We start from the raw sequence: 125,703 nt of genomic DNA, 5'->3' as shown, positions 1-125,703 counted from the left end.
GCCAACTTCCTGCCTCGTTACGTCAACTGTTTCAAATTAAAAGCCTGACTCACAGGATGTGGCTGAGCTCCTGCAGGTGTTCCAGGGCCTGCTGACACCAGCACTGCTGCACGGGGACCCAGCAGCCCCGGCAGGCCCCGCCGTCGGGGCCATCGGGCGCCTCGGTGGCGTCCTCACCGCTGCCTTCTCGGTTCATGTAGACAGAGAAGGTCCGGCTGTAAAACTCCAGCACTCGCTCCTGGAGGACGGGAGCCGGGGAGAAGAGGAGGAGAGCCCTGATGGTGGTGAAGGCTCGCTCCTTGAGGGCTTTGGATCCTGGTCCACACAGACCCCCGCGGCCCTCATCCTGCCACGCCCCCAGCTTCTCCAAACCAGCTGTAAGGAGGAGAAGTTTGAATGCTGCTCGCAGAGAAAACCCATCAACTCTCTGATGGTCCACTCACCCAGAAAAGGTTCGAGCCTGTCCAGCAGAGTCCTGAAGGCCGTAAGCAGAACCCAGACCCTGTCCTTCTCCTCCATCTCGTTCTCCGGCTGCTTCAGGCCAGACCAGAACTCGGGAACCACGCAGGCAGACAGACGCATCTGCAGCGTCTCCAGCAGCCAGCTGCCCAGCAGCCGGCCCAGACCCTGATCGTTCAGCAGGGCCAGCGAGTCTGAGAGGCTCTGCTCTGACACCGAGATACCCGGAGACACCTGAACGCAACCAAAACACAGCGTTACACAAACACAGGATGCACAGGTGCTGGTGATGGCTGACAGGGTTTCTTCACAGCGAGTTTCAGTTTGGATTTCAAGACTGACCGATGACCCTCGTACAGAGGAGGAGACGAGTTTGTGTCTCAGCTTTTGTTTTTTGTTCAATTTCACTAACCCTTGTGGTTGTTTTGCTTCTTTTTGACCTGATCTGCATCTTGCTCCGAGTCTCTGTGCGCTCCTTTTGAGTCTTTGCACTTGCTTTATTAATCTGTGTTCATTTTACATTTCTTACAGTTGAATTTGTGTAGCTTTGTGGTCTTTCTCTAACTGTGAAAGTTCGCAGACTTGTTTCACCTCTGTGTTCATTTTTATTCCCTCTGTTTTGTAACTTGCAAGCTTGGCTGTTTATGGACATCACGTCACAGTTTACTTTAAATTTATGAGGATTAATAACCAATAATGAACTCAGTAGGAAGCAGACAGGGGAAACAACACAGATTAGGACCATTAAGATGACATCGATACATACAAGCCGAATTTAACCGAAAACTTCTCCTGATTAATGTGACGTCTTAAAACCTCTCAAATTGCTAACAAACCACATCTACGACCAACAAAACGTTAAATCGAGAGATTTTTTAATGGAGTTCGGTTGCTCGTTATGCTACAGTCACATAGCTGCAGGTGTCCAGTAGGAAGCCACTCACCAGCGCCGCAGTGACGGTTTCCCAGGATTCAGCGACCCCGGGATTCGGTCCGGATCCAGACATCTCCACTGAGTCCGGTTCCATCGCACTTTCCTCCATTTTCTCACACTTTTCCTCACAAACCGCGAAGCAGCTTCTCGGTGTCCCACATTTAAACTGTGGAGGTTCTATCCGGTTATAACGTAGCTCCAGAACATCTACAAACACGCTCCATGTTTCCGGTGGGTATTACTCATGTCTAAGAATAATATCGCTTAAAATCAGCCCTGTCACTACCCGATCCGTACCGGAAACCTGATCGGTACCCCGCATGCGCGAAAGGTGTCTACTTCCGGTCGTAGCGTTTTACGATAGTTACGGGTCAGAGTATCTGTTAAGATGTTAAGAATAATAAGTATATCTTAAAATGTTTGCAATAATGAAGCATTTCAGTACAATGTAGACAAAAACGAAAAATAAAAAGATAGTTACGGATCGGGACTCCCCGATCCTTACTGCGCATGTGCAAAGTCGGACCGTACAAATCGGGTCTACCCGATCCGTACCGCGCACGTGCAGGGGTTTTCTTCTTCTTCTGTTCGTTTAATGGCAGTTTACTCCCCAGTGTACGAGGATACTGCCACCTGCTGACCGAGCGAATGAACCCTATTGTAAACTGAATTAGCGTCATTACAAACGTGTGTTAAATTTGATTTAGCGATAGTCGAGTGTGTTTATGCTTGTCTGTGTGGAGAGGATTGACTGGAATAGTGATGATGATGTCCGCTATCACTGTCAATTGTCAGTAAACACTTAATCTGGCTGCTGAATCTTCATGTGACACATTGCTAAATCAATATTATTACGTCTGTAATTAGGCGCCATTCTTCTAATTTTACGGCGCTTTTGTTCAATCGGGGAACGCTCTCTGTTGAGGAGAAAAGCATGAATTTGTTTGTATACGGATTATCCATTGTTTAAATGTCCCGGGCAGTCGGAAAGGAGGCAGAGCTGTTGAGAAATGCTAGGAGCTAACTGGGCGATAACCGTATCATTCAAATATACTGAATGTCGCAATGTTGGCAAAGAGAGGAAGTGACGTAAGATTTGCGCATGCGGGGTACCGATCGGGTTTCCGGTACGGATCGGGTAGTGACAAGCCCCAGTTTCTGTTATTACTCTGAACTAAAACTACATGTTCTTCAGTATCGCTGGTTTACTTCTTCTTCGTGAATCTTCTTCTTCTTCTCGTGATTTTGACGCCAAGGAGCCATATGCTGCCCTCTACTGTCAGACAGTGCGCATTGTAAATCCTCGCAGATTTTATTTTGAAGTTCACAGGAAGTGGCTCTGTGGGCTGGTGTTTGTCATAACAGTGGCGAACTTGTCATGAGGATAAAATTGCGTTTTTAAATGGTTCTGTACTCGGTTGTTCATATCCAGAAATGATCGAAGAATTTAGAGAAAAACAAAATCAACTTTTTTTTATGGAGAAAGAAAAAAACGTGAATACTTTAACATTTTTTCTCACAGTGTCATAAGTCACTGGACATTGTGGACATCCACGGTCACTTCATGCATAATGCACATTCTATGTGTAGGGACGTGTGCAGGTATATGTGTATGTATATGTATGTATATGTATATTTAGATGCACACTCATATTACATGTGAGTGTGCGTGTACACGTCTATTCTTATAGATATCTATTACTTACATAGGAAGAGTAGTGGTAGAAAAACTATGTTATAACTATGTAGTTTATAGTTTATGTCTTGCATAGACAGCCCTGTGTCCTCACATACTGTCGGCATTCTGTGAGGTAGTCCAGTATCTACTGGGATACTGGCTCCAGCTTGTCCCTCAGAAGTCGTGGCTGGATGGTGTTGAAAGCACTGGAGAAATCAAAGAACATGATCCTCACAGTGCTTCCAGGCTTCTCCAGGTGAGTCAGAGGTGCAGGAGGTAGATGATGGCGTCCTCCACCCCGATGCCAGGCCGGTACGCAAACTGCAGCGGATCCAATGAAGACCTCACCAGGGGGCGCAGATGGTTTAGAACCCACCTTTCCCTTAAATCGCCTATCATCATCTTGAATTCCTTCATAAACATATGGTAATAATATGTTTTGACATTCTCCAATGCAAATGTACTGTTTATAAGATTTGGGGAAACCTTCAGTCAGCTGAGACTGAAGAAGTCACCTGGATGAGTGACGAAACGTTTCTCCCACAAAACGCTACGTCCAGATGAACAGAATCAACTTTTGGAGATTTACTTTCCTGGATGATTGAGAATGCATCAAGACATGTTTTGACATTATACATTAAATCTTGAGAGTTGTCTGCCCTCTGCTGGTCATTTGGGGAACTGCATACATCAGTTTGCATTAAGTACAGCTGATCATAGATTTCGTAATGATATTACTAAAAAATCATTTAATCATTTAATCATACATTTTTCCCATTAAGCAGACATTACTGCAATATTTTAGTATTTTCAAAAGTTACTTGAATTTCTCAGTATTTGAAGTCACAAGTCCTTCAAGAATTTTAGGATTAACAAAACTAATAAGATTAAATTAATTGCAGTTGCGTTCTGTGACCGCTAGAGAGCAATGTTTAGAGTCTGTGGATTAAAATAAGTACGGATTATTTGCGTTTATATATGTACATTTTCAGTTTTTCTGAATTTGTTTTAAAAGGTAAAACGAAAATTTTAAATGTAATTTTATGAGTGAGTTTTAAATCCGTTTTAAATAAAAATATTTTATTTCATAAACATATTTTGAACACACCGACTCTCTCACCGTGGTTTCCTCTTTGTTCGAAGAAGTTTGTTGCTTTTTTCCACTACGATCCAAAGGTTTCACAGCCTCAGTGTAGTTTTTCATTGTATGGTGTTTTCTGTGATAAATGTCTGAGAATCTGTCAACAAATATCTTGTACATTTTATTGTATTTAGCACGGTCTGTTTTGCGATGCTTTTATTCTGAAAGGTATGTGTATACGCAACCTCCGGTTAGCCACAGCTAGCTGTTGCCGGCTCGCACAGCATCATGATGACGGCGGCCGAGTGCGAGTGAGTTTGTTGGATGAGTGTGTGAAGTGTGACTACTAAGCTTCTCTAATGTCGTGTCCGCGTGTGTGTGACCCGCGGCTAACCCGCTCGGTGCCGCCGCGCAGTAAAATCTGACCGCAGGTCTGCTGGTGTGTCGAGCTAAGATGCTAACGCTAATTTTAGCCGGTTATGAAATGTCGCAGAGATACAGCCGCACACACTGACTGCGCTGTTTTCTTGTCCGCAGCGTCCAGTCTGAGATCGAGGTGCTGCAGTCCATCTACCTGGACGAGCTGCAGGTGGACACGAGAGAGGACAGGTGAGCTAACAGCAGCTGGGTTAGCTTTAGTGCTGGTTGGTGTTGGACAGGTGAGACTTGTACAGGTGTTAAATGTCATCATTTGGAGGAACTTAGTCCTCTTGGCTCTCTGAAGGTCCCAGCTCAGCCTGAGGTGTGGACTCTGGATCACTGCAGCTCCTTGTTTGGAGATTTGCTGCTCTGGGATCATCCAAAGCTTTAGCTGCGGGTCAGATGGTCTCACACTCTAGAACACTTTGATGTACAGAACAGTTTATGGTCCACTCAGTAACTGCAAGGTGTTCAAGTCATCATCATCATCATCATCTTCACCCACCACATGCTGACAGCTGGCCTGAGGTGTTTGTGGTGCACTTTGTTCTAGTCAGTCCAAACGACGTTGCTCCTGAAGTCTTGTTTCTTCCCACGCAGCTTTGCCATGTTGCTATGGCTTCGTTTCTCCTGGCAACACTTTGGGGTGAATGTGCTGGGCCCTCCCCTCCTGGAAGAGTGGATGATGTTTTGAATGTTTTCCATTTGTGAATCATCTCTAATTGCAGAATAGGGCTGCCACGATTAGTCGACTAGTCACGATTACGTCGACTATTAAAAGCGTCAACAACTGATTTAATAGTCGACGTGTCATTTTAAGCTTTGTAAGATCGCAAAAGCCGCAGGAATAAGTAGTAGAATTTAAGAGTGTAATAACGGACTGAAACAGAAGATGGCAGCACTGCATGTACAAAAATGCCAGCTGCCGTTAAATCCTGAAGAAGAAGAAGCTGTGTCCCAGAATTCATAGCGCAGCCCAGCTCAGTTTCCAACAATGGCGGCAGCTAGTTAGTTTTAATATTACTCTTATTATTCTTTCTGGGTCACAAAATAAACGTTTAACATATTTTCAGGCGAGAATGTAGCTGTGCAAACCTCAAATATCTGCTCAGTTTATCAAGACACCACATATTTTCAAAAGCGCTCCGACGTTTTCGGAGACGTCTGTTACCCACTAGCTCGATAGCTAGCCGGGGGCTAGGCTAACTAGAGCCGTGAGAACACCGGACTCCCGGCAAATCATTTTCAAACCCACCGCCGTCTTTCGCTACTCAGGTTAAACATATATAAGTCACTTAGATAACTTAAAAATGTTATTGTTTGGCTTTTTTTAGTATTTTATTTGTTCCTGAGTAAATCGGTTTGGCTGAGATTAAAGTTATAGTTTTTACACAGCTGAATAAATGTCAAGCAGACAGCTGATTATCAGAAGTGTGAGATGCTCGAGAATTTACTCCGGTGTCCTGTTATATTTTAGATAGCAAGGAGTTTATTAAACTTCACCGAGACAATCTGCAAATTTCATTAAAATTTAATAAACTATCATCTTGCCTTTATTTTTAGTTAGCACATACCTTAAACACTTAAAGCTGTAAGCTAATGATAGTTATATAAGAGCAGATGCATGCTGGTGCAATAAGCTGTACGTTTTACGTCCAATGGATGATGATCTGATTAGTCGACTAATCGCAAAATCAATCGGTGACTAGTCGACTATCAAAATAATCGTTTGTGGCAGCCCTACTCGACAGAGTTCGGTGGGAGGTTCTGTGATCGGTGATGCAGTTTTGTTTTTGTTTCAGGGGCTGGGAGGTGAGCCTGGACCTGTACCCGTCCACAGCCGAGGACTCCGTCTCACAGTTCGTCCGGCTCACGCTGACTTTGAGCCTCGATCAGCAGGTTCGCCTTTCACCGGCTCAGCTCGCAGAAACGTTTGTTAACTCCGAGACAGAAACACACAGAAGACCGTTAGTGGAGGGTTTATTAACAGTCATGTGCTGTGAGGGATAAAAAAGCTCATGTTTACATTTTTGGTGTCAACAAATCTCACGGTCGCGGTTCATGGTCACGTCACACTCTGCACTGATTGAACAGCTGACATCTTTCTGCAGCTTTCACTGAACTGAAAGGAGTGTTTTCTTCTTCTGTGTTTAGTATCCCTCATCGTCTCCGGGGATCTCCATCCGGAACCCCCGCGGGCTTTCTGATGACAAACTCAGCAGGTGAGGACGTGACTCATCTCCCAGCATCAGTCCCTTCTGCTCACAAACTCTCAGCACTGAGTGTAAAACCCTCTGATTCTTCTCTCTTAGTGTCCAAAAGTGTCTTCAGCTCGAGGCTCAGTCCTGTCTGGGTTCGCCCATGTTGTATCAGCTCATTGAGGTTGTTATACATGCTGTTTGTTTCTCATTGGGATAAAATGTGTCATTTCTCTGGGTTTATCTTAAAGTCTTGCTTTGATCTTTCTCCTGCAGAAAGCTAAAGAAATCCTGACTGAAAGCAATATTCCTCATGGGAACTGTGTCATTTGTCTCTACGGCTTTAAGGTGAGTCGCCACATTCCTGTGTTGAATGCTTCCCACGGGGCTGTTTATACACTTGTGGTCTTACCTCAGCTTGCGTTTTGAGGTAATTTCAGCGCCGACCGTGTTTGCTCGTGTCTCCACGCCTGCTCTTGTTCCTCTGATTGCCGTCTCCGTACGGCTGCAGCGAGAGTTTGGTTTGGACTCTATGTCGGGCTTGTTCTCGCGGGTGTTGGATCCAGCAGCGCTGCCCTGTGGCACCTGTTCTGTGACGTTTATGGACGAACGCTTTGGTGGCCTCAGCATAGCGTCTGTGCTTTGTGCAGATGACGTGGTTCTGTGGCTTCATCAAACAAGAACTTCCACCTGTCAGAGAGAATCAGCACCTCCATGTCTGACACTGTGATTCTCAGGGAAAAGGGTGGAGGGCCCACTCACAGGAAATGGGTACCTGCTGCCTGTGGTGGGTGGGTTGAGTGGGTGGGTGGAAGTGGGCCATTAAAATTATTTACCAGGAACATCTGTGCTGTGGGGTTTATTTTTTATGGCAGCTGATTAAACAGGATCACAAAACACTCAGATAACTGAGCGTGCAGGTTGGCGTCCTGGTGTTTGTGCTGAACGTGGTCAAACATGGTGGTCGAGCGGTTATACTTCAACACGGTGTCACGCTTCTCCTCGTGTCTACATCAGAGCGCTGCAGGGCGGGGCTTAAAGCACGGCGACCATCTGCTTACTCTCCACCTCGCTTGTTTGCAGCTTGGTGTCACAGAGAGAGCCACCACATCATCATCATCATCATCATCATCATCATCATCTAGTTAGCTGGCGTGAATAAACGTGAACTTGTTTAACAGCTCAGCATCTCTGGTGCTCGCCTCTGTGAAAGTGACACAATCAGGACAAAGACTTTTGTTTTTGTCTTGAATTTATTGTTTTGGATATTCAATCCTCCTCCTGACCCAGAAAGAGACGCCTCAACATTTTTTGTGACTCTTCTGTAGGTGGTTCCTGAAACAGTATCTACTCAGATCAGCTCGACTCGACTCGTTTTTAGGGTTTTCTATTAGTACCTGTTCTCAGGTACTTTTTCAGTACCTACTTCCGAACGATCTGAGAAAATGTGACATCAGCAGGTTGCATGCTGCCGACTGGCCAGTCAGGAGCATCGCTCGATGAGTCAGGAGGGCGACGCTTTCACAAAAATCAAACCCAGCAGTGAGAGAAAAGGTTCCACACGCAGTCTTATCATCTTATCACCGCCTCAACGCCCTCCATTGTTGTTGTTTGTGTCAAATACAAATGAAGTCACGGGACTTTTGGCCATGTTGCTATAACAACGCCAAGCACATTAGGTGGTACTCAGTCGTGCTGGAAAACGACAGAGATGGAGTCTAGTGGAAAGAGTCGTGAGTAAACTCATTCATGCTTTGTCAGGAGGGAGAGACGTTCACCAAGACGAGCTGCTACCACTACTTCCACTCACACTGCCTCGGCCGCTACGTGAGCCACTCTGAGGGGGAGCTCCAGCAGAGGGAGAAGGAGCTGGAGGAGGACAAGACCAGAGACAGAGCGGACCACCAGGTCAGACGTCAGCAGCTGCACGGAGGATTAATCACTTTGAGACTTTCTGACTCTGCCTTTGATTCTTCTGACAGGAGCTCAGCGTGGTGTGCCCGGTGTGCAGAGAGCCTCTGACGTACGACGTTACTCAGCTTCTGTCGTCTCCCGCACCTCAGCTGCCCGAGGTAAAGCTTGTTCTTATTTCACCTGTTAACAGATGTTTGTCTGATGTCGCCAGTAAACGTTACCGGGCTTCGTGTTTCTCCTGTCAGCTCGACGAGGCGGCGATCGGTTCAGACTTTCAGCAGAAGTGGCGTGAACTCCAGAAGCTTTTGGAAAGTCAGAGGTCTAGAGGAGGGATCATTGACCCCGAAGTGGAGTCCAACCGCTTTCTCATCCACATCAACGAGGTAAGAATGTGTGTGAGGCACTCGCTCCCTGTCTGCAGTGTAAACGGGGGTAATGGCGAAGGATGCGTTGTGACCCTGACCGCACATACCTGAGTTCAGAGAAGATCAGAGTAATCATTGTGAACCAAACACTCAGTTTCACACAGTTTTTCTTTCTACTCTTGGCTCTGAGTGATGTCATCCAGAGGGGATTTACTTTATATGGTCGTGTCAGGCAGAGAGAGAGAGGAGCAGCCAATCAGAAAAGTTGACTTAAAGAAAGAGGAACAAACACAGCTTGGTAACCGGAAATAAGCAGAACACGTTGACTTTAATGTGTTAAACGATGTTTTGAATGTATTCAATGTATAAATACATTTATTTTGACATTCGTAGGCTCCACCTGCTGCTGAAAATGGAAATCTGGATGCCGATGAGCCTCCGGGCCCTCCAATCTCCTCAGCCTCTAACGTTCCTGCTGAAACTGGTGACAAAGCAGACCAGTTTGTTCCCGGGCTTTCCCACTGTAAAGGAGTTCTGGGACAGAGGCATCAGCACCAGGTGAGGGGGCAGAGAAGAGGAGGAAGGTCCAGACCCCATCACGAGAGAGTCGGCCCCATCACAGAGGACCTGGACAAACTCTCTCTGTCTTCAGACTGTACTGAGAAGCCAGCAAAAGCTAAAGCTCAGGGTAATCGTGGCCAACAGGTGCAAGGAAACCCAGAACTATGTCCCTCAAAGACGGACGGGGGTGTCAAGGCGATGGAACAAGAGGCGCAGGTGCCCACATGTCAGTCGGGTTTGGAAACAGAGTTCCCAAAAGACGCTGCAGACTCTGCAGCCAGTCGAGGCCATCGTGGACGGAGGAGAGGCCACTACAGACCTGCCCCACACTCCGGGGCTGCTGGACCTGCACGGCACCACTGGGACGATCGTGGCTCCAGGAGCAGAGGAGGAGCCAATAACCTGTGCGGCAGAGGAGGCGGTCCCCGTCGCGGTCACGGCAGGGGCTTCCAGCAGAAGGTGGTGGAGAGGGGAAGAGAGGAGGTGCTATGACAAAGGGCGAGAGGAGGGCCAATGAACAAACTTACATGTGCCTCCATTGTCAGTGTGCATAGATCAAAGTCCTGCAGCAGAAAAGACGTTCACTGTAGTGTCCCATCCTCCTGTCCATCGCCATCACCCTGCGCTTTGGTACGCACTTTCACGCACGCTATCAGGTCCAGATGGTTGTTGCTTTATGTTGTGGCACTATATAAATTAAAAGAAGTACAAATCCAAATTTCTCTGGATGGCAGCTTTGGTGTTTTTCTCTTAGTACAGTAAATAACTTGTATGTGGACCCTCTGTGATGTACTGATATTGCATTAAAGTGCTGCAACCAGGTACCGGAGACAAAGTATGCCTGCTGCACCAAACAGGAAGTCTGCCTTTGATATCCACTAACTGGATGTCTGTTGGCTGACCTAAAGTTCTGAAACGCCACAGTGATAGCTGATGGTTACTGAGACTTTCAGAGCTGATAGGAAACGCCTCTCGATCGAACATCTTTCTCAGATTGTTGCATTAGACTGACACATACAGCAGTGTGTCATCTGCATCAAAGCAAAGAAATGTAGAATGACTGGCTTAAAAAGCGTAGTGGCAGGTAGACAAGCACATGTCAAATCCAGAGGGTAACAGTGGGCAAACAAAGAGTTTTAAGAGGATAGTTTGACTTTGCCTTTAAAATATGCAGCAAAACTTTGATCCACCTTAAACTACCAACAGTGCAGCAATACTGGAAAACTCAAACTCTTTCTGAAACTCTGGCACACGACTGTTAAACTTTAGGTGAACTCCAGCTTGACATCTCACTGTGATGTGTTTGTCTCCATGGCCTGGCAGTTGAGAGGATGAGTTTCACTCAGCTTTTTTTTACTCTGCTCAGCAAACAGGGAACAAACGTAAGAATAAAAAGATCTATGATCAGATCTGCAGTCACTGAGCAGGACTTATCAACACAAACTTCACTGTTAATGTCAGTTTGATAAACATATGGTACTATAATTTAAAACTGCATGCACAACACGATCACTTGGTACCATTTCATTTATTACATTTAAAGTATTTATTTACCTCAAATCAAAAACTGATGTGAAGTGTAAAAAAACCCCAAAGAAAACCCAATAATAGTAATAAGCTACTCTTCCATTGTACTGCAGCCACATTTTAATGACAGACTTTGGCCTGGGGGAGTTCTAAACCATCTTTTTGAGTGTATTCCTGAGCTTTTGCTTAAATCAAGTCTCAACAAGCGAATATTCATTAGAAAAAATAAAAAAAATAAAAAAAAATTATATATATATATATATATATATATATATATATTTATTATTATTATTATTATTATTTTTAACTTTTGGCTATAAATGTGTTTAAAACAGCCGTTAAGCAGTGAGGCGAAATCGCCAACGTCACAGCGCTAAGGATCATGGGAGATGCAGTTACTTTACCTGAAAGAGGCGGATCGTAACCTGCGCCATCTTGGCAGTTTGTCCCGTTAAGCCCCTCTTTAAACTACGCAGAGGTGTGTGGCTGTTTTTAAACCTCGGAGGTTATGACTGGCGGGAACGACTTTCACAAGAGCTACGCTAATAACAAGGACTCGGAGCCCACGATGGACGTGGACATGGATTCGAGTCATATGGAAGGCGAGCGGGGTGAGCTGGACGGCAGCATCCCGGCTGCGTGTTCCTCCAACGGCAGTGGCGGGGAGGAGGATGAAGCGGAGGCCCTCGGCCGCTCCAGGGAGGCCGGGAGTTCGAGTAGTCAGCACATCCCGGATGGAGGAGGGGTGCTCGGTGGCAGGGAGCAGGAAGTGTCGGTGGCAATCGGAGAGACGTATTTATGTCAAAGAGCCGATAAGACATGGCGTGAGTAAAGACCATGTTCTGCTGTTCCCTTCTCAATTTCGTTGGCATGCTAGCTGTCGTATTATTTTGGATATGGACTCGGTGCTTTTGTTATGGTGAAAAACTGACATCAAACAGTTAAAAATCTAAATGACTCGCATAAAGTCCCAAACGGCTTTGGTCCAAAAACTTAATTCAGCGATCGCTTACTGACTGAAGATTTTTAGGGCTTTCTAGAAAATTCTCTATGGATCTTTAAACAGTGATACTTTAAACAACAAACGGCCCACATCTAAAAGTTAGCATTGAAACATAATAAACATACTAAGCTGTTTAGTTATGTTTGCCGAATTAAATGACGTCTCGATACACATAAGGTGAGATTTTAACAGCCAAATCTATACAAAGTTTACGGGTAATGAAGGCAAGCCCGCATTTAAGTCCCAGAAATCTGAAGGAAGTTCGGCCGGAAGTTGCTTGTACTGGCGTGAGTCGCACCAGCTGATGGTTGTTGCTCCTTTCACAGACACAGCAGAAGTTATTCAGTCCAGACTGAACGAACAGGAGGGCAGAGAAGAGTTTTATGTCCACTATGTGGGGTGTAAGTACAAAAATACTTTAATTCTGATTTATATTGCATGTTTCTTCTATTTAATTCATGCTAAACGTTCATATCCAGCTGCTGTATCGACATCTAATTTTCTCTGGGATTCGTGCAGTCAACAGGCGGCTGGACGAATGGGTGGGTAAGTCTCGCCTGGCACTTACCAAGACAGTGAAGGACGCCGTTAGGAAGAGCACAGAGATCGGTGGCGTTGGAGATCTGGGTGACCAGCCTGAGAGGAAGATCACCCGCAACCAGAAGCGCAAGCACGATGAGATCAACCATGTGCAGAAGGTATAGAGTGTGTGTAATAACACCAGGAGCGTTGCATAACTTACAGTTTTCTAATGGAGCTTTTCTTTGCAGACATACGCAGAGATGGACCCAACGACAGCTGCACTGGAGAAGGAGCACGAGGCGGTGTGTAGTCACAACCACTCTTCTTCCACGTTTTTTCACTATTTCCAGTATTTGGTCAATAAGCTAACTGTTTCCCTCACTTTCAGATCACCAAAGTGAAGTATGTGGATAAGATCCAGATAGGAAACTTTGAGATCGATGCCTGGTACTTCTCACCATTTCCTGAGGATTATGGGAAGCAGCCCAAGCTGTGGATCTGCGAGTACTGCCTCAAATACATGAAGTACGAGAAGACGTTCAGACATCACCTGGTCAGTCACCTCAGTTCAGGACGTTTGTGTCTCGTAGAGTCGTAACTGCTTTTTTGTTTGAGTCAGTGAATGATGGCTTTATTTGTGAGACAGGAGACTGTTAAAGGATTGTTATCCAGCCTGATGAGATTCTTATTAAAACGTTGTGCTAGCATGATTCTGTCAGCCTTCGTTTTACTCAGAATTAATGTCAGTCGTCACAAATCTGATAAATGTGTGTGCTGCAGCCTGGTGTAGGGCTGTTCGATATAACCATATATATCGGAGGACGATATAAAAACATCGTTTCATTTTACACTATCGTTTGTTTCGTGGTGTTGCAAAATAAACTGTTTACAGCTGTTTTCATGGTTTTGATGGTCACTGTAGTGGCTATATTAATTTCTCTTATATTTAATATAACCACACTACAGACGGACAAGCGCCTGTTTTTATGCGTTGTCGTTAGCAACAACCATCGCGTGTCCGCTTGTTTATGTTCCACATAAACCTTTCACAATAAATCTCAAGATCCTGTTGAGACTTTTCAAAATAAACTGAATCACGCGAAAGAGCAGATTATTTACGGATGAGAAGTAAAAAAGAGCCGTCAGGTGCTAAAAAATAAACCTTAGACTCAAACGTTAGAACAGGCTTTTCCCCGCAGCACGCCGTGTAATAAACACTCACAAAGAAAACGGCGCCGTTACAACTTATGTCTAAAAATGTATCGTTTCATGCATCGGTTAAAACACTCGACTCCAGCTACATGACGCACAGCTGGAAACACTTCACACAAGTCGAGCTGCACGAGATTCACAGAATTTACAGAAAATGTTACATTTTTGTGATTTATATCGTTATCAGACGATAGATGTCTTATATCGGGATATGAGATTCTGGTCATATCGCACAGCCCTAGCCTGCTGCCACAAAATAAGTAAAGTCATCCCCGCTCAGCAAAGCGAGAGAGGTGTGATGGTGCTTCTCCACAAAAACCAAAAAAGCCTTGAAGTGATGCATCTTTGACTTTAGCGATCTGCTGTTAACAAACCAAAGCTGGGTGCTTCTCCGTATGCCAGCATGTCTCTCTGTGTTCGGGTACATTAGATGTTGATTACTTGTGGATCTGTCCGGGTGTAATCCATGTTTTTCGTGACAGCAGCGCGTCGTCCCGTCATTTCACCTGCACGGCAGCTGTCAGTAACGCTGTAGAGCCGCTGAGCACACAAAACTCACCACCATGAAACCACTAAATCACTACCACTCACACTCACCGTCACCTGCTGCTGCACTGAGACAGAGGTCGCGTTTAAAAGCGCTGCTTTAAATCCACATTTTCCCACCTCAGCCTTAATGTCTTGGATTGAAACCCTGAGGTTAATCGCTGAGCCTCAAATCTGTTCTTTTCCTCAGAGCTTTGTGTTCAGAGCTCAACATGCAGAACAGCAAAAGACATGTTAAGAAGGAAAACGTCCGAATCCTTCAGTGGAAGAAATGTGACACTCTGATGTTTCCGTCTTTGTCACCTGCCTCATTCATACATCCACAGCTTGTTTGCTACTGTTCAGCATGTTTAGATCTTATATTTTAATGCTGTTCTACATAAACTGTCCTTATTAAATAAAAGTGTCAGACGAACCCACCAGTGTGAAAGTCTCTGTAAAAGCTGCAGTTCAGGCGTAAAACAAATGAATATGTAATTTTATTCGTATGTATGTTTGTCCTCATTTTTAGTTTCACTTGTTAAATCAAACTCCTGCAGTGTTTATTTGACCTTTGACCTTTCCCTCCTCAGTCACACTGTCAGTGGAGGCAGCCTCCAGGCAAAGAGATCTACAGGAGGAGCAACATATCTGTGTACGAGGTGGACGGGAGAGACCACAAGGTGAGGCCGGCTGAACGCCCGAGCTGCTAGCGTGGTTCCTGCTGCTGACTGTCGCTCTCTGTCTGCAGATCTACTGTCAGAATCTGTGTCTACTAGCCAAATTATTTCTCGACCACAAGACGCTTTATTTCGATGTGGAGCCCTTCATCTTCTACATCCTCACTGAGGTCAACAAACAGGGAGCGCACATCGTCGGCTACTTCTCCAAAGTAAGTCGTCAGCGCGCGGCTCAAAGGTCGTTTGCTCGTCTTCATGTCAGACTCATCGTCACGACTTCTGTGGTTTTATTTTTCAGGAGAAAGAGTCTCCAGACGGGAATAACGTGGCCTGTATTCTCACGCTGCCGCCGTACCAGCGCAGAGGCTACGGGAAGTTCCTGATAGCTTTCAGTAAGTGACAGTGAATGATTAGCCTGGAGTTTGTAATCAAAGCTTTTTAAAGATGTTTGCAGAAAAAAGTTTCAGGCGAAACAGGATTTCAAATGTTAAGTTGGGAGTTTCAGATGGACTCGAGATGACACAAACAAGTTGTTTCACATTTATAATAAAACCGAAAGCTGCAGTGACATCGACAGGAAGTCAGTAAATCTGCAACTCCTGACCTCCACCAAAGAGCTGATTGGTTCAGCTTTCACATGAATGAATGAACATCAGACTGAGGAAGGATAAATTAGGAGTCACTGTTTTAATCTCACAGTGGTATCACAAGCTGATCCAGATCCAGGCGTCCTCCAGCCTGGTAACTTTTCAAGCTGTGTTTGTTTGGCATGTCTGAATTTCTATAAAATATCACATTTTTGAGTTAAATTATCAGATTTTTGTCTCCTGTAGAGATATTCTTTGTGGATTGGGCCCCGAAGAGATCAAAAACCCTGCAAAAGCACACAAAACACAACAGATGTTGAGTAAAATACAGTGGAGATGGGAAAGTGCAGCAGGTGGATGGATGGCAGGGGTGTAGTCATGACACCGACAGAGCGAGTGACTGAAGGAGAAACGCTCGCTGGCAGCAGCTCTGATATCGTCCGTTTCTGCTGCAGGCTACGAGCTGTCTAAGCTGGAGAACACAGTGGGCTCTCCGGAGAAGCCGCTCTCTGATCTGGGGAAGCTTAGCTACCGAAGTTACTGGTCCTGGGTCCTGCTGGAGATCCTGAGGGACTTCAGAGGAACGCTGTCCATCAAAGACCTCAGGTAGACACGCAAACATGTGCAAAGCCGGACGATTCGGCTTCGCTTTTCCACTTGTTTTGTCGACACTGTGAAGGTTAAGAACCAGAAAGATGAAATGATTGTTTGGCAGCTCAGAGATGCACTCGGTGTGAAAGCTCTGCTGTTTCATTCTTACAGCAGTTTACGTGTCGATGTGAAACTTGGTACTCGACGAGTTTCTGATCAGAACTTTTAAACAAACTCCCAGCCGTCTCTGATTTTAACGTTCGTGTCCGTCTGCGTCTCCCAGCCAGATGACCAGCATCACACAGAGTGACATCATCAGCACGCTGCAGTCGCTCAACATGGTGAAGTACTGGAAAGGTCAGCACGTCATCTGTGTGACGCCCAAACTGGTGGAGGAGCACCTGAAGAGCGCCCAGTACAAGAAACCACCAATCACAGGTACCCGCACAGATGTTCTAAAAATCTTCTCACATTATTACAAACGTGGCCGTCAGGCTCTCAGATCTCGAGGATTCTCGTGTCGGGTTTTTACCCCGCAGCTGATTTGCTAACGTCAGGTGTGATTGTGTGTCTCTCTCGTCTCAGTGGACACGATGTGTTTAAAGTGGGCGCCTCCAAAAAACAAACAGGCCAAGCTGTCCAAGAAGTGAGGAGCGGAGCCGTCGACGTGCAATCATCCGCCGGGCGCTCGTGTCACTACTGTACATAATTTTTAGTCACTCCTGTCTGTATTTTTATAAATAAATCTCTAAAATAAAGCTTCGTCTCCTGATCTGATTCCTGCATACGTTAAACATCACCGAGGAAACGAGATATTTGCTGCAAGGATGAAATATTCCTTTAATTAGGAACAGATGTTTATGATCGAATTCATCCTAATTAAAAAAACCTTTGTGTTCTTTTTCAGTCACTTTCTCGCTCATCAGGAAACTAAACTCTGACAGTGATCACACTTCACTCTGGTTTCTAATGTTTCATGTAGTTTCTTTACTTTCTGTTTAAAAATACTTGAGGTTTTGTTCTTTCATAGGTTGGTTTCATGTCTGTATCAGGTAAACCATGAGATTGTTGGTTTGAATCTCCGGGGCCTCCCTGGATGTATGAATATGATTCATATAGTCAGGTAAAGTCGCCTGTTACCACTCTGATAAGAACCAGGCTCAGGACGGTTGGTTTGTGCTGCTTCTGAAGTCTTTTTTTTCTCTCAAACTGAAACGTGTTTTCACGTTTTCAATATTTCTGTCGCCGTTTATATAAAAAAACAAACAGCAGTCCACGTGCCCAGCTCCAATCAGCTGGTATTCCTCATGATGACATGCTGGAGGAGCTAAATGGTATGCAGCCATCAGGACTAATGAGTTACACCCGAGCTCGGTGCTCAGGTACCGTCCCGCTGATGTGCTGAAGAAAAGAAGGGTATTTTCAGACAGGTGAGTTTTACCTGCTGTCGCTGCAACAATTGGTTTAATGAATTAAGATTTTCTTGGTTTTATTTCTTGAGGCTTTCCTCCACTGCAGGCTGTAGCTGTAGTTTGTCAAACGGCCCTCAAAGCAGGAGAAGATTTAATTTGTGAGACGTAAACACGTCCAGCCAGCTGTCCCGGGGCTGGTGTAATACCAGTATTGAACACAAGAGGGCGGCAGTGCTGTTAGTGACTGATGACGGTGTAAAAAGGAAGAATTTAGGTCTTTTTTCTTCTTCTTTTACTGTGTTTGGGATGTTCTGTGTTTTCAGCCGACGTCTGAATGGTTGGTGCAAAATTTGTGACAAACTACAGGTGACGAAAAGAAAAACGTCCTAAATGGACCGGAAGAAGAAGCTATAACAAAAACACAAAAATATTCCCTCCTTTGGTGTTTTGATGGTGGGACTTTGAAGAAGTTGCTCATTGTAAAGAACTTGAAGTTTTATTTCTGCAGCACACGCTTAAGAGATTAAATCGTTTATGTAAAATAGGAAATATATGAATTAAAATGGTATTTATTAAAAATGTAAAAACTGCTTTGAAGCATAAATGTGACTGAGATATAATCGGTGTCACGTGGTCCCGATCATCAGGCCTGTCCTTCTGGCTGTGTGTCATCGATCAGCTGTGGTGATGACCCCGGGTTCAGGGTCTGCAGCCTTAAAGTTCGCAGCCTCAACGATCCTCAAGGGCCGCGTACTCAAAGACCGCTAAGGCCGGAACTGCGAGGCTTGTGAAATGGGACGGTCTAGCCTCCGTTGCGCTGCCCAGGTTGCCTAGCAACCATGATACTAACAGCTGAAAACGTTTCATACAGCTTTGTTTGACAGAAATGAAGGAGAAAATCTTTTGTTCATTTGTTTGTTTGTTTCTACATGAGCTTTGATCATTCTCTGATTAAGCTCAGCTATTGAACAGCGTATATTTTAAAGTAAAGGCTTTAAAACCAAGTTAGTACAAACGTCACTAATGTCACATGACTTTGCCGACATGTGGCCAACAGGAATGTTTTAATGATCTTCATTATTAAACATTTGCACATAAATAAGTGACATAATATTCAGTACTTACTTAAAGTTTACTCTTTGGGCGCCCCTCATCCGCTGTTTTTTTTTTTTTTTTTTTGGCAAAATTATCCACACCCACCGCCGCGCTATGCATTCTGGGATATGTTGGGCCACGAAGTCTACACCGCCACATCCTTAAAATTCAGGGAAATGAAGGACGCATTTGAGGGCCGCATTTCGAGCAGCCTTGAATCAGGCCCTATCTTATCTTAATGACCTTGTAGTACCATATCACCCTATTAGAGCACTTCGCTCTCGCTCTGCAGGCCTACTTGTTGTTCCTAGAGTATTTAAAAGTAGAATGGGAGGCAGAGCCTTCAGTTTTCAGGCCCCTCTTCTGTGGAACCAGCTTCCAGTTTGGATTCGGGAGACAGACACTATCTCTACTTTCAAGATTAGGCTTCAAACTTTCCTTTTTGCTAAAGCATATAGTTAGGGCTGGACCAGGTGACCCTGAATCCTCCCTTAGTTATGCTGCAATAGATGTAGGCTGCCGGGGGATTCCCATGATGCATTGAGTTTTTCCTTTCCAGTCACCTTTCTCACTCACTATGTGTTAACAGACCTCTCTGCATTGAATCATATCTGTTATTAACCTCTGTCTCTCTTCCACAGCATGTCTTTATCCTGTCTTCCTTCTCTCACCCCAACCGGTCGCAGCAGATGGCCGCCCCTCCCTGAGCCTGGTTCTGCCGGAGGTTTCTTCCTGTTAAAAGGGAGTTTTTCCTTCCCACTGTCGCCAAAGTGCTGCTCATAGGGGATCATATGATTGTTGGGTTTTTCTCTGTATCTATGAAGCGCCTTGAGGCGACTTTTGTTGTGATTTGGCGCTATATAAATAAAATTGAATTGAATTGAATTGAATTGGGACAGCCTTCGTCACGCGGTGACATAATTGGCCTTAAAATGCGGCCTTTAAGGCTGCAGACCCTGAATTGGGATACAGCCCTCATCTCCTCTGGCTGTTCTTCATTCACTGCTGATTTGAAATCCTCAACATCTGTGCGCTATTTGTACCCTCACCGAGGAGCTCCTGTGATTATTGTTATTAACAGCATCACTCGAAGTTGTATTCAAAGTGCTTTAGTAGATACTTGGACCAAGGATGACAGGATCCAGGAGAGCTGATCCCACATTATTATTATTATTATTATTTTTTTTTAAGGATTTTTTTATTTTTTAGACAAACTGACAAAATACAAATAAGGAAACTGTTTGATCAGGATCAGCACATCCTCTGGATTTTATTTTTTATTGTAAAAGTTCTGATTTTCCTAAATCTGGTGTCTGACACACGCCTCCATACATTATTAAAAAAAACTATAAAACAAAACTGAATTAAAACCAATAGAAAATGAAAAACATTAGTAAATACAAAGCTGCAGCGACTCTGAACATGAACGTACGACATGAGCTCAGACACAAACTAAAGGGAGGTTGTTTTTATTTTTTAGAAATTGTACTTTAAAACCACCGAGATCATTTCTAAGGCGTTCACAACAAATCTTTGTCTTTAATTTTTCAGTTTTTAGACATTACAGATGCTTTCAGGAGGCTTTCCTAAAGACAGGAGAACAGCTAAGGCACAGCAGCACAGCTCCCAGCGAGAGACGACGACAAACAGGAGACGGAGGCTGGTCGGACATACGGACGAAGCCGTGGCGAAGCGCAGCGGGGCGCCCTCGGCTGGGACCGTCCTCCAGAGTCAGAACATCTCAGGAACGTTTTCACACAACGCCACCACCTCTGCGACACCGTCACAGTCCAAACATCTGCATCTTAATACTCATTAACTTAAAAACTGTACATCGTCTGTCAGGTTTTTACAAAATACAGCTTTACATAGTTCGATATATGAAAAATACACAGTGGATGTAAAAATGGCTCCGAATCAGTTTGAATTTGAATAGAAAAAAATAAATGAGTTGAATTTGGTGTTAAACTGCAGATGTTTTAAATTCAACTCATTATGGGCGCTTAATGTAACCGTAAATAAATGTAACCCGACACGTTGATGCTCCACACGCTCAGACTCTTAAAACTCATTCAGAGCTGCTGGGCTCCAGCTTTGGTCCCATTTATGTAAAAAAGTTTTGAATAAATTAATCGGGTAGCCGTTTGTACAGCAGGAAGTTTGTCGTTTTGTAATGTGTGCAGATTAAAGGAAAGAGGACGTCTCACTTCAAGTCTGAGGGATTCAGACATGGCACAGAAAGAAAACACAGAGTCCGAACAACTTAAGAAAACTCATTAAATATATTCTGTCCATAAATGATCACTTTAAAAGATGAATCATAATTTCCCCTGATACCCAGCTGGCTCTGTGAGAACATCTGTGGTTGCTGAGAACTGATTTTAGGCTCATTATCATTGATACCGTCGCTGCCGTGGGATTTCCATCTACAGCTGCTCCTGTGGATGATTCATACAGACACGGCATTGATGTGAAAAAAGAACATTTTTACAGTTAAATGTCAGCAGTTATTAGTTAAATATTTCTAGATTTTACTTAAACCGATTTTCCTTTTTAAAGAAGAAAAAACAGAAATGTTTCCAGCTCAACAGGACATTAAAAAAAAGTTTTCAGGAATCACATACTGAGCTTTAAAGTGGGCTGTTCTGCTCTATATTTTTATTCTTGGACTCCATCAGAGTAGCTTTGCATGATTCAGTGTTCAAAATAATCTGTTTATCTCACAGGCTGTGTGCACATCCTTTCTCACTGACGTCAGAGCCAAAAGGAGAAACAAAAACCTGTGACACGGTTTAAATCAGATTTTATTTTTTAAGAGGCTGATTTTGGGTTTTAAACTAGTAGCGTGGAGAGATCTCATTCTGAGGCTTGATTCAGGTTTACGTTGGAGTTTTTAAATAATGGGCCTAAAGAACGAGCAACCACGTCTGTTTTCAGCTTGTGACCCTGAACTCAGGGAGACTCGGACAACAAGAGGTATAAAGTTCTTCAAACACTCTTAACACACTTTCACTCACTCGAGCACGCACAGCTTTGTAGTCCTAAATAAAAGTGAGAGCCGACCGAATGAGGACTGAAGGAGAAGATTTTCCTCAGTGTCTCTTCCCACTGTTCCCTCTGATGCTCCATCTGTCCTCTCTGTTCACGCCCACAGACTTTAAATAAATAAATACTGGACACAAACGGGACGTCAGCCCCGTGTTTTCCTTCATTTTCCCTCGCCTCCTCCTCCCTCAGTCCGTCCGCCTGCTACCTTATCCGCCCGTCCTCTCTGGGCAGGCTCAGTTCGGATTTTGGATCGGGGCTGGCGGAGCTCCACGCGGTGAGGCGGCAGCGCTGCATGACCGGACAGGCGCTGGGGCCCGTCGAGCAGACGTCTGAGGCGGACCAGTAGCCCTCCAGCAGCCCGTCCAGCCAGCGACGCAACGGCGCCCCCGTCAGACTGGCGTTGGCCTCGGCCTCCTCGACAGCGCCCAGGCTCACCGGCAGCTGCAGGACCGGGTTGAGGCCGTGGAAGCTCTGCTCCATGTAGGAGTTCTTGGCTGGTCCGCCGTGCAGCCGCAGAGCGTCCTCTGGAGTCCAACAGCAGAAGGACAAAGAAAGTCTGAGTTAAACTGTAGTCATGACGCTGAGCTGCCACAAAAAGTAACATCGTCTACGTCAGACGCAGGGAAGAAACAAGGAAACGAATCAAACGTAACAACAGTAAGCACAGAAAATGTTTCTCCAAACAAAGACGCACATTTCATTTTATATTCAGGTTTCTTTGGTTCCCCTCGGCCCAAATCCAAAGACTGTATATAAAAGTTGGAAGCAATAGTAGGAAACTAACGGCTGCTGCACACGAGGCTAGCGTTCTGTAAGCTTCTGCTTTATCATCCTTCAAGTCATGAAAAGGGTCTTTCTCAGAGTCAGTCTCACCAAGAGTCGCCCCCTGCTGGTCATTACAGGGAACGCTGGTTTCACTACAGAACAAGCCACTGTGCACGTGCAGCAAAGCCTGAGACGGGCTGTGCAGACAGATCTGACCAAATCCAAACCACTTAACGTTTTTAGTTTATCATTAATTATAAAAACCATGCTAGGAGTGGACATTTCAAACAAAAATGCTGCAAACTTTACTGTGAACTGTTTAACTTTTTAATAAAGTGCTTAAACGTGATTAATGATTATTGGTGGAATAGTTCATTAGCGAGAAGCTTGAGGAGTCTTCTCTAAATTAATTGGAGGCTGTTATTTTAAAGTACAGCCACCAGTCACAGACGCCTGTGCAACAACAGTCCGATCGGATCACGTCACGCACCACCTGCACTTCATAGCAGCGCCTGTAAAACCTCGGTGTCTATTCGTGCACCGAGCTTTACTTAGCCCTGCAGTTATCCCCTGAATTCCCACACATGGCCCGAGGAGGTCAAACAAACCGAGCGTTAACCCGGGGCAGGCTAATTCGGACAGAGGTGACCCCGTGTGGGCGCGAGAGGGCGATTGGATACGACACTATAAATGTATGTTTGCATGGTGCTGACAGCTGTGACAGGAGGGCCTCTGCTCGGTGTAATTTAAGTACTGGCTATTATCTGCTATTGACATGAACAAGTATGAAGATCCTGCATATAGTTTTAACAGGAGAGTTTCTGAAGGTTTAAGCCCGACCTATTTAATTGTTACTTCGTACAGCACTCTGCTCGACTCTCGGTTGTTATTAAATGTGCTTTATAAATAAATAAATGAAATAACTCGCTGTGCATGTAAGGGAAATGAATCCAGTGGATAAAAGTACTCTGATTACTAAGAACACACGTTTTCTTTTAACTCTTTAAGACCTACCATAGAACCAAGTCCGCCAGAGCTTATATTATATGTTTACATGCTGTGGAGCCATTTTTGGGAGCATTTCAAGTTGCTATACATCAATACAACCATTACAGCCTAGATTTTAATAATATGTCTGCATTAAGTGCATAGTAATTACATAAATTGCAAAAAAGTGCAATAAACTACAAAAAAATTGAAAATCGTTTTTGTTTTTTTAACATATATTTCTAGTTACAGAAATTTAAGAGGCTTATCCCTCAAAACTGTAAATACAAAAAAGTTGCACAAACTAGTTTCCCACCACAGGAAATTTATTTTGAGTGTCTTCATAGTTTTATTTTTGAAATACACCAATTTTTATACACTGCAGGAAAAACGAAAATAAATATTATTGTGCAAATTTGCAAAAAAGCAGCATATGCATCAAAATAAACTATTTCCAGCAGTGCAATATGAGTCCTAAGCATCCCAGAAACCACACAGAAAGTTATAAAGTCAAACATAACTTTTAAAAACACCAGTATAGGCTCATGAGGCCCTGATGGTAAAAAACTACATTTCCGCAAAATGACGTCACTTCCGGTTTCGGGCAGGTCATGGCGGACATGTGATAGTTCGCGCTGACGTCTATTCCAACGTAGGAAGTGTTACAAACAGCTGATCGGATCGGCAAAGTGTGTTTCTGGAATATTATGTTTTTGTTGCTGCAAGTGCTTTTTATGCAGTTTTTGCAAAGCTATATGTGGAAGGAAACTGTGACCGAGGACAAGCTGATGGCATAAGATGTAAGTACAACTCCTCCGGTTTCGTATGCAAAAAAAATTATTGCGCTAGCTCACGTGGTTGCAGAGCTACAGAGATTTAAAAATAGTTACGCAAAACGGAGCGTGCACTCTTTCTTTACAGGTAGAGCTGCCTTGGTCCTGTCTATTTCCTGGAAACCTGCGCTCGTGCTTCTAAGCAGGCTGAGGTCTGATCACCCACCTTGCTGTATCGGCCTTTGCCTGTGAAACTCCAGAGGAGCCACGATGAAGCTGGTCTGGCCCAGCGGGCTCCAGTGGTGCAGCACCCTCAGCGTCCACATGCCGGGCCTCAGCGGGGAGGTGAGAGGCGGCCGGTAGTGCGTGACCTCAGCGGAGGCGTCCACCAGGATGTCGTAGGTGGCGGCGATGACGTTGGTGGGGTCGATCCAGACAATCGTAGCCGTCAGGTTGCTCTGGCTCCGGCTCCAGCGCTGCACGGCCACCGGCTCGTCCTCTGGGCCCAGGAGACGCCCCCAGTTCCTGAAGAGACGCTCCTTAGGATCCCAGTCGGTCCCCACCTGAACAGCGGAAAGGTCAGAGACGACTCTTAAAGCCGTCTATACGAATGTGCTGCAGCTTGACAGAGTTTAGACATCGGTTAGAGAAAGGTGCACGTGAGACGCGTTTACTGATACGAGACCCTAAGAGCCCACCAGCTGTTCTCAAACTCTCTCCTCTTTGGCATCAACAAAAAGTCACTCTCTCACCTCCAGTTAGGCCAGAATGCACCAACTCAGCTTCTTTACTGGTTTTAGTTCAGGCTGGTTTTGGCTTCCTGTATATTTTTAGAGTTCACTTTAATATTTTACTGATCACTTTTAAAGCATGTCGTGTCTGGCCCCAAGCTACACCGCAGAAGTGTCGACTCCTGGGCCTCCGAGCTCCAGGCTGGTCCCTCGTGGCTGATCCAATCTAAAGCTGGCTGGTTTTGGCCCCCGGCTTTGAACTGACCCGCCCGATGAGATCGAGCTCGCACAATCAGTGACCTCCTTCTATCCAAGAACTCGTTTTTATAGACTTTACGTCACACTGTTACACGTGATGTCGCTTCCTTCTGGCTGTTGTCTTGTAACAAAGGAAAACTTTACAAAGTATTCCAACTGGTTTCTGCTGAAACTGGCTGAAAATGTGTGAAAGCTGCTCTAGAATACGTCAGCGTCACTGCAGGGGGCTGATCTGTTAGCATTCACTGTTGGTTTTAATTAACCCGTTCTAGCCGGTCATAAACTTTTCTGCAGCAGAAATATTGAACTGTTGGAGTCCCAGCGTGGTACAACCGTCACAGTCACATCGGTCGTGTGTGGGATGCTCTTGTTCACGTCTCTGCTGTCTTTCGTTTCTCTGTAATCCTGTGAGATTGGAGATTCACTCTAAATTTTCACCTACATGTTTTTCTATTTACCTGCTTTCTAATTTTTGAATATTTGCTTTTAGTCTTTGTTTTTACTTCCTTGCAGGGATCATTTCTTAGACTTAAATTCAAAACATTAAAGCATCCTGGGACATTTTTGTACCTGAGAATATATTAAGGCATGTAAACTGAGGTAATAATAAACCCAAAACGGTGACTGCAGAACGATGTCCAGGTTTTGTTGAGTTAAGAGAGCCCTGATAAAGACACAAGTCTGACCTGGATGTGTTGGAGCCTGTTAGCGGCATGTGGAGAGCTGGTCAGGGTGAAGTGGTCTTTGGCGGCTACCCAGGTCTCCAGGGTTTCCAACTGGTTAGAGGCTTGGTTGGTAGCCACGTGATGGACCAGGTAGCCCTGGTACTGGTCGGACAGGAAGTAAAGGTGCACAGACACTGGGTGACTCACGCCGACATACCTGAGAAAGGAGAGAAAAAAAAGAAAAAAGCCCCAAAGCATATTTAAATCACATATACAATAAAGTAGATACAACTTCCTCCCCTGACCGGTCCCAGCAGATGCTGCCCCTCTCTGAGCCTGGTTTCTTCCTGTTGAAACAGAGTTTTTCCTTTCCACTTTCACCAAGTGGATCCAACCCGTGTTATCCTTCAAGACAAGATATCTTATTTTATTAGTATCAGAGGCGATCGTGGCTCAAGAGTTGGGAGTTCGCCTTGTAATCGGAAGGTTGTAGGTTCGAGCAGTCTCGGTCGTTGTGTCCTTGGGCAAGACACTTCACCCGTTGCCTACTGGTGGTGGTCACACACCAGTGTGTGAATGTGTGTGTGAGTGGGTGGATGCCTTTGATGCTTTGGGGTCCTTAGGGACTAGTAAAGCGGTATACAAATACAGGCCATTTACCAGAGAACACATGATGCTTTGGACAGGAAGTGCAGTTTGTTACAATGTATCAAACTGCAGTTCCTCTAACGTCCACTAGAGGCAGTCTCAAAGCGAGTCGGTTTAAAATACCCAACTTTACAGATAAGATGTTTACAGACTAACACAAAAATGTTTAATTTAATCAATTAAATAAAATGATTTTTTTAAGGATGTCACTAACGTGACCGTCAGGTGGATGGCACAAGTAACTGTAGCTGTGAAGCTTCACCTCACTGCAGTCCCTGAATTGGACCTCTGGAGTATTTGGAGCATTTGTAATACAATCATCTGACCAATAATTTTCCTGCTGTGCAGTTAATCGTACTGACATGCCACCCAAGAAGTCTGTGCTCCAGTTTTGATGTGTGAAATTCTAGGATTTTAATTGGATGTTATTCAGCACTAATTAGCAGGTATCGTGTCTGCCCACACAGTCTATGAATGCAGTTTGCTAACCAAGCCGGCTAATTATCTGGCACTCCACCCACTCAACTACATATGGTAATTTCTGTCTGTGAAAAAAGCCAGCATGGCTGAAGCAGCAATGCTGGGCCTTCAAAATGTAACCGTCCTGCTCTCGACAGCCGTCTTTGATGTACAGTCTATGTTAATCCTGCGTTTTCCCATTAACTACAGAATGGATCAAATGAACATGTGATTCAAACATTATTTATCCATAAAAATTCATTTTAATGAGTCTGGTGATCATCTGACATTTCATGTGCAGGAAAACACGTTTCCACAGATGGTCTGTGTTCAGTGCAAACGATGGGTACAGGAAGCGCTTTAAGCATTACTGTACAGCAGGGTGGGCAACTCCAGGCCTCGAGGGCCGTGTCCTGCAGGTTTTAGATCTCACCCTGAGTCAACACACTGAATCAAATGATTAGTTCATTAGCAGCCCTCTGGAGACCTTCGAGACATGTTGAAGAGGTCATTTAGCCGTTTAAATCAGCTGTGATGGATCAAGGATCTAAAACCTGCAGGACACCGGCCCTCGAGGCCTGGAGTTCCCTGCTTTGCACTGTAACGTCACAGGCAGCTGCTGGATTATGGCTCCAAATTACTCCAAGTTTTTCCAAAAATATTTTTAAAAACTTAAACCTACATTCTCCTAAAAAAAACTCCTTAAAAACTCCTGTTTTATTTTTTATTTTTTCTAAGTATTGTTGGACTGGTAGAAATTCAGACTCCCTAGGAATGATGCTGATGCTCAGGTTCGCTGCCTGATTGGCTGTCGTTAGTCACATGTCCCCATTCACAGAAGACAACAGAAGCATCAGCTGTGACCATTTGTGGTTGATTCAACATGGTAGTAAATTACAGGTAATGCTGACCTTGTTGTCTTTGAGAGCAGACCAGGATGTGACTGCTCTCCACAGTAATGCCAATCATCTGGATGCAGCCTCAATTACAACATTCAGAGCTTCTGATAATCAGATTTTAAGGCTTACAGAGTCTGTTATCTCCCTTTCTGCATCTGTTGTGTACATACTGTTGCAGTAGTGCTCATATATATAATATACTCAGGCTTTAAACTCTGTAAATGCTCAAATTCAGACAGTTTTCTGTTCTTTAATCTGTATGTAAAAGAGTCCTTAATATGTTCATTTTTCTGCTCTGATTGTGAGCTGCACTTCCCCCCGTCCTGCTACGATTCTGACTTTCTGCTCTGAAGGGGAAGCCAATCCCATTAAAGACAACTCAAAGAAAGAGAGAGGGCGCTGAAACAGAGGATGGACCGGCCAGAGTTTACTGACATAGATTAGGATTATTTTGAATCATGCAAAGGAACTTTGCTCCAAATGTGTCCGTTTCTCCTTTTCCATTCGGACGGGCAGGCGAATCTTTTTCCTGGAAAACACTTTTTCTTAACCTGACAGCTCGAATCCCTGAATCTCTACAGAGGATGTGGAGAATCTCCAAGGATCTGTGAAACCAACTAAAGCACCACTGTGAAGGGAACCGTGTCTGCCTGCTTTCAAATGCATCTATGTTACTGCAGACATGGTTTTAGAGTCTCTGACTGAAATCACAGGTTGAAGGAAACAGACTGGCCCTTTCTAACCACCCCCTACTTCCCCTTGCACACACACACTCCCATAATGCTGCCCCCACCCATGCCAGCCACCAGTCCCCACCCAAGCTCCAGCAACAAGTACCTCCTTGTACCTACTGTTGGAGCTGGAAAAATCTAGCCTGTGCAGAAACTGAAGCCTGATTGTACAAAGGAACAAGCTCGCCTTATCTTCATATTTAATTTGGACTGCACAAACACCAGTGGTGGCCAGTTTGGTGGAAAGACATTTCATCTGCTAGTCCTCCCCTTTCCCCCGAGAAGACGACTGCACAGTTTCTTTCTCTGCAAAAAGCACAATTTACTGGCACGGCCAATAATAACAGTGTGTCACACAGACTGATGGAAACTGATGGAGGTGATACCTGCACCTCTGCTCCAGCCTCTGACAGCCGTGCAAACAGCGAGCTGGACCTGATGAGACGAATGCTTCTAGATGTTGAGTTCAAACCAACAACAGCTTCGTCATTTTACAGTTTCAAAGTTCTTGGAGTTCAAACCTGACGGCTCTGCAAACACCGCACGGCCGATCACATAGATAATAAACGAGAACGGTGGAAAAAAAGGGATCCTGAGACACGATTACGCCTGTAGATGGATGCTCCCCCATGCAACACCCTGTGCTATTCCCAGCCTGATTGCTCCTGATAAAGCCGAGGTTTTTATCTCATTTCCTGCCTGCAGGTGAGGAGCTGAGCTCGAAAAATAACCTAAGCAAAACAACCAAAATTCCTTCTTTACAAACCAAAAAGAGGCTGTTTGGCTGACGTGTTTGGACTCTTTAGGCCAAGTTTTCAGTATGATTTTAATTAAAGCTTGCACAGCACTATTTGATTAATATAGAGAAAGCAGTAAACCTGAGCAACAACTCATTTTCACACATCCTTTCCAGTCTGAGCTTCTGTAAACATCATCTGACGGAGGTGTGAGAGAACGTAATGCCTGATGCAGACGGATCACACGATCATACGTTAGCCGCTTGGAGCCCGTCAGTGACGTCAGACTGGGCCAGTGTGCAAATACTACAGCTCACAGTTACATTTACTGCTACTGAGCGGGCATTATTCCTGCAAGCTCCATTCATGCAGACCCCTCAACGAACCCACACGGAGCAGTTCCAGTATCGAGCGGCTCTGAAGTGGATCGATTCCTGCTGTGCGGCATTTGTGGAAAATATCCTCACAGAAGTGTCCATGTGTGAAACGGTGACAGTCAATAATCTGAGCTGTGAGAATCATTTTTCTGCTGATCCGAAAATGTTTTTCTGTCGATGCTGTGAAGCACAACACTTCCTGTTTGTTTACCCTGAAGTTACACGTCATGATTCGATGCACTCTCAACGTTTATGCTCCCATTTGTGGTTATTGGTGTTAACAAAAGAGCCTTTGGATGCTTCTGGGACAAGTTTGAACCCCAGTGCATACATGCACATGCACATACGCACACACACACGGCTGGGATTTCAGCAAGTTTTCCAGCACCCTTGTTCGTACCTGCAGCTGTTGTCGTTGGGATGTCCCTGGAGCGAGCTGGCGGCGCGGGACAGTCCCATACGAGCAAAGGCGTGGTAGTGGGTGAGCGCAGAGTCCGACAGGCCTGCGGCTCCGTCTGTCTCCGCCTCGTAGATGTTCTCCCAGTAGGCCTGCAGACCCGGAGTTCCCGAGGCGAGAGCTCCGAACAGGTAGGCGTCCAGCTGGCTGATGATCTCCTGACTGACGCTGGCCTCAAACTTCCGGGCGAAGAAGGTGGGTCTGGACGCTTGCTGCGGTCAGGAGAGACAAGATGAGGAGGGATGAAGATATGTGCACAATAAATAAGTTTGATGGTCACAAAGAAGAGATTTTACTTTTTTCACTGACTCACTGGTTGAAATGAGTCCAAACACGAGGAATACAATCCCATGGTGCCTCGCTGTCACAAACAGATTTATTCATGCTGTTTACGTCCAGCATAGCTGCAGGATCGCTGATGTTTACCGAGAGAAACATGAAGCACAGCAGCCTCAGTCACTGCTTTCTGCAGCTGTGGTGCAGTGAGATGAATGTTTACCACCAGCCCAGCAGCTTCAACACTGACGCCATTACTTTACCGCGTTAACTTCACAGCTACGTCTGCGTTTGACCATTAATTCGATGTTTAGCCTCTTTTATAATGTCTCCACTGCACTGTAAGCCATTTATCCATCAACATCACTCACAGATAACAATTTCAACCACTTAGCTTCACTTTCAGCGATTTAACTCACTGCCACATCAAACTATTTACGTTTGACGATGCACATTTAAACCTTTTACCCTTTCTGCTGTTTCACCCATTTACAATTATAAGCATGCAAGATTGATCACTAAAGCATTAGAAATAATAAACCAAATAATGTCCTTGTTTCTTGTAACAATTTCAACCATTTATCCTTTTAAGTATTTTAACAAGTTTATGGCTTCTATTCACATATTTAGTTTTCACTTGTTTTTAGTCACATGACAACATGTCCAGATGTTTTAGCTCTGGAATCTTTATACGGATAAACAGAGATGGGCAGTAACTGTAATCCGATTACTTACTTAGTAACGAGTAAACTAAGGGATTACTATTGCAAAAACGGTAATTAGATTACCGTTACTTTCCCGTAGGAACGCTGTGTTACTGCGTTACTAAAACCATGATTTTTTTGCGAGAATGTCTCATGACAGTGACGTAAGCGAGTGCGACGTTCGTGACAACAGCTGTGTGCAGATCAACAATGGATCATATATCGAGTGCAGAGAGAGTATGAGCGTGCAGCGTTTAAAGCGTGGAAGTACTGACCTTACTTTGAGTTTGATTCCATAAAAAGTGACAAAAACATTAGTGTCCGTTGTGCGTGGGAAGAAAACTTCTTTTTACAGCGAAAAAACCCTAAACTTCCAAGCAAACACCGAGTAGCTACGACGTAATGGGAAACTCACAGAGAAACTCGCGGATTCTTCCACTGACCGCTGCACACCTGCACCAGGGTAACCCTCCGCCTACCCCACTCCTGCTTTACAGGTGAAAATAGAGCAACAGGACCGCTAGTCTTTGACTTTATTTATTTTCTGCTGTGTTTTACTTGCATCTATTTGAAAGACTGAGTGTAAACACAAAAAATATTTTATGTGCTGGAATGTGCAGAAAATAGGTTTAAATGTTAAACTAATTTCTTCCAGTCAGAGAATGTTGCATAAAATTTAATGTTTGCTTGATGCATAAAGTTAAAAGATTAAAACTAATAAAACAAGTTTTAAAAAGAGACTTTTCCATTTGATTACATTTTGGGCTGAAAGATCTATCACTTTATCTATTCAGGTTGTAAATCGTACTGATTACTTTTTTCAAGTAACTTGACCAACACTGCGGATAAATAGAAATTAAAATGTAAACAAACATCGACTCATCACTCGGCAGCTGCAGAGCCACCGAGCTCATAATAAGGACAGTTTCAGTCAGCATATCTGATGCTGATGATCACTATTTCAGTCAGAAATCCCCAGCATGCAGCTTCACACGTTAAAAACTCTCATTGCAATAAAAGACTCTCAGCATCACACATTAATTTTTTAAACGCGCACTGAGGGAAAAACATATTTGCATCATTTTATTCTCGGTGTAAGGACAGCCCGGCAACTCCCCGGGAACACATGAGTCCATGTGAAAACCCTCTGAGTCAGCACATTCCCAGACAGCTCACCCTGGCCTACACCTGATTCTAACCTAAAACCAAGTCTGGAAACCAAAAGCAGCATTTTGAAGCTCTGCCATGTGATGTTCTCACTCCCAGGCTCCAAACTCAAACCACTCCCAACAGACACCAAGTCTGACATCATGCTGGGATCTCAAAGGAACGTGAACGGCTCCTTCGTTCCTAAAATAGCCGCGATGGGAAAAAAGACACGAAAATGATCAAATCAGACGGTAGTAATAAAAGTACCGAGCGAACATTCGCATTGACAACTTTATGAGGTCGCCGCCTGGACTGGTTTCCAGTAAAAAGGTGAATCATGTCAAATATTAACTGGTGAAATTTCTCGTCTCATGAATGTATTTTTTATGCCACAGCAGAGAAACAGCTGCTGTAATAATCTGTATTATGGTTTAAACATTTAAAACATTTTGAGGTTTTTGATGTGACGGCGCAACATCTGGATCGAGCTCTGCTGGTTAAATCAGATCTTCAGGTCCTGCGAGGTCTATCGATTCATGCAGGTCACAAAAGTCTGGAGTTTAGGAGCTCTTCCATAAAGGTGTCCAGTGTGTGACCTGCACTGACACACTGGATCCTTATTATGGAGAACTCAAAGAGCTCTCGGTTTAGCTGCCGATCATAAAAAGCAGAAGTGCTCAGAACATGTGGGACAGAAGTGACAAAGAGGCTGAGAGCAAGAAGAAAAACTCCAGCCTGCAGGAAAGAAGGGCGTGGCTATATGATGTCACCAGGAGGGTGTGACCTCACCACGCCAACTCGGTGGGCTCCGGCAGCACCGGCGAGCCAGGAAACCCCAGACTAATGAGAAGGCCTGAGCAGCGGGGCGCTTTGTTCCTCTGAGAAGTTATTCTGGGGATTTGTAGCTAAACAACAGTGGAAACCACTAGTTACAGAGTCAGGCAGCCTTTTTGTTTCATCCATCATCAGATCAGAGGGAATCATATAAATCCACCTTAACTCCAAGCTCTCCGCTGTGCCCACAAAGGTCAGACAAGACTCTGCTGCTGGAGCTTTATTTAGCCCACATAGCTCATCTTTAACCCTTTTATCCTTCAGGTTATTCCAGGAGAGCCGTATTCCCTCATTATTCCCATTACTGATTATTGTTGGCAGCAGTTTGTCCAACAGAAACCAAACTAAGCCTTCAAACCTGACATTTAAAGTGACAAATAAAGCCAAACATACTCAAGCTTCCCATCAGAGGAACCTAATGAAACCACAGTATTCACGTTTCAGACGCACCAGTGAAGTCTTTGCTTGTCACGTCCTTTGGTCAGTCTGCACATTATCTGTGAAATGTTTCCAACTGATTTAAAGACGTCAATAACTAAAAGAGCAGTAACTGATGCTGTATATGCAAACAGTTTGCTACAAATGATTTTTCAGTGCATTTTTAGTCTAAAAACTAAAGCGTATGTACATATATGTCCTGTGACCCTTATATCCAGGACTCTGAGCTGCTTTTCCAACCAGCAAACCCGACATTATAATAATGACAACCTTGAGAAACCTCAGCAGTGAGTTTTGGGGAGCTACCGAGCTCTAAAAATATTTTTGCCATAAGTGCAGAGCCGTTTCCAGGATCAGCTCTCCTTATAGAAGCCGTCAGCAGCCCCACCACAGGCGCTGTCCTCAGGTCTGTTGTTACAGCGAGCTGAGGCCCGCCTGCTGGAGGTAAATGCAGCACTGCTAATTTGTGAATGCGAAGCTATTCTGATCTCTGGTGACCTCAGGAGGAAAAGAAGGCGGAGCTTCTGAGACATGACACGGCCACAAATTTACCAGATTTCATATGAGTACATCTGAAAAAAGTGTCAAGTGTGGATTTATCCAGACTTCATGTGTTCTCACACACCAACCACAACAGGACAGGATCTTCTTAATGGCCGAGACTCATCAGTGCAACAGATCTGACTTTAGGTTGGGAACAGCAGGAAACGGGAGGCGGGGTGGGTTCCAAAGCAGCTTGCAACTGTATGCACGCTAAACTGCAAACGGCGAGCTTCACTCGTCACTGGTCTGCGTAAATTAATGATGTAAGTTTGGTAAATATTAGGAGCAAAAGTTGCCTCTATCAGGGAACTATTGTTGAAGGGATTTGGTTCGTTGTTACCAATTTTTGAGGGATGAATTATTTGTTCACATCAGATCGGGTCTCTTTTCTGCAGGCATCCTCTTTACTTCTGAATCTGATTTTTCAAATTCATCTTTAACTGTTAACAGATTTCTCTGTAGGGCTTCCCGAGGGTTTTCTTTCGGGGTTTTAGGGGACAGTACACATTAATCAAGAGACATTAAAGAAAATGCTAATGTTTTAGCAGCTAATTCATACCCACAGAGTCGACCTAAAATTCACAAGTTATTTAAAACAAACAAAAACAGCCACATAAACAGTCCCTCAGTTTCCCACCAAAATGTCTACAATAAGACGTCAGAATGAACTTTTCTGGAATTCAAATCAGTTTTTGTGTAGTTCTGCTAAAAAAAACAAACCCACAAATGTCTCTGGTATTGCTGCCTCTTGTGTGATCACTGCCTGTATGCAGGAAACCTGGAAATTCACAATTTGAACTTCTTATTCCTCAAAGCAAATGTTTTTAATGCGTTTGTGGTTATATAAGATTCAAACGTTAACTCATATGAATCATTTTACTAAAAATATATACATGTTCATATGTCACGTTTCAGTCTGAGTCTCTGATTGGTTAGTTGTGTCCCATGTGATCGAGGAAGCTCTTTGGTTAAGATGAAGGGTTTTGCTGACTAACCACGACCCCTGAACGCTCAAACAAGAAACTGCAGAACATTAAACAGTTAGTGGTGATAGTGTTTAAGTCACTTACAGACTAATGTTAATGATATTATTGATGCTTCAGGAACAGTGTTGGTCAAGTTACTTGAAAAAAAGTAATCAGTAACTAATTACTGATTACTTCCCCGAAAAAGTAATCCCATTACTTTACTGATTATTTATTTTCAAAAGTAATTAATTACTTAGTTACTTAGTTACTTTTTAAAAACACGATTTACAACCTGAATAGGTGATAAAGTGATAGATCTTTCAGCCCAATTCTACTTTTTCTGCATAATCCATCATACAAAATGTAATCAAATGGAAAAGTCTCTTTTTAAAACTTGTTTTATTAGTTTTAATCTTTTAACTTTATGCATCAAGCAAAAAATTTATTATCTGCAACATTCTCTGACTGGAAGAAATTAGTTTAATATTTAAACCTATTTTCTGCACATTCCAGCACATAAAATAAAATATTTTTTGTGTGTTTACACTCAGTCTTTCAAATAGATGCAAGTAAAACACAGCAGAAAATAAATAAAGTCAAAGACTAGCGGTCCTGTTGCTCTATTTTCACCTGTAAAGCAGGAGTGGGGTAGGCGGAGGTTTACCCTGGTGCAGGTGTGCAGCGGTCAGTGGAAGAATCCGCGAGTTTCTCTGTGAGTTTCCCATTACGTCGTAGCTACTCGCTGCTTGCTTGAAAGTTTAGGGTTTTTTCGCTGTAAAAAGAAGTTTTCTTCCCACGCACAACGGACACTAATGTTTTTGTCACTTTTTATGGAATCAAACTCAAAGTAAGGTCAGTACTTCCACGCTTTAAACGCTGCACGCTCATACTCTCTCTGCACTCGATATATGATCCATTGTTGATCTGCACACAGCTGTTGTCACGAACGTCGCACTCGCTTACGTCACTGTCATGAGACATTCTCGCAAAAAAATCACGGTTTTAGTAACGCAGTAACGCAGCGTTCCTACGGGAAAGTAACGGTAATCTAATTACCGTTTTTGCAATAGTAATCCCTTACTTTACTCGTTACTTGAAAAAAGTAATCGGATTACAGTTACTGCCCATCTCTGTTCAGGAATCATTAAAGTTAATGTGTGAAGATGTAATGCAATGACTTATTTTCTGCAGTAACAACAGTTTAAAGAGAAAATCCCAGCAGGGAACCAGGCGATGCTAACGTCCAGGTTAGCCTACAAAAGACGCCTGTGCACATCATCCTGACAGAAACAGGAAGTCCAGCTGTGTGCAGCTGCTTCAGGCTGAGCTAATTCTACTGGACCATCATATTTCATGGACACAGTCAGCAAGTCATTAAGCTCAGACTCAAGTGTTTGCTGGGATGTGAGCCGGTGTTACAGGACGACTCCAAACACAAACCTGCGTTCACTCGTGTCTGTGCTGGTTTTACACATGTATGACAAATCTCCACGTATTTTTTTGAACTTATGTAAGTTTTATGCTGGGCCCTGATTGGCTCTAAGCCAGCTGTGTAGTGTGGCGTCCTACCTGGAAGCGCGGCAGATCTGAGGGCTTGAAGTCGTTGGGCGAGCAGCCGCACCAGTCCACGATGTGCTTGTACTGGCACTTGCATCCCAGTTTGCGGTTCCAGTTGGTGAGCCTCAGGTTGTTGTCCACCATGGTCTCGCAGTGGGCGCTGTTCTCCAGCACGGTGTGGAAGAAGGACTGGAGGAGGGAGAGGAACGTGTATCATCATCGTTTGGCTGTTTTATGCATTTAATGCAGAAAAAACCCCAAAATCTCGTTTTGCTTTTTGACTTATCAAATGTATAAAAAAATTTGATGATGAAGTGAAAAATTAGAAGTGTTTCAGGTTTTTCAAATATTCCTAAAGTGAAATAAAAGTGAAATATTGCCTCATTTTAAGAGAACAGACTTGGAGGATGTCCCGGGATCGTTTCTGCTGGAACACTTTATGTTCTTGTTAAAATGACAGACTCTTCATCGGCGTGGCGTGTCTGAACAGTTCTGTACATGTGTGTGCGTTACCTCGGCGGGCAGCAGCGTGTAGGCGTAGAAACGCTTCATGCTGCTGACCAGCTCGTCCCTGGAGTTGACCACATAATCCACAAAGCGCCTGTTGAGCAGGAACCAATCAGAGCCTCCATCCACAGAAATGCCCTCTGGGATCTTTCGATCTCCAAGACGCCACATGTGGGTGTCGCACTCGTAGAAGAGGCGGTCCAGGCCCTGTTTGCGGATGAAACTGAGAGGACGCTTACGATTATTCAGCCTGAAGCGTGCTGTAATAGACTTACAGAATAAAAGCCCTAATAATGACACCTTTTAACCTTTAATGTTATTTGTTTTACTTAATGCAGAGTAGACCAGTTTTTATTGATCTATTATTGATTTATTGATCAGTCTATTCTCTGTCTGAAATCCCGTTTCAGCTCCCATCAGCTATTCTGTGATTCAAAGGCTGGAGGATGAGGGGCAGCAGCAGTGCTAACCCTAACAGAGTGGTGTTTAGCCCACATGTTGTATTTATGTCTGTTTTAATATGATCTTTCATATCAGCATCTGACACTGCGACACACACAGGCAGTGTTTCCTTCCCTTCCTTCTGTGAATCCAGCCAAAGATGTTTCGGTGGAACGGCGCTGGCCCCTCGAGGGCTTTCCAGGAACCGAGCTTTGGTTAAGTTGGATATAATTTTGGGATCATTTTCTCGAAGCGCAGGAGCATTTCCAAGTATCTCCCCGCTTTACGCTCACAAACGCCGAGAGCTTCAAATCGTTGTTCCATGAATCCACGATTCAGGTCCAGCAGCTCGGCCCGCAGCCCAACGTAACGCTGAGTTATTGTGCAGCTTGTTTTTCACTTCATTGCACTGTTTTAATAAAGGCCCGTGGGGCACACAGCCTTACCGTGCGTTGTCTCTGCCGTGAGATTTGATGAAGTTCATGCTGCGGTATTTGGACAGGAAAGCCACCAGCTGCTCGTTGGTCCTGAGGAGAGACGACAGCTGTGAGTCATCAGATCAGACTCCGTCTGACCGGGAGGTGTGGGTCACAGAAACAAACACACCCCGGCCCCATGCTGCGAACACTGCTGCGACTTATGTGTTTGGACCTCAGTATCAACAGTTTCAGTCTGTTTATGTCTAGAAGACGAGCAGTTTGACAGCAACAATGTTTATAATGTTCATGTTGTGACGTCACCGTGAGCTTCAGTGCTGCTGTTCAGGACGTAATATTAGGACAACTACAGAGAAGACGTTCACATTTCCACTCAGGATGATTGTGACACTCTTATTAAGGCGCCATCATCAGGTCAGAGCCGTAAAATGAAACGTCTGCTGGTTTTTAATCCCTGTTGTTAGCAAACAGTTTAACAAATCTCGGCTAAACGCAGAGCTCTGATCTCAACAGTTAGTCGGCCGTGACGAAAGGGGAACAGGAAAATATGTCAGATATACAAAAACCTAAAACCAAACCTGGATTAAACAAGTCTAACGTGAGTCTGAAGCCCGTCCCACACCTCGTGCAAAACCAGCTGGAGCTTCATCCAAAACAGAGTCTGGGTGTTTGTTTTTACAGTTACAGTAAAAGCCGGCGTGTGAAAAGTTACCGTAATCAACTAGAATAATATAAAAGCGATCAGAAACAACACCGACGGTTCATTTTGTCAAGTGTTACTCTTCAAAATTACTGCCTAAATATCCTCCGTTAGAAAATAAAGACACTTTTAAACAGCAGCAGTCCTAATCCAGGCTCAGACCAGGGGTACAATAACAACCACCTGTCACGTGACCCCAACTTTAAACTATTCATAGGACTATTTTTGAAAGCATCCAGACTTCAGCTGCTCATATCACCAAATCAGACGACACTGAAACAACACTGCAAGAAGTTTTCATTCTTCTATTTCATCAAATGTTTATCTTATAGAGCTGTTTGTTTTCTCATCTACTCTCTGCACTCTGTTGTATTTGGCTTTATTGCACTTTTTGACCTATTTTACTTTATAGTTCCATATTCAGCCTTTACATGGCGTTCGATTGTTTTTTATTTAGATTTTTACTGACTGCGATCATGTGTTTAATTTTATTTATTTTTCTATTTAATTCTTTTGTGTAATTTTTACCTCATTAGAGTTATTTTGTCATAATGAGCTGTTCTACTTTAAAATAAATAAAAATAAAAATAAGTATGTTATTTTATTTCCTCCTATTCTATTTATCAAACGCTACTCTACTAAGCTGTAACTTTATTTTTTTTTTAAAGCAGAAATTTCCCAACTTTTGGAATAAATAAATCGGATTTTAACTGATCCTGTGTAATCATAACAGTCTGCCATTATGTAATCATTCATTCATATCTGATCCTGACATGATGTCGTGAGCCTTTGGCCTCCTGAAGAACACAAACGACACCAAACCAAACATTTAGGTGTGTGAGGAGGACTTTAATTCCTTTAACGGCCGTACGTCTAAGCAGGATGCTGTTGCTGACGCAGGATGCGTCTCTTGTCGTAAACTGTGCAAAAACAATCTTCCATTTAGGGGAATCGAGGTGATGCCGCGTGGCTGTTTTTTGGGACAGCTGCCCCAGTTTGTTTACTTCCTCTTCCAGGCGAGGGGAAGCGTCTCGGCTTCAGCGCGAGGCCTGAAGCCCGGACGCTCACACGACTCTCCCAGCATGCGCAGCGTGAGCCTGGTGTCGGCCCGAGCTGCAGACAGGACAGCAGACGCACAGATCGCTTTGATTACAGTCGTTAGGACGAACCGCAGGCGTGCATGTGTGCATTTGTGGCCGTGTTTGTGTTGCTGCTGTGCAGAGGCGCAGCGATCTATAGCTGGTCGTATATCACCAAAGATTTCTCACATGTACAAATTATATTTACAGATGTGTTAGCTGAGGAATAATTTCACTTTTTGACAGCTGATGGTCGTTAAGTGACGTTTAGCTAAGAAACAAACAAACCTGGAAACAGGCAGAACTTGTATGTTGGGGCTGCTGTGAATTCGGATGCTTTGACATCTATTAGGGCTGAAACTGTTTTGTTCCCTTCGTGTTGAGACGCATGAATTCGTGTTTCTTTGCTGACTCACTGTTTATATGCACTTCTAAATAATGTGACCTTAACTATAAATAAACCATTTTAGCAGGAAACTCAACAATAACAGAAGAGTTTCATGTTTTATTGTTTTCTTTCATTTGTTTCTTAAATGTATGAACGACACATTTGTAACATAAACAGCTGGAAAATCATCCGTTTGTATTTAGCTCCCAATCTGAGCTGATCACAGTTACTGGGTTGGTACATCTGTCAAACTGGTGAGTACATACAGTCACTGGATGACGGTGAGTCCATGGACAAAACACTAAAATCATCTTTTTCTCTTATTTTGTCCAAGAACAAAGATAAAAACATGATCCCACAGAGCAGTGCTGTGTCTCTTCCTTCGGTGAGGCCCACAGCTGGCCCACAGCTGGCCCCAATTATTCATGAAAACATACCTTTATCTTTTTAAAAACACAAAAAACAAGAACCTGTTTGTCACAATCTACATGCAAACACTAAAGCTTGTTTTAAAAAACATCTGATTAGGTTTTTGCCTGCAGATAGACGGGCCGTCCATGACTCCCTGCAGTGTGCCAGCGTTCACCACACACGTGCAAAGCTGAAAGAACTGCATACATTACGTTTATTTCACCTTCCTCCTCAGCTGGATGAGGGCGTTCCCCTCTCTGCTAAATCGGATCTTTCCACAGCCTCTGTCGTTTAGCCGTCATCTCATTGTCAGAACAATATAGTCTTATTCTGCCGATGTTCATCGGGACCAGAGATCAATAAACTCATTCCCTACTTATCCACATCTCCCAAAACCTTTCCTCACCCCTGCTCCAGACTCTGGACACTTCATGGCACCACAAACTCCACAGTGGATCTTAAGACTGACGAGAAAACAGGTCTCGAATCTCCTGATCTGTGACCTTTCTGATGGTTTTATGGTCTCAATCTCCAGTTTCAAGTCTGATTAAATTCAAAATGATGTAATCTTTATGAATTATGATCCACATTAGAGTCCAAGAATCAGATTATGCTTTTGGGCGGGTCTAGTTATGACAGACATGTTGCAAACATCCGAGCATGTTGCACAAACACTCTGCTTACGAGGGGCAGCCAATCAGAAGGTGGTTTGCTTTAAGTGGGAGGGGCTAGAAGATGAGTTGAGGAGCTGCACAAAGAACCGTGAGAAGATAAACGAGGATCATTTTGAGCTGCGACTCATTCAAAGCACCTCTAGTAGAGTCCAAGAATAATATATAGTGTGATGGGTTCACTTTGAGCTCCTCTCTGTCCCGATTAACTGAACGTCCTCCTCAGAGAGCGGACTTCCTGACGCGCCCTCCTGCTGTGCTCATGCACATTTCTGTCTGCTGCTTTAACAGTTTACGAGAAAACTGCAGAGACTCATCTGCAGTCTTACCGTTTTGAATGTTTAAGTAAAGAAAGAGAAAGCTGTGTGACCCCCTCTCCACAGAGAGCCGCCATCGCTCATGACGTCACAGCTATCGATGGATGCTGTGGTGCTAATGCTGCAGCTGTGTTATGGATTTTAGCCAGAAGCATGTTCAAACCATCGCTGTTATGGAGGACAGCAGGCCGGTGCTCGTGAGCTCACGAGGACAGAACGATGGCAAAGAAAAAAGACTGAAAGATGAACACGTGTCATCAGTCTGGAGCTTCGTTTAGATGAACGCTGGCTTTAAACAGTCAGCATTAGGACTCCAGTTCTGATTTGGGGAAGTAAATAAATTTGATTGCGTCTGTGAGGCTTTTAGCTCTCGTCCAGACTCCAGGGTGTGGAAATCTGAAAACACCACTTTGCTGTTTCACTGTGTACAAAGTAAACAATGACCTCAGCTGCTCAGCTGTCCACCAGTAAAGTTTAAACAACCTTCAGCCACCTTTAACTTTCCATTTAAAAGCTAATATCAGAGTAGCCTCAGGCCTTTCAGGGTGACAGCTCTCTCTTTGCTTCTCCACGCACGGTTTGTTTATGTTTGGATTTCTGCTGTGTGTGACTTAATTAGTTCATGTATAGTTTATATTTCTATTAAAACAGCAAACTAACCGCTGGAGGTAAAACAACAAAGGACTTACATCCTGAGAGGAAAGCAGGACGGAAACTTTCATGGATTTTATCAAAGAAACTGATCGATGCATTACAAACGTTGTGTCTTCTTCCCTCACAGAGAAGAATGTCATTAGCAAGGGCCGCAGCCACATGCTAATGACATGTTGGTGTGCTGCGAGCGTGCACGCCATCGTGCTATTTGCCTGCACTGTTGTGCTCATGCTGTGGACCGTGGCCGGTCACTGCTCAGAGCCAAACATGCAGGAAACCTGGCTGATTGATCATCTCTGCAAAGAGGTTCCCTCAAACTGTGAAAGTGAGATTTTTGAAGAGATACTTTTACCTGTTTTTACAGATTATAAAAAGCGGGAAAATGAATAAAAGCTCACTTGAATGTGAAGACTGTGATTCTTATTTTGTCTCTTTCTGTTAACGACCAAAGGACAGATTATCTTTAAATAAACGTTAAAGAAAATTTGGTTTCTCTCTTTTTCAGACTATTATCTGTACACCATAGACACGGAAACAACCTGCGTTTCTGTGTCTACATCACTAAATGAGTTTCTGTCATGCAGCTGAACAAGTGTACCTAATAACTTGGCTTTTATATTTATATATACGTACAAATACTGTTATGCTGTTTGATGCCGTTTTTATTCTTCTCACTATATGGTGTCATAGAGAGGCGTTATAGGTCTCAGGAACAGAAGCTCCACCCACCTGCTGCGCCGACCCTCTGTTTATGAGGGGCAGCCAATAAGAAGAAAGCTATGGTATGCCTGTGTCACACAGGCACATACCAAAATGCCTGTGGATGCGATGGATGGAGCTAAAACCAATTAGAACAACTGTGTGATGTAGCTCTGAATGCCAAAACATTAAGAACAGGCTTGAGTGGAAATGTGAGCTCTGAGATTCGTCTGCTTCCAGGGTTAAACTCTGGTTTAAAACTTTAAGTCATTCAAATAAATATTTACAAGAAATAAGAATGTGGATCAGATAAATACTTACTCAGAAAGAGCACAAAGACACTGGCTATTGATTCGTCTGAATGCAATCATACTTTTCTCTTGAGATTTGCACCTAATTTTGGACTCTGTTGAAACTGATTAGTTCACAATGAAATCTGATAAACTTAAACCAATATCCTGGCTGAGGTGCATTAAAGTGCAGTAGAGCTGATTCCTTTCACACGTCACCCATCTGTGACCCTCTGACATCCCCAAAGCCAGCTCACACCTGCTCCTAAATTGCTAGAAGACCTGCCTGAGGCGTTTACTCAGGAAGGCGAGAGGCAGCTGGATCTCATCCTGCTTCACAAATCTCAACATCCCTGCACCAGTTCAAACACACCGATGAGCCAAAACGTATCCTCCACCGGCCTCATTATGTAACCTCGTTACTGCTTCACATAATTCAGGACTTCTGCTGATCCCTTCAAACCGAGACACGGGACACCAAGAGGAAATGCTCTGCTTCACAGCTGCAGGCTCACAGCTCGCTCTGGTTTACAGTCGTATGGATCATGTTACCAATAAACCACAAGAGCATCAACTCAAACAAACAAGGCCCACAGGACTGGGCAGATTAGTGGCTGTTAGCTGACATGAGTGGCACAGCTTCCACAGCCATCTGTACTACGAAGCAAGCTCAACGTACGCAGGTTATCTTCTCTACCTGCGGTACAGTCTGGAAGCTACACCTGCAGCCGAGGAAGTACGAGGAAGATCTGACTGTAATTACAACTCTGTACATTGTGTTCCTTAAACAGAGGATTTTAAATGATGACTACAGTGTCAGGCTTTTGCTTTCAGGAGCAAACCAACTCCAAACCAGGAAGTAGCCTGACTTACAACTTTTATAAAAGGTCATCACCTAATGACCTTTTAGACCAACATCTTCCAGCATTGGTGGTACTGTTGCTCATGGGATTAAATGGTGAGCAGGTAGTTTTGTTAAAGCTATTAAAACCTCATTTTCACCCACTTCAGTCTATTTTAAACAGATCTGTGGTGTTTTATCCACCAAAGGCTGTTTGTATTTCTGCAAACTGACCTTTTCTTACATCACCAGAATCAGTCAGATCACACTGGCAAACCCGACAAACTACATGAACTACAGGCACTTTCAGCTGGAGCGCATCTCACTGTAATCACATCAAGAAACACGTTTTAATATCAGCTGTAAACTTCAGCTCAGGCTCTTACCTGATGGGGTAGTCTGCAGCGCTGAGATTGATGAAGAAGTCCCAGGACCAGTCGGCCATGCTGAGGAGGTCCTCCATGCTGCGTAGGTACATGGTCAACAGGCTGGCCCCGCCCCAGATGGTGGCCATCCTCCAGGGAGTCACCCGCACGTTTGGATACCGGCTGGCCAGAGACACCACCTCTCTGTGGAGGTAGTTGGACCTCTGAGAGAGGGAAGGGATCACAATTAAGAAATATGACAGCGGTGATAGGCTCCACCCCCCCGGGATCCACTGGAGATGGATTTTTTTCAGCAGTTCAAACACTTTTGTTACTGTGGACGTCGACAGAGCTTCAAAACTGCTTTCTCAACCATGTCACAGGATTTATAAAGCTCACTATAAACACACATTTAGCTCCATTTTTCAGACAGTGAAATCAAGGGTGTCGGATTCGTCCCAAGAGATGTGGACTGGGCGTCACACTGCCGGCTTTATAGTCACTGCTGCTAAATGCTTCGGTGCAGGTTTAAATGAGGGAACAAGAAACGTTGCCTAAAAGTGGCGCGTTATGATGTAAAAGTCTGATTATGAGCCGGTTAATGCTGCACAATGTTTTAAAGCTTCTCAGCTGAAGACGTGAAGAAAATAACAGATTCAGATAAAGTGACGGACCGGCGGTGGGGGCGCTCGCTAGGACTGTGGACAGCTTTGCAGCTTTTGCATGCACAGACTCATGGGACTGTTAGTGTTATTTATTCAACCTTTATTGTAGCAGGAAGTCCCACAGTACGGTGGCCCCTAGAGACAAAGCACATACAAACTCCAAAACACGTGCAAACTCCAAAACACGTGCAAACTCCAAAACACGTGCAAACTGAAAAAACACGTAGAAACTCCAAAACACGTGCAAACTCCAAAACATGTGCAAACTCCAAAACACGTAGAAACTCCAAAACACGTGCAACCTCCAAAACACGTGCAACCTCCAAAACACGTGCAACCTCCAAAACACGTGCAAACTCCAAAACATGTGCAAACTCCAAAACACTTGCAACCTCCAAAACACGTGCAACCTCCAAAACACGTGCAACCTCCAAAACACGTAGAAACTCCAAAACACGTGCAAACTGAAAAAACACGTAGAAACTCCAAAACACGTGCAAACTCCAAAACATGTGCAAACTCCAAAACACGTAGAAACTCCAAAACACGTGCAAACTGAAAAAACACGTAGAAACTCCAAAACACGTGCAAACTCCAAAACACTTGCAACCTCCAAAACACGTGCAAACTCCAAAACACTTGCAACCTCCAAAACATGTGCAAACTCCAAAACACGTGCAACCTCCAAAACACGTGCAAACTCCAAAACACGTGCAAACTCCAAAACACTTGCAACCTCCAAAACACGTGCAACCTCCAAAACACGTGCAACCTCCAAAACACGTGCAAACTCCAAAACACTTGCAACCTCCAAAACACGTGCAAACTCCAAAACACGTGCAAACTCCAAAACAAAGTGACGGACCGGCAGTGGGGGCGCTCGCTAGGACTGTGGACAGCTTTGCAACAGAGCGTGCACAGACTCATGGGACTGTTAGTGTTATTTACTCAACCTTTATTGTAGCAGGAAGTCCCACAGTACGGTGGCCCCTAGAGACAAAGCATGTACAAACTCCAAAACACGTGCAAACTCCAAAACACGTGCAAACTCCAAAACACGTGCAAACTCCAAAACACGTGCAAACTCCAAAACACGTGCAAACTCCAAGTGTTTTGGAGTTTGTACGTGTTTTGTCTCTAGGGGCCACCGTACCACAGAGATGAAAATCTGTTTTTCCTGGGAGACCTGTTTGAGGCTGAAGCCACGCAAACTCTCAACATAATAAAAATGAGATCAATCAGGCTCTTACCTGACAGATACAATTTATAGTGGAGCTTATACAACATGATCTAAAACAGCAACAGCCGTCTTATGATGACACACAGTCTCTGCATTCTTTACATCAGAAACCTGTTTAAGTTTAGATGTTTTGCAGGATTAGTGTTATTAAGTATTCCATAGAAAACGCTGTGACGCCAACGCCAGACAAACAAGAATCCTTGTTGAAGTTGTTCGACAGCGAGTGCTCCATCATTACTACAGTTTGTGTTTGTTCTCTGATCGTTGTCTTAATTACGACAGTGTTAAGTTTAGGTAGCAATGAGCTACTAATGACTGAGGCGACTGTGTTCATTGACTGTAACTGTGCTTTAAAGCTGCAGTGTGTCCAAGTCCTGCTGCAGAAGTGAGATCTCTGTCCCAGTGTTGGCATTCATTATTATTAATTCCGTTTTATTCCCTGTGTTATACTTTCCTGCTTTTTTAAAACCACACATTTTAATGAGTTTGACGTCTCAGTGTAGCAGAGCGGGATTCCCGCCTCGTTGCACCGACAGGTTTGTCTTGAAGCGTGACTTTTTTATCAAGTTCATCTAAAAGAAATGTGACGAGAATTAAAAGCACCGAGGCTGAAACAACAAACCGAGCAGAGACATCGTTCCAAAAGTAGTTTAACCTGAAGTTAAAACAAATCAGACCTTTACCAACCCAGCGCACTCGATCACACAAACAGGAAGTACCTGAGCAAAAGAACAAGGCGGCATATACAAGAAAGTGAATTAATCTGTTTATACAAGAATAAACAAGAATATAAACCAACCACGCGGACTAAACCTTGGATCTTTTCATGAGGAATACACGACTGAAAGCTGAAAGCAGCCTTTTCAAACAGCTGGGCCGCTGCAAACCCACGAGTGCAGCCACGGGGAAGCCTGCAGGGAGACCCTCCCTAACAGATCAAACTTTCTCCAGCATTCCCATTTCAAAAACTGGAAAAAGTTCAACCCCCCACAGAGGACAGTCTGGTTGTAACAGCACTTCAGTCTGAAACCTGTAGCTAGACTCTGGTTAAGGGATAAAAGCTGGAACTCCCTTTAACCCTCTATGCTGGGCTCCTAAACCCCTGCAACCATAATCTCTGTGCACCAGTGGTCCCTTGACTTCTGGTTCAAGTCTTATTTTTTTGGTCTTTCAGTTACGTTTGCTGTTCAGAAATTCAGGTTTTATGTTTATAAATTTAATATTTATAAATTAAAATTAAGATATTACAAAAAAATCCTGCTCTGGGCGACGGTCAGCAGTCCTACCTGGTCCACGTGGATGTAGTAGTAGTGTGAGGTGTGGTAGATGGCTTTGAAGAGACGCTGGAACTGACGCGAGGCTCGGCCGTGGACGACCAGGACGAAGGCGATCCGTACAGGCGGAGAAGCATCGGAGGCGTCCTCGTCCCACTGCACGTTCACATTAGCTTTACCTGGACAGGAGGAGGTCGGTTAACATCTCGCTGATAAATCCATGAATCTCATCCCATCCACGTCACACTAGCAGGTGAGTTTCATGGTCTTATGAATAATAGTCCTACTACTTCTCTGCTTTTTGATGCTAAGATGGTTCAATTCAGACAGGTAAGGTAAAGAGGGCTGTGTTTACTGTCAGTCATACAAAGATAGACCCCAAAAACACAAACATGGACCTGGAAATAAGCAGAACCTTTTTAAGACATCAGTGTCACTTCTAAGCCCATTCCTCACTCCAGTTCTTCACTTCCGCCTTTCCAAGTCATGCCGTCTGCAGCTGGTCGAGCCAAATCTTGTACATACAAACGCTCTGACAGCCTAATGCCTCCTCATCATCCCGCTGGCCTTGGCTTGCTTGGCTTTAATTAGTGACCTTTTTGGGCCGTGGAGCATGCCGGGATTGGAGTTTGAGGGGGGAATGACAGTAATCAGGCGGCTGAGTCGAACGCAGAGGCAGAGATGCGTCAAACACGCCCAGGGACGTGCACAGAAACACCAAACTCCTTAAAAGACCGAACGCATGCTCTGCAATCTGAAACCAAACCCCTGCCCGGCTTCACTCTGAGGATGTAACCACTGGCGTGTCATCAAAACAACCTATAATCATATAAATTAACCCTCAAACGGCCCTGAGTAAATCATTAGTCAGCCTTTCCAAAAATAAGACTACAAACTGCTTGTTTAATTAGGGTGTAATTATGCTGGATGAGCATCGTCCTCCTCTGTGTCCATTCATGCTGCAAGTCCCTGAAAATAGAGCTGGCACCCGTGAGGGATGCCTCTTTGCATCTACGGCACGTGCTCAGTTAAAAATGTTTCTGAAAGGGTAAATTTGGAAGGCAAAAATCCCTTTTCCACTTACTGCAATCTGCCACTTCAAAGCAGCCACTTGTTCATGTCCTTTCTGTCTTTAAATCTGTCGCCCATTCATTTGCTGACGAATGAATCGCTATGTCAACATGAAAGGATATTTCAGACCTAAAATCATAGGTTAATACATGCAGACTACGAATCTCGAGGTGCTCATACACGTGGAAATTTAGTCGCGCTGACACCCCGCAGCTGTCAGCTACATCGAGGTAGAGCACATTACTGAACGTGCCATTTATAGATTATCAAAGTAATCTTTTTATATCTTCATCCAGGTTCAGATAAAGAGGGTGGGCAGCTTTCATCTTGATGCCACCGACACATCCATCCTTCAGATGGTCAAGAAGAAACGTCCTGTTTTGAACCCTGAGTTTCGTATTTTTGGACAAATGTATTAAAAACAAAGACATGCATCAACTTATCATGTTTTTCTTTATATCTTCATTATGTCACCATTTATACTCAGATGACATAAACAGCTGTTCATAAACACCAAACAAACAATAATAAATACATATACTATAAGCTACATGTTCATTATATAAACCAAAGCATGGATTACTGTTACTGTCACCGCTTGATGAACAATCATTTCACAGATATGCATGACAATACAGCCCTGGTACCTTTACTGTAACTGATGTCATGTAAACAACAAAAACATTTTATCACCTTTGCCACATTAAAAATAAATAAATGTTGTGAGACAGCTCACAATGTGAAAGCCGTCTGAAGTGACACGTTTATTCGCCCCGGGCAATTGTCAATCCTGGTATCCAGGACAGTTTATACATTAAGTTTCTTTCAGACTGAATCATATGTCTACATGCGCTACAATCATAGTAAGAGTAAGCATGTCTCCATTAATGTCGAGTAATCTCTGTAATCTGATTGTGTTAGTGTTTAGCATGTCTGATGTTTTGTGTCTTCCTGCATCTTGTCGAGTCTTCGTCTGTGTTAGTTGTTCTGTTTAGGTTACTTCCTGTTTTATTTTGACAGTTTGTTTGACAGTCTTTGATTCGTTTCAGCTGTTTCATGTGTTTCTCTGAGCCTCTCTGCTTCTTTGTGTCCTTTCGTTTTATTCTTGGACTTTATAAACACAACAGATCGTTCAACCTCTGCTTCATCAAATCGATCTGGAGCCTGTGTCCAATTCATGACAGTAATGAGGATGACTATGACTCACTTTTCTAAAAAAACTATTTATTTTATTCAGAGGTCCTCAGTTCGTCTTCATCCTCATCTGTTTTAGCTTCGTTCGCACAGTCACCTCCCTTTATTCTGATTGGCTCTCCCTCACAAAGAGAAGGTTTGAACAACATTTATGCAGCAGAAAATAAAACATTCCTTTAACCTAAAATTCAAGGATGTTTGTGTTTTTTGTTGTTGGTTATGTGAATAATATGAAACGCGTCTGTTGTTACCTGAACACTGAGATGTGATCTTACCTTCTGCGGGGCAGAAGCGAGGAACTTTGTCGGGCATCAGCGTCCCCTCCTTGTGTTTGCAGTACACCTCTACTATCTGCTGCCGGCACTCCCGGCTCTTGGCTCTGGAAAGAGCTGAAATGGCTTCTTTACCGCTGATCTCACACTGCAGCTGCTCCTTCCTCACCTCCAGACCGGGCGGCAGCGGAGGAGAAGCCGGCTTCTTGGTCTGGTAGAACGGTGAATCCGGATTGGACCCCTGAGCCGGCGCCGCAACCGTTGGCAGCTTGGGGTGGGCTTTACGGATGTGGGTGTGGTTGCGATTGTGGCCCAGCACTCTCGGTTGGATGGGAGGGTGCTTGAGGACCTCGTTGGCAGATTTTCCCAGCATGCTTTGCGCTTGGCTCTTTTCCAGCTTACGTTTGGCATTTCCGACCGGCACTCGCTGGCTATGTGATCGAGCCCCCAGGTTGCTGTTGCTGTCGATGGTGTCAAAGTCTTTGGGGACTGAGTTCTCATTATTGTTGCTGTCCAGGCGGACTTTCTCTTTGGGGCGGTGCGAGTGGTAAACGTCCTGCAAGGAATGACAAATACAGTTCTTACATAAAGCAACAACTAAATAAATGAAATCAAAGCAAACTCTTCTTTAACAGTTACAAAGACAGGCTGTGTATCCATTTACAATTATATGATGTATTTTTCAAGAAAATTTGCATCGTCATTTTGAATCCAAATACTAAAGTGATGGACGTGGACCAGCTGCAAGGAAATAAATAACTTCCAGCTAAATCTGAAAGTTTGGACAGGACGGGAGCAAAGCTCAAGTCAGGAAGACCATTTGGACCCTTTAGACTATCCCTTCTTCACATACATGTTAAATGTACGGAGCTCCACGTGTTACACACACGTGAGCTCGTTTATCTCCTTGGAATGAATCAAAGTGTTGTTCCTGCACATCACAATAAAACAGAGCAGAAGCACAGACTCGTCCACACGCCGGGTCCACAGCGCTATAATCAGAGCCTGGTGGGCGTCTGTGTTTCAGCAGCATCGCCACATGACCTCGATGAGTATTTTAATCCCACAGATCTCCCCCATATCTGTCTTTCCCAGGATAAAGAGTGCGCACACACACACACACACACACACACACACACACACACACACACACACACACACACTAAGCCCCAGCAGGAAGACAGTAATATCAGCTCTTGCCACCTGCTTCTCAGTCAACCTTTCATTATCTCATCTGTAATATCAGCTTAGAGGAAAAAGTGTGTGTGTGTGTGTGTGTTGCCGCAGTGAACATTTTCAGCTCTCCTGCCATTATTATAAGTGTAATATCCAGGAATAAAACCTCCAGAGTACAGCGAGAGATAAATTACACACACACACACACACACACCTCTTTTCTTTCTTGAAACATCTGACTGAGGTTTTTTTTCTTACCTCTAAAATATGTTGGTCTGGACCAAAGTCTCGAAATTCAACAGAAAACTGTGAAAAACGTCTAAACTCTTTAACCTGCCAACAACAATTTACACACAAACACAAAATAACCACAAAAAGATCTCAAATACCCCCCCCCCCCCCCCCCCCCCAAAGAAAACAAACCCAAACACAATGAAAACCAAACAGCCACAAACACAAAGCCATCTCAGAGACACAAAACAACCAAAGGAACAAAACAAAACAAAACCTCAAAGAAATGCAAAGTGACAACAACCGAATGCCAAACGCACACAAATGATGTCAAAATGACCACAGAGAGGAAAAACACAAAAACAAAACAAAGGGAAATGGACCGATTCTTATATAACGCTTTCCGACTCCACCTGAGCGATTTATACAACATCCCTCCTTCACCCATTCAAGTGCTTTCTGTCCAACATTCACACTCATGCATATTCTGATGGCTGCTTGGAGTTAAGAATCTTACCCAAGAACATTTGGCATGCAGACTGGAGCAGCCAACCATCCAACCACAAAATAACCTCACAGACAAAAACATTATCAGAAAGAAACAAAAAAATGACCAAAGAGAAACAAGATGCCGACACACCCGGCTCAGAAACACAAACAAAATGACTCAAACTGACTACAAACTAGGGCTGCCACAAACGATTATTTTGATAGTCGACTAGTCACCGATTATTTTTGCATTAGTCGACTAATCAGATCATCATCCATTGAACATAAAACGTACAGCTTATTGCACCAGCATGCATCTGCTCTTATATAACTATCATTAGCTTACAGCTTTAAGTGTGTAAGATATGAGCTAACTAATAATAAAGACAAGATGACAGTTTATTAAATTTAAATGAAATTTGCAGATTGTCTCGGTGAAGTTTAATAAACTCCTTGCTATCTAAAATATAACAGGACACCGGAGTAAATTCTTGAGCATCTCACACTTCTGATAATCAGCTGTCTGCTTGATGTTTATTCAGCTGTGTAAAAACTATAACTTTAATCTCAGCCAAACCGATTTACTCAGGAACAAATAAAATACTAAAAAAAGCCAAACAATAACATTTTTAAGTTATTTAAGTGACTTATATATGTTTAACCTGAGTAGCGAAAGAGGCGGTGGGTTTAAAAACGATCTGCCGGGAGTCCGGTGTTCTCACCTTATCTAGTGAGCCTAGCCCCCAGCTAGCTATCGAGCTAGTGGGTAACAGACGTCTCCGAAAACGTCGGAGCGCTTTTGAAAATATTTGGTGTCTTGATAAACTGAGCAGATATTTGAGGTTTACACAGCTACATTCTCACCTGAAAATATGTTAAACGTTTATTTTGTGACCCAGAAAGAATAATAAGAGTAATATTAAAACTAACTAGCTGCCGCCATTGTTGGAAACTGAGCTGGGCTGCACTATGAATTCTGGGACACAGCTTCTTCTTCTTCTTCGGGGTTTAACGGCAGCTGGCATCCTTGTACATGCAGTGCTGCCATCTTCTGTTTCAGTCCGTTATTACACTCTTAAATCCTACTACTTATTCCTGTGTCTTTTGGGATCTTACAAAGCTTCAAACGACGCGTCGACTATTAAATCAGTCGTCGACGATTTTGATAGTCGACGTAATCGTGACTAGTCAACTAATCATGGCAGCCCTACAAGAAACATAAAAAAGCAGGACAGCAGGTAGAAAACTGGCGTATGATGATGATGATGTTTTTCCTAACAGCTAATATTGCTCCTTCAGTGCAAACAAGAAGTCAGAGATTTGTAAATGAAATGTTTTTTGTAACGAGGCCGATTTGACGCCTTTTCGGGAGTTTTCCAAAATGTCCTCGAGCGCTTCAGGCTGTAATTCGCTCGACACAATAAAACAAGTTTGTCTCTCCTTCACAGATCCACCTCCTAAGAAAAGCAGAGCGTTTTTTCCCAGAGGGCCGTGCTTTCCATGGAGACCGGCCACAGCTAAAATACCACCGCTTACCTACAAAGACATCATTCTTTACACTCACAGAGGGACTGAGTCACTGCTTTCTTGCTTGTGGTGCTCCTGTGTGAGTCGGTTTGCTCTCAGCCGCTCTCCTTCTCAGCAGGTTCCTATTGAAGCCTTCAGACCTCCTGCTGCTCTGCGATAAAGGAGACGCACAAGAGACAAGAGAGGCCGTTCCCGCGGGCGCCGGGGGCGAGGCGGGGAAAGGGTGGGAGGAAAGAGACCTGTTGCTCTGACATCTGTTGATTACAAGTTCACACTAATAAGGATAATCTGAGAATGCCTGGATCTGGTGTGGTGACAAGAATGTGCGGTGGTGTTTTCTGGGAATGTGAGAGCAGAACAGCCACTTGCACGTGTGTGACTATCAACGAAAAGCTGCTGTGCTCCTCATATTTATCTACATCTTGTAAAAGATCTTGAAGTGTTGACAAAAACGGCAAGAGTGCACAGACAGCTGCTCCGAGATATGCACCAGTGAGCCACAACATTAGAAACGCCTGCCTCACAATAGCCACGTTTACATTAACACATTTAACTGGATTAAAAGCCTGACTGGTTATACAGGTCACCAGTGGGATTGGTCTGTTACACCCACCAACGACATCAACACAACAGGAACACGATGTTGGTCCAAAAGTCACAAATGTGAGCGAAGGTTGTGGCACACAGCAAAGGTTACCATGCAAAGATAAATGCAGGCGTTTGTTTACATCAGAACGTCTACTTCTTACTACAAACTAGGGCTGCCACAAACGATTATTTTGATAGTCGACTAGTCACCGATTATTTTTACGATTAGTCGACTAATCAGATCATCATCCATTGAACGTAAAACGTACAGCTTATTGCACCAGCAGCATCTGCTCTTATATAACTATCATTAGCTTACAGCTTTAAGTGTTTAAGGTATGTGCTAACTAAAAATAAAGACAAGATGATAGTTTATTAAATTTAAACGAAATTTGCAGATTGTTTTGGTGAAGTTTAATAAACTCCTTGCTATCTAAAATATAACAGGACACCAGAGTAAATTCTCAGCATCTCACACTTCTGATAATCAGCTGTCTGCTTGAAGTTTATTCAGCTGTGTAAAAACTATAACTTTAATCTCAGCCAAACCGATTTACTCAGGAACAAATAAAATACTAAAAAAAAAGCCAAACAATAACATTTTTAAGTTATCTAAGTGACTTATATATCATGTTTAACCTGAGTAGCGAAAGACGGCCGTGGGTTTGAAAACGATTAGCCGGGAGTCCGGTGTTCTCACGGCTCTAGTTAGCCTAGCCCCCGGCTAGCTATCGAGCTAGTGGGTAACAGACGTCTCCGAAAACGTCGGAGCGCTTTTGAAAATATGTGGTGTCTTGATAAACTGAGCAGATATTTGAGGTTTACACAGCTACATTCTCGCCTGAAAATATGTTAAACGTTTATTTTGTGACCCAGAAAGAATAATAAGAGTAATATTAAAACTAACTAGCTGCCGCCATTGTTGGAAACTGAGCTGGGCTGCGCTATGAATTCTGGGACACAGCTTCTTCTTCTTCGGGGTTTAACGGCAGCTGGCGTCCTTGTACATGCAGTGCTGCCATCTTCTGTTTCAGTCCGTTATTACACTCTTAAATCCTACTACTTATTCCTGTGTCTTTTGTGATCTTACAAAGCTTCAAACGACGCGTCGACTATTAAATCAGTCGTCGACAATTTTGATAGTCGACGTAATCGTGAGTAGTCGACTAATCATGGCAGCCCTACTACAAAGTTAGTCAATTCTCCACAGAATGATCATGGATACTAATGGACCTACAGTTCACATCAAATGCCACCTTCACCCTTTATTATCACCCAGTAAATCACAATAAAGTCACGATTCAGTCTTATGAATGAGCCCACAGGTCTCTGTTACTGCTTTTACAGTTCAGACCAAAGTCTGCATCCGTCCACAGAAATGGATATTTTTCATATCAAATGGTTCTTTAATGATTCCAACTACCAAATATCCAGTACATGATGTCTCTGCTCAAATGCCCCCCACAGGCAGGCGATGAAAGGGTGGAAAGAGGCTGTTGCTTTCTTGGCAGCAGTGATTTGGTGTGTTGTGACAGACAGAGCGAGAAAACACCTTCATATGATGCGATAAAGAGCCCTTTCACATGGCTGTAGGCTGCATCTGTACACAGCTCTGGTTATGCATTAATCAAGCTCCTGTGTAGGTGTGTTTACCCTCAGTATACCTGCGGGAAAATGCCGACTGGTGGGCAGTGAAAATCTTATAGGCTGCCTTATGTTGGTCATGTTTACAAATCCATCCATGAAGCAGGAAAGGTTGGCAAAGAGCTTCCATGGAGATGTTTTAACTCACAGATGGTACGTTTCATAAGGCCTGTAGATTTCTATATGGTTCACAGTGAGAGCCCCTACGCAGACGTTTCTAGTTTTTCTACTGCATCTTCATGTCTTTTGTAATTAATGCATGCGGAATTCAAGCTGTGATCATTTCACCTCCGCATGAAAGTGGAGCCTAAACACAGAAGACATACGAAATGCTTTAAAGAAAATGATGAGCTACGAGCTCATGTGAACGTCCTCTCGAGTAAAAAGAAAACATCAAAAGCTCAAAAACGTTTGCCACACAACTAGTTAATTCCCAGTTTGTGGCGAATGCGTGTTTCTCCCAGAAACAGTTGTTTGCCAGATGGCTGCAAACTGCTCCCCAGGCCTGTAAGTAAGTAAACTTTATTTATATAGCACCTTTCACAGACATATGTCACAAAGTGCTTTACAAGGTAAAAACATAATACAGTCATAAATACCCTGGTCTAATTAAAAGCTTTTTGAAATAAAAATGTCTTTAGCTGCTTTTTGAAGGTCTCCACTGAGTCCAAACCCCGTAGAAACAGGGGAAGTGCATTCTGGGTGCAACAGCTTGGAAAGATCGGTCCCCTCGGGTTTTAAAACGAGTGTGGGGGACCACTAAAAGGACCCTGTGTGATTGCCATGATTGCCACATTCACATGTTTCCGGGTCACATTTCTGCAAAACCTCAACGCATCAGTCAGGACACTCACTTCCCAACTTAGGAAGTGGGATTGTAGGAATAGCATGTTATAGCTTGGTAATGGGATTATGATATCGAGTCTCCTACACCAGCGGTCTCCAACCTTTTTTGCGCCACGGACCGGTTTATGCCCGACAATATTTTCACGGACCGGCCTTTAAGGTGTCGCGGATAAATACAACAAAATAAAACTAGTACTGGTACCGAAAAAAAGAAGATTTATTCATAACACACGTGAAAAGACCCAGGAAAACCGAGTTAACGATAAAAACGATAACAAAATAACGCTGAAAACCGATAAAAACCCTGAAAACTATACATTTCACACCTGAGCCTTAACTCTCGCGGCCCGGTACCAAACGACTCACGGACCGGTACCGGTCTGAGGCCCGGGGGTTGGGGACCGCTGTTCTACACCACCGCAATTTGTTTTTGTTTACATTTACCTTGTTTAATCGAGTGTAAGAGCCAACCTCATCTTTTTGCAGCGAAACGTGACAATGAAAATAATCCTATTAATAAGATAATGTTCTCGTTTACGTCATACAGTTTGAGCAACTTTGAAACCAGACTGTCAGTTCTTCACCGTTAAACATTTGTGTGAATATTGTATGAATTATTGATGCATGTTCAATCATCCAGGTAAGTAAATCCCCAAAAGTTAATTCTGTTCATCTGGACGTGGCGCCGTCAGAGGGAGACGCTGCGTCCAGATATGTGAATTAAAAATATTTTTCAGATTCTTAATACAACAGTTGGTGATTTTTCTGATTTTTTTGGGCCTGAATTAACAGATCTGAGTAATCAGACTACTATATTTGGCAATAAGTGCACTGTAGCTCAAAATACACAATGGTACTAAATACACAATGATATGGGAATAGTAGAATTATAATATTCATCATAGTTTAGTAAACTATGATACTGAGTGACAGTTTTGGGGGTTTTTTGATTAGGAATGCTAATTTATTATCCATACAGGATGATCATTACCTCGTCTTTAAAAAGAAACGGAGTCTGCCAAAGCAAAAAAAGAAGAAACAAACCGACAAAGAAGAGCATCACGTCACAAAGGAAATGACTGGAGTAATCTGTCTCTCAATCTCTCTATTTAGACAAAGGAAAACCAGAGCCAGATGGACAGAGAGTAAGCTAAATGGACTGTGATGAGGGTCAGGATGGTGCTGTGAAACCTGGCTGAAACCACCCCAGCACCAACAGGGCGCCCCAGGATTACAGCAGGGATTTACATCCACCCATGTCAGATTTACTGAGAATTATATCAAAGAAAATACAGAAAAACATAAAGCAGCTTCATGGTTCTGACAGCAGTCTACGCTGCTAAATCACATATACTGAATTAGATCTGAACCATCGCATCAATTTACTTGTGTCATACTAAGCAGCTGCTCTGCTGGTTTCAGGCACTGCTACCAGACTCTGCAGGTTTTTCCTTAAAATAAATGTATATGCATCATTAACAGCATCAGAGAGACAGATCATCCCAATTAATTCTGCATCTGTAGCACAAATACACAATCAGAGTCAAACAAATCTTAATAACTAGGAGAGTCCTGCAACAGAGGGTCTGGAAACCTTAGATCAAACCTGATTGTTTGATCTCAAATCATTGTGCAAATTAGCATAATCAACAAAAGTCCAACACCAGGCCCCAAAACACAGAGTCAGGACCCAAGATTATAACATTTACTTTTTCCCAAATCACTTTGAAATCAAGTCCAAAGATTTTGCTCTGATCTCATCATCATGGTGTTGGAAAGCCCCCCCCCCCTTCAACCCTAAAACACAGCCCCAAATGTTTCACAATGAACCCAGTCCAGGAACAGAGCCCTGATCTCAACATCATGGAACCACTGATGATCCAAAAACAGCCCCCGAGCCAACGACCCTGTCAAGACGTCCAAAAATAGAGACATGTCAGCATCAATGAGTCAGGAACCGAGACCAAAACCAGTCCACGATCAAGATTCAATATCTGTCACCAAGACCAAAACCAGAGCCCTTATCTCAACATTATGATGTTTAAAAAACTTAAAACAACGCTAGAATATTTACGTAATGGCATCATGACCCAAAACTCAAAATCAGTTTGAACCAAGTCCAAAAACAGAGCCGATGTGGAGTTCTGCCTGAGTCTTAATAAGCTTCATCACACCATCAAGCACTGACCAGTAGAGGTGGGAATCACCATACATCCCACGATACGATATTATCACAATACTTAACCCACGATACGATATTATTGCAATTTTTTAAAATATTTTGCGATATTCAGATTCTGTACATAAAGATAAACTTTATCAATATTCATTTTCTCTAATATCAAAGTCTCACACTCAGTCTTTCTCTCATTTCAGTTTTATTGTTGACAAACTGAACGGTTTGTATTACAGTCTAGTCCAACTTAACTGAATCAACCATCTGGTACAATTATAGCTATTCTGAACTATGCAGTTTATGAAAACTATGCAGCCCCTTCAGCAACTGAAGAATTTGAAAGTAAATTAAAACAAAATATAATTTTACATTAAATAAAAAAGTTTGAAACTTAATTAAAATAAAACATGTCTTAAATTAAAATAAGTAAACTGTCATGTTTATTAAACACATTTGGACAGTGAAGGAATGTCAGGATTCTTGCTCAGAAAAAGGATCAACATGCTCTGAAGTCAGAGCACAAAAACCTTTTTTGTAACAAAGTATCGATTTCTGCTGTCCCTGTATCCATACATTATTAGCAAACAAAATATCACCATGCTACACAGTATCGATTTTTTCCCCACCCCTAATGTCCAGGTAAGACGTGTGTTTTTAAACTAGCTTACAATCTCAAATCCATGTGAAAATATTGACATGACGGCAGATGAATGTACAGAGCTTCCGTCTCATTCTGTGTCTGTTAAGAACAACTTATTGGTTTCATTCTGGGGCCATCACAGGTTTACAGCTGGTTTAAAGGATATCTGAGACTCCTGAGCGTCGCACGTTCACCTTCATGACAACCAGCCGCACACATCAGAGAGGCAGACTGACAGATTCCTTACTGTCCTCACTCTCCTTTTTTAAACAATGTTCGGTGCAGAGATACAAGCGAGGACACACAAACACACACAAACACACACAAACACAGCATTTAGGGATTATTGTACAATCTAAACTAGATTAGAAAGTATAAATCCCATCAGAGAAACGTGATCCAAAGAAATCCTCTAATCTGATCTGACCTGGCTGTTAGTATGTGTGTCGGCTCTGACACGCACAGTGTGGTCAGCACTGTACACGTGTGCGCACAGACGGCTTCACGGGGCTTTCTGAGGGTTCACGTTTGATTTAAGAGTTCAGGTTAGAATCGGGATTAGGCTGGAGTCAGCAAGCTTTATGTCAAAGTCACAAAGACACAACTGCAGATTTCAGAGTTTAAATACCAGCAGTGTTCAGCTTTCCAGCAACGGCTCTGTGTGTGTGTGTGTGTGTGTGTGTGTGTGTGTGTGTGTGTGTGTGTGTGTGTGTGTGTGTGTGTGTGCGTCCAACACACTGCAGCCTCGTTTATAACATCCAGTCAAGTGTGTTCACTACAATCCTGAAAGGCTCCACAGTGACACGACTCCCACATTCATCACACCTTGGAGGTGGAGGACCGCACTCATACGTGACTGCTATGATTGTGTTTCACTGAAGCAGGTTTCCTGTGTTTCTGCACATGCCCAGATAGAAATGTAACCAGGGTTAAGGGCGACTCGTCCCAGGTCTGATGGTTCATCCTCGTTTTGTTCCAACACCCAAAGGTTAATGTTATAGAAACGTTAAAAAGCCAGAAAACACTCACCTTTAAAAAAATATAAATAAGACCTTTGGGGATTTGTACTGAAAAAACGACAAAAAACGTTTTTGAGGTTTGATGTCCAGGAAGACCCAAAATATTTAATGAAAACATTAAACATTCATGTAGCTGCCGTCCCCTCAGTTAGAACCTGTTAAATATTTAAATATATACATCATAAGACAAAGAAAGGTAAAGATTTTGAAACTGGATCTTGGGCACATAAAAAAAACTGCAAGAACGGAAACAAGACTGAAACAGGACGAATGAGGCTGAACTCTCTTTTAAAAAGTTAAAGCAGCTCCTGTTAAACCTAATGGGACAAAAATTTAATAAATCACGATTGTGTTGTGTTAAACAACACTTTAAACTACTGGTTGAGACAAGAAGGTCATCAGGAAAGTGTTTACTGAGCTCATAGATGAGGGTGAAGTAGGGTCATTTTCCCACAGACTTCTATACAACCTGAAATCTTTTTGAGACCAGAGTCACTGCCCCCTGCTGGCCATTGGAAAGAATGCAAGTTTAAGGCTTATCACCATGGCAGCGGTCCCCAACCTTTTTTGCACCGCAGACCGTTTTAATGTCAGATAATATAAATGCACCAACAACACTGAGAGTAACATCCTCTCTGCCCCTTAATGCTCTCTGGTCACTATGGTAACGCGTAAATATTTTTTTCAAAATAAGACACACAACTACAATAACAAATAATAAAAACCACAAATTTCACACCGAGCCTCAACTCTGGCCTGAACGGCCTGATGGTTCTGCTCCACTCTGACAGGAAGTTCAGACGATAGAAAAGTAGATAACGCTGCATGTAAACATCGAGGTTTCTGAAGGCTGCCAACTATTTAAAATAGGACATTTCTGAGTAACGAAAGAATTAAATATACTTGTTTTCTTTCCGTCATTAAAGCACAGAAAGGCTGACCTGTCCAAGTCTGTAACAGACAGGTCGCAGGATCCTCCCAACTCACAGAGGAACGACTTGGATCAACAGCCACATTAATACAGGCTCAGCATTACAGTCATACCTCCAGTGCGATCAGAATGTGGGATAAGTCCTGTGCCTTTCCAATCACCCACCATCACCATCACAAGCCGACTCCCACAGTGCTCTTCAGTGAATCGGCGCTATCAGTGTTCTCCCGAGAAGTCCAGACTGTGGCTGTTTGGACCCCGTAAACATTCTTGTTCTCTGACACGGATAACACATCATGTATTTTCTAGAAATACACCAACATCTACTCTTAGTTATCAAACAAGGAACGGGCCAACATGTTCTCACAAAGATAAACATACAAGCACACACTCAGTGTTTCAGGGGGAGGAGGCTGATTTCACCGAGTTCCAGCAAGTGATATTTTATTGGAAATGGGACACTGCTTCCTGCTAACACACACACACACACACACACACACACACTACATCCATGTCATTAAAACATGTGAGAACACCTGGATCCCGACAGGTTTTTCTGAACATAAACACAAAGGAGTCTCAGCAGGATGATGACGAGTGCTGTGCCTGAAATGAGCTGTGGAGATTCACGTGGAGATGAAGATGGAAATCTAATCATGAATGTGAGAAGACAGAAAATTACTAAAATAGAGATTTTTGGTTTTTGCCTTTAAGGTAAAACTGCTTTAAATTTTAGCTTTCAGGTCAAACTTAAATACAGGTTTGCTAAAGAAATTCTACACAAAGCCTCATTTGTAAAAGTCATTTTACAACTTAATGTCAGAGCAGACCGACTTCCATTAATAACACAAGGTTGAATCTGTTTTCCTAGTTCCTTAAGTGTCGTAACAATCCTTTAATTTTAGTAAGAAAACCCGAAATCCAAGCTTAGAACATTTTCCTCTAAGAACTACTGATTCTGTGCAAAATTACACGACACTGAAATAGGTGTTAGAGCTCGAAATGAAACAGTTTGTCTATTAAGTTCTATTGTTGCAAGAATGGACCCCATCACCAAAGCTTTCACTTGATGAGCTGCGTCTTTGTCATAATTATTTTACACACAAGACCAGTTTCCACCAATAAAAACTAATTTCCTCAAATGTGATTAAAATTTATGAGGGAAAGGGAGCTTAATTTGAGGACCCCTTTAATTTTAAAACCTCACACCCAAAAAGTTGCTTTAAGGAGTAAAAGTGCTCATTTTACCTCTAACTTAATATTAAATGTTATGTTTTCCCTTTATAAACATATTTCATAAGCCAATATTACAGGGGAGCAACTTCTCTTAACCGAAACTGGCTTAATCATTTCCTAAATTCCTCAAGTGTCAGTACAATTCTTTAAATTTACCAAAGAAACCGCAAACACGTAAACCGAAGAGCATTTCAGGCCCAAACCTCAAAGTACCAGAGATGTAAACGGGACTGCAGCCTTAGAATGAACAGATTCATACAAACACGGTGACCTTTCACGCTGAAAGTAACACAAATGACGTTTAAAACGTGAGACGCTGCCAAACCAAACTCCAATAACAAAAACAGCCATTTGCACATTTTCTCGGTTGTCGACCCTTAAAATTAGATTGTAGAACAAAACTGGGGGCATTTCTTTTTAAATGTCTGCGTGATCTTTAATTCGGCATTGGTCTTACAATAAATAAAGCGCGCGATCACCCGTAGTTTTCATTTGATTGTCACAGCAATCAGCTGTTTTGAAGCGTTAATGGAAACTGTCTGAGGCTCACAGCTTAAAGTGATGAATTGATTGTCTGGTGCTGATACGTTTTTAAACTGTAGCTACGAATGAGAAGGTGGCGCAGTTAACCTGCCACAGCCACCAATAATCGACACCTTAAATTGGCTGTTTTTTAAATTAAGTTTGGCCTACAGACCCATCTCCCTGACGAAAGCGGGCAAACTATTGACGGGAAAGCCAAAACAACAGGCAGCAGCTGCAGCATCCTCTCCGCGGCTGCCATGCGGCTTCCTTCGGCTCATTCCCCGAAAACACGCGTGTAAAAATCTGATTAAAGCGCCTCGTGAAGGGCACATCAGTCAAACCCACCGCCTGCAGCTGCTGCTGATCGGCCGCCTTCCCGACCAGCGGCGGCGGGTCGCCCCTCTTCTGCAGCCCCTTCCGCGGGTGCTCCCTGTCGGCTTTGTTGAACCCCCCGGTCCGGTCCTCTCTCTTCTCCCGGCTCCTGGCGCCTCCGTCCCCGCCGGTGGAGTCCAGGCTGCTGAAGTTCCACACGATGAGAGTCTGGACCAGCAGGACGGCCAGAGCGGCGACCAGCAGCAGCGCGGACCTGGAGCGCCGGGCCAGCCTGCGGGCGCACGGGTTACCGTTCATCTTCTCCTCCTCCCTCCCTCCGGGTCAGACTCAGACTGAGAGCTCCATCCGCTAAACGCCGACAGCGGGGTGTGAATGCTCCCCTCCGCGGCCAGAGAGCTGCTACTGGCTGGCAGAGAGCAGGAGGAGGAGGAGGGAATTTGGCACAGACTCGAAATGAGGAGAGTGTTGGAGGCGGTGGAGAGGACGCAGAGGCCCTCATGCGGCCATTTAACGTCAGTAGTTCAGAGAAAGTCTGAGATTCCCCGAATGCACCAGTGAACGACTCAGGAAATCCTCCTGCCTGTAGATACATCTCTGACTCCCCCATCCAGTAGCTGCACCCTTACATGCTGCAGTGAAATAACAAAGTTTTACAGTAAAATGTCTGTAATGTTCTGGATATACAAATATCTTAATTATAAATATATTAGAGCTGTTTCTTATATTTTGTAACGTTGTAATATATAATGTATACAGCCTGTTGCTGTTCTTATTGTCTTGGACCGACTGTAACCACATCATTTCCTCTGGGATTAATAAAATGTTCTGAATCTGATTGTGAAGCGACACCTCTGCAGGGCCGGAGCTGCATTTCTGTAGACAGGAGCAGAAAGGTGTTGTTGGGCCCCTCCTCCCCCCATGAAACCACACACTCGGAAAATTATAAATTAATATTGTTTTTTACTTTTCGAGGAAAAATACCAACAACTTTGCCTGAATTGTAATGCTGTGTGATACTGCAAACATTGGAATCAATATGATACCAAATAAATAAAAGGAGCTTATAGAGGAGAGTGTTTCATGATTTATGAGGTGAATCATCAACACATTTGAATGATCACTAAATCACTGTGATTTTCTCTTTCTGCCATAAATAACACAGTGAACACATCTTTCAGCTTTCATGTACATAATTAAACAGATTGTTTGAGACCTGGAACAGAAATCCACCATCACCATCACCCAGGACCTGAAGTGGGAGCCCACCATCACCTCCGTCATTAAGCCCAGCAGAGGATGTACTTCCTGAGGCAGCTGAAGAAATTCAACCTGCCAACACGGACGATGATGCAATTCTACACTGCAATCATCGAGTCCATCCTCACCTCCTCCATCACCGTGTGGTACGCTGGAGCCACTATCAGGGACAAACAGAGACTGCAGCGTGTTGTGCGCTCTGCTGAGAAGGTGATTGGCTGCAGACTCCCATCTCTGCAGGACCTGTACACCTCCAGGACACTGGGGCGTGCAGCTCGGAGCACAGCTGACCCTTCTCACCCTGGACACAGTCTGTTTGACCTGCTCCCCTCAGGCAGGAGGCTCCGGTCCAGTCACAGGTTCTGGTGCGAAAGAAACTGTTCTTATGGCGAGACCATAAGAACAGTTTCTTCCCCTCTGCTGTTGGACTCATGAACAATAACTGTATGACTGTTCCCGCCACTAACACATGACGCTACACTGTTCACTGCATCGTTCCATGTTTGCACTGATCACCACCTGCACTCATGTATATATCTATCTACTTAGCACTTTTAATTTTAATTTTCATGTTTATTTAAGCGTTATCTGACAGTATGTTTGCACTAAGTACTGCAGCTATTTCCTAATGTTGTAAACCTGCTCAACATTTGGCAATAAAACCCTTTCTGATTCTGATTCTGATTCTGATTCTGAAATGTGTTTGTGTCTAAAACACTTTAGGCCAACTTCTGTTGTTTAAATGTGCTATAGACGTTAAATAAAATAGACACTGAAAAGTTGTGACATTTTTCACAGTTCCTGTTTGACGTCTATTGTTTTTCACTTAAAAAATACTGGATCATTTTCAGTGCTGAACTTAGACGACAGAAACAAAGTATCGATCCAACACTGAAAGCCGTGTGGCTGCTGATAGCATCGATATGAACATTTTGCCTCATTTTCTCTGTTTCTGTCACCGTGATCACACTGGAGTTTTTTCACTGCTGTTCCACAGTTTTCTTTAATAAGCCAGCCCCAGTACAGTTGGTCAAATTTTGTTTTTTAATGAGCATATAGTAGGAGTCAAACCTGATTTTCGACATATTTAAGTAATATTTGTTACTGCTTTCATTGTCTGAGTGCCAGCATGTTCAACCTAAACACAGCCCCACCTGCAGTTTTCTCTGGTTCACATTTGGCACATGTGAATCATTTATGGATCAATTGTGTGGTGACATCTGGACCACATCTGTATTCAGCAAAAATGAATTATTATCAGGACATCCTTTCCTTCTCACAGTAACCCTGACAGGCACATGACCGTGGTTATCAACTCTGTAGGTTACCAGGGTTTCTGAATATAGCTATTAAAAACAGAGAATATGTTGACTTCACATGAACGATCACAAACAACCTCCTCTAGCAGCAAAATTACAATTAAAAAACACTTTTTCTTTTTAGGGAAAGGCCGTATAACTATTGTAAATGACCACGGCAGACCCGGTGACATTAACATGCTTTGCAGCATTCTTTATTAGCACACACTGTTGCTGTTCACAATACACACAGAGCTCACCAGTACCACAACAACAGCCCCAACCAGAGAACCCAGTGCAATATTTAAGTCGTGATTGCGGATGCCGTGCAGGTGCGTCCGCCTTCCCTGCATGGCACCACAGGCCACGCCCCGCCACACCTATATATCTTTGTGGTCTCCTGTCAAAAACATGGATGTGGGACCTGCTGTTCTGCTAACCGCACCTCGTGAATACCGTGACGTGTGACTTACAAGAAAATGTACGAGAGCTGAAACAAAAGTGAAACTTGGATTTAAAACCGGTTGAACAAGCTAACAGGTGGCTGTTCCTGAGAAACAAAACAACGGCCGATGATTTTTAGTCCCCGTCCTCTCTTTAGATCTGCTTCTCCTGCTCTCTAGTGTTCGTCACCTTCAAGAAGAAACAGCATTTTTCAAAGTGCATTTATTGGGTGTATTTGCCGATTGAAGAATAGTCCATGTCTTTGCCTCGAGGTTACTTTTGCAGTTTGCTGTGGGTTATTATCCACTTACACTGTGAAGTTCTGCCTGATCAGTTTCACAGCATTTGTCACATCACAGTTCATCCTGCTGCCGCGATCAGCCATCACAGCAATGACCTCGTTCTACTGGCGGGCCTACAAGCTCCTGCCCTAACGTTGCTTTCACCATGTTTGATGGATGATGTGCATGCTTCTGTCTTTCTCCATACTTTTCTCTTCCCATCAGTTTGGTACAAATTCATCTTGGTTCCATCTGTTTAAGTATTATTTCTCTTTTAGATGTTTGCTGACTGATTCTGGACTTCCTGTTCCTGAGTACAGCCAGTCGTTTGCACCGTCTTGTAAACCCTAAAGTTTTTCTATTTCTCTGTTCTCTATTTTTGTTCTTTCAGCTTAGTGACGACCTCGCATTTGGAAGCTGTTCACTAGAACTCTGAATACGAGGTTCAAAGAGAAACACTTGGAATGAACTCCAGATCTTTTAGTCATTTACTTTGTCATGATGGAGCAGGCCTAACCTGGCAGTGAAACTGTTCCTCCATCACTATCTACTAGTTTTGGGCCTCTAAAAAAGGGGGACTGTGTATAAAGATAACTGTCATTCCTAAGCAGTTAATACGATACTTCTGTTAACCTCCTTGAATTAAAGCTGAAGGCGTGCACTTTAATTTTACTCAGATCTTGATTTTTAAAAATCTTGACTGGATTTAAAATCCACTGTGGTCGTGTACAGTCCAGGCCTGACAGTATGTCAGCCATATTCCCATAAGATGTTTTATGTGATGAGAAATGTAAGAGAGGACACAGCAGAGCGATGGAACCTTTAATACTGGTAGGAATGTAGTTGGACAGGTGATTCCCGTTTGCACATTTCCTTCTGATATTTCTGACTGCCTGTAATTCATCTTACAGATCTATAGGAAAATATACATTTTGAAAAGGCAAATTTGTGCTGATCATAAATCTTTCATGGAGGAAAAGAAAGTTCTCGTAAGCCCGTTTTGTCTGATAGGCTCTGGGTCGGGTGCAGTTGGTTCTCAGGACTGAAACCTATGATAACTCCTGTACAGACCACTCCCAATAAATAACATCATCTACAATCTAAAGTGAAGGACGTAACAATGTGCAGAATGTGAAACAGCTGATAGAAGGATTTCTATTGATGGTGCTTCCTCCTGAAGGCTGAACATTGTTATTTAAACGAAGCAGACTGAGACACAGACTGCACTTTTGGGTGAACCTGGAGAGAGAGGTACGTGAACTCAGCTTTTGTTTTTTCCTCAAAGTCTAGATTTTCACAGATAGTTCTGTGTACATAAAGTACTTATTGACTAATCAGTTTGTGACTCTTTCAGATGAATTGTTTATTTCTAGAGTTTCAGTCATTATTTAGAGATTATCAGAGCACAGAAACAACATTAGTGAAGGTTACCAATGACCCTCTGAAAGCCTCTGACAGCGCACTCTCTGGACCTGTCCTAGGCAGCGTTCAGTACCAGTGACCATAATATTCTTCTGCAGACAGTCGAGTACTTTGTACTGTGGGTGTTGGTACTGAAGAAATGCAATGCACCTGTTTGGATCATTTCTAATAGGTTCTGGTAGATTCTAGTAATTTTTTATGTAAATATTCTTGTCTGTCTTCTTCACCCACAAAACTTAGTCACAGAGTTGCACATGGTTCTTGGGTTGGGACCAGCGCTTTTTATTTTATACATACTTTCCATAGGTGCTGCTTATTACAATAATACATACGACATACCCAGGCCTGTCTTCAAGACATAAAGGTCTAGATGACCACTATTTTTTCTGCTTCTAAATTCTGATTTAACTGTTATTGTACTTCCTGCGAATAACCCTCAGAAACCTGGTGTCTAAGCAGGCCTTGGCCTCCAGTGAGGCTCCACTTAGGTCTCATCTTTATCTGCATTAAGATATCAATACTTCCAGCCATAAATAGAAGTATTGGTATCTACCCAACTGTGTTAAATAATATATAGAATATATTCATCTTATAATATTTTAAAATTGGGGGGACAGTTGTTGGATTTATTGAGATTTGCATTTTATTATTATTATTATTATTATTATTATTATTATTATTATTATATATTTTTTATCATTATTTTCTGTTGGCTTTTTGTTGACATCATAAAGCCAAACTGAAATGAATCAAGTGTTTTTGTCTCTGTCTTTTTAAGATTCATGTTTTCCAGTTTTTTTCATAGTATATTATTGTATATGTGGATTTTTATTCCATATGTTTGGACTGGAAATTATTTAAGATTAACTTTACTTAAAAATGAATTTAAAGTAAATTCAAATTGCTTTTCTGGACACACCTTTAAATTACTTGACATATAATAATAATAATAATAAGCCTTTTTGAACGGTAACCATTACCCTGTTTTTGTCTTAATTTGATGATGTCCTCATCATAATAATTCTTCTTCCTGCAGGGACACTGACACTGATATCAGAAAATAAAAAATGAGCATTGAGTGGGCTGAAAATGACGGTCTTCCTTCTGGGGTAGTTCGAGTGCACTGTAAAGGACCAAAAGATGGTAAAATCTATGTCATGTACCATGGCACAAAAAGGGCGAGTGCTCGATCGATCTGGGCTTCAGGTTTTCGTCAGTCTTCAGTTGGGATGCTCGGTCGGGGCGTTTACCTCAGCAGAGACCTGGAGAAAGCTAGTCGCTATCCCATCAAACACCCTGAGGATGACAGGGTTGTCATTAAGGTTAGGGTCAACGTGGGAAAAGTGAAGGCCATCAATCGTCAGGACCACCCACTTCAGAAGACCTGGCATGACCACGGATATGACACCGCCTGGGTGCCGCCCGACTGTGGGATGGTGACGAGCGGCCTGGAGGAGAATTGTGTCTGGGATCCCGAGCGAATCACATTCCTTGAGACCATTGAACCAAAACCTGTCAGGGATCCTCGAGCTGGTTCAAGACCGTGGTGGTGTTGGTCGTGGTGGTGCTGGTTGTTGTCGTGCTTGCCATGGTGGTTCTGGCCGTGGTGGTTCTGGTCGAGTTCGTGGTCGCGCTGGTGATAAACACTGAGCTTGGTTCATGTAGCCTTTGAACGACACTTATTTTGTTTTGTCTGTTTCTGTCTTTTGGGGTAAAATACAGGCTTGTGTGTCTTTTTTGTTTATTTATTAATAAAAACCTTTATTCTATTGTCAACTTTGCCTCCCTGTCTCCTTTTTCAAACTGGATATTGTTATCTCGGTAACATCAGTTCAATATTTATTCATATTAAAGCATTTTTAGTGTAAGGTAGAGCCTACTATCTTAGTGAGAAGACCCCATCAGTGAAGCAGGACTTGGTGACAGTGGGAAGGAAAAAGACTTTTCATACTTTATTCAAAAAGGGAAACGTTCATATATTCATTAACAGTAAAGTGCCTAAATGCACTGAATGCTCCCAAGTGATTGGCTGATTAACCAGTTTTGCTAACAAGCAGATGAACAGCTGTACATGATGAATTGTGGGTGAGTGTATATTCACTTTGCTGTGACACCAGCTTATCTGGTCAGACGCTGTATAAGTTGGTAACACAAAATGTTTATAAAAATGCATAAAATTAAAATAGTTGGAGACGTGAGCACCACAGAGATGACAAAACTAAAGAATATAATGATCTTAAAAAATGTAAAATCATAAAAAAGCAACAAAGATGTACAAAAATCCAAGAAAAACAACACAAAAAGGGAAAAATTGCCTATAAAGATTTTTTTAATAGCAAAGAGGACATAAAATAGCCCCCAAAAAACAAAAGGGGGTTTGTAGGGGATCTTGCTCTTTTTAGGAGGCATGGGTTTGCTTTTTTTAACCTCCTGAGGATCTTGGCCGACATACCAAATTTCCTCAGCCTCCTCAGGAAATACAGCCGCTGCTGAGCCTTCTTGACCAGCTGTGTGGTGTTCAGTGTCCAGGTGAGGTCCTCACTGATGTAGACGCCCAGGTACCTAAAGCTGCTCACCCTCTCCACTTCAAGGCCCCGGATAAACAGCAGCTGGTGAGGCCTCCTCTTCTTCCTCGTGTCCACTATCATCTTCTTTGTCTTGTCAGTGTTGAGGGTGAAGATGTTGTCCTCACACCATGACATCAGACAGGCCACCGCTCTCCTATAAGCGGCTTCGTCTCCTCCAGTGACGCGACCGATCACTGTGAACTAGAGGATGGGACTTTCTTGTAGCTCTTGATAAAACTTGGGCTGTTCTGTCTGTTTGTTTTTTCAAATGTCTGAGTTGTTTGATGAGTGGACATGCTGCAAATCAATTTCCCATTGGGGACAATAAAATGATCACTGACCATTGTTATCAGCTCTATACACTGACCCAGGGTTTCCCAGAAGCAGTGTACACATCATATGACCGATCACACGCCTGGTCTGCCAACAACAGGACAAAGTTATCAATCAAAAAAACTAATTTTTTGTAAAAAACAAACAAACAACAACAACAACAAAGGCAGTATAAACATTTGTGCCCTCTTGGGGAAAGTAAAACAATGAAACTTTCAGCTGAGTCTGCCACTCTTAAGCGACACCATCCAGTCTGCCTGAAAGTGAAAGACAAAGAAATCTGCAACAGAAAAAGTTAAACATGGATTTACAGCAGGTTCAACGACATGACAGGTAGCTTATTGTTAAGCAACGAAACAAACACAGTTATTTATTCCCTTCCACCCTCTGTTTGTTCTAAATATTTTATGGAGATGCAATGGTAAATACCAAAAGTCTCATTCTGCCTGAAAACTCCTGATCTGTGTGTTGCTGTGTGGCAGGAGTGAAGCCTGATTCACACACTGACTGTGGAGTCAAGAGCCACGCGCATCAAAATAAAGAATTCTGTTCTTAAATAATAATTTGTAGAATAAATTCTGCACTTGTAAATCCATTTTTGAATTCCACTTTAATAAACTTCATTTCAAACCACTCTGAGACATCTTTCTTTCAGTTTTGTTTCACCTGCTGTTGTTAAGTCGCTTTAGGCTATACAATATTTACTGGGTGTGGTCCTAAAGTGACTTAACAACAGCACGTGAAACAAAACTGAAAGAAGGATGTTTCTTTTTAAACAGAGCAAGTGAAACACAGGTGAGTTATTGATTCCCTTTCCTCCCTTTCTTTGTTCTAGGCTACATTGGTCTTCCTCACCTGGACCACCTTGGAGGGAACTTAGAGCCTTTTTTTTAGTTGATTACGTAATTCATCAGGTTGTATGTGAGGAGCAGGATTTTGAATTCTGGATTTAACAGGAAGCCAAAACAGGAGAAATCTGCTCTCTCTTTCTAGTCCCTGTCAGGACTCTTGCTGCAGCATTTTGGATTAACTGAAGGCTTTTCAGGGAGTTTTTAGGACTTCCTGATAATAATGAATTACAGTCGTCCAGCCTGGAAGTAATAAATGCATGAACTAGTTTTTCAGCGTCACTCTGAGACAGGATATTTCTAACTTTAGAGATGTTGCGCAAATGGAAGAACGCAGTCTTACATATTTGTTTAATATGTGCGTTGAAGGACATATCCTGGTCAAAAATGACTCCAAGGTTCCTCACAGTGTTACTGGAGGCCAAGGTAATGCCATCCAGAGTAAGAATCTGGTTAGATACCATATTTCTAAGCTTTTCAGCGCCGAGTACAATAACCTCAGTTTGATCTGAATTAAACTTTTCACGAGTACCTACTTGGCTCGACTTGACTTAACTCGGTTCCGGTCATGTTGATGTAATTTCTGTGCGACATGAACGCCACAACAGCACGTTGAGGTGATGGTAAACCTGCTGCTCAGTCTGGGCCTTTTTGTCAGACTCAGGGCCACAGTGTTGTTTTTTCTGGACACATTTCCCTCGTTGCCAGGTTTCAAAATGGCGGTTTAGATTTTTGTAAAGGAGAAGCTCTCAAGACTCATCGAGTGACACCACTGACTAGCCAATCGATGACATGCCGTCTGGTGAGGTCACATTTTCGTATCACCTGGATCCCCAGCCGAGTAGGTACTAACAGTAGGTCCCAGGCACTACCGCCTAATAGAAACCCCCAAAAATGAGTCGAGGTGTGCAGAGCCGACTCGAGTAGGTGGTAGTGGGAAATGGTTATTAGTTACAGCACTTTCAGAAAGACGTCTGCTGTAATGAACTGTATACCCCACAGCTGTATAATCCATTATCGTAAATTGAAGTAATGATAAGACAAAAGAAGACTGTTTAATGTTCAGTTTCTGTCGGAACAAATGTGTGACTAAAGACACTGATGGGCTCTTTTATATTTTGAGAGAAGCCAATTTAGTGTAATAATAGCTTCAGGCTGTCGTTTTCAGCATCTGCAGCTTTACATAAATGCAAAGTTAGCAGCAGCCTTAGAGCCACAGCAGGAGCTAGCTATATGGGAAATATATCAGCCAAATTCCCGTAAACTTTCACTGGTCCAAACGAAAGACAGTCTGCAGCAGAGCAATGGAAACATTTGCAAATACAGCAGGAATCTGACTGGACGGGCATTTCCTGTTACGTGTTTCTGTTATATAACTCATCTGCATCTGAACAAAAGAGTATAAAATTATAAATATTAAGGAGACAAATTTCCTTTAATATCACAAAACTTTTATGGAGGAAAATTGGAAAGTGCCAAAAGTTTCTTTCTGGCTGAAAACACCTGATCTGTGTGTTGCTGGGTGGCAGGAGTGAAACCTAACTCACACACTGACCACACCTAGTACATATTGTCTGTAACCTAAAGCAGAGGACGAGCAACAGCACATGAAACAAAACTGAAAGAAAGACGTCTACTCTTAAAGGAAGCAGAGTGAGGCACGGACTCCATTCTTGGACCAACCTGCAGAGAGGTACGTGGACTCAAACAAAGTCTGAATGTTTACAGTGAATGTTGTCTGTGTGTTTGAGGACATATTTAGACGCTGCTGTGAACTTCCTGACTAATAAAAGCAGATTTGTGCCAGTTTAATCAGGACTAAACGATCCAGTGAGAAGCTGCAGAAAAATGTAACTCAGCAAACCTGAGCTGGTTTTAAATTGTACTTAATGGCAAACTTTTCAATGAGTTCAGTGTTCGAAAACTGTCATTTGACAGACTTTTACACCTATTATAGTTACATTTTTGCCATAAAAACATTAGAATATTTTGGTATCAGCTGCTCAACTTTAAGGTCACACTGTTTTAAATTTATTTGTATTTTTACTTTGAGTTAATCAAAGTAATTTGGTTCTTAGCAGGTTCTAAAAGGATTTATAGCCTCAGATGAACAGAAAATTAAGTGAAACTGCACAGTGTGGAAATCTAACTACACTCTATCATTCAGGAGCTTTTTGAGGGGTCAGAGGTCAGACTGTCATTTATTCTGCACTTGATAAGATTGAACCACAGCTTTTAATGCACAGACTTTTGGATCAGTGTGACTCGAGTAAAAATCTTTCTGGATGACTTCCTACCTAACAGGAGTGAACAGTGTTGTGTCTGAGCAGGTTGTGACATCGACTGGTTCAGCAGAAGGATGTTGTGTCCCCTGCTGTTGGTGATTCTGTACACAAACCTGTGTCGGAGCACATCTGACAGTAAAATCATTTGAAAGGATGCAAATAACACGGTTATTGTTGGGTGTTTGCACGGCAGCAAAAACCAGCCACGGATTTGTTGTTGAGCCCTGATCACTGATCTCCAGCTGTTTGTTTTTAGAAAGAAGAGGCTTCGTCCTCTTTTTCTAATTGTACTGTCATGAACTTTAACCTTTAACATGCTAACTCAGGCCTGTAGAGTCACATGGGCTGAATTTGCTTGGACGTTCACTGAGGAAAATTCTTAATTTTATAGCTAATCTTATCTGTTTTGTCTTGTCACTGATGTCAGTAACATATTTTTTCTACAGGGACACTGACACCAACATCTGGATCTGAAAAATGAGCTTCCAGTGGGTTGAAGATGACGGTCTTCCTGATGGGGTAGTGCGAGTTGACTGTGAAAGGCCAGAAGATGGTGTAACCTATGCCATGTACCACGGCACTACCAGTGCGAACGCTCGATCGATCTTGGCTTCAGGTTTTCGCCAGTCTTTGGACGGGATGCTCGGTCCAGGGGTCTACCTCAGCAGAGACCTGCAGAAAGCGAGTCGCTATCCCTTGAAACACCCTGTGCATGACAGGGTTGTCATTAGGGTTAAGGTCAACGTGGGAAAGGTTAAAGCCATCAATCGTCAGAACCACCCACTTCAGAAGACCTGGCATGACCACGGATACGACACCGCCTGGGTGCCACCCAACTGTGGGATGGTGACGAGCGGCCTGGAGGAGGATTGTGTCTGGGACCCGAATCGAATCTCAATCATTGACACCATCAAACCAAAACCTGTCCAGCGTGCTGGAGGCAGCGCGTGGGGTTACAAGTAAACTCAGAGCAGGTTCTGATTATTTTGTACGTTCAAATATATTTTTTTATATTTGAATAAGAAATCATAAATTGACATATTTTGTAACCATGTCAGTGTAACCTGAAAAATAAACATGCCATAGAAATGACTTTACTATTGTGTTCATTGCAATATTCATATGTAAATAATTAATTATTCCATATTTGTATGCATAAAAAACACTGAAAACACATCAGACGTCTAAACTGAGACATTTTACTGTTTAATAAAAAAAAAATTGTTGGAATTTGATGACAACAACACAGCTAAAAACAACTGGGATGGAGGAAACAAAGGCCTGGAAAAATAAATGGTGCTAAAGAGAAACAACAAGAGCAACACTGTGAGACAAAACTTTGTGTGTTTACTTTGCAAACACACAAAGTAAACAGTTTGTGTGTTTGCTGATGTTTGATGAGCTGATAGAAAAGTCACTCCCTTTATGCTCGCTGCTCTTAGTAGAGCTGGATGCCACCAACAATCTCCAGTTTTGATTGGCTGTCATTTAACAGCAGATTTTGCCTATGGGAGGAGGCTGCCCTTCATCTCATAAAGATTCATAGAAGTAAAATAATCCTCCTCAATCTAAAACTGTGAATACTTTGAATATGTCATCATGTGCAGTACACATATCATCAGAAGAGTCAGAGAAATCCTGGATGCATATGAAAGACCTGTGAAAAACATCTTTGGCAGTATTTGAGAAGCACTCAGACTTTAAATTCAGGATTATTTCACTCTGATAAGATTAAAGCTGAGACTTGGCACTTTAACACTATCTCTACTTTTAAGATTAGGCTTCAAACTTTCCTTTTTGCTAAAGCATATAGTTAGGGCTGGACCAGGTGACCCTGAATCCTCCCTTAGTTATGCTGCAATAGACGTAGGCTGCCGGGGGATTCCCATGATGCATTGAGTTTTTCCTTTCCAGTCACCTTTCTCACTCACTATGTGTTAACAGACCTCTCTGTATTGAATCATATCTGTTATTAATCTCTGTCTCTCTTCCACAGCATGTCTTTATCCTGTCTTCCTTCTCTCACCCCAACCAATCACAGCAGATGGCCCCGCCCCTCCCTGAGCCTGGTTCTGCTGGAGGTTTCTTCCTGTTAAAAGGGAGTTTTTCCTTCCCACTGTCGCCAAAGTGCTCATAGGGGTCATATGATTGTTGGGTTTTTCTCTGTATCTATGAAGCGCCTTGAGGCAACTTTTGTTGTGATTTGGCGCTATATAAATAAAATTGAATTGAATTGAATTGAATTAACGGAGCATCCATTATTTTATTTCCTGCTGAATGTGCTGAAAGTGAAACAGCTGCTGTGTGGATGCGATCAGACGTATTTCTGCTTTATTCTGTGTAAACATAGAATAAATTAATAACATAATATTAATGAGTAGATTCATAAAGAGCCTGTGAGTGATTAACAAGTTCATCCATGTGGCAGTGATTACTGTGGAGCCACAGCGCCCCCTGGACATGACAGCAGGCATTACTCAGTGTTCTTAATCAGGAGACACACTCAAAAAATAAAATGTAAAAAATAAATAAATAAATAAAACATTTAAATAACACTCAAAAAACAAATATGCAAAAAAAAAAAGAAGTAAAAGTATCCAAAAGAAATGTACAGAATGAAGGAAAATATAAAGAATTGACACTAAAGTTTATAGAAAATTGACAAACTGACTGCTGGACCCTCAAAGTTAATATGGGGGGTTCTTCATATACAGGAGACACATCCAGCTATTTCATATCCAGCTCTGAGCCACTGCCTTAAGAGGTGGTCAGGAAACTATTAACAAGCAGCAGGTTGATCAGTCCAGGTGTGCAGGCCGAGGGTGGGAACCGTAATGAACTCCGCCCAGGCGGACAAAGACAATGGCTGTTTCTCAATTCAGTGTCTGCAGCCTCAACGATCCTCAAGGGCCGCGTACTCAAAGACCGCTAAGGCCGGAAGTGCGAGGCTTGTGAAATGGGACGGTCTTGCCTCCGTCGCGCTGCCCAGGTTGCCTAGCAACCATGATACTAACAGCTGGAAACGTTTCATACAGCTTTGTTTGACAGAAATGAAGGAGAAAATCTTTTGTTCATTTGTTTGTTTCTACATGAGCTTTGATCATTCTCTGATTAAGCTCAGCTATTGAACGGCGTATATTTTAAAGTAAAGGCTTTAAAACCAAGTTAGTACAAACGTCACTAATGTCACATAACTTTGCCGACATGTGGCCAACAGGAATGTTTTAATGTTCTTCGTTATTAAACATTTGCACATAAATAAGTGACATAATATTCAGTACTTACTTAAAGTTTACTCTTCGGGCGCCCCTCATCCGCCGTTTTTTTCGGCAAAATTATCCACACCCACCACCGCGCTATGCATTCTGGGATATGTTGGGCCACGAAGTCTACACCGCCACGTCCTTAAAATTCAGGGAAATGAAGGACGCATTTGAGGGCCGCATTTCGAGCAGCCTTCGAATTGGGACAGCCTTCGTCGCGTCGCTGTGACGTAATCGGCCTTAAAATGCGGCCTTTAAGGCTGCAGACCCTGAATTGGGACACAGCCAGAGAGAGAAAAGCAATATCAAAACATGTGACCAAGAGTGAGCGAGCTGAGAGACACAGGGACCATGACACTGACCAATAAGACCAGACTGGGTAACCTGGTTAAAGTGGCTGGTCAGACTTCAGGGAGGTCTCAGGTCCAGCTTTTGGACTTTTATAACAGGCAGGTGCTGAAGAAGGCGACCGCTGTCATGTCAAGTTTAAAACAAACCGTCTCTTTAGAGATTTTCAGCTGCTTCCTTCAGGTGTGAAGTGCCTGCAGAGAAAACCACGAGACATAGTGTCTTTATACCTGCTGCTATTATCGTGCTTAACAACACTAAACCATAACTGTTGTTGCCAACACTCTCACACACGACACTTTCTTGCAGCTCTTGATAAAACTTGAGCTGTTCTGTTTGTTTTTCTTAAATGTCTGAGTCGTTTGATGAGTGGACATGCTGCAAATCAATTTCCCATTGGTGACAATAAAATGACCACTGACCAGGGTTTCCAGTTATTACAATAAAGCACTAAAGTGACACCAGTTAGATTCAAAAGGACCAAAGACGTACAAAAAGAAAGCAAATATCACAACCGCAAAGGTACGAAATTTTAAAAACACGCAAGGATGTAAAAATATCGACACTAAAAAAACAAAGAGGGAAAAATGACTGTCAGGAAATACACAATGGTGTCAAACAGACAGAAGAATGACACAAACACAAACTGGTCACCTTTTACATGTCTGTGCACACAAAACAATGAAAAAATCTAGTTTTAAAAAGATGCTCAGTGACCACAAGAAGATACAAAGCAACACAACGATGAACAAATTAACTGCACGAAGATAAAAGAGACGTATACAACAACACAAAGAGATCAGCGTCGATGTCTCTGCACACAAACCCTCCTCACTACCGAAGGACATCAATGTGACGATGTTGATCCTTGGAGTCACAGTGATAATGGGAAATATGTCAGCTGTATAACAAACGTAAGTCAGTCTGCAGCAGGACAATGAGAGGACTGGAATTTCCTGTAACACGTTTCCTTTTGAGTCTTTTGATAACCTGCTGTTCATCTGCGTCTGAGCAAGAGCATAAAATTATAAATATCAAAGAGACTAATTTCCTTTAAAACCTTAAATGTTTCATGGAGAAAAACTGGAAAGTACCAAAATTCCTGTTCTGCCAAAAACTCCCTGATCTGTGTGCTGCTGGATGCAGGAGTGAAACCTAACTCACACTAAGTACTCCAGGACATGCTGCCTGTAACCTAAACTGAAGGACTTAACAGCACGTGAAACGAAACTGAAAGGAGGATGTCTATTTCCTCCTGACGGCTGAAAAGGTCGTTAAAAGAAGCAAAGTGAGACACAGACTCCATTTTTGGATCAGCCTGCAGAGGTACGTGGACTCAGCAAACACACTTTTCTTCTTTTTCCTTAAAAAGTCTGAATGTTCAAAGTAAACGTTGTCAGTACTGTGTGTATGAGGACATATTTACACTCAGCTGTGAACTTTCTGACTGATAAAAGCAGATTTATGCCAGTTTTATCAGGACTTAATGATGAACTTTTCAAGTGTGTGAAAGTTCAGCGAGAAGCTGCACGGAAATGTGATTCAGAAAACCTGAGTTTGAGATTATTGTGAAACAACTTTTCAGTGAGGTGATGATTCGTGAAATAAACGTGAACATTAATCAGAACATCGTCATCGTCTTTCACAGCTACATGGACAGTGAGCCAGTTCAAACTTATTCTATTACATGTTTATTCAAATATTCATTTTTCCGTTAATAACAGTCAGATTAAGTCAGTAAGAGCCGCTGACCTCTGAGGCCAGACACTCATCTTTGGCACAGCAAGTTTATCTTTTGCTTTTATTTGATCCTGTCTGTCAGCTTTTGCAGTCAGAATTAGAATCTGAACTCACTGTTGAGCCAAATATGTTTTGCTTTTTAAAGATCTGAGGAAATAAAAAGGGGAGAAAATAAGAACATGACAAAGCACAGATAGAAATGCACCATGTATCACCAGCTGCTGCACCTGTGAGAAAAAACAAACATACACTCACCAGTTGATTAGGAACTGCCTTTTTCAGCTAAGAAACATCTCCAAACTGCGAACTTTGCTGTCTAAGTCTGAGTTAGAAATGGTTATTTCTCTTTAGCTTTTATTTCTTCTCGCTCAGATTATTGTAACAGCCTTTTTCTTTGTTTGAGCAAAAGGAATCTTGAGCGTCTCCAGTTAGTCCAGAATGCTGCTGCAAGGCTTTTAACTAAGACATGAAAAAGAGAGCACGTTACACCAGTGTTACGTTCATTACACTGGCTTCCAGTACATTTCAGAATTCATTTTAAAATCTTGGTACTGACTTTTAAAGCTTTGAATTGTGATGCCCCTGCTTACATTTCTGATCTTTTAGAACCCCACGCTCCCTCTCGCAGCCTGAGATCTTCTAATCAAAGGCTGTTGGTAGTCCCTCGAACATATTTTAAAACCAGAGGAGATAGATCTTTTAGAGCGGTGGCCCCCAGGCTGTGGAAGTCTCTCCCTCCATCATTACGTTGCCTTGATTGTATTTATTCTTTTAAAAAACAACTTAAGACTCATTTATTTAGATTGGCTTTTAATTAGATTTGTGCTGTGTTTTATTATTAATGTATTTTATGTATTTCTGTTTTATATTACTGTGAAGCACTTTGTGGTTTTTACCCTGTGAAAAGTGCTACATAAATAAATTGATTTGATTTACAGCACCTGAAACACAAAAGCATGAAAATGCACAGATACATAAATCAACAATCTTCTTGTGAGTGTTTGTGTGAGAGAGAGAGAGCAGCATGAGCCAGAAACAGGAGCCCAGCACCCAGCAGAGCGTCCATGTCCACTTTGATAATGAAGTGATAATTCCCAATTTAAGAGATTAAATGTATCTCATATCGTCAGATCTGACGCAACACAATGAAACACAACACCTGCCTGGACTGGAAAGTATTTAGGATGAACCACTGTTATTTTATAATGAGTTATAAATACTGTAAAAATAATTTTAAACACCTGATTTCTTATAATAACTCCCCATTTAATATAACTAACTCTCTATTTTAAAGTTCAGGCTTCTTGTTCTTGACGCTGTGATGTTCTCATGATTTCAGAGACAATCACACCAACATCCGAATCAGAAAAATGTACTTCCAGTGGGCTGAAGATGACTTCCTGCCTCCAGGGGTGATACGCGTGGATTGTGAAGGGCCAAGAGACGGTACAACCTACGTCATGTACCACGGCACCACCAGCGCGAGAGCTAAAAGTATCCTGATGACAGGTTTTCACCAGTCTCCGGACGGGATGCTCGGTCCGGGGGTCTACCTCAGCAGAGACCTGGAGAAAGCGAGCCGCTATCCCATTGGTCACCCTGAGTATGACAGAGTTGTCATTAAAGTTATTGTCAACGTGGGAAAGGTGATCGTCATCAACTATCAGAACCACCCACTTAAGAAGACCTGGCAGTACAACGGCTACAACACCGCCTGGGTGCCGCCCGGCTGCGGGATGGTGAAGAGCGGCCTGGAGGAGAATTGTGTCTGGGACACGAGTCGAATCTTAATCATCGGCACCATCGAACCAAAACCTGTCCAGGGCGCGTGGGGCAGCGCGTGGGGCTATAGGTGAACTCAGAGCAGGTTCTGATTATTTTGTACGTTCAAATGTATTTTTATATATTTGGATAAAATAAACGACGTGTTCTTCTGTAACCGTGTCGCTGTAACCCGAAGAATAAACGTGTCATTAAATAAGCTGCTCTCTGTGTGTGTTCAACACCATTTTATATACAGTAGAACCAGTTATATATGAAGCCACATGAAACTACAGGTATGTCTTAAAGACATGAAGGCCTGGGCGACCTGTCATTTTCTACTTTTAAATGAAGACGTCTTTAAAACATTTGGCTCTAAAAGTCAGAAACACGGTGTCAGCACAGTGAATTTTAGCTGATTTTCAGGCTGAGAAAGACACTTTCTCTTGTCTTAGTGGACGTATATTAACTTTGTATGACACATTCTTTTGCCAGACGTTCTGCAGCTTCGTCCTTGAGCTACAGAAACAAATGAAACACTGTTTTTCACTGATACCATCCAAGCCAGTCTTACACTGCGGCTTTTCAAGGACGTCGAGTTACATCAGGTCACACTGTGCTCACACGTTAGTGTCTGAGTAACAATAATAATCTTTCAAAGACAAAGAAGCAGCTTTATGTAGCAGACAGGACTTCATCAGACTTCAAAGCTGAGCAGTGTCCATGAGACTTCTGATGGGAGGAGCTTCATCCATCCTGCATGTGCGGCTGTTTAAATATCTGTAAACACGTCTGCTTTTGAACACGGAGCACACCTCACAGTTTAGATGCATCCCTGACTTCAGTTGCACGTGGACGCTGGCAGCACCTGCAGTTTGATCTGTGGTGGATAAACTTTCACCTCGTGCAACCTTGTTTTTGATGCCAGTGTTGCAGGCTGTGACTCACCCCGAAGACACAGCTGCTCATAAGAGCGCGAAATGAAGAGGTAGTCAGCGATCAGCATCTGTGAGGTGGTTTCACAGCCCGAAGTCTCTGTGCTGACTTCATAAATCCAGCTTTGCACTTCATAATTGTTGCATTATTTGCCTCAGTGCCTGTGTGCTTCGTGAGTAATGCCCGAAAACTACGAAATTAGTATTTCTGTGTTTTTGCTTCTGTGACAGTCTCTCGTGATTTGATTGGATTCATATAAAACACCTTCTGCAGATGCACCGCAGCCTGAGCATTTCTGCACGTTAGAGCTGAAGTTGAAGTCCAAATGAGTTAAATCAGACATTAAACCTAAAGCTGTCAGTTTGCCAGTGAACGGTCTGTGTGACTTTGATCACGGCTGATGAGAAGAGGAGCTCACGATGCAGTCAGAAACGATAAACAGCACCACTGACAGGCTGATCGGTGGTGCCGGGCACTGGGGATGTTCTGGGTGTAGGTTTGTTGTCCGCTGTGAGTAAAGACATGTTACACCAACAATATTTATTAAATCATTCCAAGGATCATAATAATGTACAAACATGAAAATAACTTAAAACACATGAGGTTACAGAGACAGTGGTGGATAAACGAGCAGGAAACACCTTCTTCTTCAGATTTGTCTGGTGAAGCTTTGCAGCCTCTGCGGTGGACACACACCGAGCGACACACACCGAGCGACACACACCGAACGACACACACCGAGCAGAGGAGGCTGACCTGAGGCAGCAGCAGAGCGTAAACAGAGATGTTCCCATCAGAAGCTCAACTTCTGAGAGGTCAGCTGATATCAGTGCACAGCAGGACGCCACTATTGGCTGATTATGACACATTTGAGAGGTTGCTCACTCCAGAGCCAGTGGGCGGAGCCTCACCTGGCCCAGCCTCACACTCCCACATCGCCATCCTCTGATGCACGATCAACCCCTTGAGTCGTTTTTAGACCTACGACCTCGACGTTAGTGGGTTGTAGGGGTGGCAGTTTCAGAAGTGGTTAAGCTCAGGCACTAAAGGGGTCATTTACAGGTCACATACAGTAACCAATGAAAGGCAGGCAGCACGTTTGGAGACAGCCTCTGGTGGACATTAGAGGAACTACAGCTCCATTTTTCAGCCTCAAAGGCTGGAGTCCAGGGAGGTGGGAGGTAGGCTCTGCAGGGAGCAGCACTCGTTAAAAAGTGGCGTTAACTATTTAACCATTAGTGACTCTTCCAGTGTTTAGTCTTCTTCTATTATTACTCAAACAGCTGCTGACATCACTGCTGAGCAGTAGTCTTCCTTGTCTGATGTAGTGTCTACTTTATAAAGTTGGTTTTAGTCCAGTGTGATGTGAACGGGGGGAACAAAACTCTAAAACAAACATTCTTGTGCTTGTTGATCTACAACAAAGTCTGTGCTGTCATTAAAAAATGGTTCGTATAAAAGAAAGCACCGTAACAAACCACAGAAAACTCAAAAAAAGAGGAAGACTCTGAGGGAACGCGGGGCTCACGCCTCTCAGCTCTCTCCGTCTCCTTCATCCACTTCCTGCTTGATGACCGGAGTTCCTGAATAATGCAGAAGAAGAGATCAGTTGCAGGCTGCAGCTCGGCACTATGCTCCGTTCCTGCTCTGAAACACTCGTACCGTCCAGTTTCTTTAGGTTAGGGAGTCTCCTCGTGGCCTCGTCCATCCACGTCCCCTCGGCCGAGTGTTTCTCCTCCAGAGGATTTCCGACAAACACGAGGTCAACGAGGCACGGCAGCTCCGCCAGCCTCACAAACTCTCCTGCAACACGCACAAAACGCAACATTCATCACAGCAACAAGTTAAAAAAACAACGCTGGATTTAAGAAAAATAAAAACTTATTTCACTTAAAGAAAACGTTCACAGTAGAACAGACAGCAGGGGCGCCGACGCTCTATAGATATGTTAGTAAATCTTAAAACACAGACTTGAGTAAATATCAGCCGACTGTCCTCCGTGTTGTCCTACAGCTGATAGCGCTCTGCTCGATTATAAATCCCACTTTAGAGGACCATGGCTGTCATCACCAGCTGCAGTCCAGCATGGAGGAGGAGGAGGCTGTCTGACCGAGGGAGCGTCCAGAATCAGATCAGCCTGCCGGTGAGCAAACAGGAAGGCCTGGAGCTCGATGGTTACCAAACACTGTGTTATTATAATAATAATAATAATAATGGATTGGCTTTATATAGCGCTTTTCAAGGCACCCAAAGCGCTTTACAATCTCACATTCACACACTGGTGGAGGCAGCTATGGTTGTAGCCACAGCTGCCCTGGGGCAGACTGACAGAAGCGAGGCTGCCATATCCTGGCCAACACCAGTAGGCGGTAGGTGAAGTGTCTTGCCCAAGGACACAACGACCAGGACAGAGAGCCCAGGGATCAAACCGGCGACCTTCCGGTTACAGATACGCTTCCCAACCCCCTGAGCCACGGTCGCCCCCGTATTAATAATACGATAGAGCTTTAATGCAATTGCACAGCAATGTGCCATGCTCCGGGTGTTTCACAGAGGGATAGATAGAAGTTTTACTTCATGAGTAACGCTCGAATACTATGAAATGAGTATTTTGATTTGTGTTGCTGCTGTGAACGCCTCTGGACGCTATAAACACATACAGCTTATACGAAAAGCAGATTTCAGTCAGTGAACCTAATCAGCACCACCTTAAATATAAACTGATGGAACAATAATTCACCTCACCTCCTCCATCCTTTCCCCACACGCTCTCTTACTCGGTAATGTTGCTGTCAATTTGTTTATAATCACATCTGCCAACCCTGGATGTCTATTATTCATTTATATATTGTGTTATTCCTTATATCTTAACATGTTGTATTGTTAAATAGTCTAGCCTGTTTTTGTTCATGTTACTGTGCCTAAGCAACTGTAACCCACATCATTTCCCTATCGATTAATAAAGTGATTCTGATTCCTGTAAACTTGATCACATCAAACTAACCAGTTCGGTCTGCACTGAACTGGCTGGTGTGTTCATCCAGAAAATCAGTAAAACTAGTTTGTTTTGCAAGAAATTTAACAAAAACACAATTCAGAGAAACATAATGTTTCTCGTTTGATTTATAAGCTAAACTAAAACGAATGAGGCCAATACATGTAAGATCCAGCAGTCCTTAGTGTAAAAATAGTCTCTTATCTGCCTCTCCTGTCCTCTTTCATCTTCCTCCATCCATCTCACACACTGACATTTTTTTCTCTCCCTGGAAAACAAAGCAACTGTTCGTTTATCTCTCAGACAAACTGCAGACAAAGTGTTTGTGTGTGATTATTGTCGAGCTGTTTGAAAAGCTGCATTTGAAATCACCTGACACTTATATAAATATTACTCTATTCACGCTCGCTAGTCTGTAGCTGGCTAAAGGTGCAACTTTACATCGGCACCATGAACCCGTCACAGCGATGAAGGAAAAAGGACCGCGGGATGTTTTTGTGTTCTTATTACTGAGCAAGCATCACCACACCTGCTCTAACCCCTGCTTACCCCAGTCTTTGACCAGGTTGTTGGACATGTAGAGGACTTTCAGGTTCTTCAGGCACTGGATTCCCTTCAGCTTCTCTATCTGGTTATAAGAGATCCACAACTCCTCCAGTATGTCACCTACAGCCTCCTGCTCACACACACACATACGCACACACACACACACAATCAATGTAAAATAATTCACACAAAAAATGGACCCAGATACATGGAACTAAAATTCAGCGCACAACCAGTCCTGGAATTTTAAAAAAAATTCCAGGACTGGAATTCTAGGTTTTTTTCTTGGTTATTATTATTGCTGTCACGTCCGGTTGTGGCAGACGTGTGGAGTTTGTAGAAAGGACCCAAAAGGCGGCAGCTCTGGTGCAGGTGAGTGTTTATTTACAGGAGTGGGTACAAACAGCAATGGTGGGTGAACATGAAACTGGAAAACCTAAACTGGGCAGAGCTAAGAAAACAAACCAGAACGAAGACGCAGGGAGGTCCGGGGAAATACATACGGAGAGACGCAGGAAGACCGAGGGGAAACAACACAGATGAACCAGCACAAGGACGAGTAACACACACTATAAATACACACGGCAGGAATCAGGGGATGGGAAACAGGAGGGGAACACACCTGGAAGACATCACAGCTGACGAGGCCGGGGAAACGTAAACAGAACACACTGACATAAGACACAGACTTTCACAATAAAACAGGAACTTACACATGCAAGGACACAGACTAAGAAACGCGGACTAAACACAGGAATACACGAGCAGAACAGAGTAACACTAAACAGAGGAAGAACAGAACCAACAATCACACTAAAGGAAAACACAAAACGCTGGGTCAAAAGGACCCAGGACCATGACAACTACTTTTAGTTTTATTGTTATGATTATGAATGTAACAAAAGAATTTTCCAAATATGTGATGAAGAATCATTTCGTTATCTTATTATTCATGTGACCTCTTGTTGATGATGATGTTGGGTTAAGTGAAGCCAGATAACAGACAGACATCCTGGATCTGTTGAACCTGTCGTAGGTTTCAGGTCAACATGCTGATGCTGTCGTGTTAATAATGTTTGGATAAACACAGTTTCTGGTGGTAATATTATTTTTATGACTCAGGTATGAAAAGATAAAGGAGAACATTTTGCATGGGTGCTCGTGTTTTGTCAAATCTAAAGTGCTTGGAAACTTTAGACCCGCCAACAATTCAGTCATCATGTGTCTTAACTTGTGGCCGTGCATTATTTGTCTCACCCACGCCCCCAGGACGCCTCAGTGTGACTCACCAGCCCTGCGAATGACTTGATGTTGTTCCTTCCTAAAGACAAAATCTTCAGGTTCTCTGGAAGGACCAAACATCACATTACAACAACACGTTTCCATCTGTGGTCAGAGTGTGTGTGTGTGTGTGTGTGTGGTCAGCACTCACTCAGGCCGTTGAGGTTTGTTATCTTCTCGATGCAGTTTGTGGACAGAGACAGTTTCCTGTAAAGAAAGCGACACAACAACACGTGATGGATTTGAAGGATGAGTGTTTGGCCCAAACCTGCCACTGCTACTGTTTTTAAGGCTGTTTCTGGGTGTCCTCCTGCTCTGCTGACCCTCACAGTTTAACGTGAACAAGTGAAGTACTTCTGACTTTATGAGACGGCGTCCCGTCTGCGCGACTCACTCGCAGTTTGTTAGCGTGGAGAGCGATGCGTCCATCTTCTCTATAGGAGGAACCTGACCGTACAGCTTGACGGCTTTTGCCTCGCTCCGTTTCTCGCCTGACTTCTCCTCCTGCACACACACACAGTCACATACATGTACACACTGTGGCAGCCAATGTGTGAGTCTGGGTGGTGTCGTTCTTGGACATTAAGGTGTCTGAATCTGCAGAGCTGATTGTGGAATTCAAGATGAATCCTATGACTGTCTCTCCTGTGGTGGTAAACTATTTTGTGTAGCAGTGTAAATATCTTGGCACGTGAATCAGTGATGAGCTTCAGGTGGACAGAAAAGAATAATGCTCATAAAGACCTTTAAATCTTTGGACTATCTGCATTCTGAGCTCAGAATGTTGACATTATTTTTCAGAGCTCTGATTGGTCTGATAGGCAGTGATTTCATGCTTGATCTTAGACTAGAGCTGCTGGGAAGCAGATTAAGGTCTGCAGCACTGGTAACCATGGTGATATAAAGCCAAAGTTTTCTGAATAAGTCTCAAAGCCTGTTTCAGAGTACAGCCCACTGCTGTCTTTCTAAAGGAAATTATTTTTCCATGTGTTTTATGTGATGTTTTGTTTGATTTACATCCGAGTCCACTGTATTATGATTGATTGATTGGCTGAGTGAGTGTGTGTGTGTGTGTGTCTCACCCATTTGGCCAGCGCGTCTTTCACAGTCATTGCTTTTGCCTGGAAACATCAACATTTAGACCAATCAGAAACATGTCTGAGTTAAAGTGTGATGATAACACAAACAAACACTCTGGTTTGGGCTAACATAACAATAAGAACCATCTTAATATCAATAATAATAATAGTTCACTATAGATTTTTAATGTTGGGCTTGATGCTGGCTCTTCACACACAGCCGAAGCAGAGATTAATCCAGCTTCTCCTTCAGGACTCTGCTGCTGTTTTCCGGCTACTTAACGAGCTAAGGAGCTAATTAAAGTTAGCCTGTGTTAGCCGGCGGATGTGGCGCTGCTTCGTGTTTCCGGCCGGTAAAACGCTCAGACATGAGATGACTCCGAGCTTCTATCAGTTTTTAGAGGTACCATCACTCAAACAGCAGCTCAAAACAGCAAAAAGCTCCAAAACCAACCGAAAACACAAACACTCACCATGTTCGCGTCTGATGTCCGCTGCTGTTGCTATGGTACTGTCGGGGACCGGCTGCACATGCGCACTGTACTTGACCCGTATTAGAGGTAAAATTTAACTAGAAAGAAATAAAATTAATCTGCTACAAGTCGATGTTGACCTGATAAAAGCAAAGGATTGTTATTCAAGATTATACTAGTCAAGACTGCAGTAGTAATAGTACTAATAGTGATAATATAAATCACTCTAGCATAAAAGGACACTTCATTTGTTTCCATTTCTTTAGTTGAACTTGCCAAAGATAACAGTTTTACAGGTATAAATAGTATTTTTGCTTCAAAAAGGTAAATCCCAGAGCCAAAAACGTGGGTTATTTCAGTTGGTGTGCAGTATGTTCTTAAAAAAATTGGGTAAGCTAGACAAGTAAAGGAAAAATAGTGTCAGGCCTATAACAAACTATCTATAACAGAAGAACAGCAAATGAAAGTCATGCCCTTAAAAAAAAACAGGGGAAAAAAATCCAGATCCTGACAAACAACATGAGAATTGCATCTGGACCTTCAGCTGATCCATGAAGGAAGGGAAAGAGGGAAATGTTTGGTTCAATTTGTCAGTATATACGGAGGAGGAGAGAGGTATAAGTGAGGGTCTACATCCATCCAACACAGTGGAGTGTCTGTCGTGGTTTAGAGCTAAGTTGTAGTGGGTGGTGTTGGAGATCTTTCCAAAACTGATGGAATTCTGAACACAGAAAAGTTCATTTTGATCAACCATGCAGTGTCATCTGGGAAGCATCTGATTGCTAACAGCTTCATTTTTCAGACGATGACACCAATGCACTGCCAATGCAGTAAAATCATATAAAATATAAAACACACTAGAAAACCGTCAATCATGGATTTCTGATAGGTTTTTAAAAAATAAACAGCTGACAAGACAACAAGGATATCGATTAAAGAGACCCACGTTACCTGTAATCAGTCTTATTTGAATCAAACTTTGACCTCTTGCAGGATTAAAAGGCACCTGTAAGGTTTGTGTTTTTACCTCCTTCACAGGACCTGCAGTCCTGACTGTAGAAAACAGAAAACAAAGAATCATGTTTCAGCCTGATGAGACGAGCATTGGAAGTGGAGATGACAAATCAACTAAAGACGCATGAAGTTAAAAAGGAAGCGGCTGAATTAACTGATGACACATAAACCTTGTTGTTTTTAAACCTCGGCTTCTCAAATCCACCAGAACAACGAGTCAAATGTGACACATGAGTCATCAGTGATGAAGTTTGTGCGCTTTTGCTTCACTGCTTTGATTTCTATTGTTGTTCCCATTGTTTGGACTCTGTGTCATCATCGTCTCATCTAACAGGCAGAAATCTGACAAATTGAGCAGTTCTCTAAAAAAAACACTAGAGCTACATCTGCGTGTACGTAGGATTTTTTTTTTGTGTCAAATTTAATTTGCAAAATCTGTCCATCCAGATCAAAATAAAACCGTTTGTTAGACTCTTCTCTCTAGCAGTTTTTCAAATGCTTCATTTTCAGAGATTCAAGATGCCAAAAACCCAAAGCTTACCAAAATACCTGTATAGGTACATATTCCTTTTATTCCAAAAGACTGGCATAAAATATAACTGCAGTATTACTATGATAACACACAATATTACACAGTTTGCTTAAGAACCTACAAACATGTTTAACTGCTTAAAGGTTAATCAGGCTAGCTTAATGAAGTAGCAGTAATTGCTATTTTGTTCACTTACAATGTGCCATTTAAGTAATTACATATAAAATCTAATTGAATTCAAATCAAACTAGAATAATAAAGAATAAAGAGAAACAGGAACTCAACAATGTGAGTAGCTCACAGCATTTACACAATTAACATGAACATGAAAGCTACCAGTAAGAGTTTGTTTGAAGTTAGTTCGTTTAGCTTGTTAGCGATGGATGTAAGCTTTTGGGGGCTTTACCAGTTCATAAAAATAAAGAATAATTAGGATTAAAGAAAATAAAATAATTTAAAAAAACATATACAAAAGAGAGTTTAGCTAAGTGTGTTAATGTTTATTTATATGTTATATATGTGTTATAAGTTATTTATTCAGTACTGCTAAACGCTAACTAGCCTAGCTTAGTAGCGCTATGGCCTGATTTTAATGCAAATGATTTTTATTTGGTAAAGCCGCCTTTATTTAATATATTTAAATGCTTTCATTGAAAGATGAGAGCCTATTTCACTGGAAGGTACACTGGTCTTCTTTCTGTGACATTATCTTATGATAATAAATTAATTTTAATAATAATAATAAGAAGAATGCATCACACAATGTAAACTGTGAAAAAAACAGGATGATGTTTTACTGACCCGGTTGTTACTGCTGTGAGTGTAACATTAATTATTATTACCTTTATTATATATATTCAAATACAAGATAAGATCACAGTATCTTGTGAAGATGTCTTTGTTGTTCTTTGAAATGTATCCCTTTTGCTAAAAGCTAACCAGCCAAGCTGAGCAGAATAAAGAAGACCCCTGTAATTCTCCATCCATCCTCTTCCACTTATCCAGTCCAGGGTCAAGATGCACCCCACCTCCTGCTCCACCCAGGGTCTTCTTGCTGTGAGGCAAAAGTGCGAACCACATGCCAGCGTAATTCTATAAAGCCCAATTTAAAAAAAATAATACTGGTTTTAATCACATTTTCTTAAACTCGCTGTAGTTCTTTGGTCATCTGTGAAGAAATAATCAAGGAAACAACCAAAGTTGACTCAGTTTATTAAGAAAATTTGAGCAAAAGATTAAAAAAAACCCAACAAAATCTAAAAATTAGTCTCCATCAAAATACAGAAGGCATCTCTCAGCAAACAGCTTTGACCAACTCGAGTTAGCAGCTCGACATCAACTAGTCATGACTCCAAACTGCTGCACATTATCAGTCCGTCAGAGGCACGATGTGAAGTACACAGATTTACATCATGTAACCGCCTGCATGTGTACTAAACAATAAAACGTTGCTGTTGTTTGTTTGGGGCTTGAAGTACAAAGTTAGACCACGAGGCCGCCCGTGTAATAGGATAAAAAGTCTGAGAGCAAACCTTTGTTATATTCTGCGATAGCGTTATAGCAGGATGTTAGTGTTTGATGCTCGACGCTCGACCTATATGTGGGTGAAGTTGGAATAATGTCAGAAAAGCATTTAATGAAACAAAGCGTTAAACATGTTATGGGGGCTGTTCAACGTAACTACCAGAATTTCTCCTTTGGTGTGTAAACTAAAAAACTGGATTTGATTTTTAAACTTTGTTTCCTCCCTGAAAAACAAACAAACGAAAACATTAACTTATTTGACATTTACACCTAATTCAAAATTTCAAGTTATTTTCTCAGACGTGTGAGACGCGTTTTGATGCACGCTGAATCATCCAAGTAAAACCAATCTCAAAGTTGATTGTGTTCATTGGGAAGAAGCATTTCATCCAAGTGACCTCTTCAGTCTCAGCTGACAGTGAGCTGTGAGCTCGGTTCTCACGATGAAAACACTTCGTCCAGAAGAAAATCAGCTTTCTGGGAAGTTTCAGGTGCGTCATGCAGAATTTTGGGTGGTAAATTTGTTTTTTCAGTGTCGTAAACAAGCTTCCATTAAATCTGACGTCTCCTAAGAAGAAAGCACCAACAAAAAACAAAAACGGAGTGTTGCCCCTCGGGAAGTTTCTGGAAGATGGCCAGAAGGGCTGCAAACGCAGGATGAGATAAAGAAAACATTTCCCCCCCCCTCTCTCTCTCTCTTAGACTCCAGGAGCTACTCTAGTGGAGTCAATAGAAATATGAATCTGATGACTCTATTATGGCTGCTATAACCAAATATGGCTTTAACCCCTCAATGCCTAGTGTATTATATTTGATGTTTTTGAGACTTCTACATCATCAGTGTGATTTTTCCCCCCAGATGTAACAAATATGATACAAATTAAAAGTCATATATGGAAATAAAATGTAATTATTTTCATAAAGAAATTTGTCAAATGGTTCAAAGACTGCCCGTTTTCAAAAACTCGTAATTTTCTGGCACTTAATATTATTTTACATTTTGGGTTTTAAGTGATTAAAAAGCAAACAAAGCTGTGCTGCAGATTTAAAAAAAGTCTAATAATTCAAATTGTCCCTTAGAAACATCGGACTAGTCAGAAATGTGTTCTCTGCCTTTCTTTGGTGCAATGTGAGTCGTCCTTTAGTCTTTATCTTCACCGTCAGTCACGCCGAGCTCAATATTACTGAAACGTTTGGAGCCACAGCCGCCTTATTTTGGAACAATAAGCCACCTTTGGATATTTTCCTTCCAACATTATATTCAGGACCAACGATGCATGAAGACGATATAAATTCTGTCAGTTTTTCACAATAAAATTCAAAAAATCTTCATTTTCAAAATCTTTATTTCCACAGCAGTCACTTCCCAGACGTGTGGCTCTTCATGTGCAGTCGCACGTACGTCTTTCGGTGGAAACCTTTCCCGCAGACCTCGCAGCGGTACGGTTTGACTCCCGTGTGCGTGCTGCTGTGCTGCTTCAGGCTCGTTTGGTCGCTGAAGCCTCGGCCGCAGACGTTGCACAGAAACGGTTTCTCCCCCGTGTGCGTCCTGATGTGCCGCAACATGTTGTGTCTGCAGTTGAAGGATTTCCCGCACTCGTTGCACAGAAACGGTTTCTCCCCGGTGTGAATCCTCATGTGCATCTCCAGGTTTCCGTGCCCGTCGAAACACTTACCGCACACTTCGCAGACCTTCCCGCTTTTGTGAGTCTTCAGGTGACTTTTCAAGGTTTCCTCAGAATCAAAATTCATCCCGCACACGCCGCAGACATCTGTGGCGTGACTTTTGGCGTGATTCACCAGAGAAACCACCGAGTGGAACATTTTCCCGCATACTTCGCATATAGCCCGGGACTTTTTTGACTGCGATGTCTTGAGCCCCTTGTCGCCGCCATCGTTAACCGATGAGTTTTCTGGATTGCGGGTTTTCTTGCGGATATGAACCAGCAGGTGGCGCTTCAGAGTCGAGTAGTCATTGAAGCATTTCCCACAGATGGTGCAGGTGTACGGTTTTTCCCCCGTGTGTATCCTGATGTGTCGCACCATGTTGTGACGGCAGTTGAAGGATTTCCCGCACTCGCTGCACAGGAACGGTTTCTCCCCCGTGTGGACCCTCATGTGCGTCTCCAGGTTGCTCGAGGTCCCGAAACACTTCCCGCAGACGCTGCAGATCTCCGCTTTCACGTGAGTTTTCACGTGACTGTGAAAGCTCTCCTCGCTGTCGAAATGTTCCCCGCACACGCCACAGAAGTCCTTGGGGTGAATCTCCATGTGGTTCACCAAAGAGATGTTGGCGTGGAAGCCTTTCCCGCACACTTTACAGCAGATTCTGGATTTGAGTTTTTTGGCCAGGTGCAGTGTCGGCGCCATCGGTACACGAGGCCCCTTCTTCTTCTTCGGCTTCCACTCGTGGCTTCCGTCGCTGTCGTCGCTCTGAGAATCCACGCTGGCTCTCCACTCGTCATCGCTGTTGACAGTCGCGGAGCTGGAGGAGGCCTCGTCATTGTCCTCCACAGTCACTTCCTCCTGCGCCTGCTCCTGTTTTGTGGACGTGCTGGGTAGAGGATCGCCGCCGCCTACTTTAGTGCTCGGAGAGCTGGGCTGATGCTTGAAGATGAACCCGATGGCGCTATCCTCCTCCCCTTCAACCTCTTGCAGCGCCTGCTCTTCCTCCTCCCTCAGCTCCTGAAGCGGGTGCTGTGGCTGCTCCTCGTCCTCCTGGTTCTTGTCCGTCTGTAGAGATTCTTCATTCTCCAAGTCTTGACCGGGGCTCCACTCCAGCTCACACTGCTCCTCTGCCTGCTGCTGATCCTCAGGGAAGTCCTCGTCCCAGACAGTCAGCGCGAGCTGCGGCTGGTCTGCAGAGAGAGAGAAACAAAAAAGTTAAAACTTTTTTGTTTCTCTGTGATGTCATCAAGAGCCATGATACAAACTATACTCCAGATACCACCACAAATAACTGACTGAGGGCTACATTTTATTCTGATCTGCAAATTTGACAGATAAACAAAAGTGTTCATCAATGTTTCAAGACTGACATTTAAAACAAACAAATAAAAATCAGACAACTGATATTTTGTCTTCCAGACAGGAAGAATGAAGAGATTTCCTCATATATTTGTTATGCATAGTCCCCGCCCCCTGGAGGGGAGGAGTCTGTAATCAGGTCTGTTTGTCTGTCTGTTAGTAATCTAGCATCCAGAGTTTCAACATATCATTTTCTAACTTTGTGTGATTGTTGATACCAATAACGGCTCAAGCTGATTTAGTTTTGGTGAATATTTGGTCAAAGTTGCTCCAAATGTGAAAATCAGTAAAAACTTCGTATTACCCAGTTTTCTATGGATCGTCTTGAAACTTCACAATAATACACTAGACCACATGAGTGCTTAGGTTTAGATCTCTCTTATAGAGTGTGTTTCACCTCTCTATGCTGTCTCCCCCCTTATCCTGGTAATGCTGGAGGTCGCTTCCTGTTAAAAGGGATTTCTTCCTTCCCATCCTTGCCAAGATCACCTCACAGGAGACTGTCTGACTGTTGAAGTTCTCTCTCTTTGTATTAATATTCAGCTTTTAAGCCCTAACTTAAAGTTAAGTTACACTTGGTAGTTTTAAGTTTAATTCAATTTTATTTATATGGCGCCAAATCACAACAACAGTTGCCTCAAGAAGCTCTACAGTTATGATCAGTTACGGATCGGCCTCCCCAGAGCCCGGACCTCAACATAACTGACACAGTGTGGGATCATCCCGACAGAAAACAGAACGAAAGTCAGAAATATCCAAGGAAGATCTTTGAATGTCCTTCAAGAACCCTGCAGAGCTATTCCTGAACACCACTTGCACATTCTAAGGAGCTTGGATAGAAAGCGACTGGACTTGTTTAAGTTTGTTGAAGACGTTTCACCGCTCATGCAAGAAGTTTCTTCAGTTCTAAAACCAAATGGTGGAGAGGCCCAGGTATTTAAGGCCTAGTGGGAGTTGTCCCTTAAGTGTGTTCTTTATTAATCACGTGCCTCATCATATGAGTCAAGGTGTGGACAAAAGCGTGGGTCATTTTTAGCAGAGGTTTCAGGTAAAACCACTGTGAGACCTTCACTCCCTGACTGAGAACCTACACAGACTCTGCTTGGAAATGTTTCAATACAAAGAGCATTGGCGTTGCTCAAGACTTGTGCAGATCACTGTAATATTTGCATGTGGAGAAATAAAATAGTCTCACTAAATGTGTCTGTGGAGTTTGGTGTCCCAGCAGCAGCCTCTTCATGAAAACCAGCACATAAAAGTTCATTTTTGTCAGACTGTAGAGCAGCTTGGTGAATCACTTGTCAGACTTAAATGTCATGCTTGGGTAACAAATATATATATATAGTTTGAGAGAATTTAATGAGCAAACACTGTCTTTTGAACTGTTGAAATGAGGCCAAAGAAAGTTTGTCAATCTAAACTTAAAGCAGTTAACTGAATAACAAAGAAAGTCACGCTAGTCAGAAATAGGCTTTCAGACTTTGTCAGGTGAACATCTTTGAATTCAGAAGCGGAAACGATTTATTTTGAAAAGTTCGGCGCCCTGACGGTCACCTTTCAATCAGTCATTTAAAGTTACTATTGCTCAGAGTGTGAGGCAGCTTTGTCAATAACTCTTATGCCGAATTCAAAAGCATACTTTGAAATTAAGGAATGTGTTTTTATTGAGTTTGGGACTTTTGCTTTTAAATAGGAAACGTTAAATCTGCAGATTTTTGAATGGGGTACCACTGGGCAGACATGCTGCCCCAGATGGGCCTGTTTCCAGTGCGGCCTGTTAGCGGACAACCTGAAGGGCTGAAGACACGCCGGCAGCTCACAGACCTGAGTGTTTGCTGGCGTACATCTCTGATCTGGACTCTCTCTGCAGCATCCGTCGCTGGCGGCGGATCTCCCGTTTGGACAGCAGGATCTCCTCCTCATAGCCCGCGATGGTCTTCTTCACCGCCTCCAAGATGTCGTCGGCGGCCGCGGCCAGCCGCTCGTTAACGAGCACTCTGAGCAGCTGGATGCTGGACATGACCGAGAGCCCGAAGAGCCAGAGACGTGGAAACAAGAGCTTTCTGTTTTCAGACGCTGATTTCTGAAGAGAAAACAGCAGCACAATGTGCTAAAGGACTACTGTCAAGATGGCGCCTATGTTCGTCTGACAGGAAGAGTTCCGATTAGCTGGGCTTCTTTTCAAAATAAGAGCTTCAAGTTGATAGCTGTTGAGATTATTGCATAAAAGCAGGTTTTAGTTGGATTTTGCATAGGTAAATTAAGTTTGTTTTTATGATAAACACCAAAATGACAGAACAGGGAGCTCACTTCTTTCTGACACACATCAGAGCTTTACAAACTCCAAAGCATTCCTAACATGAACATCAGCAGGTAGGAACCAAGATTACCCTTTAAATCAGGTTATATAGCCTATTTTAAAAGGTAATCTTTCTCCTTTACAGGTACTTTTTGTAATTACCCTCTACATGTTTTAGCTGCAAGCGAAACCAGGTGGCAGTGTTTTACCAGGAGGTGATTTGAGGAGTTTTCAATTGCGTGCCTCTTGACTGGGATGGGATCAAATCGACGCTGGTCGCTCCCTCCCTCTCTCTCTAATGCAGGCGTGGGGGAACTCCAGGCCTCGAGGGCCGGTGTCCTACAGGTTTTAGATGTGTCCTTGATCCAACACAGCTGATTTAAATGGCTAACTTAGCTCCTCAACATGTCTTGAAGTTCTCCAGAGGCCTGGTAATGAACTAATCATTTGATTCAGTGTGTTGACCCAGGGTGAGATCTAAGATCTAAAAAGTAAATACTAGATTTTGGAAGATTGTACTTGCTTTTTAGACCACAGACTTTTATATAGTAAACTGAGACGTTTTATCTACTTTATTCTGAAATAATTCTGAATCACCTCTGAACATAATTTTGTTTTTAATCAATCAATCAATCAATCAATCTTACCATACAGATAAATGTAATCTAAATGATTTTATTCTTGTAAACTGCAGTCTAAATACTTCCGGTTGGACTTCTTTTCAAACTAAAGCAACACAACCATCCACTAGATGGCAGCCTTCTCTAATAAAACACTGATTCACGGACTGTGCTCATGTTTTATGTGCATGAAATGATTTATAATTATTTTTTTTTTTGAGGTGTTTATCTTTTGGGCTGTAAAATAAACAAAATCCTGAGACAGGTTGACGTCAACATTCAATACTTTTATTGTGAAAAATCTTCATACACATCGCCTTAAACTGTACAATCAATAATTTAAAAACAAGAAAGAAAAATGTTCAGCTTGATGTTTAAAGATCATTACCTCTCTCTCACTCTCACAAACACACACACGCACACACACACACACACGCTCAGCAGCTTCAGCCAAAAAGACAGGAGTAGTGTTTTACTGGTCATTTTTCTTCTTATTGTTACAAACATTCCCACAATCCTCTGTTAACGTTTTTGTGGTTATTCAAATAAAAAACTGTGGTTGGATGAACAAACACAACAACACATAAGGTTTGTTGTGCTGATGTCGAGAAAATAAAAGCCTCAGAGTGGGAGAAGCTAAAAACCTAAAAATGTTGGCAAACAGATGAAACCTTATGGTGAGAGTGTTTTTCCATTCATGAACTTCCGTAACGTTTAAAATGTGTGAAAACTGCAGGAAAAGAAAACTGCTGAACCACGCTCACAGGCTCCTCATCAGGACAGTTTCTTCACTTCCTGCTGTTGTTGTGACTACGAGAGTTTCTGCACATTTACTAAAAACCATGTGATCATCACTGCTGATTTCCTTTTATTCAGCTGTGCTTCAAACGTAAAAGTTCCTCCAATTATTTACATGTATTTTCCATTGCGTGCAAAAGGTCGGCAGCCTTAACATGAAATTTAATAAAAGGTATCTTATCTTATCCTGGGACTCGATCAGAGCAGCGCCGCATGACTTGCAGATCAGGAATGACCTTATTTATCGCCGCCCGGCCTTTCTGTCAAACAAGCTGACTTTCCTCCCGTTGCTTAAAGGCACCCACCTTCCTGAACCTTCTTCTGACTGGCTAAAGTCTGGACGACTGCTGAGGGGCAGTTTTAAGTATCTGTGAGCTGTGCTGTCTGCAGAAAGGACGGGATGAAGAAATCTGCTTCTCTAAACCTTAATCAGAGCAAAAACAGGCTGAGCTTTGGCTTAACGGGGCTACATTTACATATTGTTGCCTCATTATTAGAACCAATAGACATGTTTAATATAGAAGTCTGGCATCATAACAGAAACATGCAGAGTGCTTTAAGTGTAGTTTACAATCCTGCATGAAATGAGGGGTATGTCGACATTTTTAGGAGTGAAAACACAAAAACATTTAAAATGAATCGTCTTAATTCACATTAAAGTTGGTAAAATGATGTCACAGAGAGTGGACATGACTAATATTGTATCTCAGACCATCTGATTGCACGTGGTAGCCAATCAGAAGAAAGCTGGTTTAAACGGGGAGGAGCTAAATTACTCTGTTTCAGGCTGAGGGGCTGCACAGAGGCTCGGTTTCAGATAAAGAAGGGTTAATCATGCAAAGCTGCTCTGAGGGAGCTGGAAACGAGCTGAACAGGTCAGCTGTAAATCAGCGACTCGTATCTCTGCAGCTTATCGAGAACTTAAACTCAGAATCTTCTTTATTCGACCTTTCAGGTGACTTGTGCGTTATTTTAGACGAACAGCATTCAGCCCGATCGAGCTTCTATTTTTAGAAGCTTTGCACTAAAACACTTTCAGTGAGAGGCTGAGCACAGATGCTGTTTACTGTGCTGAGATCAGTGAACATTAAACCACCGTAAACAAGACTAATCTCATGGTTTGGCTATTCTTAGAGAACATTAGCTGGTCCTGAGGGTGCAGCTGGCTAATGTGTGTGGTGGAGGAATAATCTGACTCAGTGGCGGGCATCATTAAAGGTGAGAAAGGAGACAAAACAAAACCGAGCGGATGGAGAGGGCGCTCCCACCGACCGCCACAAAACCTGGAACGAAGCGCAGAGAAAAAACGATCTGCAGGATTTTAAGGCGAAGGAAAAGAAGGCAGAAGCAGAAACTGAGGAGGAAACAAACCACGCAGCGAGCAGAGAGGAAGAAAGAGACGGAGATGAAGCTCTTCAGAGATCTATGAAAGGAGCATCTATTATTCAGCAGCTATGAATCATGGGACAGCGTGCGGAGGCGGCGGTGCAGATCAGAGGCAGAGAGAGAAGAAGACCTGCTGCTTTGGTTCCCGTGGGAGATCCAGTCGGAGGAGTTTGAAACGCAGCGACTCGGAAGACTTCACGTGTTCCGGCTCGTTTCTACGCGGAGGCCGATGCCGCGCCGACAGAACGAGCAGGGCGGGAACATGGACAAACACGAGGCGGACGGTCATTTAATTCCATCCTCGTGGTCGCAGCTTAATTCAATTATCAAGAGCTCACGTTTAAACGCAGTCTGCTGTTTTTATTTCAAACATCAGGAAAACCAGCCGCAGACATCCTGAACACACGTCTGTGCTTCAGTCCTCGCTCCCACCTGACCCCTGACCCCCTCAGAGTCAGCTGATTTCTGCTGAATGGTTTATTTAATGACGCCGTGCAAAGTTAAAGAGTTATCCCAACTGTCACGTGTGGGATACGCGGCCACACCACCGCGGTCGTCTTCTAACTCCGACTCTTTCTGGGTCTAAATTATTAACTAATGTAGTTTCTGTCACTTGTGACAGGAGCTGATGGTTGTGACGGAAATGAAGGCGAGATTTTATCTTCAAATTGAGACTCTGAGTGGGCGGAAAACTGATTTTGGTCGCACATTATTGATTTTCTCTGAAATGTGATGAAAATCACAGAATAAAAATTGCAAACAGCATAAAAAAGGAAGTTAAGCATCCTGAAATGAAGTGAAACTATTTATGCTTCCACTGAGAGAAAGACTTTTTATATTATCTCCCGATTAATGTTCTGGTCTGTGAGACATTTTGCTCTGAGAGTTGGTTATGAAAGACAGCGAGTGACATCAGAGCGCTCCGATAAACACGGGTCACTGTTTACTATCAATACTGGAAAGTTTCCACTTCAACACGAGCCTGACCAGCCGCTGTGACTGGTTTCCTGTTTTGCCCTCATCAGAACTTCAACTGTCACATCATCAACAGCTTCAGAAAGTCTCGGGCGTCGCTGCCTCCCCACGAGAGCTCAGGCAAAGACTGAAGCTGAAACAAACGTATGGAAACGCCTCAGCAGACAGACGTGCGGGACGCCTGCAGGTGCAGCAGAGTCACAGGAGCGCAGCTAACAGCTGAGGGGACTGTGGGGGTTAAAGAACTCGCCACCCAATGAAGAGCAGCAGCTGTGCTAAACTCGAGAAAACGGTGAAAATAAAACCAAACATGTTACACAAAGAGCGGGCGCGACACTCAGCGAAGCCCGAGTGATCGCCGATCCACCAAAATCACCAATCAGCAACCAAAACAGAATCATGTGAGCCAATTATGTCGCAGCAGAGCTTCAGGACCGTTTCAGCTTCACTGCAGCAGACAGACATGATCATTTTAATCGGAAACAGCACGCCGATGCTTCAGCGGCGTGCTGGGAAACCGTGTGCACGTGGAAAACTTCAAACTGTATTTCAGGCCAAAGAAAAGCTGCGTGCTGAGGCGCTCTGCCCACGCGTTCACATCTGAGCACAAAAACACCGTGGAGATTTCCTCTGTGCTACTTCTGGCTCCTAATTAACAGTTTGCAGTTTTCAAATCTGCACGATTGGCCGGTTTTCTTTGTCTTCTTTGACTTTAAGTTAATTCAATTTGAACTTTTTGCAGTGAAAATCAGAGAAATTCAACGACAGCTGGAACATCTTTCAGCAAAGTTAGTGTGATTTGGGTTTTATTAATCAGTGATCAGCTGTGACACTGCAGCCATATATTTGCTTCACTTCTGCTAACAATCTAATGAACTGCTTTATGTTCTTTGTGCTCAATTTAGAGCTTCGGCTGACGATTGAGTCATAAAAGAGCGAAAAACCACAAATAATCTGTTTAAATGCAATAAAAAACCCAGAAAAGCAGCATTATTTAATGAAAGAAATCACCCGGTCCCTCGTCTCTGGGTCTCTCAGAATCAGCTGAATTTTTTATGTTCAATAACTTTAGTTTATTTAATGAAGCCAAGCAAAATTTGACCATCACACATGAATATCTTCAGAGTTACAGGCCCTCTAATTATATGGGAAAGGGTCCAAATTTGCAGTTATTCTGCATTTTCTGATCCCTCACAGCTGACAGATATCCATGTGAAACTTCCAGGACTTAAAAAGATGTTGAAGCTCTGTTAAAAAATGCAAACGAATCGGTTTTAAACTCCAAGCGTGTGTGAGGAGACACATGTATAATGTTGCTGAAGTTATCGTACGTCGATGTTTTCAGTGAAACCAACACGTGGATTAATGGACTGCAGCAGCGTCGCTGCTCCGTTACCAACGCGCTCATTCAGAGAGTTTGGGTGGAGCATCGCTTCAAGGCGAGTCTGGATCGGCGGCGCGTTGTCAGAGAAGCAGCAGGTGAGCGCAGACGAGACTCTGCTGAGTTAGAAAAGTGTGACACGACAGGTGAGGCGTGAAATCTGAAAAGCGTGATGACAGGAAGGAGTGGGGGGGGGGGGGGGGGGGGGGAGAAATCAAGTCGCTGAAGCTCTCGGGTGAAAAAGAAAACAGATGCACCACTGACACGTAACCACACTCCACACTAGAACACCAAATGTGGATCACTCCTCCACTGAAAATAGTCCCAAGCACATTTCCACCCTGAAGAGTTCAGCTTGTGTTTGTACATTTGATTGGCTGACTGTCACATGTGAAATATCGAACAACAAACACATTTTCCTTAAAAAAAATGGATATAAAAGCGTGTTTAAAATAAAGTCCTCAGTATAATTCATCACATTTGGCTGCATTTAAGCGACAAATGGAGTCGATCAGAAGATCAGACGATGAAGGATTTTCTAATTCATGGTTACTGTTGTGCTTTTAGGGATCTATCTGCTGCATGCTCGTTCACTTGGGCTCAAGGCACACTAACAAGTCTGGACTCGGCTCGGGCCGGGTCCTCCAGGGGTTTTTTGGGGGTGGGGCCTCTAAATCTCTGTGATTTATAATATAAAATCACTTTAAAACACGTGTGCTGACAAAAAGCGACTGATCTTTTCTAGTGTTTTGATGGTTAGCTTATCAGTCAGAACAAAAAATAACGGAGGTGTGGACAGAAAAAGGAAACAGGAAAGGTGTGAAAGTGAAGGCTGCGGCGATGCACGGTCACTGAGCGGCGTGCATCATGTAGAGTAACGAGGGATCTCTGTTCATGTAGTAGCCTCTCCAGCAGGGAGGAGTTTCTGGAGTCTTTTCCTCTTGTTTTAGTGTAAATAAGATCAAAACGTTTGTAGTCACTCTCTAAATTTCCTGAGGCACCATTCGAAGCCCTCCCCCTCCCCCAAAGAACATTAAACACTTGAAACATGACCTCGTGTAGGTGGGAGGTAGCGCTCATGCATCCCTTTATCCATCGTTCCTGCTCTTCGGGTTCAGGGATTTCCTCCAGCTAACGACACCCTGCACATCTGTCTCTGATCCCACGCCCGCTCCGAGCTGCGATCCGGGGAGCGGCGCTTGTTAGGAGATCTTACAGTTGCTGCGGGTGCAGTTCTGCGGCGGGCTCTGCGGCGGACGGATAGACTTGGAGCGCTTCAGGCTGTTGCCTTTGGAGCCGCCGGCTGGGTTGGCCAGCGAGTAGGAGCGTCCGTGCATCATGACGGCGTTCATTCCGTTGGCCATGGAGAAGGACTTGAGGTGGGACTTGATTGCGACGGGCAGCGGGAGCTTATCGATGAGGTGGACCGGCGTGCAGGACACGATGGCTCTGCAGCAGAGGTCCTGCAGGCTGAAGACTGCAGAGAGGGAGGGGACAGAGACGAGGTTACCGTCAAACATCCGTTAAGGGACAAATGTTAATGTCAGGTTTCAGATAAATGCTTTTTATTACCAATTTATGAACAGATTGTAACAAAACTAAAGAAATTAAACCTCTTTCGACTCTTATTGCCTCAAATAAACTGAGAACTGATTTCTATGTGAAGGACTTGAGTGACTCTTGTCTGTCTTCCTCATAGCAGCAGTTTGCTGAGGTTACAGGAGCTGCTGTAAGCTTAGTGATGCTGTGACTCCATCTGCTTTAACCTGACAGGAACAGAACATTCCTCTGAATAGAGCTGATAATAAAGAAAGGAAAAAAATCAGGAGATGAAGCTGCTTGGAGGAGCACAGCTCAGACAGCTCGAGCTGCTTCTCTGACACACAGGAGGAAGCTCAGTCTGAAAGAGTTCCAGCACACTGAGCCCGACTCTTCTCTATAAAGTCTCAAAGGACGTGCAGGACATCACTTCCCACTGCTTTATACTGTAATTACACACGAAGGAGACAGAGCGATGACAGGAATGAGCTCAAATTAATTAGTTTGAGAGAGCTTGTGTGGCGATATGACATCCGTCTGCTGATGGGCTCCACAGTGCTTCACAGACTCATTTCTCTTGCTCTCGGCGGTCGTGAAAACCCAGCAGAGTGCAGTTTAACAACCCATCTTTCCTCACTTTGACGACCCCAGCTCCACATCCACCCACCTCGGTTGGGCCTCCAGAACTTCTCCATGCCGTGCCTCATGAGGACGATGCGCGACAACTCTGTGAACGACTCGATGACGTTGAAGTTGCACAGCGGGCTCACTTCAAAGAAGGTCATGCCATTCTTCTCGGCGTACGCCCTCGCCTGCTCGGTGGGAACTTGCCGCTTGAAAGCCAGATGTAAACGGTTACCCACGAGGATCCGAGGCACGCCTGGGGCATGCTGGGAGAAGAAAAAGACAAGTTACCAACTGCTGTGAGATGATGTTTGAATTGGATTATTGGTGCTTTTTGCAACTTTAAGTCCCTGAAAGTAAAAAGGGGGTTTTGCAAGTTAAGCACAAGACATCAGCATGCAGCGCATACATCTCTAATTCATCCCAGTCTGTTCTGCAAACTGAATGAAACATGACTGCAGTGACCGTCACCACTGATCTGTTTCTTCTCAGAGTTTCTGTTCACTTTTCTCACTCCGACAACCTCCAATGACGTCATCTACCTTTGGCATTAGTACAGGTGTTCCACAGGGACCTATTCTTGGTCCTCTTTTATTTACCGTATTATTTAAAAGTACTCAGCTATTCACGTAAATAAAACTTCTGTAACTATTTCAGACTCTGGATGGATGTCATTAGTACAGGTGTTCCACAGGGAAGTATTCTTGGCCCTCTTTTATTTACTATATTACATCTTTGACTCAAAAACTAATGCACATTTTTACGCAGATGACACTACGTTATATACCACTGGATCTTCCCTTATCCTGATGACTGCAAAACTACAGCCTGCTGCAACATTAAAGAAATAATTCAGCAAATGTAAATGTGTTCTGAACTACGATAAAACTAATCACATGTTATTGGTGAGGTCACTAAAAAACATAATTTGGTCTATACTCAAACCCTTCATGGTATTAAAATGTAAAATTTGATTGGTGTAAAGACGTCGGACTCAGAGTCGATACCAGACTGACTCATGTGAAACACCTACCAAGAAAACTGAAGATTAAAATTGGATTTTGCTAAAGAAATACATCTTTTTCCCCTTTTTTGAGGTTGTAAGATCATTCCACAATCTAAAATTTATCTGGACTCGATTGTGGCGATGATGTTTGTATTCATGTTTGGCACATCCTGTCGCCATCATCTTTGGGTGTTTTCCACTATTAGAAACACCGTCTCATATGCCACTGGCTCTTCCAATGATCCCGCACGATAAATTTGCAACCTACAAATTTCTCTGATGGTGATATTATTACTGTACTGTATATGAAGAAGCCAGATGGTCCTGCTTAGCAGCACTGCATGATGTTTATTTATAAGACTAACTTCATCTTACATCTGAGCCCCTGCTGTTGCGTTTAAATATAATAACACTGTGTGGTCACAGGACACTTCTAACGTTTTACTCACACTGAAAACTGGATTTAAATACTTTGCAAACCTATAAGTGAGCAACAAAAACACTAGAACATGTATTTGTCTTTCCCCTTTTGCACATTCTTTTCTTAAGTGTCGGTGTCCCTTAAAATTAGATCTCAAAACTGACCTGTTAAAATAAAGAACACTACTACAGAGAAGAAGAAGAAGAAGGTGATTGGTTCAGCTGGACAGCTCAAAACATTATGCTTGAAAATTTTACAATCAAACTGACTCAGGAGTGATAACCATCTTAGAAGGACTCTTTGTTGTGAGATTATCTCATTTTTCCCTATCGTTGCAAATACAATCAAATTGAAACCTTCTGGGACTTTTCTCCGCTCTTTAATAATAATAATAATAATGGATTGGATTTATAAAGCGCTTTTCAAGGCACCCAAAGCGCTTTACAGTTCCACTATTCATTCACTCTCACATTGACACACTGGTGGAGGCAGCTACAGTTGTAGCCACAGCTGCCCTGGGGCAGACTGACAGAAGCGAGGCTGCCATATCACCCCTCTGGCCAACACCAGTAGGCGGTAGGTGAAGTGTCTTGCCCAAGGACACAACGACCAGGACAGAGAGCTCAGGGATCAAACCGGCAACCTTCCGGTTACAGATACGCTTCCCAACCCCCTGAGCCACAGTCACCCACATTTAACCACATTTAGTGACAGATGCATCGGATTCATCCTCGCAGGCTGATCGTGTCTCGTCTCGCGGCTGAATGTAATTCACAGATTTTCTGCTGGCTGTGCAAATCATGATGTGTGCAATTTAGTAAATCCTCACAGCAGTCACAGCAGCAGGATTTAAATTTCATAGATGAGGTTATTTGACCAGAACGGTTCTCATTAATCAACAGGAGAAGAAGGACAGAAATGTGAGTTATTATTACGTCTAATCTGAGATCAGTTTTTAAAAAAGGAAAAATGAGATGCAATGACAAAACTGTTGTAAGGAGACAGAAACACAGCAGAGGATTCAGAAAAAACATGTTTAGACTGTTTGATTATGTGGCAGCATCTGTTGTGCAAGAATGTGGTCACGGCCAGAAGTTAAAGGCTGTGACTTTTCATTAGACCCGGAGCTTTTTGGTGCCAATAAGACTCAAACGGCCCTCAAATGAACTGTTAAAAGTATTTCCTGTCTTTAATATGTACTGATTTATGTATAGAAGCATTTAAAGCTTCAGGAAATGCTGACTGACTGAGCCAGAATAGAAGCTAGTTTTTGTTTTTCATACCCAGAAGTAGGGGTGGGGAAAAATGGATACTGTGTAGTATGGTGATATTTTGTTTGCTAATAATGTATGGATACAGGGACAGCAGAAATCAATATTTTGTTACAAAAAGGTTTTTGTGCTCTGACTTCAGAGCATGTTGATCCTTTTTCTGAGCAAGAATCCTGACATTCCTTCACTGTCCAAATGTGTTTAATAAACATGACAGTTTACTTATTTTAATTTAAGACATGTTTTATTTTAATTAAGTTTAAAACTTTTTTATTTAATGTAAAATTATATTTTGTTTTAATTTACTTTCAAATTCTTCAGTTGCTGAAGGGGCTGCATAGTTTTCATAAACTGCATAGTTCAGAATAGCTATAATTGTACCAGATGGTTGATTCAGTTAAGTTGGACTAGACTGTAATACAAACCGTTCAGTTTGTCAACAATAAAACTGAAATGAGAGAAAGACTGAGTGTGAGACTTTGATATTAGAGAAAATGAATATTGATAAAGTTTACCTTTATGTACAGAATCTGAATATCGCAAAATATTTTTAAAAAATGCAATAATATCGTATCGTGCGTTAGGTATTGTGATAATATCGTATCGTGGGATGTATGGTGATTCCCACCTCTACCCAGAAGTTGCAAATCCACACAGCACAGGAGCTGATTGGTCTACAATGTTATTGTAACTACTCTGGTAGCTGTAGGCATCACAGATTTGGGGATTTCAGGACTTGCATTAGATGCACTGCAGACTTTCAGAAAATCTGAATATTTTAAACTTCTTTTTAAAGCTGAACGTCTATCAGGGACCTCCTGCATAATCATCCCTGCACACTTTGCTGTGTTACAGTTTTTTCTTTCCTCTTTTGTTCCTGCAGCATTATATTTTATCTTTCATCTTGCAGGGATTATCTTAGATTAGTTTAATCTTACACTTTAACTTCAATGCTGAGAAAACATATATGAGTAAGCAGTGAGTTACTTAATACAGCCTTTGTATGTGTGTGTCCTTCCTGATGATTCGGAAACAAAGAGGATGTCCTCTTTGTCTGTGTGTGTGTGTGTTGGTATTTTTGGCCTTTGGAATGTGTGTTCCCGTTTGGCCTTTCCTGCTCCACCTCCACAGAATCAAACGCTTTTAAGGACAGAAATAAAAACGAGATAGTCGACTCAAGAATCTCTGCAAGGCGAAACATAAACAGATGAAAACTGATGACAGTTTGCTGGCTGTAAACTGATTACATTCAAATATTTGATCGCCAATTTTCTGCAACAAATGTTGCACCAGATTTGCCTGAATATACGTTTAGATGTTCATATATTATTTTTGTTCACTGGTTTGTGTTACGGCTTGTTTATAGGAATCTCTATAAAGGACTCGTTTTGAGTCCAAGAAAAGCTGCAGTTCCTCTAACGTCCAGCAGAGGCTCCAGCAGTTAGTCGTCCCCAGAGACTCCCGACAGAAATAAACATGTTTACAGCCTGACACAGAAACGCTTTTGTCTCTACAGATAATTTCTCCTTCATAACAACAGTACAGGAGGAGAATGTTTTTATAACTCACCTGTTTACATCTGAAATCAAAGTAAGAGCATAAATTAAAACTAAATAAAAATGTTAAACACAGCAGGACATGATGTAGAAAAGAAACCAGGCTCAAAGTGTGTGCAAACTCTTTATGCTAATGTGGGTCACATGGTCAGACTGGATTCATTAGAAACAAAGCCAAACTCTCAAACGCTCACCTCATCGATCTCTCTGATCCACCTGTCGATGCCGTCGAAGGACCACCTGTTGGTGATGTCATACACCAGCAGGATCCCCTGAAGCGAGACAAACGATGTCAGCGTGCAAACTCCAGCAGCATTTAAATGAATGCAGCTGTTTGCTCCTCACCTGAGCTCCGCGGGAGTACGAGCGAAAGATGGTGCAGAACCTCCCCTGTCCCGAGGTGTCCCTGAGGAAAGGCAGCACATTAAACAGTCAGGTCTGTGCAGCTGCAAGCAGATAAATCCTTCTTCTGCTTTCGAGGTAAACGGCACGAAAGCAGCAGGCTTCAGCCAACAGGACGGAAATCTGAGCAGACTTCTTTTTGGGGGTTTCAGATTCAGCAGAGCCAGCGATGGTCCTCCGAACTGAGGCAAAAACATGCAACTCAATCCCCGTCATCCATCTATCGACAACACTTTCAGCCTGCTCGCGCTCTGACCCAAACCCTCCATGATCTGTCGCAAATGCCACAAATTTATATCAAAATGTGCAACTTGATCAAAGATAAGAGTGCTTTGGTCTTTGGTAGTGAGTCGCTTTAAGTTAGGTCTGCTCGATTATGGCAAAAATGATAATCACGATTATTTTCACTGAAATTGAGATCTCGATTATTTGACGATATTTATTTAACAATAACAATGTGTTGAATAATGACTTTAAAGATTGTCAAAAAATAATATAAAATAGTGCAAATACTGATAACAGTGCAAATGTTTGCAATATAAGAAATAAATGAAAAATGTAAACATCTATGTTTAGTGAACTTTGCAGTGTTGCTCTGTGGTGCAGCTACGACACTGTAGCAGAGTTTACACACTGTGTCTACTTGATCCACGTCTGACTCATGAACCCATAATGTTTCCACACCAAGTTTTTTTTACCTCTTTTCAACCAACAGCAGTCACTCTCCTCTCCAAATAACTTCTGCTGAGCTTTCCGAGCTTCCCTCGGGTCCTCTTAATCAGCGGTCCCCAACCCCCGGGCCTCGGACCGGTACCGGGCCGTGAGTTGTTTGGTACCGGGCCGCGAGAGTTGAGGCTCAGGTGTGAAATGTATAGTTTTCAGGGTTTTTATCGGTTTTCAGCGTTATTTTGTTATCGTTTTTATCGTTTACTCGGTTTTCCTGGGTCTTTTCACGTGTGTTATGAATAAATCTTCTTTTTTTCGGTACCGGTACTAGTTTTATATTGTTGTATTTATCCGCGACACCTTAAAGGCCGGTCCATGAAAATATTGTCGGGCATAAACCGGTCCGTGGCGCAAAAAAGGTTGGAGACCGCTGCTCTTAATTGTTGTGACGCGTGATCGAAATGCAGAGAGGTGCGCTCGATTTGCCACACGGAGCAGCGCGAGAGTAAAGCACGAGGGAGGGGCTAATAATCGGCTCAGTCATTTTTAATGATCGTTGAAAGCCCAGATCGTAATCCAGATTAAAATTCGATTAATTGAGCAGCCCTACTTTAAGTATTTTTTATAAAAGGAGTAAACAACGGCACTTTTTCCCACCACTGAAGTGATTTTGAAACCATCTTAAAGAGTGAAAGGCCCCGCCCACTTTGATGGTTTCCTGGTAAAATACTTCTGAGAGCACCAAAGTTTAAGTGGCTCACAGAGCTCTGAGGGAACGGGTGTTTGGATATCTCTCAGGCTTTTTCACAATTGCACTTTAAGTTTTGTGAAGATTCGAGTTTTCCCTTCACTCTGCATTCCAGGGTGATGACATCCACTCCAAGTTCTCTGCCTGGAGATTACTCTGGGGAAAAAATGTCTTTCCCATTGTTTCACGCCCAGACCCTTCCCCTCCACAAGCACGAGTTATACATCGATGCGCCGACATTTTTCTCCTCTTTCACCTGATGTTAGAAAGGAGTTACTGTTATGACACAAACCCCAGAGCGTGCCCAACAAAACTTCCACAGGGACGCATTATAAAACAGCTCCCAAACTTCAGCTGGAAATCAGAAGCAGATTTAACGCTTCAATAACAACTACACTGGGGATGAATCCACCTGGTTAAACTATACTCATTATCTAACAAACAACACGGCTGTACTGTGCTAACAGACTGCTCAACGAGCCGATGTCGGCAGGAAGGTCAGCTCCGACCTCCAGCTCTCTCAGTCCTCGTACAGACGCGTCTCCGGGCAAGACGATCAATCCTAAATTGCTCCTGATGCACCGATTTGAAGTGTGAGTGACACAGAACAGGCTGGGAGCAGCAAGCAGGGAAGGAAGTGCTGCATTAAGGTGTGTGAGAGCTTGTAGTGCAGAAGCAGTAAAAGTAGAAAAGCATAATAAAACTATCAGTGCATTTACGGCTCCCTGTCATCCAAACATTAGGGGTGGGGGAAAAATGGATACTGTGTAGCATGGTGATATTTTGTTTGCTAATAATGTATGGATACAGGGACAGCAGAAATCGATATTTTGTTACAAAAAGGTTTTTGTGCTCTGACTTCAGAGCATGTTGATCCTTTTTCTGAGCAAGAATCCTGACATTCCTTCACTGTCCAAATGTGTTTAATAAACATGACAGTTTACTTATTTTAATTTAAGACATGTTTTATTTTAATTAAGTTTCAAACTTTTTTATTTAATGTAAAATTATATTTTGTTTTAATTTACTTTCAAATTCTTCAGTTGCTGAAGGGGCTGCATAGTTTTCATAAACTGCAGAGTTCAGAATAGCTATAATTGTACCAGATGGTTGATTCAGTTAAGTTGGACTAGACTGTAATACAAACCGTTCAGTTTGTCAACAATCAAACTGAAATGAGAGAAAGACTGAGTGTGAGACTTTGATATTAGAGAAAATGAATATTGATAAAGTTTACCTTTATGTACAGAATCTGAATATCGCAAAATATTTTTAAAAATTGCAATAATATCGTATCGTGAGTTAAGTATTGTGATAATATCGTATCGTGGGATGTATGGTGATTCCCACCTCTAATAAACATGGGTTCAATATATAAATAAAAGACAGCAAGATGGTAATGACGATGATGGTGGGGGCTTCAGTGTCTGTGGTCAGACTGGGTCTTTGTTTGCATCTAAACCTGTGAAGTTCACTGTCTCTCACACGTTGCATTTCCAACCCACCACTGTGTGAAAAGTGTCTGTGAGGTAGCTCCTACTACAGCGAGCGGCAGCAGGACGGCACATTCCTACGACTGCATGCAGACTTAAAATATGGTAAATCTAAGGACGTCTGAGCCGTGGGCACAAGACAACAATAGACTCAAGGCAGTTTAAATGACATATAATCAGTGCAGGCTGTGGGTTTGGCTCAAAATCAGAATCACTTTATAGTTCTGCCTGGTTTATTCTCCAACACAGTAACTTATTTATTCAGATACTCTGCAGGTCAGACGTGAGCTCAGCCTCAGTGTCACAGAGAGCTGTACACAGCAGAGGACTCATGAGGGACAGATTTATGCAAACCGGATTGCCACATGGAAGGAGAATAAAATCTCTTTTTTCAGGTTTAAAAAGCAGCTGCTCCGCTTTTCCAAGCAGCATCGTCCATCTCCACGCGCTGCCGTCTGAGAGGATCATCTGTTGTGCAGCGTAGCAGAAAAGACAAACATGTTCTGGCTTCTTTACGCCTGCACACCTCCAACTTCACGAACCGCATCCTTACTGAAGTGCTTCTAAAAAATCCCAAATGTTTATAAAACAGCTGCATGCTGATGGTTTTCCCAATGAAAATAGTCCCTGTGCTTGTTGGGGACTATTTTCAGCAGCAGATTAATCCACGTCTGGTGCTCCGGTGAGCATTCGTGGCACCAGGACGGCGTCTGTGGGTTTGAGTCACAGTAAACTAATGAGGGGACATGTAAACAATGGACAACATGGAGCCTCGTGGCTCAGAATAACAAACTGGTGAAACTATTTCATGTTGTCCTTTTGGTCTTATCGTGGATTTGATGGTAATAATACTCCCAGAAGGTTTCAGTATCTGCTGTTTTCCAACCCAGAGACTCAGAGGAGCCCGAGTCACCACACAGAAAAAAAAGGAAGCAGAGGATGAAGGAAAAAAAAGAAAAAGAAGAGCGAGAGGAAGAGGAAGAGGGGGATATTGACACTGTAAAACAGCGAGGAGAGGAGGCGAGACTGAGGCAGCAAAATAAAGATCCTGCATCACGCAGCTGCCTTCAAACTTCTTTCTTCACACAGAAGACGAGGCGTCTTCCTCCCTCAGGAGTCGAATTCCTTGCCCTACTTCCACCAAACAGGCCTCGCCTACCACTGCAGACAAATACGTGAATCTGCTGCGACTCCACAGATACAGGATTACTTCACCGACACGACAGCGTGCAAAGAGACCGTGCACGTGCACCTCGCAGCTTTAAAATCACGGCAGTTATGAAAGCTGTGAGCTGAAAGTACGGGCACGTGACAAAAGGGCTGAGACACGGAAGATGATAAGAAAAAACTCAGCGTGGGAAACAGATCTGACCGTGATGCCAGTAAAAGCTGTCTTCATCGCAGTGAGATTCCTCTTTATCTTCAGAAACATCTACTGGCAGGTGGAGGTGCTGTTTACTTCCTCCTTCTAAGGAAATGACTTCACCTGTACGGGAGTTGATACGAGCTGGTTTCCTCCTGAACTGCCTCTCTCCTGGAGGCTGCTAGCTATTCGTTGGCTTTGGTTTGATTGTACAGCTTCACGTTAGCGCCCGTTCACCTGTTCTCTGTTTCTGTGCTGTTGTAAACAAAGCGAGGAGGAAGACGGTTCTGCAGTACTTTGACACAGAGGCTGTAATCCAGTCCACTTATTACTGACCCCCTCTCTGCACAGGCGTGATGATGCTTTGCATGGTGTGGAGCGCCACAGATGACTCACAGTGTGTACAGATGATGTTTTGGCCTCGTCCCTGCTGTTGTAAGTTTAGAGTCTTTACTTTCAGACCCATCATTAAAGTCTGTTTTTACTCCAGTTTAAACTTAATCTGTGTAATATAATCTTCTTCTATTTGTTCATTTTTACGAATTTAAAAAAATTCCCTTAAATGTTAATCTGCCTTTGCTCCCCTCACTTTGGCTCATCTGTTGCTTTTAAACGTGCTACATAAACAGTAACTGAGTCACATGCCTCACTTCTTCTCTTTATTCCCTCCAACTCTGTGTTCAGACTTAGAGATAATAAAACTGTTTTTCCAAACAAAAGCTTTTCCCATTCCTCACTAAACCAGAGGCATGCCCCATTTCTGCTTTAATGTGACCAAACTCTGGCTTCAGGCCACAGACACATACTGCAGGATTTTAGAGTGGATGCAAGAAAAAACACAAAAATAAAACCGTGTCCTTACCACAGCTCCAGCTTCACTCTCCTGCCGTCCAGGAGAATAGTGGTGGTTTTGTAGTCGATACCTGGACAAGAAGAGAGCGAGAGATGGGCATTAGGGAGATGGAAGCACAGAAAACGATAAAAATCAATCAAGTACAAAACTCAGTCAGAGAGAGGCTGGAGGAAGTGACTCATCATCACCATGAACACTTGAAACACGACGCAGACGACCGTGACGTTCTTTAAAAATGTTTAGGAATGATAACAAACACAACGCCGCTCTTTCATTGCTCTGATTGTAAATCTAAACAGTGTATTTCATATGGCTTCAGCTGCATAACAGAAAATATCAACTCCTAAATGAGTCATTATAATAATAATATAATCAGGTGGCAGTTTAACGCTTTGCTGAGCTGCCGAGAGGATCAGAAAAGTCATTAAAACCATTAATGTTGGGACTGAAAGCTTCACCTGATCCTTCAGCTGAGTTTACGTTACACCTCCATCCGTCCATCACAAAATGCTGTGACAAACTTTTGCGTGTGACCTGTAACGAGCCTTTACACGCCGCGTTTACCGTTTAGCCATTGTGATGGAGGCGGACTGTGGCGTGGCGCCACACACAGCTAACAGCTCGTTAGCTCTGCTCTGACAAACCTGTCAGACCGCTACACCTGCCGCCCCACCGCGCCACGTCTGGACACGTTCCTGAGGTTTGCACCGAGCCTGCTTCCACCTGAGGCCTCACAGGTGAGCCTCTGAATAATCCGATTCTCACCTCTGATAAGATGTTTATCTTTTCGCTCAACAGGTTCTCGTGTCACTAAATGGTTTTTGTGTTTTTATCCTGGAGTCTAATTAGCTTTGCATGAGTCACAGTTTAAAATAATCCTGACTAAAGACTGATCACAGACTGTGGACTGGGATCAGGGATTTTCCTGACTGTGGATCTATAAGGTTTATTTGATAATGACAGTTCTCACTTCAGAGACGGCCACCAAACCTGTCCTGGAAGAAGTTATTTGTGTTTGTTATGTTCAGCCTTTAAAAAGCAGAAGCACACAAACGGGTGGAGCTCTGATAAGAAGGGTGAACACTGTAAATTAGGACTCTGTTTCTCAGTAAAACTCTTTGAAACTCATGAAAGTTCTTCACTGCACCACAGAAACATGTAAAAAGTATTCACACAGACGAGTCCTGCGTTACGTTCCCACAGTTTCACTTTTCCTCGCTGCCCTTTAAGGCGAAGCTCAGCGAATCACAGCCATTATTAACACTAATGAAAGAGACAATAGCTCTATCAAATGTTACTGTGTCAGCCTCCGGCGGTTAGCAGGACCACGTTACTAAGATCTTCCAATTTTCCTGGCAACATCAAGCTGCTGCCGGGCTAAAGTGCTGAGCTCAGCCTGGCCTAATTGAATCGGAGCAAGTGCAGGGCTTCGTAGCGAGCGCTTCCTTTCCCCTCATATCCAGGGCGCACTCAGGACATCCCAGATAATCAATAGCTTCTCTAATGTCTCAGCTGAAAACTGCTTCTATTCTGGGAACGGACTCACTTTGTGGGAGAGACGTGTGAAGCTTCAGGCTTTCAGCTTTTGCTCAGACCGCGTCGAAGAGGCTTCAACGTGGTCGCAAATTAGAGCGCCTCATCTAAAGCGCCGCGCGGTTAAACTCTTTCCACCAGAAACTAAACACAACATGCTGCACAGACTGCTCCTGTCTCATTCACAAGTCCAGCACAATGAAAATGCAGTTTGGTGCATCGTATTTCAGTTTAATGCGCACTTCCATCTGTCATTTAGAAAACCGCCTGCAGACATATCGCATTACCAGCACTGACCGTACTGCAGGAAAAACACTGATGGACCAGCTGCGCAGTTCATCAGCTGCTTTCACCTGAACCTTCTTCCTTTTTACACCATCACAGAGTGATCATAAATACTGCATCTGCCAGCAGGGACCCGTTCCCTCCAGCCGTCATCCGAGGAATCGTGCCACAGGACGAAGCTGCCTGTTGGCGCTCAGCAGCATCACGGAGACCCTCCCTCAGTTCGTGTGTGTGTTTGGAGATGGGTACACTTCAGCCTCTTTAAGCCAAATTAAATGTTTCACGGCAACAGCTGTAGGTGATAAAACGCTGGCTGTGACGGGGGTCCTCTCCTCCACTTGATCCCTTCACTTCCAGCCAGTTTGAAAAACAGAAGTTTCCCAGAAACAACAACAGTGAGAATAAAAAAAGTCCACTGTGGACTGAAGCTGGTGGAGTCTGCTCTGCTGGCTCAGTGGGAGCTCGGTGTAGCAGCACATAAACCACTTCTCCACCTGCTAGTTGGAGATTCTCTCCATCTTACAGATCAGGACTGCCCTCGCCAGCTGCAGTCGATGCCCGTCCTATTACAGGACCGGGAACTAATTAACACGGAGGACCACCACGGCAGCAGCACGCACTGAAGAACAGACGCCCACCCTGGTATATATCATAACTGTTTCCACCATCAGAGAGGAAACAGCTTTGAGGTTTCGGACCAACTTCTTAGAGAAGGAAGCAGTTTTTGCATTAAAAAACAAAAACAACAAAAAATCCACTCAGGACTGTTGCTAGCCAATCAGATGATAGATGAAATGTTTGTTGCTGCCCTGCTGTCAGGCCAGCTCCTAAACAGTCTGTAAAAGAGGAAGCAGCCCCATTTGATGAGAGGAAGATCAAAAGAATTCAAAGAGCTTCATTAAATATGGAGTGCAGAGTGGATCGCAGCTTCGATGGGGATGTTTGTGCCGACGGAAGCGCCGCTATTGATTTCCATCCCTCTGGCAAAGGCAGGCTAGAGTGCCTGCGAGGACCCTGAATATTTCAGAAGGGAAAATCAGGACAGAAGGACAGATTTTGATTGGATAACGCTGTCCTCAGGCTGTGATTAGCTGGCTGTCGGGTTTGGGGGTGCCAGCTGGATAGACCGGTCTGTCACATTTCCTGCTCTGTCATTAGTTTGTGTGCTTTATCGATCACAAATCAGACGTCCATCAACGGCACAGAAGATACAAAGACGTGTCTGCGATGCACGAGAAGACGGCGACTGTTTTCATTATCAGACCGATTACAGATCGAACACTTAAACCCACGTTTCATCCATACCTCAACCTTCTTCTCTGGTGAGGGTAACTGGAGTTCACAAATCTATGCATGTGTTCATGCCGAGGGTCTCTACAAACAATCCTTATGAACTGAATGATAACAAGGAATAATAAGGAATTAGGGTTTAACCTTTTTTTAAACTTATTCTAGTTTAAACAAAGCAGAAGACAGAAGGTCACAACAGTGACGAGCACATTAAAACCAGATCTGGGAATTTCCAAACATCTGGGCATAAATGAAGTAAATCTTTTTATTCTGGATGTCATTAGTCTAATTTCTTTGAACTATATCCCAGTGATGCTGGAAGAACTGCGTTTAAGCCAGAAGGAGGAGGCTGTTCCAGCGGTTAGGAGCCTCAGAAGCAGCGAGACGAGTTAACCTGATGATCAGACTGCTGGAACACGGTCTCAGAGTCTGCTTTGCAGGCTCGAGCCGTGTCGGGTAATTAACGACATTTTAAAATGATTTCACTTTGAGGCGATAAAGAGAAGCAAAACATGGCTGACGTTAGTTCTAGTTAGCGGCACAGCTGCTGTGCATTAATAATTTCTAAGAGGATTTCAAATAATTTCCCCTGATCTGAGATATGCTTCATGGCAGCCATCTGATAACAGCAGGCTTTAGCAGAGAAGACAATTAAAATAAGCTGAAAAGACATCTCAGTGCATCAGTTAGACAAATGAGGCTCTTAAACCTTTCTTATTTCAGTGCACAACAATGAAAAATCCCCCAAGGACTCGACCAAGCTCAGCCCTCCATTGTGTTGTTATTATGATGGACTGGCTCACTTGACAGCATCACCGCTGCTGCTTGCAGGCCGGCTCATTCTCTTCCTCCTTATCTTCTAAAGTGACGGCGGGTTTAGTGCGAGGAACAAAGAACTGGAAGGTAAATGAAAAGTTGAAGCTAACAGACTGACACAGACTCACTCTCACCGGGTAATTAGTCATAATTAATGTTCGTTTCCATCTGAAGCTTTAAAGCATTTTGATGGTCGTGATTTTTTAAATGTAAAAGTTTGTCACTTTTTTTTAAAGGTGGTTTAAAGCTTTTATAGCACCTATATTAACAGAACACGCTGTCGTCAGCTGGATTCGTACTAGTTTACTCCTCCAGTCACCATCTGCTCCACTCTGTGTGCGAGGAGGTGCACTCGCAGTGAGACAGAGCAGTGAAACTAATGAGGCCAAAAATAACAACAGGGATACTCTCACACTGAGATGAGTGCATTTTTCACTTTACTTGTTATCATTTATTTCATTAATAAACATCAAGTTGACTCTAATGACAAAAACATGACTCCCATTTTCTTCTTCTTCTGACTGTGAAATACCAGCTTACTGAATGTACCCTGGTATTGAATTGGTGTCTGCAGATACTGAAGCAAAGCCACTGGCATCGGAAACAGAATAAATTGGATCAGTGCACCAACTATGCATACGCCCCAGGTGGCGCTCTTCAAATAAGGATAACAGGAATGACTGCTCAGCCCTCAGCTGACCATGTCCACAAAAAGTATAATACCTTGATTACAGACGGACAGCTGGAGACCCGACAGCTGAGCGCTCCTTCCCGCTATACTTCTTAAAGACCACCGGTTGGGTCACGTGAATAGTTGGTAAAAGTCTGCGTGGCTACAAATAACAGCCAGGCACGCGCACGGTCACCGTCTGATTCAGGTCCCAAAGTCAAATGAACACTGCAGCATCACTGAGAGTTAAAAACGGTCTAAATTCTTTCATCTTCAATAAAATGATCAGCGTTGCTGCTTTACCAGGTGTAACTATTAAGTTTAACATCCATGCATCCATGAAAACAGAATTTATTACATTTAACGGAGTTAGACGTTAGCGGAAGTTAGCTCGCTAGTTTCGCTAGTTAGCTAAACATGATATAGCATATTCTGACTGAGAGATTTCTGAAAAAATTTAAACGTACAGCTCTGCTATCGCTTCCAACATAAATGAAGACAGAAAACTAAACAGCAGTGACGTTTGTAGGGTTATTGAAGTTGGGCTAGCTGGTATACAATGATGTGCTACATGATCGCTAGCAACACAGCTATGTTAGCATAACATAAACTGAAGCTGGAGGATGAACGCTAACTTTTTTCCACTCGATAAAAGTTAACGTGAAGGTTCCCGATGGTTAGAGACAAATGTAATCGCATGGCAGGATGCTGTAAACGGACCAAACTTCAGTCAGGAGAACAACTGAGATAATCCATCCACAATACGAGGTTAGTCATTAATATACTGCAACAACATGGGAACAGAGCAGCTGTGATAGAATACAGCATTAATGAATCAATGGTACAGAAGTGGGGGAAGCAGGACGAATGAGTTGAATAAAGTTTGATTTATCTGACTGCTTTGTTTCGCTTAATGTGTCTTATAATCTCGTGCACCTTATGGTCCGAAAAATACGTATTTGACTTTTTTATTTGGCACACTGCAGTTTAATGTTGCAAAGCTCCTCTTTTTAACTTCAGTGGATATTATACATGGTTATGCTCAGGATATGTCAGCACATTTCTACTAGAAATGCCTTTTGGTTAAACTGTCAGCAAAGAATTTGCATTTGCACTGTTAAATTTTTATATAGCTTTAATGCACATAAAAAACAGCTGCTTGTTTAGGTGAAAATAAATGGATGTTTTTTTGCACTAGTAAAGTTGTATTTTGTCTCGCATCAATTATATCGTCAGTTATATCGTTATCACAAATTTTCAAATATATATCGTGATATATAATTTTGGCCATATCGCCCTGCTCTAGCTGCACTATTCTCTTGATCATTGCCACTCAGACAAAACCTTGACATCACTGCTGCTATACGTAGAAGAAGTCGAAACCAGTTGCAAAGAAATCAGTTTCCCCCCCAAAAAAAGTCTCGTCTATTGCAACATCCACCTCAGCATGATCCGTGCTTCTGTTATTAAATATGATTAAAGTCACAGTTTAAAAAAAAACCCACACTTGTAAACATGCCTGTCTTCACCACATGAAGCATGTGTCGAACGGTACAAAACATAAAAGGTGCACGAATGGCCAAAATGACACCAAAGTGTGCCTTGTGGCAGTGACAAGGATGAAAAAGGTGAGTATAACAGGCGCCACTGTCATGACCTTAACTTCATCCCAGGTTACATTCTGTGAGTTTCTGGTTAAAGACTCCTGGCTTCCACCGACTCGTCTGACAGTATGCTCTATACATACATTTTATACACGAAACCTGCTCAGTTATATTTTACTAATGCCATCGGATGAAGCTGTGCAGCAAAGTTCCAGCTGAAAATGCTCCCCACTGTGTCGGGAATTTGCATGTATGCTATTGGTGATGAATGAGTCATAAAAATGTTTTCGTGTTTAGTCTGTTTCACACTTCTGGAGCTGCAGTTAGTTGATCAGAGATCTATTAGAGAGACATTTATTTCAGTTACACCTCACTGAACTCCTACACTGAAGGTGAGACCTTCTGACCTCCATAGCAGCTCAAAAACAGCTGATGTTGTTAAACTAAAACACGGCCGGCTCTGTTTTTCCCCCCACAGTTGGCCGCCGCTGAAGGTGTTTAGGAATAAGAAGAGGAACTACGCTCACTGAATAATAACCTGTTTTTACACTGACATCAGAGAAAGCATTGTTTATCCACTATGTGCAACAACAATGCACACACACATCCATGACCGCCTGACTCACTGCTGTGTTGTGAAGTTCTGTGTATGTGAATGTGTCATTGTACGCTCTCCACAGCAGCAGCGGTGGCGGCGTGCGCAGCTTGTATGTTCAGGACTTCAGTGATGAGCCAGCAGGAGCCCGATCAGCTGAGGTGGGAGTGACTCACCACTACTGTAAGCGTAAGGGGACTCTGCAGATCCATCCTGCAGGCTGTCCAGGATCTCGCCTTTGCCCACGTCGCTGTCTCCTACCAGGAGGAACTTCAGCAGGTAGTCGTAGCTTTTCACTGGGCTGCCCTGGCTGCCCATCCTGTCTCACATGGAGGTCGAGGGAGTAGTCTCCAAGAAGCTGAAGGGGAAACCAAACAGCACCCTTACGCGTTGCTATTCCCTGATACAAAGTCTGTTATGCCATGAATGTCCCGCATGCGGGTCTGGGAGTCTTTGTTTTGCCTGTTAACAGTCTTCTAAACTGTAGGTAGTTTAATTTCAGGCAAAGAAAAAAATAGGAAAAAGGGGGTCACAGTCTCAGAGGAATGTCCTGTTTGGCTGCCAAAAATGTGGTTGTGGAAAGTAAAACATTGTTAAAGATAAGAGCAATAATAGTTTTGGGAGGGAGGAAAAACTGGCACTGACAACTTAAAATTATGTTAAAAAAAGAACAAAAGACTTTTCTTTGCGAGATTAAAGATTAAAGCACATATTTAAAGTGTAACTGCAGCTGTGGGATGATTGTTGTAGTTGCAAGAAAATATGATTACTGTCTGCACTTACTTTAAACTAAGTCTAGCAGCTGTTGCTTATTTTTAAAGCAGATCTTTTTTGTGACACATCAAACTCCCAAACCTGGAGGGTGTCTTTTTGTTGTCATTTCAGCGCAGCTTTCCGGCTAACAACAGGCTAGCCCCAGCCCCGCTAGCTAGCTTAGCTATTATCCCTGCTGCTGCTATGCCAGACTGCTAAAACAGTAATCATGTAACGACACCAACGCGCTAATTTTAGCCATGCACAGGTTTAGCTTATTGAATAACTTTCTACAGAATAAAACAACGATATTGCTTTGTAACAGGCAGCTAACCGCGGCTGGGCTTCAGCTGGAGTCTGAGTGATTTCAGGCCGCCTGGATTGCTTTCTTCAAACCGAGATGACAAAGATTCCAGTAACTTCACTGTAATCCAGAAAATTCCCACATCTGTGGCGAAATCAAAAGGCCGCGGAGCATCTACGTCCAGTCCAAATCTCTGTGAGTGATCTCAGTCCGTGCTGTTTCCATTTTTCTCCATTATCCTCAGTCATAACCACACATGAAGCCCCTCAGTGCTGCTCGGCGGATACAGCGACGACTGACCGAGTTCAGCGCTGACAGATCCGTGCTCTCTGCTGTCCCCGCCCACCTACAACATCGCCCCGCCCATTGGGTCCGCGCCGACACGAGCCGCGGCTTCCATTGGACAATGGAAATACCCATCAAAGCGTGCTGTCAACGCCGCGCAGATGGCGCTGAGGGAGAATGTGCACAACAAAGATGATTCATTTCTCTGCGAGTGTAAACAGAACAAAGGCAGAAAATTCTCATCACGTGGGATAAACTGGATCAAATCAAAGCTGCGCCCCGTCAGTGAGAAAAACAGAAAAATAACCGAGGAAACAAGCAGAGGGGAAAGAAGGACGAGAAATAAATACAAGCATAAACGCTATACTTCTGTATTCTTTTCAGTGCGGGCAGACTGCAGTATGAAAAATAAATCGATAGGAAAATGAATATGAACGAAATTAGGTTAAAGAGTAAAAAATGATATAAACAAATATATGAATGCATAAATAACACCATACCACTTATTTATTTATGTATTAATATTTTCTCTTCATTCCACCACTTATTCCTTTGTTTATTCAGTTCAGCAAAATTATAAAGAGAAGATATATAAGATATTTTTAACAGAAAGTAATTTTTTTTACTAAGTGGAAGGTGGAATATTATATAGATTCAAGATTCTTTATTTGTCACATGCAAAGTCATACAAGTACAACACACAGTGAAATGTGTCTGATAAGAACAGACACTACCACTAGATATTTAAAGTATTATATTATTTATTGTGTATTTATTGTGTTTTGTTACTTAGAATAGAAAATCAAATAAATGAATGGGGTCAAATAGAAAAACACCAAAGTAAATAAATAGGAAAATTAATGCAGTAACTTATAGTTAATGTTCATCTTGCTGCATTTAATAACATGTGTTGTAATTCTGCCACCATCATGTGTTGCTGGGTTTATGCACCAAAATTCACATCCTTTTCTGTTTTTTTTATTCATTAGGTATTTGATTGGCACTTTAGGGCCTCCGTATTTTGAGTAAGATCATTTTTATGGGGGGATTTGGGGAAATCCCGTTTGCCTTCTCGCAGTCTGTATGAAAAAAGACAATCAGCTCAGTTTAATCTCTGATTATGGTCGGACAAAACAGGCTAAACTCAGATTAAAATGCTGGACTGTTCATAAAACATGCAGTTTTTTAAATTTCCTATAAACAAAGAGTATCTAAAACAATAACAACTGAAAGGGAAATGTTTGTGGAGAGTGTCATAATCTGCCCTGTTACTGATCATTTTTCAGTTTTCACTGTCGTAGGGGAGCAAAATACATTTGGACCATTTCCCAGAATATAATTCATGTTGTGTAACCACGGTAGGAATAATATTATGAAATGTGATGTACAGTAGTGGGCTGAGAGTGTGTTTGATTATGTGTGTCAGGCCTGTTTTTATAGCACCATGACTCATCTCTCGCCTCAGCCTCCTGAGGAAGAACACCTACACGCACAATTAATGAAGTGTTCTGGCAGCAACAGCTTGAATGAGGCAATCTAAGATAAAATAGAGATTAAAGTGTATTTACATCTGGGATGGATCATATTTATACTTTTCATGCAGTGGAAATAAACACTGACTGAACAGTCTTTTATGCGTCTTCAACAGCTGTGCTTTTATTCTGAAAAGCTTATGGTCATTTACAGTGTATTTTCCCCCATAAATGCTACAGGATACCCTGCTTTATCATGCTTGTTTACTCTAATGGGGCCAAAGTTTACAAAACGAACATCATAATGATAATGCATAATACTGGATACAAACCCAATATTCTACATTTGAGACATCCCTGTATCTGTGCAACAGCAGAAAGGTTTTTTCCTCTGTGTGTGAACTGAGGCTGTGAAACACGCTGAGTGATGCACCGAAGCAACGTCCCAGAATCACTCTGCTTAAAAAGTGGTTGAAAAATATGATTTTTGTAAAGCACAAGGATGTGTGTATAAGTCTGTATATGTATATATATCTGTAAATATGTATAACTATTGGCATGTTAGCAGTGTTGGGAAGGTTACTTTTAAAATGTATTCCATTACAGATTACAGATTACATGCCCCTAAATGTATTCTGTAACGTATTCCGTTACGTTACTCAATGAGAGTAACGTATTCTGAATACTTTGGATTACTTAATATATTATCATGCTGTTTACAACTACATGAATGTACTATTGCTGTGATTTATTACTGTTACTGAAGGTCCGCGGCTCCGAACCATAGTAAAGGGACCTCTGGCTAATACGGTGGGTTCTGTGTCGGCTCGTAGCTGAAAACTAGCTTTACTTTGTTGTCTGGGTCAACTTTGCTAGCAGAGACAGAGAGAGGCGTTGAAAGGCTGCTCCAACAGAACTTATTGTTTTTGGAGGAAAACACGAACACGGTGTACAGTCGAGTCTTAATAGCTTACTTACAGCTGGGCTCATCAGGCTCTCTTCTTGGCTGCAGTGGTTATTATTATATTTACATGCTTCCAGCTCCCGTTTCTGCTCGATGACAGCTCGTACTTTTCCTTTTTCTCCCTCCCTCGCTCACAGACACATAACGGGTATGACAGTCCATTCTCCCTGCAGCACGGACTACACTGCCCATGATGCTACATTCTTTAGAGCTATACCTGTAGCATTCTGCCTGCTAGCTTAGCACAACAACAACAAAAAGGCCTCTCTCACCCAGAAAACACGCAGAGAGAGAGCGTCACCCTGTAACCATGGCAACCGTAACGCTGCCGCCTGGAACAACAGAACGTAGCTGTCAAACAAAACCCAAACAGTCCTGACCCGCCACAATATGAAACAGGGAAGTACCGCCGTGTAATCCATTTATTTCAACAAAGTAACTGTATTCTAAATACCACCTTTTTAAACGGTAACTGTAACGGAATACAGTTACTCATATTTTGTATTTTAAATACGTAACGGCGGTACATGTATTCTGTTACTCCCCAACACTGCATGTTAGTGGGGTTCTAAAACCAAATGCAAATTGTAAGCTAGTATTTATGATATGATGTGGAATACACAGGAAGAAAAAGTGAAAAGGGACATGATTAATTAAGCTAATGCTTCTTCTTACTTCTTTTTGAATGTTATTATTATTATGCTTATCATCATTAGCATCATCATCATTATTAATTGCGTTTGTGCTTTTTTTCCTCTTTGTGTTCTATTATTTTTACATGTTCAAAATACAATAAGAAGAAATTTCGAGGACCTGATAGAAAATAATCAGC

At 42.9% G+C, this 125,703-nt stretch overlaps 8 protein-coding genes across 10 annotated transcripts in view; 3 read left to right on the top strand and 5 right to left on the bottom strand.

The window, feature by feature from the left end:
• The window catches only part of anapc2 (anaphase promoting complex subunit 2), a 7,817-nt gene extending 6,115 nt beyond the window's left edge, over positions 1 to 1,702 (bottom strand). Inside the window, exons 1-3 of the mRNA XM_087840114.1 lie at positions 1,404 to 1,702; positions 444 to 693; positions 54 to 375 (exon numbers count right to left, since the gene is read on the bottom strand). Coding sequence (XP_087696240.1) covers positions 54 to 375; positions 444 to 693; positions 1,404 to 1,502 — 671 coding nt within the window. The 5' untranslated portion in view covers positions 1,503 to 1,702. The remainder of the gene's footprint in view (positions 1 to 53; positions 376 to 443; positions 694 to 1,403) is intronic.
• Positions 1,703 to 4,385: 2,683 nt separating this feature from the next.
• Positions 4,386 to 10,328, top strand: rnf25 (ring finger protein 25). Its single transcript, XM_006801913.3, has 10 exons — positions 4,386 to 4,463; positions 4,690 to 4,761; positions 6,375 to 6,471; positions 6,727 to 6,794; positions 6,885 to 6,954; positions 7,047 to 7,118; positions 8,532 to 8,678; positions 8,753 to 8,842; positions 8,930 to 9,067; positions 9,443 to 10,328. Exons 1-10 carry the CDS (start codon positions 4,441 to 4,443, stop codon positions 10,100 to 10,102), a joined length of 1,437 nt encoding a protein of 478 aa, XP_006801976.1. The 5' UTR covers positions 4,386 to 4,440; the 3' UTR covers positions 10,103 to 10,328.
• A 1,220-nt stretch (positions 10,329 to 11,548) lies between these two features.
• On the top strand, positions 11,549 to 17,016 carry kat8 (K(lysine) acetyltransferase 8). The gene is made up of 11 exons (XM_006801915.3): positions 11,549 to 11,961; positions 12,467 to 12,541; positions 12,660 to 12,838; positions 12,911 to 12,964; positions 13,051 to 13,215; positions 14,993 to 15,082; positions 15,151 to 15,291; positions 15,378 to 15,471; positions 16,122 to 16,272; positions 16,541 to 16,695; positions 16,843 to 17,016. Exons 1-11 carry the CDS (start codon positions 11,646 to 11,648, stop codon positions 16,905 to 16,907), a joined length of 1,485 nt encoding a protein of 494 aa, XP_006801978.1. The 5' UTR covers positions 11,549 to 11,645; the 3' UTR covers positions 16,908 to 17,016.
• A 3,044-nt stretch (positions 17,017 to 20,060) lies between these two features.
• On the bottom strand, positions 20,061 to 64,030 carry LOC102789629 (xylosyltransferase 1-like). Its single transcript, XM_087840113.1, has 11 exons — positions 63,658 to 64,030; positions 50,288 to 50,840; positions 47,760 to 47,926; positions 44,590 to 44,792; positions 38,163 to 38,243; positions 37,282 to 37,498; positions 36,781 to 36,957; positions 30,243 to 30,511; positions 26,013 to 26,208; positions 24,564 to 24,900; positions 20,061 to 22,336 (listed from the first exon to the last, which is right to left on the bottom strand). Exons 1-11 carry the CDS (start codon positions 63,940 to 63,942, stop codon positions 22,014 to 22,016), a joined length of 2,808 nt encoding a protein of 935 aa, XP_087696239.1. The 5' UTR covers positions 63,943 to 64,030; the 3' UTR covers positions 20,061 to 22,013.
• Positions 64,031 to 69,414: 5,384 nt separating this feature from the next.
• LOC102789921 (uncharacterized) lies at positions 69,415 to 81,706 on the top strand. The gene is made up of 5 exons (XM_087840434.1): positions 69,415 to 69,861; positions 70,870 to 70,959; positions 74,870 to 75,304; positions 79,229 to 79,317; positions 81,071 to 81,706. The coding sequence occupies exons 1-5, from the start codon at positions 69,415 to 69,417 to the stop codon at positions 81,585 to 81,587; spliced, it is 1,578 nt and encodes a 525-aa protein (XP_087696560.1). The 3' UTR covers positions 81,588 to 81,706.
• Positions 81,707 to 83,221: 1,515 nt separating this feature from the next.
• Positions 83,222 to 88,860, bottom strand: dnal1 (dynein, axonemal, light chain 1). 3 transcript variants are annotated; one of them, XM_087840110.1, is made up of 8 exons: positions 88,803 to 88,860; positions 88,333 to 88,371; positions 87,645 to 87,754; positions 87,402 to 87,457; positions 87,259 to 87,314; positions 85,973 to 86,099; positions 84,091 to 84,231; positions 83,222 to 84,011 (listed from the first exon to the last, which is right to left on the bottom strand). In XM_087840110.1, the coding sequence occupies exons 1-8, from the start codon at positions 88,803 to 88,805 to the stop codon at positions 83,962 to 83,964; spliced, it is 582 nt and encodes a 193-aa protein (XP_087696236.1). In that variant the 5' UTR covers positions 88,806 to 88,860; the 3' UTR covers positions 83,222 to 83,961. The 3 variants fall into 3 exon arrangements, with proteins under 3 accessions (XP_087696236.1, XP_087696237.1, XP_087696238.1); XM_087840111.1 differs by lacking the exon at positions 88,803 to 88,860 and adding an exon at positions 88,537 to 88,790; XM_087840112.1 differs by lacking the exon at positions 88,803 to 88,860 and adding an exon at positions 88,548 to 88,790.
• Positions 88,861 to 91,933: 3,073 nt separating this feature from the next.
• On the bottom strand, positions 91,934 to 97,038 carry LOC102799730 (uncharacterized). Its single transcript, XM_006801916.3, has 2 exons — positions 96,724 to 97,038; positions 91,934 to 94,730 (listed from the first exon to the last, which is right to left on the bottom strand). Exons 1-2 carry the CDS (start codon positions 96,917 to 96,919, stop codon positions 93,232 to 93,234), a joined length of 1,695 nt encoding a protein of 564 aa, XP_006801979.2. The 5' UTR covers positions 96,920 to 97,038; the 3' UTR covers positions 91,934 to 93,231.
• A 2,406-nt stretch (positions 97,039 to 99,444) lies between these two features.
• rab40c (RAB40c, member RAS oncogene family) lies at positions 99,445 to 122,459 on the bottom strand. The gene is made up of 7 exons (XM_006801918.3): positions 122,181 to 122,459; positions 121,270 to 121,451; positions 114,310 to 114,370; positions 109,121 to 109,181; positions 108,970 to 109,047; positions 104,565 to 104,787; positions 99,445 to 103,835 (listed from the first exon to the last, which is right to left on the bottom strand). The coding sequence occupies exons 2-7, from the start codon at positions 121,409 to 121,411 to the stop codon at positions 103,561 to 103,563; spliced, it is 840 nt and encodes a 279-aa protein (XP_006801981.1). The 5' UTR covers positions 121,412 to 121,451; positions 122,181 to 122,459; the 3' UTR covers positions 99,445 to 103,560.
• Between the last annotated feature and the right edge of the window lie 3,244 nt (positions 122,460 to 125,703).

The sequence above is a fragment of the Neolamprologus brichardi genome, chromosome 4 (assembly GCF_056152115.1).
Source record: "Neolamprologus brichardi isolate AB-2024 chromosome 4, ASM5615211v1, whole genome shotgun sequence".
NCBI classification, from domain to species: Eukaryota; Metazoa; Chordata; class Actinopteri; order Cichliformes; family Cichlidae; genus Neolamprologus; species Neolamprologus brichardi.
This window is presented reverse-complemented; position numbering and strand designations above follow the sequence as displayed.

Bases quoted from the DNA above. Each gene is read 5' to 3' on its own strand.
- dnal1 (XM_087840110.1), bottom strand. The intron at 86,100-87,258 runs GTGAGTCACACT...GTGTGTGAGCAG, and splicing joins TCAAGTCATTCGCAGGGCTG to GAGGCTGTAGGTGACATACT. The intron at 84,232-85,972 runs GTAAGCAGGGGT...TGCGTGTTGCAG, and splicing joins CAACCTGGTCAAAGACTGGG to GAGAGTTTGTGAGGCTGGCG.
- rnf25 (XM_006801913.3), top strand. From the start codon at position 4,441: ATGATGACGGCGGCCGAGTGCGA. The intron at 6,472-6,726 runs GTTCGCCTTTCA...TTCTGTGTTTAG, and splicing joins CTTTGAGCCTCGATCAGCAG to TATCCCTCATCGTCTCCGGG. The intron at 8,679-8,752 runs GTCAGACGTCAG...TTCTTCTGACAG, and splicing joins GAGACAGAGCGGACCACCAG to GAGCTCAGCGTGGTGTGCCC.
- LOC102789629 (XM_087840113.1), bottom strand. From the start codon at position 63,942: ATGAACGGTAACCCGTGCGCCCGCAGGCTGGCCCGGCGCTCCAGGTCC. The intron at 36,958-37,281 runs GTAACGCACACA...TCCCTCCTCCAG, and splicing joins ACACGCTGCTGCCCGCCGAG to TCCTTCTTCCACACCGTGCT. The intron at 24,901-26,012 runs GTCAGACTTGTG...TCCGCTGTTCAG, and splicing joins ACAGGCTCCAACACATCCAG to GTGGGGACCGACTGGGATCC.
- rab40c (XM_006801918.3), bottom strand. From the start codon at position 121,411: ATGGGCAGCCAGGGCAGCCCAGTGAAAAGCTACGACTACCTGCTGAAG. The intron at 114,371-121,269 runs GTGAGTCACTCC...CTTCTTGTCCAG, and splicing joins CCCTTACGCTTACAGTAGTG to GTATCGACTACAAAACCACC. The intron at 109,182-114,309 runs GTAAGGACACGG...GCCTTTCCTCAG, and splicing joins AGAGTGAAGCTGGAGCTGTG to GGACACCTCGGGACAGGGGA.
- LOC102789921 (XM_087840434.1), top strand. From the start codon at position 69,415: ATGAGCATTGAGTGGGCTGAAAATGACGGTCTTCCTTCTGGGGTAGTT. The intron at 69,862-70,869 runs GTCAGGGATCCT...TGTGGTGTTCAG, and splicing joins AGACCATTGAACCAAAACCT to TGTCCAGGTGAGGTCCTCAC. The intron at 79,318-81,070 runs GTACGTGGACTC...TCATGATTTCAG, and splicing joins TTTTGGATCAGCCTGCAGAG to AGACAATCACACCAACATCC.
- LOC102799730 (XM_006801916.3), bottom strand. From the start codon at position 96,919: ATGTCCAGCATCCAGCTGCTCAGAGTGCTCGTTAACGAGCGGCTGGCC. The intron at 94,731-96,723 runs GTCTGTGAGCTG...CTCTCTCTGCAG, and splicing joins GTACGCCAGCAAACACTCAG to ACCAGCCGCAGCTCGCGCTG.
- kat8 (XM_006801915.3), top strand. From the start codon at position 11,646: ATGACTGGCGGGAACGACTTTCACAAGAGCTACGCTAATAACAAGGAC. The intron at 12,542-12,659 runs GTAAGTACAAAA...GGATTCGTGCAG, and splicing joins TTATGTCCACTATGTGGGGT to TCAACAGGCGGCTGGACGAA. The intron at 15,083-15,150 runs GTGAGGCCGGCT...CTCTGTCTGCAG, and splicing joins TGGACGGGAGAGACCACAAG to ATCTACTGTCAGAATCTGTG.